Raw genomic sequence first — 144,179 nt, forward strand, 5'->3', positions numbered from 1 at the left:
TCAGCTACATGTTTCTCCCAGTATGTGGCATGTCTTCTTTTGTTGCTAATAGTTTTTCAAAGACCAGAAATTCTTAATTTGAATGAACTATTGCTTATCAATTTCATCTTCCTGGATTAGAATTTTGTATCATATCTAATAAATCTTTGCCCCATGTTTTCTTCTTGATTTTTTTTTTTTGCATTCAAGTCTTTGATTTATTTAAGTTCAATTTTTGTATATGGTGCAAGGTATGGGTCATGATTTTTTAAAAAGTTTTCTGTATGGATGCCCCCATTCTTTCAGAACCATTTGTAGAAAAGATTATCCTTTTTTTTTCCATTTAATTTCCTTTGTAATTTTCTCAAAAATAGATCCATCATTTATCTGTTACATTGATTTATGCTCTTTTCCTTTCATTAGTACTACACTATCTTGAGTAAGGTAGTTTTATATATTAATCTTGGTTTAGATATCTTGATTAATGTAAGTTTCAAAATGAGGTATTTAAGTTCTCCAGCTTTTTCTTTTTCTGAACATTTTCATTTAGAATTAGCAGGTCAGTTTCTACAAAAAAATCATGTTAAGGCTTTTTATTGAGATTGTCTTGAATCTATGGAATAATTGAGGGGAAATGGACTTCATAAAAATGTTTGAGACTTCTAACCAACAGGGAATATCTTCTATGTGTTTAGATCTTTGATTTCTTTCATTGGTGTTTAGTTTTCAATATACAGGTCACAAACACGTGTTTGTTAAATTAATTCCAAAATATGTCATATTTTTGGTGTTGTTATAATAACACTGGCTGAAAATTTCAATTTCCATTTGTAGAATATAGAATGTAGACAGTGAACACTTGAGTTGTATGTTGAATTTATAGGCATCTTCTATTTGTTGACCTTACTAAACTTACGTATTAGTTGTAAAACTATTCTTGTGGATTCTTTGGGATTTTCTAAATATATAATAATGTCATCTTCAAAGAGAAAGATTTTATTTCTTTCATTTCACTAATCATGCCTTTTGTATTTTTAAAAATTTTGTCTTGCTGTTCTTAGTAGAACTTCCAATGCAGCAAATAAGACTAGTGGACATCCAGCTTTGTTTATGACATTAGGTGCAAAGCACTCATCTTTCTCTCATGTTAGGAGGTCATTTTTGTAGACACTGTTTCTCAGTCTGAGGAAATTCCCTTCTGTTATTAGCTCTTGGAGAGTTTTTGTTATGGATTTTGAAATTGGTCATATGATTTTTTTTGCATCTCTTGAGATGAGTATATGTTTTCTTCTTTTGTCTACTGCTGTGGTGAATCAAATTAAGTTTATAATGTTAATCCTTGCATGCTGAGATAAACCTCACCTATGCATGATGTACTATTTTTGATATATTGTTGGGTTGTATATTTTATTGAGTATTTTTGCATTTAGAAATATTTGGTCTATAGTTTTATGGTAATGTGTTTGCTTTTAATATCAGGTAATGATACCCACTCATAAAATGAAGTGAATAGCATTCCTTCCTTTTTTATTTTCAGGAAAAAAATATGTAGATTTATATTACTTTTTCTGAAGCATTTGAGAAAACTTACCAATGCAGCCATTTGGGCTAATTAATTTTTCTTTGAAGATATTTAACTACAAATTCAATTTCTTTAACATGTATTAAATTATTCCAGATATCTATTTTTTTCAGTGAGTTTTGCTAGTATGTCTGTCAAGGAAAATGTCTACTTCATCTTTATGGTTATAAATGTCTGTAGGGGGGCTGGGGATGTGGCTCAAGCGGTAGCGTGCTCGCCTGGCATGCGTGCAGCCCGGGTTCGATCCTCAGCACCACATACAAACAAAGATGTTGTGCCTGCCGAAAACTGAAAAAAATAAATATTAAAAAAAATTCTCTCTCTCTCTCTCTTAAAAAAAATTCTTAATTAAAAAAAATGTCTGTAGGATCTGCAATAATTTCATTTCTTCATTCCTGAGATTGGCAATTTTTGTCTTCTTTTTATATTGACCAATATAGCTAGTCAGTTATTAAATTATTGACTTTTTGCAAAGGACCAGCTCTTTAACTGATCTTTCTCTACTTCTCTCTTATTGTTTTTCTGTTTTGTTGCTGTCTGCTATTATCTTTATTATTTCCTGGGAATTCTGCATTGGTATACAGATTTCTTAACATAAAAAACAACCTATAGTAAAAATACTTTTTAGGTTACATGTTGGTATGTGCTCAAATCCCTACTACATATAATTAAAATAAACCTTAACAAAACACTTGTGTTATGTAGATACATTTTGGGATTTATTTTTTTCTTCCAATTAAAAACTGTTCCAGCCTGGTTTTTCTTCTCCTTCTCCTTCTCCTCCTCCTCCTCCTCCTCCTTTTAATAAAATATTTTTATTTATTTATTTTTTATTTATTTTTATGTGGTGCTGAGGATCAAACCCAGTGTCTCACATGTGAGAGGCAAGTGCTCTGAGCTATAACCCCAGCCCCTGGTTTTTATTCTTTTTATGAGAGAAGTCTTTTTTTTTCCTACATGCTGAACTATTTTCACTGCCTATTCATGGTTAGTGACCTGTAGTTTGGAAAGGTTAGTGACCTGTAGTTTGCTGAAGATGATTCTCATAACAGGTGGTATACACAATGCTTTGTGAAACCTTCTACCATTCCTTGATTGATATTGATAAAAATCAAAGACAGATAGGGCACATGATCTACTCCTGCAGTGTCTCCTCGAAAATCTCTCCCCAATTTGAAACCTAGCGATTAATCTGCAAACTTTGCATGTAGTCATCTCTATTCATTCAAGAGTTATTGAGCCCTTTATTCATAGCAGATACCAATTTAGGTGTTGAGCTACAGCACTGAATAAAACATAAAATCATTTTTCTATGAAATTTACATTTCAGTGGGCAAAATCACCAATGAACAACTATAGAAAGAAATGTCAAGTGATGATCATGCAATGACAAGAAAATAAAGCAGGATAAAGAAGGAAAACATGGGGATGCTGTAGTATTTTACTTGAAATGGCAAAATACATTTCTAAGAAAACATAATATTTTGAGCAAAAAGCTAAAGGAAAGATAGCTACATGGAGAAAAGTCATTCCAAACTGAGGAAAGAGCAGGTGCAAAGAGCCTGAGGCAGGATCATGCTTGGGCATGGAAAGGACCCTCAGGGGAGGGAAGTGTTAGAGATAAGTTCAGACAGTGCGCAATATCTATGCCAAGGATTCCTTTACAAGCCATGGGGACAACTGAATTTTACTCTGAGAGAATGAGGAAGCTGTTGGAAATGTATTTGCAACTGAGTTATACAACCTGACTTGTACTTTAAAAGAAATACTCCAAGGTTTTTGATCCACTTGAGTTGACTTTTGTGTATTATGAGATATAGGGATCTAGTTTCATTCTTCTTCATATGGATATCCAGTTTTTCCAGCACCTTTTGTTTAAAAGGTGTCTTTTCTCCAAAAGACATTTTTGGCACCTATTTCAATGACGAGATAACTGTGTGGGTTTGTGTATTGTCTTCTATTCCATTCCATTGGTCTACATGTCTGATTTTGTGCCAGTACCATGCTGTTTTGATGGTATAGCTTTGTAGTTTATAATAGTACAAATCACATTAGCAAAGTCATGGAGCCAGCCTGGAGGTCTATCAACAGATGAATGAATAAAGAAAATGTGGGGTACGCACACGATGGAGTTTTATTCAGCCATAAACAAGAATGAAGTTGTGTCATTAGCAAGAAAATGGAATAAACTGGAGAACATCATGCAAGTCAAATAAGCTAAACTCAGGAAGGTTTTGTTTCTTTGTGAAAATTAGAGAGAAAAAAGGAAACACAAGGGATCTAATGAAAATAGAAGGGAGATCAGTAACACAGAGAATGAGATTCAGGGAGGGAAGGAAGAGAGGGGAAGAGGGAAGTTCTGGGGAATGAAATTGAGCGATTATGAAATGTGCAAATATGATTGATTATGTCACAGCAAATCTCACTATTACATATAATTAGAATGCAACAATGAAATTTTATTTCGTTTTGTTTTTAAAGAATTGCTCCAACTACTATGGGGGAAATAGACTACAGGGGGACTAGAGGGAGGCAGGAAGACCAGTTATGGAGAACTTGTAGAAGTCCAGGCAAAAGCTGGTGGTGACTTGGATTAGGGAGACAGCAGGAAATTGGTGCGTCCTGTGGACATCCGGAAGATAAAGCTGCTAGTTGTGTGACAAATTGTACAGGGCATAAAAGAAGGAAAGAAGCCAGCCTCTCTCTATTGCCTCACTATAAGTATTTGTGGAACATTTGCTACCTGTATGATTTTATTCTGAATTTCTGCTCATTTGTTGATTTTCTTCCTTAAGTACTCCATGAGGTTGGAAACCTTGTCTGTTTTGTTCACAGCCAATCCTAGCACCTCAAAAAATATCTGGTACACGGTAGGTGCTCAATAAATGCTTGTTTGAATGAGTGAAAAGAAAGGGATTTGGCATCTATAACAGTCCTCATATATTCCTCTGTTTTACTCTCTAATTTCACCTCTGGGAATCTATTTTAAGGAAACTTTCACAAAGGCAAAGATGTATCTTAGCTTTATAGATATTCATCAAAACAACCTGTTCTAATGGTGGGAAGTTAAATACATCCTGATTGTTCAGCCAGAGGAGAATCTGGGATACTTCTTAACAGGCTCCAGGAAGGCATTGCCCACTCTTGGGGCAGGATCACTGCACACAGCCCTCTCTACGGGGCATGAGCGCCCAGAGCCCGGCAGACGTGTGGGCACAGGAGGATGCAGGCTAGACGGCAGGGTTATGTCAGGTCACTTCAAACCCTGCATTCTAATTACAACTCTTAAATCTCTGGGGTTTAATTTAAAACAAGTTCCACAGCAGGCGTTCCACCAGTTCCCAGGGCCTCATTATTGCTGGCTTTGCTCACAGTGGGCCTGGGTGCAGGGAGTTAGGGACGAGGAGGGTGACTAAGGGAGAAGGAAGGAAGAGCAGTAGATGGCAGAAAACCCCAAGGGGGAGTGGGAGCCGAGGCTTAATTAAAACCCAGCTGAACAATTTGCATCGCTGAGTTTCACCCCAGAAGGAAAAGGAGCCTTAGGAGATGCTGCAGAAAGATGGCTTTGCTTGGCTGGTTGGAGGCTCTCCCGGCAGCCACTGCGGCTCAGCTTTGGCAGCAGCACGGTCCTGCGGGGACTCCTGCCCGGGCGCGCAGACGTGAACACAGGAAGTTACAGTTTACTCATTAATAAAACTTACATTTATTCCACCGTGTGCTTGGAAAAAATAAACGAGACGCAGCCCCAGCTTTCCTCTCTAGAGAAAGAATTAGGATTCTTAGCTTGCATAGCAGAACCTCTGGATCTTAGCACTCAATCTCAAGTAGGTTTATTCCCCAGTCAGGAATTTCTGAGCCCAAAGTTTCTTGGGTGTACTTTGCCTCTTCTTAACAAATAAGAAAAATGTCACCCAGAGAAGGTTTCAAGCTGGAAGAAAAAGGAAGGGGATGCTTTATTTCCTGACGCCTGTCTCTGCTGTTGTATACTGATTTCATTTTTTTTTTTTCTGAGTTGATTTACTCAACAGATATGTACCGAGACCCTTCTATTTGCAAAGCACTGGTTAACCATTGAAGAAAGGGGCACACAAAAGTGAAAGAGGAATGAATTCTGTTTTCTAGAGACGCATCATCCTTTTTCTATTTTCCTCTGCTGGATTCTAAAAAAATACAACCTGACTTGGCCAAGATTATGACTTCTGGAGCCAAGTAGGACCTGACACGAAGGAGAAAGTGTAGGACCTATTTGATCTTCCATAGACTCAGGAATTGGGTGGGATGCTTGAAGGAAGAGGCTGTCAGGGTGTGCTGAGGATGCTCCTTTGTGAGTATATGCAGCATATCACTCGGGGATCTAGGTTGGAAAGCAACAGAAAGCAAGGCTTGGCTAGCTCGGTGGAAAGGGGTTCATTTGTAGGACTTTGGGGAGCTCTCATCATGATGGAGTGTTTGGAGAACTGAGCCTGAATACACTAGGAACCAGGATCTAGATGTTCAGAACTACAGCAAACATCATGCGGTGGGGAGCATCTGGATGCTACCGTGACAGCCAGCAGCCACTGGAGGCTCCCAGCAGAAGGAGCCCGGTACTTTTCCATGGTGTTTGTGTCATCCGCTGCTGCAGATGCAGCACGGGTACGTGGCATTTTCAGGTAGCATACTGTCACAAAGGCTTTGTCTTCCACTCATACCCAGGCTGATCAAAGGGTGTCCCAAACAAAATCAGAACCCCAACGCTGCATGGCCAAAACTGGAAAGGAGGGGGGTTGTAAAAAGCCCTCATGTCTGGTTAAAATTAAACAGAATCCAGTGGGTTGCAAGCAGACAGGCAATCTGTGCTATTCCAGTGTCACTTCTATTCTGTTTTCATCCATGGACGATTTTTCGCCAGGAATTGATAAGCCTTGTGTCAATATAAGTGTGTCTCAGATACCCAAAGGTATGTCCTGTCATTAGGGGGAAAGTACCAGATATTTTAGTGTTATGAAAATAGTCACTGCACTAGTTATAAATCTTTAAAAGAAGAATGTATATCTTTTACATATTATTCTTTTAATTTAAAAATTTCAAATCTAATTGAGTAGTCAGAAAAATCAGTTTGCCTAGCTGACCTATGGATCCTATTCTATTTGTAGGTTTAAAAGAATACATATATATATATATATATATATATATATATATATATATATATATATATATGTGTGTGTGTGTGTGTGTGTGTGTATATGTATTATTTATATATATGTATATGTATTCTTCTTTCAAACCTATAAATCATAATTCCTCTCTTTATACTGCATTATTTACATCTGTATATAAATATGCTTTAGTAGCTCATCTATTAAAAAAATAAACTCTTCCCTTGGTCCTTTATCCTCCAGTTATTTCCTAATTCCTCCACGTTCTTACCAAGAAGAGTGGATCAAAACATTTGAACACGGGTTCCCTCAAATGCCATTGACCTGCCATTCTCAAGCTGCCCCAGCTGGGTTGCTAACTCATCCACCACCTACCTTTCCAGTAGCTTCCATGGGGTCAGATGCCAAGACCACTTTGCTTTCATGTGCATGATTTTCTCAGCAGTGTTCAGCAGCAAATGACTGTTGGCTTAGCCCTGTCCACGCCCCTTTTAAAAACTTTTTCTCTACAGTTCTGTGATATTGTTAAGTCTGGGATTTCCTTTTATCACACAGGCATAGTCCTACCCAGTGTCATTTGCTTGCCTGAAAGTGTTGGCTACAGCATTCTGGGTCTCCTCATCCTCCATTTGTCACAAAGCTTTGAATATCACCTGTATTCTGGCCACTTTTGAATCTGTATTTTTCAGACCTGACCTCTGCTTTTGAGTTCAGACCTATCTATTCAGCTGCCTGCCTTCTTTTCATTCTATGCTCCAAACCTTTTGAAGCCTAGACTCATGGATCAAACTATTCAGTATTTTCTTTTCATTCTCATGCTTTCATTTGCCATCATCTCAGTTAAAGACATGATCTCTTGCTCCCCATCCCCATCACGGTAGAGTCATGGGCTAGGTGTATTAGATCCACCCCAAAATACGTATTTTATAAAATTTCACATTTCATAAAAATCATGACTGTTTTGTCTCTTCCTCTCTAATTTGTTTCCTTTCCTATCTTAGTGCATTGATAAGGACATCTAGGGATATGAAGAGGATAGCATTAAGGGTGATTATTCCTATCTTGTTCTTGAATTTAATATGATGGCTTGTATATTTTTTACTGCTGCATAGGATGCTTATTGAAGGTTTCTGGTAGATGTGCTACTTCTCATAGGAAGTTTCTTTCTGTGTTACTGTGCTGCAAATGCTTAATCATGAATCGGTCTTGGATTTTTCAGCTTACTTTTTGGCATGATCATACTGTTTTTCCCCCCTTGTAATCTGTGAATTCAGTGACTGGGTAGACGGACTGGACCTGCCTCATGCTTGCATTCTTGAGACTTAGGTCCCCCAATCCAGCTGCTCTGTACATTCAAGATGTCTCATGGCTATTCTTCTTCATGGCACTTTGCTTTGGGCAGGTCCTTGGATCCCTTCCACCATGTCATACTGTCTCCCTGGGTCTTTGTGGGCAGCCTACCCTCTGTGCTGTTAGAGTTTTAGAAAAGATCTCCTTGTTCTAGCAATCTCGGGCCACAGGCTGCCTGAGGAGGCTGGAGCCTGTGCTTAGTGTGCCATCTTGAGGAGAGATAGAAAAGGACTTGAATTATTCTGCTTGATGACATGAAGAGATTGGGGATCATCCTGACTTAACAGCCATGCCCTTGATCCAGAACTCGGTGACACGAAGCAGGACAAAGGGAGATGATAATCTGGAGGAAAGAAAGACCTCTTCACATTTAATGTTGGCTAAGTTTCAAGTGAGGAGAAAAAAGAGACAGGCATGGGAAGAAGGGAAGGCAGAGACCACAAAATGTCAGGGACTAAGGAATTTAATTAAAAGTTGATTATTTCCCTTGAAAGTTTCCATCATCATTTCTCACAAAATATTGCTGAAAACATTCTTGTAAGAACTGACTCTTGCATAGAAGGGGTGGGGGAGATCCCTGGAAAATCCCCTGTCATTCAGTCTGAGCACCAATATGATCAGAAGTTATGCAGACCATCAATAGGTAGAAAAAAAATGGGGAAAAGATTAAAGTCATGTTGTGACTTCCTTGAAGGGTGGTGGAAGGATTTCTTTGAATTTCAATAAATTTCATAGTCCTCTACGGATATTCAAAAGGGGCTGGAGTTGGGGATCCTCAATCCTTCAGTTTTGTGTAATTTTATTCATTCCACAAATACCTGTGGAAACTTTCAATGTGCCAGGTACTTTGTTATGTTTTGGAGATTTGGGGCTAAGAAATATATATATGTCAGTCCCCTCCTTCATGAAAAGTGGTGTCCAGGAGGTAAGAGAACATTAAACAAACAAATGTAAATGTGGTGAGAAGTTTTAAATAAAGTACGCCTGGTAGGCTGAAAGTAAAATGTGCACAGTCGGCATAGTCAGCGCACAGCTGGGTCTAGTTCCCCTAAGAAATCGCTCCTTGATTGATCCCTAAGAGAGGAGTCAAAGAACCATTAATCAGCCTTCCCGACCAGACTCCTCTTGTTGCAAAGCAGAAAAAAGAATGAAAGAAAGCATCTAAATTTTTTTATCTATTCTATCTATCTAAAGGTACCTTTAAAAACAAGAAAGTGTGTGGCCTCAGAATCATGGGGCTATAGAGACGGAAGCCTTGGTGACCAGCGGCCACATTTACCATCAGTGGCCAACTGGCTTGCCTTGTAGCTGACCTGACTCACCTGGTGCTGGAGCCCCACCCACCAGGAGAAGAGGAAAGAGACATGAAATCAGGAGAAGCTGTTCCAGGGCAGGTCCTCAGGAGCTACCCTGCTGGAACAGCACACTGGAGAGGATTTGAGGAAGGGGCAGTATTTTAGTGGGACTTTTCTGATAACCAGTGCAGAAACTCAACTCAAACTGGTAGAAGCCAAAGGAAGTGATTTATTGATTCAGCAAGAAAAACAATCTGGGCGTTGACCTGGAACTTGAATTACTACTGTATCTAGATCCTTGAACAATTCCTTGAGGATATAACTCTTTGTCTTTGGTTTGTCATCAGTTTCTTTGTCTATCGAGCCTCTTTGTGTGAAGATAATGTTATTACAAGACAACTCCATGCTCTTATGATTCAGAAACTCATTCTTTTTCCACCACACCTTTGTGATTCATCAAGAAAGGGTACTGACTGGTCTGCCGAGGTCCTGTGAACATCCACGGTCGGTCAAGTCACTAGGTCCAGGGGATGCAGTGCTGGTTGGTCATCAGAGGTCTCATGCCTACTTTTAATACAGAAATTCGGGGGTCTGGTGTAGTCAGCTTTTCATTGCTGAGACCAAAACACCTGACAAGAACAACATGGAGGAGGAAAAATTATTTTGGCTCCCAAGTTCAGAGGTTCGGTCATCCAAATCCATGACAACCAGGAAGGAGAGAGAGAGAGAGAGAGAGAGAGAGAGAGAGAGAGAGAAGAGAGAGAGAGAGAGAGAGAGAGAGAGAGAGAGAGAGAGAGAGAGAGAGAGAGAGAGAGAACGCTTTGCTCACCAGGGACAAATAAAAACCTCAAAGTCATGCAAACCATAACAGGGTCCCTTGATTGTCAGCTCCATTTCAATCAGAGAGAAGGTAAAGGTACCTCTCAAGAGGAAGTTTAATAATCCAGATGAAAAAGTAAAGGAGTCAACAAAAGAATGGAAAATTTATGTATGTTCTTCTCTTTGAGCATGCTATAGGCTCTTGTAATTAGAATCGCTCTAATGGCTTGTTCTTTTAGTTAAGGGTGCTGAAGCTGGAATCTAATCATCTATTTCAAATTTTTGCTCTACCAATTACTAGTTTGTCACTTTGAGATTTAGTTTCCTAAAGTCAGTGAAGGCTGCACACGTACACCTGGTGTGGCAGGGCCCAGCGGCATGGATTTGCAATGGCATGACCTTCAGCACAGAGGGTCCCGGCACAAGTTCCCATCCCAAACACACAGCATACCCTGCAGAGCTTTAGTTGGTTTGTGTGGCACAAGATAGTACTGCTTTTTGTCTTCTTGCTTAGTTTAATTTCCTGACATTAACAACAAATTTTCTAGAATAACAGACTTTGGTCTGTCAGAAAATCATTTGCTTTTTTTCCCAAAGGAAGAAGCATGGGGAGTTTGGTCGGCTACAAGGCATCTCCCACCTGAAACGGTGAGATGGATGGATGTTCCTCTGTGCTAAGGAAGAACCCTAAAGAATACTGTGAATGTAGAAATATGCGTCAACACCCCCAGTATTCCGTGGAATGTATCTCCATGAGTTTATCCTATTATGTTAGAACATTAATTTCCAGGAACTCACTTGAAACAGGGCCTGCCTGGAATAGTCCCTCCTATGTTTGCTGCACCAGGGGAATGATGTAACCCAGTTCAAGTGTGCCCTGGGCTGGCATGTAGTGAGTTCCCTATCAAGTATAACTTATTGTAATTAGGATCCCATTCTTGCAGTTGTACATGATGTGTAATTTTATTCATTCCACAAATACCTGTGGAATGAATATTCATTTTTAAGAAGTATTTGCTGATCTCCTGGTCTGTTCAAATCACCTAGACAAGTGATTTTTGTGAAATGTGAAATAATTTTAGAATTAGGAGAAAGATATTTTAAATGGAGCCAAAGGAAGACATTCTTGGGCTTGTCTCTGTTAACCCAATAAAGAAAACACAAAATGCTAACCAATGAAAACAATCAGCTTTAAAAAATTAATCTAGAGGAAAGCAGTTGAGTTATATATATTGCTCATTTTGAAAAACCACTGTCTAATCTCTACTTTGCAAAATAATTGAAATGATTCAGAGAAAATAATTATGGTTGAATTTAGGTGAGGATTGGTCTGTTGCATCTGATGAATGATCTTGTTCAGAGAGAACACGTTTTACAATTCTTCATTTTTCATTTTCAAATATGTATGGTTTCATGGGGTTTTCCTGCCAACGAGGCAGGACAAGATATTGGCCACTTCCCTTTGGACAGGCCAGTCCCAAACCTCAAAGAAAGGAACCAGATTCTTCTGCACCGTTTCAGAGAACTTCTTCACCCATGGATTTATCTTGCCAGCCTTGTCTTTGGAGAGGTCAGAGAGGGTCTGGGAATCAATAAAGAGCTGGATGAATGGCTCCCCAAGTTCCCCTGGAGCCAGAGAAGGACAGACGAGATAAAATGAGGTACATCGCTTGTAACAGATACCCCACCCCAGCACACACAGAAGGTCATACCGTGATGCTTTGTTATAATCCACATTTTAACACTGATTTCGTCTCTCCAGTGGCCGTTTCCTCCTCCATCATGTATTAGCTTGTTCCTGTGACTGGTGCCATATCTTATTCTGTCTCAATCAATCTCAGAGATGGAATTTGTGCCACATCACTTACTTCCTAGCTGGTTCTCAGTAAATGGTAGCTACCTTCAGGATTGCAATTTCCCTCACTCCTAAGCTTGATGATTCTGATTTGAATCAGGCTGAGGTGAGCACACCCTCTCATATTGTGTAGCTAAAAATTAGAAAGGGCTAGCTGGAACTGTAGAGCTGCAAGTCTAGGAGATACAGATTCCTGGCCCTTCACTTAGGAATCTATGACCCCAGGAAATAACAGCTGTGAGAACAAGTTAGACTGTTTCAACCTGCACCGGCATCCTGCTTCCATTCTTGCTCAGATGTGACACAGCCTGCATCCTGGAAAGTGTCTAACGCTAATTACAATCAACCACTGTTGAGGATCTATGCAGTATCAGGCACTGTGCTAAACACTAGAGGCCCAGGGACGAAAAAGGAGACAAGTGCTCCAACAAGTAGCTGGAATGTAGTGTCATAGGAGCCACATTGGAACACAGAAGTAACATGGAGGACAAAGTAAATGATACCTCAAAGGATAATATCCAGGGAAGGCTTCCAGGAAGGGGCATCTAAACAGCTGATTTTAAAAGTTGAACAGGTATTTCCCCAGTATACGAAGAAAGAAAAACTATTTAAGTAAGAAAAAGCAGTATTTATAAGTGCACAAGACCATAAACGGTGGTGAGCTGTTGTGAATTCTCTGATCAGTCTGTATTTGCAGGAGATTGAGCAAGCGGGCAGGGATCTGGAACTAGAGGCGGAGGATAAGGCAGAGCTAGATAATGAAAGGTTTGGTATTCTACCTGAAGGCGACAAGGAGTTATGGAAGGGTTCTAGGCTGAACATTATGGTTTATTTGGAGCATTCTGGAAGACAGGTCAGTCAGGATCAAGGTTAGAGGTAGGGAGACCATGAGGCGGCTACTGGAGCAGTCCAGGTCAGGGCTGCTGGGACCTGAATTTTGGCCATGGTGCTGGCAAAGGAAGGGGAACTGGGAAGGTGGTCACCTGCTCAGATCCCAGAGCAATGAGAGTCTTCATGGAGAGCAGAGACGGGAGTCTGTCTCCAAGGCCTTCGACTTGAACTTGGCAGCTAAGCTTCTGGCTGACACTGTGGTCATCTCATGAAGGCACTCAGACAGATTACTTTTTCATAAGGAGCATGGTGTAGCCCAAAAGTCATCTCAGACTCTTTGGGATTATGAAGACAAAGTCAAAGTCCAGAGGCAATGTGCCAAGGTGTCCAAAGACACTGAAACTGGGCTTCAGGTCTGTCCTTTCTGATTAATTATACGATCAACAGTAAACTTAAATGTTTTAACTTTGGGTTTCTGAACCTGCAGAACAGGCTACAGTGGTATTTCCTCAGTGTCTTTCACATAGCTAGCAAAAACATGGAAGAGGAGGTTTTTGAAAAGCTGTAAAACACTGCAAGTATTATTTATTTTATGACAAAATCAGAACTTGCCCACGTGTAAAGTTTGAGTAGGAAGGTGCCGTTCAGAATAACCTGCTACCAAGTCACTCCCCCAACACGTCCTTGTAATATGCTGTTAGAGAGAAGTGATGTCATCGTCTTCAGAGCTCTAACAACAGTGCAGGAGGACCTATGTGCAATTGGCAAAGCTGAGATTTTATTAAAGTTTGTCTGGCCGGAGCCATGTATTATGGTATCTTTTCCACAATGATTCTACTTATTTTCATTTATTTCCATGAAGTTGGGTGGTGGAGGAGAGGAGAGGGACACAATCCATTATCTAAACATTATCCGTATCAGATATATAACACCTGAGCCACAGGAAGGTTCTGACATGCTGCCCTGTCTCTTGTGCCCAGGGAGGACCTCCTATGGCCAGCAGGGCTAGCAAAGGAGCTGTTGTGCTCTTGAGATCACCAGGAAGTTACAGAACTGTGAGGCCCATCTGCCCCACATATGCTCAGTTCCTACAGAGATCTTTCCATCTTTCCATCTTTCCATCCCCACAAAGCCACCTTCGGGCAGAATTCTCACAGTCCCTCCCAGGGCTGCGAGATCACCCGGGTGGTCCTTAACCCAGCCAGGCTGCCCTGACCCCTGTCTCCCACACCTCACCTACAATTCCTAAGCTCCATCTTCTTAAAAGTTCACGGGGAAGAAGGGAAAGGCCCAGGCTGAGCTGCTGAGGCTGGCCCCCATCGTTTCCCCAGGCCCTCCGTGGTCCTGGGCCCCTTCTCCATTCCATACCCTTGCTGATCTCAGTGGTGTTGGGAGGGTCCATGGGAGGTGGAAAGGAGGGTCACAGACTGGCAGAGAGCGCTGAGTTGATCAGTTCTTGGGTAAGGCTGGAGAGCTGCCACTGGTGATTGGTTTTCCTTATTCACCAGGGGTGAGTCCTCTTGTTGAATCATTTCCACATTTTTCTTAGCAGACTCATAGATGGGATTCCCCTCTGTGGGATTGGAAACCTGTGGGAATGGTCTTTTATCAGTCTCTCCTTCTGGCTCTTTCCCTTGTACATCAGGGACTCAAGATGGGATAAAGCTGTGCAAAAATGGTAGCTTACTGCCCAGGCTGGGGGACTGGGAAGCAGCCTTGGCTGGCTGCCTGATTAATGATGCCACCATCAGAGCATTTAAGGAACTTTTAATTCAGATACCCAAGACATGCAGTTAGACTCTAGTGCCTGAGGTCCCACACCAGACCTGCATGCCCATCTGCAGTCTTCCCCATCTGCCACAAATTTCTCCACCTTTTAGACACACATGCTGGTGAGTAAGGAACAACAAAAGACATTATTGCCACTGGTCAGAAGTTCTGCCCTGTGGCAGGGCCCAGGTCTTTCACTGTTGGGTGCAACCTACACCTGCCTTTCTGATTCCCTGTCAGCCAGCTCAAAGTATTGATCCCTAATGGGCCCATTCTTTGATTAAGTAGCAAACGGTGCAGAATCTAGGGAGGGGCTGCAGGAAACAGTTGAATGAGCTACCTGTTGGCAGAAGAATGGTCCCTTCCTGGGTACCAGGAGCTGTCAGGGGACTCCCCTTCCTGAGGGGACTGTGAGCAGACTCCCACTTCCAGCTAGGAGATCCCTTCCAGGTCCTGACTGGGGTCTTCCCGATACTTGGAAAAAAGGATTTCCCACGTCAATGCTGGTGGGAGAAGTGCTAAACAGGACAGCAAAGGACACCCAAGACCTGAGCTCATTTGGCATAAAACCGTCACCAGGAAGCAGAGGGGACTGCTATTTTAACCTGACTTTGTACATCTCCCCATCAGTTTTAACTGGAGGTATTCAATATCACAAACGGGGAGGGTTTTACTTATAGGTACAATCAATTTATCTTAGAAAGTGGTATTTTGGGCTTTCCCTCCTTTTGTAAAGCGATTTCTGCCTAGTTTATTGTATAGTTAACTTTATTGAGCTTTTAAAAGTAGGCATTGTAAATAAAACAACTTGCAAAAAGGTTTCTGAAATAGAATTAACAAAATATTATATTTATTCATGAGTTGGAAACTGGAAAAAGGCTACTTGATGTAAATGTTCTGAATTGGGGTTGTCAGGATGTCTTCCAGCCTCCTGGAGTCCATCAGTACCACTGGGATGGATTAGCCTGATTGATTAAGAGCGTTCCCTTAATTGAACCAAAGGACTTGGGTTTTTTGTTTGTTTGTTTGTTTGTTTTTAATCTCAGCTTTGAATATGTTGCCTAGAGACTCAGTTATTACTCAGTTTGTGGACTTGGAGGGGAGAAATGTAACTAGACAGTTTGATAGCTTTTCAATTAAAAAGGACACTTAATTCATGTGGTATGTCATCTTTTTATAAATCAGTGTTCCCATATGGGGAAAACTATTCATTCTACTTGCATGTAAAAAGTAACCTTTAATATTGAAATATGTGGCAAAACCCAGAAAACATCATATGAGTACAAGATACTTTCAATAAAAAGTAAGTTATGTTAAAAAAAAAAATGTACATTTAAAATTTCCCAGTAAAATTTTCCAGGATAAATTGCTGTCTCATTTTGTTGGATATTCTAAGTTGATGAACTGAATCATTAAAAATACAGAATAAATCAAGTTTAAAAAAGAGTTTATCATTTCTATAGAGAATAGTCCTATTTCTACACATAGGTGCACAGAAAATACTCATAGATAAAACAATTTTGTGAAATTCTCAAATTATCCTTTTTAGGGTTCTAGAATTTCTTTTGTTACATTTATTGATTTATTGTGGTGCTGGGAATCAAACTCAGGGCCTCACAGAGCCCCCAAATTTTGTAGTTTTAAAATAAAACTTCTGAAAATATTAAATAGAGAAAATGGAGAAAAATGTTTTATCATTTATTACTTACCACTTTTTATAATTGCCAGATAAAATAATGTATCAAGTTGTATTCTATGTAGCTATCCAAAGTTTGGGGATTGTATAAATAAAATATTTTGGTATAGGCAGTCATGTGTCACACAATAAAAAAATGAGTGAAAAATGCCACTTGTGAAAACAGCGTGCACAGGAAAATCCAAAATAATATTTAAAATATTACTGAAAGAACAAAAAAATTACTAGAAGAGTGTATTTTGAAAATTATTTGCAATTAACTCTGAATAAGATCTGTAACTAATTTGCATTTCCTTGTAACCTTCCCTACATTTTTGTGAATTTTCATAAGTAGACAAATAGTAATCTTTATGATATTTGAAATTTTTTGTATGTTGATGTCACCAAATACCATGATAATGACTGCTGTAGTTAATTTATTTTCAGCATTAGATAAAGATCAAGAAAGCATTTCAAAACGTCATCTTTCTCAAAATCAATGAATAGCATTCTCATTTAAGTGTCAATTCTACCTATAGATTTCTCCATCTATACAGAGGTTTCACAACTAATTTTCAGTCTGATGTCTTTGAACAGGAAACCCTAAAGAAAAACTTTGTGGTTGAGGTTTTCAATTAGTGAACACACATTGCTTCTTATACTTTGGAACTACAGAGATGGAGTTGTAGTATGTAGAGAAAGAGATGCTGCAGTTAACAAAATTTTAAGCCTGATTATGCTTAATTTCTTTAATTTCAACTCTTGATTAATTGGACGGGGGAGAGGATTCCGAAATACATCAATATGTCATAGTGTTTAAGAGCTCTGACGATGGTTTCTAAGTGATGCAGTCATTACTAAATTAAGTAAATCATTTTTTCTCATTTATACAGCTATCAAGAAAACATGACAAAATTTATTCTGATTTCTAAAATATAAGACAAAAATAAGTCATAAGTGAAATTGCTTATCTGGATATAATGAATTCGTTTGTATATGTAACATCAAAACATTAGAATTCCTATTGCCTCAGGAAAAGGGCAACGATGCCCTCTGTCACTGATACCAGTCCCATTTTAAAGGATGACTTAGCTAATGAAAAAAAATTAGAAATTATAACGGAAGGAGCAAAGATACCATATCATTTGCTAATAAAATTGTATCTACTAGAAAATTTAAGATAATTAGTTGAGACAATGATTATAAATAATGAAAGAATTCAACAGAGTGTTTGAATTCCAAATAAACACAAAATTCAATAATTGGCCTACTAATCAGACAGAGATAATTATAAAATTGACAATTTTATGATTTATAATGATAAAAATATAAAAATGTCAAGAATAATTCTGTTAAGTATTGGCTAAACACTTTCTGGCAAAATCTTTAAAAATTGACAAAGAATACAAAAGAATATTTGAATAAATGAAAATATGTATGTTGTTTTAGCTGAATAGATTATTTCAAGATGCTAATTATCCTCAAATAACCTCTAAGTTGAGTATAATCCTGCTGAAAATCCCAATGTATTTTAAAGAAACTCAATACATTGATTGTTTAGTCTAATCTAAAAACTCAAGCAGTCAAGCACACTTGGCAATTTTAGCTGTGTGTGTGGTGCTGGGGTTCAAACTCAGAGCCTCCTACATGCTAGGTAAGCACTCTCCCACTGAGCCACACTCTCAGTCCTAGAAAAAATTTGAAAATGTTTAGGTATAATATAGAAATATGAAGAAGAATTTATTTTCACAGATCAAAACTCACTTCAAAGCTTCAATAACAAAACCTGTATGATTGGTGCACAATTAAACAAATAGGTTAATCATTCAGAGGAGCAGACTGAAAAACAAATTCATATACATATGGAAGATAATTGTTTGAGAAAGTAACCTTTAATATCATTGAGTACAATCATGACTTCAATAAATGTTGCTGACATAATTGTTATATATTTAGAAATAATATATGATATAACAGAAAAGATCTAAATGTAAAAACATGTAACCATAAAAGCACTAGAGAAAAAAAAAACATAAGAAAACATTTTAACAAATTTGTAAAGGAAAAATATTTTCTAAACAATAAAGGATGATTTGAAGGAAAAAGACTGACAGACTTGACCCCAACAAATGTAAAGCTATTTACATCTATCAGATTAAAACAAAGGTAAAGAACAAATGGTGCAAGGAGATATTTGCAACATGTAAAACTAGACAAACAAGTAATATCTGTAATATAGAAAGAGCACTTGATGATCAATAAGAAAAAGATAAAAACTAAGTAGAAAAAGGGCATAAATAAACATTTCAAAGAAGAACTATGAACTATCATATATATATAAAAACATTCTCTCCATTTGTAATCACAGAAACACAAACTAAAAATAACTTTTTTCACATTACACACTGACAATAACATCAAGTGCAAATTCAGTGATACCTAGTACTGGCAATAGTTTGAGAACATATTTTTGTTATGAGCTCAAATGAGTAAAGGCTTTTAAAAATGGCAATTTGTCAGTATCCATCAACATTTCAAAGATGAATGTTTTGAAAGTAGTTTTCACCTTCTTAGACTGCATGCCAGCAAACTGTATGCAATGATACATAAATATTCATTGTGAAACTTTAAGTGACAGCAAACATTAGCCGTAATCCAAATTTCCATAGTTAAGTAAACTAGGACAGAGACACTCCATCAAATACTGTTTGTCTGTGTTAAAGGATAAGGAATGTTTTTCTACACAGCGGTACTAAATGAGGAAGAACTCAATATCAGCTTCTTGGGATTTGAATCGTAGGACAGTTGTAAGGGCTCAATCTGGGCCTCAACCCTGGAGCCCTTCAGGAGGTTTACTAGTGAACCCAGGGAGGGGTGCACTCCAATAGGAGCCCCAGGGGAGGAACGGAGCCAGCCCACTGCATTGAGGAGACATGGAGCCAAGCCCGCATGTAACAGGTAGACCTTAGGAGACATGATCACGAGGCGGCCTTGGCCATAGGAGGAGGCAGCGATGAGAACCTGGCCCCTGTCATTCACCATCACTGGGAAGGCGGCCTCTCCAATAGGACACTTGCCACACTTCACGAGGGCCTTGAAGCAGCATCAGGAGTTGTTGTCATGGTTCTATCAGCGGCTGCAGAGGAAAGCAAAGACCCAGCCTGGTGAATCAATGACCGAAAACTAAATGGATAAAAGCAGAGTATCCCTCTCTGGTAATTTCCTAAGGAGCGCCACACTCTTGATTTGTTTTCATCACTTAGACATCCCTTCCTCTCCCTTCCTACCTCTGCCAACCCAGATATTCTCCGTGGCTCTGTCTTCCACAGGCTCAGCTCTCCTCTATTCCAGTCCCACGTTGTACCTCAGAAATTGCAATCATAGTCGTCCTTCATTTATAACAGCTGTAGTGATCCCATTATTTGTCCTAGCCTGGACCTCTCTAATGGACAGAGATGCTTTATTTTCATTAGCATATGGAGCACCACAGCTATCAGCCCAAGCTTTGTTTGTGGGAAATTGAGTACATCTCTGCCTTCTCAAAAGTTACTCTTTGATCAAATACTTAAGCTTCCTTTCCTGTCTGTGTAGGGAAGATAAGGTCAGCCTCTAAGGATTCTGATGTGAAGACTGAAGGAGTTTACACATGTCAACAGTTTGTTCAGAACCCGGCACGAAACTATCAAGAGCAAATTTCTATGCTTTTACATTCTTCCTGGTTTCTCAGAATGAAAACGGGCACCACAGCCTTAAAATCATGATTGCCTGTTCCTCTCTCCTCTTAGTCATCAGACTCTATCAAGTATCTGTCACATTACTTCCCATTCCTATTGCCACCAAGTTCATTCAGGACCACAAAGCTTTGCGTTTGGACCAAACCAATCTAGAATCTCTGAGTCTCACATTGACTCCCTTGATGAGAAACCTTCAAGACTTCACCACAAGTAAAATACAAATTCTTCTTTCAGTCTGATAGTGGAGGCCTGAGGGATTTGCCTTGTTGAGTTCTTTTCAGTCTTACCCTCTCTCCACATTCAGTTCTACTTGAAAAGTGGAAACATGACCTGTGATTTCTAGCCTCTGTCAGGTCATTTCTTGTAGAATTTCACTCTCTTTCTCCCGTTCTTTGTCTTTTCCCAACACTCATTACTAAAATTCTAAGTCACTAGTAGAAGGCACTCCTGCCAACTTTATTCATCATTGTATCCAAGGGCCCAGCCTGGGGGAGCAAAATGGTGGCTGAGTCAGGTCCTGCAGTGATTATCTCCCCACAGATTATCTCCTTCACAAGAGCTAAAAAGACAGGTGAGAGATCATAGCACCTCCTTAGATCTCGTGAAGGTATTCTGCTACATGAATAGCTGTATTAAGAAAAGACACATTGAAAAAGCCAGGAAGGAAAGAGTTGCCCATGTCACCTTTCACCCCTACTGCAAGTAGGCTCAGCATGGAGAGAGATGCATCCTGCTTGCAGGGAAGGAGAGGGAATTAAGTCCAAGCTTTAGACCTTATATAGGAGGCACTGTGAAATCAGATGCTGCTCAGAGTTTCATAACCCCTACCTTGAGGCTGTACCCTCAGATGGAGCCTCTGGAACTCTGTTGGATGGTTGGCCAAGGGAGTGGTTCTGCCTCGCCTCCCCCAGCCTCAGGCAGCAGAGGAGGAAAGCAAGACTCTATCCCCTGGGGAGCAGAGCATGGAAGCTAGCATAGAAGTTGGCATAGAAACTCAACGCAATGAGACCCAGCGACAAGCAGAAACTAAAGACCCCTAGAACGAGGCCAGACAGAAGGCCCCTCTAAACCTACCCCTGAGGTACCAGGCAGAGACCTGTGCCCTGATGGGACAGACTCATGTTCAGGCCAGCACTCTTGTCCCTTGGCTGACATTAAGCTGGGTCATACCCGAGTCTCACAGCTGCAGAGACCTATGCAGAGTTGAGGAGTGGCATACCACAGGCCCACTCCAAGGGACTGCCTCCACCACCCCTTCTCCAATGTCTTCTTCACAGATGTCTCAGGCAGATGCAAGCAGATGGAGTCCTCATACCTACCCCAGCACCATGTGGAGGCCTGTGCCCAGGTGGGACAAACTTATGTTTCAGCGTACACCACCACTGGCCATGTCATGAACCTGAGGGCACCCCTGAGACTGTACAGGTATTTGTAGCCATGAGACTTGGGTGTGACTCAGATTAGCATCAGCCTTAGTGGGCCAGGGACTGTAATTACCACACTCCCCAACCTTGGGCATCATAGCATGGAACAAGACTGCATTATCAGGATAGGACAGAATAGTAAACCTTAGGACTCAGTGATGAAATCTAGTGCTGAGCAGATCCCAATGCCCCTGCCTTGGGCCAGTGTCTATAGACAAAGCCTCTGGAATGGCACCAGTCTATCTGACCATTATTCTGGCCAGCATCACCCATAGCTGGTTGCATAATAGTCTTGGGCCGTGAGACCATTTGATTAGTAAGCAGCCCTTGGGTTATGGGCATTGGTCTTACCCAAGGCTGCACTGGTCTTGGTGGGCTGTGGGCTTAGGGTGTGACATACCCACCCCATTTTGGTGTTGTTGAAGGCCACAGGACTGCTCATCTCTTTCTTCCCCCAACCCCTGGAAGCGCAGCATCAATAGAGTTACTATCAGCTTGGAAGAAGAATTAGTGGGCTCAAAGACAAGCTATTTAAAAATATACAGTCAGAGAAGAAAAAAGAAAACAATGAAGAGGAATGAATAAATTCTCTATTTATGAAAATTAAAACAGAAATTTGAGGTAGCATTAAAAGGCAAATATTTGTTATGGCACTGATGTTCAAAAGGCAAATAAACCGGCTGGAGAATAAAGGGTGTGTTTCCTGGTCCAGTGCCCTCAGACCTGATGATGGAGTTGGGGATCCTGAAAAAAGGTAAAAGCCCTGAGCTTTAGGCCAGCTTCCTCCAGGAGGCCTCCAATCTCTTGGTTTGAAAGATGGGATCGTTGAAATCCTCCATTGCAGGTGGGACAGGGTCTTGGTATCGGAAATCAGTGATGTAGCCCAAGGTATGTGAGCCTTGGAAATGACCTGTATTTTGGGTAATTAGAAGTAACCTGGTTGGTTTTTAGCAGGTTGGATCTGGTCACTCTGATCCAGTAGCTGTACACAGAGTTCAGAGCAAGTAGAGTTGCAGGCCATGACAGAGACACTGCAGAGCAGGCTGGTGCCAAGAGTCCAGGTGCCAACTTCCAGAGCTGGAATGAGCTCATTACTTATCAGCTCCATATCTCTTGTTTTCTTCTCTGAAAAGTGAGGACAGTAGTAGTGCTCACCTTGTAGGACTGTTGTGAGCACAAATAAAGAAAAAGCACTTCACACTCTTTTTGGCAAATAGTTCATTGATGATTCCCTGACCGGCAGAGGCATCCTTGGGAGCCAACGCACTCTGGGAGATAGATGGCTAGGCGTTTGCTTTCAATGGGAGATATAATTGCACAGCACTTTTCTTTCTTTCTTTCTTTTTTTGCTATAACAATTCTGTTTTGATAGTTCACCAACTCCTCCCATATATAACTTAACTAATTCAATTCTGAATGATTTTCAATGGCCATAAATTTCAACTGCTTGATCAAATTATGAGTTATTCAAGATAAAAATACAAGTAGTGTGGCCAGGGCAGACTGCATGGTAGTAGAAAAGAGAGTACGGTCATCTTATGTAGCCAACTTGTCTTTATGTGACTGAAACCCACAGCACCTTAGATTCCAGTCTCCGCCGGCCCAGGAAAGCTTGGGTTTCCCTGAATGCCATTTCTAAGTGTGGACACCTCCTTTTTTAATTATTGTGAATGTGCTTGCATGGCATTGTTTCCTGTAATGAGGCCAATTGTGTTGGACTAATTTCCATCTCTGCCTAAGTATTGTGATTTCAGTAACAGAGTTAATGTCTTGGGGGTCTTACGAGATTGGGAATAACAGGTCGTAGTTTTTTGCTGTCATTATTGTTTAAATCTCCCTTACACCTACAACCCTCACTAGAAAGGATGGGTTGTTCTTGGCAAAAGGACAATAAATTGAGTGTTTATAAATTTGTGGAAAATTTAGAAAAAATAGGGGTCCTTCTGACTGATGTCTAGGGTGGAAATGGCTCGTCCTTTGGGCTAGCTTTGGCTTACAGTCCCCTTGATATGATGTAGTGTGACAGTCCAAGTGGTCACTGGGCAGCTGTATCCTCGGGGTGACCTCTTGGTTACTCTCCAAGGCAAGGCCTTTTTCTCTCTGTTGCACTTCTCACTCCCTTGGGTTCCTTAGATCTCTGGCATGACAGACAGCTTACAATTTCAATTCTAAACTTTTTTTTAACAATCCCAAATTTCCCACTCTTTACTTAAAACATTCAACATAATGTCCTCTTCTTTCATCATCCTTAGGAGTGTATCGAAGTGACATTTTAATTTTTTATGAAGTAAATTCTCATGGCTTTCCCAAATAAAGGGTGAATCAGCACAAAGAGTTCTGGAGTTCTCCTAGGGAAACCAAATCATCCTCCTATAGAACCAGGAAATATTTGTCCAACAGGACTTTTCAAAATTGAAGCCAGGCATGGTGCTAAAAACCTTATAACAGGGGCAAGTGTGTGAGAAGAGCAGTCTGAGGGGACTGGGGATGTGGCTCAAGCGGTAACACGCTCACCTGGCATGCACGGGGCGCTGGGTTCAATCCTCAGCACCACATAAAAATAAAATAAAGATGTTGTGTCCACCGAAAACTAAAAAAATAAATATTAAAAAGTTCCCTCTCTCTCTCTCTCTCTCTAAAAAAAAAAAAAAACCAGAAGAGCAGTCTGAGAATGTTGACATCATGAGATGCCAGTAAAGAAACAGCATCAACTGAAAAGTTGCTGCCCTTTCTTGGAAACCCCAGCCACACCTCATGCTTGGACTGACTAACTGTTGTTGCACTGACTGCTAATGCTCAGACATGTTGAGGGACTTTTGCTTGCAGAAGAATAAGCATATCGGAGATGCATTTTAGGTTTCTATTTACAAGCTCCTGGTTAAAATAGTCCAAGGGGCCAAAATAAAAATAAATATCTTCTCATCATAGGAATCTGTGTTCAATGAGTGGACAAAATTTGAACATAGGCTAATAGCATCATTTTGTTCTCCTCTACAGAAAAGGAGACAGATCAGAGCTGAGGTACCTGTGTGACGTTGCTATTAATAGGTATCTCAGCTGTCTTGCTTTACAGTTGGGAATTCTTACAAAAAGATTTGAATGTATTTGTTCTTAATTTGGCATAATTTTCTTTTGTAGCTATAAAAGTACTGACTTTATTTTTTTAACTATGTAAGAACTGATGTGAATCAATCGGAGATCACTTTTCCTATGTTCATATATGAATGCACAACCAGTGAAACCCATATCATGTACAACCACAAGAATGGGAAGTTATACTCCATGTATGTAAAATATATTAAAGTACACTCTACTGTAAGACAAATAAAGTTAATATACATAAAAAAATGAAGTACTGATTCAACATGGTGAGCTGGAAGGAGGCAGCATTCTGTTTTGCTCCCAGACCTGGGATTCAAGTAGATGACCCCCGAGAGCTGCTCAGGAATCACAGCCACCATGCCACACAGGTCTCTAGGCCTTAGCATCATGCAGGACTCCTGGCCCCTTGTCCACACAGGACCTTCGGGTGCCTGAGGAGGACCACCGGCATTAGCACCTGCATAGGACTCCTGGCTGTCCAAGGGGTCAAGAACTCCAGCCACCACTCCCACATGGACCTGCATCTACCAAAGTGGGGATCTCCTAGTTGTCTCCATCTTGGGACACTGCAACCACTGCCATAGTCCCCTACATGTGGTAGCCTGCACCTGGGGACAACCGCCAGCCAACACGGCACACCACAGAGCTGCATCTCTGAACACACCGCTTAACACCACGGCCAACCCCACCCGACCAGACACCCCATTATTTCTGAAAGCAGCCACCTCCATCTTGGGACACCTTTATCGCCATCTTTAGTTGGGACAACTCCCAGTGTGGAACATCAGCTGGGGCTTAGAAGCATTATTAAGGTCCTGAAGGTCCCCAACTTCCCGCTGTGCTGCAGCCACTCACCTTGCACAGTGCCTGTGGCTCCACGGCTGGTCTCTAGCTCATAAAACTGGGTCCTGAGCTGCCCAGTATAAAACAGCTCTCTGCAACAGGTGCACAGGTCACAGAGCACAGCCCACAAGACCTCCTGACAGAAAGGTTCCTGATTGGGAAGTAGAAAGGGAGGGAGGGAGGGAGTGAGATACAGTTTAGAGACTCAACTAGAGACCAGGAATTGTGAGGTGACAGGCAATATGAGGAGATAAGACCAGGCATCCACATCACATAAGTGGGCTCCAAAGGAGACCCTTGGGGTGCAGTCTCCCGTTGGGGACCAGCAAGTGCTATACCTCACCTCCAGGAGCTCTGCCCACAAGACCAAACCTCCCACCAATAATTTTCACCATCTTGAGGGTGAAGATACCAGCAAACAACAGACAACCCCACCTATTGGAACAGAGGGGAAGCAGGAAAGATACTGAACTCCAAAAAACAATCCTTATATCTTCCTTTGAGATTTTTCTCTCTATCTATCTATCTCCTCCCGCCCTCACATCCCCAACATTTGTGAAACCAAGTACTTTTCCTGAATTAGGCTACTGAGGACTGGGATGTCTGAATAGTATATTACAGTGGTATTGTATATTCTTTTGTCTCCTATTTTTACATTTTTAATTTTTCTTAATATTTATGTGTATTTTTTTGTACTCTATTGTCCTCCCACTTACTTGTCTCTCCAAAATCACTTACTTTCTCTTCTCCTGCTACTAACCAACTTCTTTAGAGTCCTCTTTCACGCTAAGATCTAATAACTCTATATCCTCATCTCCTGCCCCTCAACATCTCATCCTATACCTCACCCCTGGTTCTTTGTCCACCATCAGAAACTGTAGAGCCTTTTGCAAACTTACTGTTTATATTGTAGGTAATAATTGAACTTACCATTTCTGTCTATTGTGACAAAACCGTAAATGTCTTAATAGCAGGTATTTGGTTTGCGGTTGTATACTTCTGTATAGGGATCTGTTCACATTGTTCTCCCCCTTAAAGAAGAGGTATTGGCAACCTGCAGGGACACTCTAAGCCTATCAGGTAAAAACTGTAACACCTTGGATCTGCAGTGCTAGAAGGGAAGACACACAAACAACATGAAAAACCAAGGGAAGAAAGTGCCCCAAATAAACCAAGATATTACATTATTAGAATCCATGGCCAGCACAACAGAAGAAATAACAGAGAAGGAATTTAGGATGCACATAATTAAAATGTCCTGTGAATTACAGGATGATTTAAGAAAGAACATACAGGCAGCAAAAGATCATTTTGATAAAGAGCTGCATAAGCAAATACAGAAAGCAAATGATTACTTCAGTAGGGAGATAGAGGTTTTGAACAAAAACCAAACAGAAATCATTGACATGAAAGAAACAATAAACCAAATTAAAAGCTCAAAAGAAAGCATCACCAACAGATTAGATCACTTGGAAGACAGGACTTCAGATAAGATAGATGAAATGTATAATCTTGTAAAGAATGTTGACCACACAGTGAAGATGGTAAGAAACCATGAGCAGAACATTCAAGAATAATGGGATAACATAAACAGATCAAATTTAAGAGCTATTCGGAGAGAGGAAGGCATTGAGTTCCGAACCAAAGGAATGAACAATTTATTCAATGAAATAATATCAGAAAATTTTCCAAACATGAAGAATGAATTGGAAAACCAAATACAACAGGCTTACAGGACCCTAAAGGTAGAAAACCACAACAGATCCACACCAAGTCACATTGTAATGAAAATGCATAGCATACAGAAAAAGAAAAGACTTTTAAAATCATGAGAGAAAGGAATCAAATTACATATAGGGGGAAACCAATTAGGATATCTGCAGGTTTTTCAACCCAGACCCTGAAAGTGAGAAGATCCTGGAATAACATATACCAAGCTCTGAAAGAAAATGGATGTCAAACAATAATCTTATATCCAGAAAAAATAAGCTTTAGATTTGATGATGAAATAAAAAACTTCCATGATAAACGAAAGTTAAAAGACTTTACAACTAGAAAGCCTGCACTACAGAACATCCTTAGCAAAGTATTCCATTAGGAGAAAATAAAAAACAACACTTAAAATCAGCAAAGGGAGGCATTACACTAAAGGAAATACCAATTAAAGGAGAAACCAAGTCAAGTTCAATACCAAAAATAAACAAATATGACCAGGAATACAAATCATGTCTCAATAATAACCCTGAATGTTAAAGGCCTAAACTCACCAATCAAAAGACATAGACTGGCAATTTGGATAAAAAAAGACCCAACAATATGCAGCCTCCAAGAGACTCAACTCATAGGAAAAGACATTCACAGACAGAAGGTGAAAAGTTGGGAAAAAACATATCACTCACATGGACTGCGGAAACAAGCAGGGGTCTACATCCTCATATCAGATAACAGACCTCAAGCCTAAGTTAATCAAAAGGGACAAAGAAGGACATTTCAAACTTCTCAAGGGAACCTTACATCAATAAGACATAAAATTATAAAAATATATGCTCCAAACAATAAAGCATCTACGTTCATCAAACAAACTCTACTCAAGTTCCAGAGTCAAACAGACCACAGCACAGTAATTCTGGGTGACTTTAACACCCTCTTTCACCACTGGATAGATCTTCCAAACAGAAGCTGAACAAAGAAACTCTAGAACTCAATAATACAGTCAATAACTTAGACTTAACTGACATTTATAGAATATTTCATCCATCAATGAGTGGATACACTTTCTTTCCAGCAGTACATGGATCCTTCTCTAAAATAGACAATATATTGTGCCACAAAGCAACCATTAGAAAATACAAAAAAAGTAGAGAGACTACCCTGCATTCTATCAGATCATAATGGAACAAAATTAGAAATCAATGATAAAATAAAAAATAAAAGCTACTCCAACACCTGGAGACTAAATAATATGCTACTGAATGAACAATGTCTTGTAAAAGACATCAAAGAGAAGATTTAAAAATTCTTAGCTGTAAATGAGAACACTGATGCAACATATTGAAATTTCTGGGACACTATGAGGGAAGTACTAAGAGGAAAGTTCATTGCATGAAGTTCATTCTTTAAAAGAAGAAAAAAGTCACAAATAAATGATCTAACATTACATCTCAAAGCCCTAGAAAAAGAAGAACAAATCAACACCAAAAGCAGTAGAAAATAGGAAATGATTAAAATCAGAGCTGAAATCAATGTAATTTCATACTGCTCAAGGGAACCATACATCAACAAAAGAAACAATTGGAAAACTGAGAAAATAAAAAGTTGTGTCTTTGAAAAAATAAATAAAACTGATAAAACCTTAGCCATGCCCATGAAGAGAAGGAGAGAGAAAAATCAAATTACTAATATCTTTGATGAAAAAGGAAATATCACTATAGAAATACAGAAGATAATTAGAAATTATTTGGAATATTTGTACTCCAATAAAATAGGAAATGTTGAAGTCATCAACAAATTTCTTGGGTCATATGATTTGCCCAAACTGAATCAGTATGGTATACACAAGTTAAACAAATCAATTTCAAGCACTGAAATAGAAGATGCCGTCAGAAGCCTATCAACCAAGAAAAGCCCAGGATCAGATAGATGCACAGCTGAGTTCTACAAAACCTTCAAAGAAAAACTAATACCAATACTCCTCAAATTATTTCATAAAATAAAAAAGAGGGAACATTTTCAAACTCATTCTATGAAGCCAATATCACCCTGAATCCAAAACCAGACAAAAACACATCAAAAAAAAAAAAAAAAAAAAGAGAAAACTTCAGACCAATGTCTCTAATAGACATAGATGCAAAAATTTTCAATAAAATTCTGGCAAATTGAATACAAAAAGACAGTGCACCACGATCAAGTGGGGTTCAGCCCAGGGATGCAAGATTGGTTCAACATATGGAAATCAATAAATGTAATTTGTCACATCAATAGACATAAAGATAAGAATAATATGATCATCTCAATAGATGCAGAAAAAGCATTTGACAAAATACAACACCCCTTCATGTTCAAAACCCTTGAAAAACTAGGGAAAACAGAAACATATCTCAACACTGTAAAAGCTATCTATGCTAAGCCACAGGCCAACATCATTCTAAATGGAGAAAATTGAAAGCATTCTCTCTCAAAACTGTTACAAGACCGAGATGCCCTCTTTCAACACTTCTATTTAACATAGTTCTTGAAACTCTAGCCAGAGCAATTAGACAGACAAAAGAAATTAAAGAGATATGGATAGGAAAAGAAGAATTCAAATTATTGCTATTTGCTGATGATATGATTCTATATCCAGAAGATCCCAAAAGTTCCACCAGAAAATTTCTAACTCTAATAAATGAATTCAGCAAAGTAGCAGGATATAAAATCAACATCCATAAATCAAAGGTATTTCTGTACATCAGTGACAAATCCTCTGAAAGAGAAACTACGAAAACTATCCCATTTACAATAGCCTCAAAAAAAAAAAAAAAAAAAAAAACCCAACTTGGGAATCAATGAAAAAGGTGAAAGACCTCTACAATGAAAACTACAGAACACTAAAGAAAGAAATTCAAGAAGACCTCAGAAGATGGAAAGACCTTCCCTTGTTCTTGGATAGGAAGAATTAATATTGTTAAAATGACCATACTACCAAAAGCACTATACAGATTTAATGCAATTCCAGTTAAAATCCCAATGACATTCTTCATAGAAATAGAAAAAGCAATCATGAAATTCATCTGGAAAAATAAGAGACCTAGAATAGCTAAAGCAATCCTTAGCAAGAAGAGTGAAGCAGGTGGTACCACAGTACCAGATCTTAAACTATACTACAGAGCAATAGTAACAAAACAGCATGGTATTGACACCAGAGTAGACTTGATGACCAGTGGTACAGAATAGAGGACACAGAGACTAACCTACATAATACAGTTATCTCATATTAGACAAAGCTACCAAAAACATATATTGGAGAAAGGATAGCCTCCTCAATAAATAGTGCTGGGAAAACTGGAATTCCATATGGAACAAAATAAAATTAAACCCCTATCTCTCACCATGCACAAAACTCAAAGTGCATCAAGGACCTAGGATTTAAACCAGAGACACTGCACCTAATAGAAAAAAAAGTAGGCCCAAATCTTCATGTTGAATTAGAACCTGACTTCCTTAATAAGACTCCTATTGCACAAGAAATAAAATCAAGAATCAATAAACGAGATGGATTCAAACTCAAAAGCTTCTTCTCAGCAAAAGAAACAATCAATGAGGTGAATAGCGAGCCTACAGAACGGGTGCAAATTTTTACTACATGCACATCAGATATATAAAGAACTCAAAAAGCTAAACACCAAAAAAAAAAACAAAACCCAAAAACCTCAATCTATAAATGGACCAAAGAACTGAACAGACACTTCTCAGAAGATGATATATAATCAATCAACAAGTATATGAAACAAATGTTCAACATCTTTAGCAATTAGAGAAATGCAAATCAAAACTACTCTAAGGTTTCATCTCACTCCATTCAAAATGGCAGCTATTAAGAAAACAAACAACAATAAATGTTAACGAGAATGTGGAGAGAAAGGTACGCTCATAAATTGCTGGGGGGACTGCAAATTGGTGTGACCATTAGGGAAAGTCGTATGGAGATTCCTTGGAAAAGGTGGAACGGAACCACCATTGACCCAGCTATCCCTCTCCTCCATTTATACCCCAAAGACTTAAAAACAGCATACTACAGGGACATAGCCACATTAATGTTTATAGCAGCACAGTTCACAATAGCTAAACTATGGAATCAACCTAGTTGCCCTTCAACAGATGAATGGATAAAGAAGATGTGGCATATATACACAATGGAATATTACTCAACATTAGTAAATGAGCAGAAAATCATGACATTTGCAGGTAAATGGATGGAGTTGGAAAATATTATGCTAAGTGAAGAAGGCTAATCCCAAAAAACCAAATGCCGAATGTTTTCTCTGATATGAGGATGCTGATCCATAATGGGGATGCAGGGGGAGCATGGGAAGAATGGAGAACTTTAGATAGGGTAAAGGGGAGGAAGGAAATGGAGAGGGGGCAAGAGGGTTGGAAAGATGGTGGAATGAGAGGGACATAATTACCCTAAGTCCATGATGAAGACACAAATGGTGCGACTCTACTTTGTGTACCACCAGAGACATGAAAAGTTGGGCTCAATATGTGTACTATGAAATGAAATGTATTCTGCTGTCATATATAACAAATTAGAATGGATAAATAAATAAATAAATGAAGTACTGATATGAACAATTATGGTGTATTCACAGCAGTATCCAGGGCTCTCCACAGCATGATGGTAGCTTGTGTTTGTGGTGTGATTTCCCACCACTCTCTTATACTTGCTCCAGTCCAATTCTCTCCTATTGCTTTTAAATTATAATTATTTGTGCATATTAATTGTACAGAATAACCATTTTCATTGTGTCAATTTCATGGATGCATAAAACAAACTTCAATCATATCCAACTTCCTGAGCACCATTTTTTAACCCTCCACTCCCCATGGTCCTCTTTTTCTTCTCCAACAGATTCCATTCCACTTTCATATGAGAGAAAACCTTGGAATGATTCTTATGGTAGGACAAATATCTGTTGCAGAATCTAATAGTATGACTGAACAGGGAAAATGTTCATTCAGAATAAAGTATGTACATCAGAGTTCACTTTGGCTAGAAATGTCAGTTAGTAGACAGGATTGACATAGAATACAGGGCAGACGAACCCCAGAAAAATAATAAATTATTTCTCAACAACACAGAAGAAACTCTGGAAAATAGCTCATTGTTTTCTCTGAACTAGGGTCCTGATAAAAGGGGAAATAAGAATTAATGGAAAAACCACCCTCACAATGCAGACTGTATTCAGAAGATACAGAGACTGTTTTGATCTCTGCTAGATCTCTACTATAAAGAATGGGGCGTGATCCATGATAAAGAGCCCTGCAAACCACAGCTGATTCCTTGATTTAAGAGAAATTGATAAGCACTCTCTATGTGCCAGGCCCTACACATGGAGAGGGACTCTAAGACAAGCTTTTCTATTAAATGGGTACGGCTTTGGTCACAGGGGGTACTGGTGGTGAGGACCAACCCCTCTTGTGTCTTGGTGCATTTTGACTGTGCTCTTTTTGATTTGTGGTGATTCCAAACCTATGTGGAAAACCACTGGTCTTGAAATGGAAGCTCACTGGAGGTGAGAAGATTGAGCCTATTTTTTAACATGATTACACTCCTTATCTAGGGAAGACACACTCACACGACATGCAGCGGGATCTTGGGCACCTTCTTGGAGACCTTGAAGTGGCTTCTGTCCCCATGGATGTCAGTGAAGTACACTCCAGCCATGCTAGTCACCTGGTTCCCGGGGAAGCTGGACAGCACCTTGTCACGGCCATGCTGACTGGCCCAATGCCAGGCCTGGCCCCCGATCAGCAAGCCCCCTCCCTGTTTCACAAACTGGACCAGCCTCGCGGTCAAGCCATTACTGTAGGCACTGGTGCAGTAAACACCCAGGGCCTCTCTAGGCTCTGGCTCAATCTGGGCCTCAACCCCAGAGCCCTTCAGGAGGTTTACTAGTGAACCCAGGGAGGGGTGCACTACAATAGGAGCCCCAGGGGAGGAACGGAGCCAGCCCACTGCATTGAGGAGAAATGGAGCCAAGCCCGCATGTAACAGGTAGCCTTCATGGGACATGACCACGAGGCGGCCTTGGCCATAGGAGGAGGCAGCGATGAGAACATGGCCCCTGTCATTCACCATCACTGGGAAGGCGGCCTCTCCAATAAGAAGGAGCTTACTGGGGATGGGGCCTTTGGGGATATCCCAGCTGGTCACTCCTTTCATGAGGGTCTCGAAAGCAGCATCAGGAGTTGGTGCCATGGTTCTACCAGCTGCTGCAGAGAAAAGCAAAGTCTCAGGTTGGTCAGAACAGATGGAGGAAGGAGTGAAGCAAAGAACTAAATTCATTCACCTGGCAACTTGTACTGGTTCCCCACTGTGGGCCATGCATGTTCTCATACTAGGAATAAATCCAGGGACAAAACAGAAAAGGACCCCAACAAGAAAATGAATAAACAGGAAGGTAAAGAGACATACAATGCAGCATCAAATAATCCCTGTCATGAAAGTAAAGCCTGGCAGTGAGATATGGAGGGACTGGAGGATATTTCAGATTGGATGGCAGGAAGGACACTGATGAGAAGGTGGTGTTAAAGGGAAAACCCACAAGGTGGCAGGGGCTGAGCCTTACAGGCCTGGCCCCTGATCCGTGAAGAAGCACCAGGGTAGCTGGAGAACCAGGGCAAGGAGGACCAGATCCAGCTCCTTCCTATGCCCTCAGGTCAAGGCCAGGGTTAAGCTGGTGTGCATTGGTCGATTCATTTTGATTTCCTTGGACAGAAAAGCCACATCACTTGCCAGAAACTGCATTGGTTCGGACAGCTTTGACTATGTGAGCTGGAAATGCCTGTTGCTATATCTTATCTGCCTGGGGAGGTCCCTGTTTGGTATTCTGGCGTTTCTGGAGGTCTTTATAATTTGGTGTGCTTAACACTGAACTCATTACACTGTTCCCTTCAGAGAAGTGCCTTCTGGTAAGTTATTTGGGCTTGGTTTTCCACCTGTAAAACGAGAATCACGTCCCTTGGAGGACAGTTTCTGAAGATGTGCACACATATGGTATGCACAGTGAACGCTGAGAAAACTCAGTGCTCATCCTGCTTCTGCCCTCTCTAGTTTCCCCGAGCAACATGGGCAATGCAGTTGGTACTCTTGGTGTCCCTGCTATTTCCCTCTCCTCACTCAGAATGGGGGCGTTCACTGTAGGGGACTTTCCTGTGCACTCAGATGCACAGGGCAGTCCCACATGTGGTAAGTGGACTTCCCAGGTACCTCCACCCATTGGAGGGAGCCAAGGGTCCATATCTAGCATCTGTCCTGCAAGTTATCTCATAGAGTCCCTCAAAGGGACCCTGGAAGTACTAAGTCCTGGTGCTCAATGGGAAAGAGCTCAGCCACAAACCCCTGCTGGATTCCCTCCTTCCTTGTATCACTTTTCCCATGACCTACCTGGGGTTTTCTGGGCTCTCTTCCCAAATAAACCACCTGCAGGCAGGCCTTGCATTAGGTGTTGCTTTGAGGAAAGCACCCCATGGGGTGCCTAACACTTGAGCCCTTGTCTCCCTTCCTCCCTCCTGCTTCCACCTGCAGTCCCAGCTCCTTCTTTCTGTCTTGTCTCTCAAACATCAAGCCCTTTAGTTTACGTTCATGTCTAGACTCAACCTGGTTGTAATCCCAGCTTGCGGTCCAATCGACAATATTCTTCCTTAAGAAGTCATAAGAACTCTCACATGGCATCCATTGACAACAGGGTGAAACTGGCTGTGCTTCACCCTGACTTTCAAGACCTCCAGGTCTGGCACTCCATTGTTGACTAGATTTTTTTTTTTCCCTGTCATATTCTTTAAGGGACTGTCTAGTAGATTTGGCATCCGTGAGTGTGCCCTGCATTTCCTGTGGAAATCTCCTCCTGCCCTGCTTCCCATCTACCTGCTCTTTCACAGAATTGCTTCCAGGAGAGTGAGTGCATTGGTGTTCTTAGCTCAGGGTTTAGGAGTGGAAAAGGACAGTAGGGAGAGATGCAGAACCTGGAGTTTCACGTGGGGCTGACTCCCTCTGCGAAGACAAGAAGTCTGTCATTTCTCCCTAGTTTGACCAGGGGGAAAAAAAATGCAAGCCCCAATGAATAATCTGTGCTGGGCGCCAAGCCAGGGGTTCTACATCTAGATGCACTGGAGCATGTGTCTCTCACCACTTGCAGCACATATCATGCACCTCAAATTCAAAGAGAGGACAAATTAACGGAACGAAAGGAAACACCTAGATCTAAGAGACATCCAGACAATGGGACCAGTGTGAGGCATCCTCTGGCACCTGGGGGCCACCCTCAAGTGTCCCCCAAGCGCTTAGCCACCTGTGAGGTAGTTGGACTGAAATACTTACACTTTGGCGGCCAGGGTCTGGATGGACTGTCGCTGCTGAAGCTCAGAGCGGCTTTCCAGAGGCGGGGCAGGGCAGGGCTGGGCAGGGCTGGGGCTTCTCTAGGGTCCAGGGTTCCGAGGTAGGGCTGTCCCGGGGCGGGGCTATCCCTGGGCGCGGCTCTTCTGGGCGGGGCTGTTCCCCAAGCCCGCTGCTGATCCCGGGGCGGTGCAGTACAGAGCTGGCGCTTTCCCAGGCGGCTCGCCCGCCGCTGGGGAGCGGCTAAGCAGAAATGGGGCTGCCCGGGGGCGGACTTTCAAGAGGCAAGCGAGTCCATCTCGGAGTGGGGCGGTGCTGGGAGGTGTCTGGGGAGGGAGCTGTGCAGAGGCGCGGCTGTCCTGGAGGGTGGCTATCCAGGGTTGGGGCCAGATGTTGGCAGTGTAGGCTGGCCCTGGGGCGGGCTGTCCAGAGATGAGCTCTACAGATTTAGCTTACCTCACTCTCTACTTAACATTTAAAATAATGTCCTCTCCTTTCTTTTTTTTTTTTTAATTTTTTATTGTTGGCTGTTCAAAACATTACATAGTTCTTGATATATCATATTTCACACTTTGATTCAAGTGGGTTATGAACTCCCATTTTTATCCCGTATACAGATTGCAGAATCACGTCAGTTACACATCCACTGATTTACATATTGCCATACTAGTGTCTGTTGTATTCTGCTGCCTTTCCTATCCTCTACTATCCCCCCTCCCCTCCCCTCCCCTCTTCTCTCTCTACCCCATCTACTGTCATTCATTTCTCACCCTTGTATTATTTTCCCCTTTCTCCTCACTTCCTCTTGTATGAAATTTTGTATAACCCTGAGGGTCTCCTTCCATTTCCATGCAATTTCCCTTCTCTCTCCCTTTCCCTCCCACCTCTCATCCCAGTTTAATGTTAATCTTCTTCTCATGCTCTTCGTCCCTACTCTGTTCTTAGTTACTCTCCTTATATCAAAGAAGACATTTGGCATTTGTTTTTTAGGGATTGGCTAGCTTCACTTAGCATAATCTGCTCTAATGCCATCCATTTCCCTGCAAATTCTATGATTTTGTCATTTTTTAATGCAGAGTAATACTCCATTGTGTATAAATGCCACATTTTTTTATCCATTCATCTATTGAAGGGCATCTAGGTTGGTTCCACAGTCTTGCTATTGTGAATTGTGCTGCTATGAACATCGATGTAGCAGTGTCCCTGTAGCATGCTCTTTTTAGGTCTTTAGGGAATAGACCTAGAAGGGGAATAGCTGGGTCAAATGGTGGTTCCATTCCCAGCTTTCCAAGAAATCTCCATACTGCTTTCCATATTGGCTGCACCAATCTGCAGTCCCACCAGCAATGTACAAGTGTACCCTTTTCCCCACATCCTCGCCAGCACTTGTTGTTGTTTGACTTCATAATGGCTGCCAATCTTACTGGAGTGAGATGTCCTCTCCTTTCATCACTTTCAGGAGTTCATAGAAGTGCACTGTAATTTTTTATGAAAAAACAGTTTTCATGGCTTTCCCAAACAAAAAGTGAATCAGATCAAAGAGTGGTGTAGAAAATGTAGTTCTCCTGTGGAAATCAAACCATTTTCCAACAGAACCAGGAAATACTCATACAACAGGACTTGTCAAATGAAGCCAGGCGTGGTTCCAAAGACCTTCTAACAGGGACAAGTGTGTGAGATGAGCCTTCTGAGAATGTGGACACCATGATATGCTTGTAAGCAAATAGCATCAGCTGAAAAGTAGCTGCCCTTCCATGGAAAACCCAGCCCCGCCTCATGCTTGGACTGACTGCTTCCCAAGGCACTGGCTGCTAATTGCTCAGACATGTCTGGGGAATTTTGCTTGCAGAATAAGAACATCAGAGATGCTTCCTAGGTTTCTATTTACAAGCTCCTGGTTAAAATAATTCAAAGGGCCAAAACAAAACAAAATAAAAAAATCTCATCATCGGAATCTGTGTTCAGTGAGTGAACAAAATTTGAACGTAGGGTAATAGCATCTTTTTGTTCTGCTCTACAGAAAAGGAGACAGATCAGGGCTGAGGTACCTGTGTGACATTGCTATTTATAGGCATCTCAGCTGTCTTGCTTTACACTTGGGAAGTCCTATAAAAAGATTTGAATGTTTTTTTTTTCTTAATTTGTCATGATTCTCTTTGTAACTATAAAAGTAATGATTTTAATTTTTCAAACTATGAAAATACTGATGTGAAGGACAGGATGAGTTGGACATAACTTTCCTATGTTTTATGAGCATACAACCAGTGAAACTCCACATCATGTGCAACTACAAGAATGGGATCCTATTTCGGATAAGTTATACTCCATATAAGTATAACATGTCAAAATACACTCTACTATAAAAAAACAAACTTAATATACAGGAAGAAAGCAAGTGCTGATGTGAACAATTACGGTATATTCACATCAGCATCCAAGGCTCTCCACCACATGATGGCAGCTTGTGTTTGTGGTGTGATTTCCCACCACCCTCTTATACATGTTGTAGTCCCACCGGATTTGCCCTCATTCTCTCCTATGGCTTTTAAAATTAGAATTATTCATGTATATTAATTGTACAGAATAATAATTTTCATTGTAAAGATTTCGTGCCTGCATAAAATGAACTTTGATTGTATCCAACCTCCTGATGGCCCTTTCTTAACCCTCTGCTACTCCCCATCCCCCGTCCCCTTTTCCTTCCCCAGAAGATTCCATTCCACTTTCATATGAGAGAAAACATTGGCATGATTCTTATGGTGGGATAAATATCTGTTACAGAATACAATAATATGGCAGAAGAAGGAAAATGTCCATTCAAAATAAAGTATTTACATCAGAGTTAATGTTAATTAGTAGAGAGGAATTGACATAGAAATATAGGACAGATGAAGCCCAGAAAAATTAGGGCCTGAAAAATTTAGATAAATAATCAGTTATTTCTCAAAACACAGAAGAAACTCTGGAAATTAGGGTCCTGATAAAAGGGGAAACAAGAATTGATGGAAAAATTACCCTCACATTGCAGCCTATATTCAGAAGATACCGAGAATAGTTCTCATTCCACTGAAGTTTGTGGGAGAGTGAAAGCATCTTCCTAAGTAAGGATAATAACTGAGGCCTTTTTAACACAGTGAATAGGTACAGCACTCAGTATTCCTCTTCTGGTCTTTTCCATTACTCTTCAGTCTTGTTAGGAATGTGTTAGTGTAAGTAATACCCACAGCAAGACTAACAGGAGACAGTTCCGTGCTTGGGGCTGTGCATGCAGCTGTGAATAATAAACATCTGATCCCTGCTCTTCTGAAGTCTCTATGCAGTGGGAAAGCGAAATTGCACACTGGCTGGTGTGTGAGGGAAATCCTGGGCTGTGTGGGAGCATGAAGCATGAGGGCATGGCCAGATGGATGGCCTCTAGGCTAAGATCTGTCCCCACCAAAAGAAAACCTTAAGAATACAGGTTTGAGTTTGGTTTTACAATCCTTTCCCAGCTGTGACTGCCAGCTCACAGTGCCTTTAGGTCCATTAGGAAAAGTCTCTCAGCCCAGCTTAGCGCCTCCTAGTGGCACTTTAATCTTTTTCTTTCTCTCTTTCTTTCTTTCTTTCTTTCTGATTTGGTGAATTATAATTTTACATGATAGTGGTTTTCATTATGCCATATTCATACATGCATAAAATATAATTAGATCAGTCTCATTTTCCAGTACCTTCCCTTTCTCCCTGCCTCTGATCTTTTACTATTATTATTAATATTATTATTATTCCTTCAATGAGTACATTATAATTATAAATAAGCAGATTCATTGTGGTATAGTCATACATGGACATAGAATAATTTGGTAGACTTTGTTTCCCAGGACTTCCCCATCCCTCCCTCTCTCTCCTGATTCCCTTCCCTTACTCGACAGGTTTATCTTCCATTTTTATGAAGGAGAAAGCACACTTTCAGGAAGAGGCAAAACACCTCCCTCTGGCTCCCTGGATTCTCTTTCTCTAGCTTCCACATGTGAGAGAAAACATTCAACTTTTGACTTTCTGAGTTTGGCTTATTTTACTTGGCATGAGATTCTCCTGTTTTATCCACTTACCACCAAATGGCACAATTCATTTTTCTTTGTGGTTGAATAAAAATGTATTGTGTACATATGCCATATTTTTAAATCCATTAGACTGCTAATGGAGAGCCAGTCTTATTCCATAAATTGGTTATGTGAATTGTGCTGCTATAAATATTGGTATACATTTATCACTATAGTATGCTGATTTTATTTTATTTTATTTTATTTGGATAAGAGTGATATAATTGGGACATTTGGTGTTTCCATTCCCAGTCTTTTGAGGAATCTCCATTCTACTTTCCAGAATGGTTGTACTGATTAGTAGTTCCAACAACAATGTAATGTAACATACCTTTCCCTCCACTTCCTTCCCAACATTTATTTTTATTTGCGTTCACTCTAACTGGAGTGAGCTGCGATCTCAGTGTAGATTAGTTTTTGCATCACCCTGATTGCTAAGGATGTTGAATATGGTTTTCTTTGTATGTGGCCCAAAGGATACATGTCCTTCTTTCAGGATTTTATTTATTAAGCGCAACATTAAACAGAACTGATTTTTAAACTGATTTTTTTTTACTGACATTTAGCTAACATAAAATAAGTTGAGATGAATGACATTTCAAAAAGATTTCAGACCACTCATGTTTAAAGTCTCCTTAAAAAACATTGAATACTTAACAGAAAAAAAATGAAGGTGTTTCAATTTCCAATGATAAACATAAATTACATACTATGGTTCCTTATATCTTAAAATATAATTCTAAAAATTAATATGTGTTTAGTTGACTTGCTGTTGTTCTACCAGAGAGGAAGCCCAGAAGTTCTCCACCCATTTGTGGAGGGAAGGCCAGGAAGAGATGAGGAAAGACCAGGGGAAGGGAGAAGTCTCTGTAGAAGAAGAGGCATGGAAACATCACAGGAAGATGCACATCATGGCTAGGAGAGGGGAAGAGAGAAGAGCAAGAAGACAATGTGGAAAATATTCAGGATAAGACCATGCAAGACCACATCAGCACATACCCTGGGTTGAAAACATGACATAGTTGAAACTCATTTTGTTTAAAAAGTGTTAATATGTATATATGGCAGATGAAAAATAATAATAAAATATTAATGAAAAGCTTAAAAACAAAGAACAACAGCAGTCTTCCCTAACTCCTTTCCCACTATCTCCTCCATTCGCCTCTCTTTGGTACAACACTTCCTGAGTGATTATTTCTAAATTTTTATTTTCACACTTTTTTAACTTCTATAATTTCAAATTGTATGCTTACACCACACAATTTCATTGTCAAATTTTCAAACATATGTTTAAAAGTCGAATAATGATCCCTCGAGTTTGCCTTCACCTAACTGTATTAATTAGTGACACCTGGCAATTTTCTTACACTTTTCTGATTCCCTAGTACTGGTGGAAATGTGGGCTTCCAAGTATTTCTAATAAAAATCCACTGCAAGCACTTCATTTTCTGACGTGAACCACCTTTCCATCCCCTGGACTAATCCGGGTCAGAAGATATGCAGGACTACATGAGCTAGACCTGGGTACTGTGCCCACTCCTACTTCCCGTGTGGGTTGGCCCTTCCAAACCAAGGGGACTCTTTGTATTGAGGATGGTGATCCCAAAGAAAAACTGAAGGAGCTTGTGACAAAGTAATGAAGTGAATTATGAGAGAGAAAACCACAAGAAACCAAAGTTCTGTAGGGTAATTTCTGTAAGTTTCACTGCTGTGGGCTTCAGGCAAGCGCTGGCTCTCTGCTTATTGCCTCTGGAGCTTCAGAGAAGTTATTTAATATCCCTAAGTATGAGTTTTCTGATCTAGAAAACTAGGGGGGGTCTGTTGGAAGAGCACATGTGATAATGTGTTGAAAACACTTCACACAGTGCTGGGGACACATTCACTCCTTGTTTTAGTCAGCTTTTTTTTTTTTTTTTTTTTCCTGCTGTGACTAAAAGACCTGACCATGACAATTTCAGAAGAGGAAACTTTAATTTGGAGGCTCATGTTTTCAGAGGCCTCAGTCCATGGACAGCTGGCTCCATTCCTTGGGGCTCAAGGTGAGGCAGAACATCATGGTGGCAGAGTTTGGCAGAGGGAACTGGCTCACATGATGATCAGGAAGCAGAGAGACACTCCACTTGCCAGATTCAAAATACATATTCCAAATCCACGTCCCAGTGTCCACCTCCTCCAGCCACATTCTACCCACCTCAGTTACCACTTGGTTAATCCCCCTCAGGGGATCACTTCACTGATTGGGTTAAGATGCCTATAATCCAGATATTTCCTCTCTGACTCTTTTTGCATTTTCTCACCTGTGAGATTTTGGGAGATACCTCACACCCAAACCACAACACTGGCCATGTGTCAGGGGTCACTACTGTTCTTTCATGAGCACCTTTCATATGCAAAGCACTGGGCAAAGGACACTAGGGAAATGCAGGGAAGGTATCCTAGACCTGAGGAAGTGAGCTGAGGGGATTCAGAGGAGACTTTCTCTGGGTTAGTTCTCCTCTGCTCTCAGCAGAGCTTATGAAATGATTTATGAAACAAACAAAAACATGCTTGAGAAAATGGGTAGGCAAACCAAACACCCATTAATCCTGGAGGCAAATCTCTAATTAGAAGCCTTCCTAATCAAAGAGTTAGGATAGGTCAAATTGACATTAAGGAAAGCTCTGAGGGTGCTGGGTTGTGGGTAACTGAGGATTTGTTCTCCTATCCCCAGGCATCTTGTTTCAGAGTGAAGACAACTATGTCTGTGGGCTTCACCATCAAGACACTGCCTTGATTCCTGGGTAATCAGAGGAGTCAGACACCTGTTTTATGCTAAGAACAAAAGGGAATGTGGCAGAGATTGCTAATGTGACATTTGTCTTTGGTAGAAAATAAAAAGTATCACAAGATTAACTAACTCAAAAGACCAAACACCAGTAGCTCTGCACCATTTATTTGAATGGACGCCATTTTTCTTTGGGTTAGTTATACCTGAGAATCCGTCCAGAGGTGGGAGAAATAAGTGTAGGCTGGGTTCAGATAACAGCAATAATCCTTACTGAGACCATGTCTGGGAGCAACTTTGATATTCTCTAAATGTCTTTCGACAAGAACAGAAGGCTAACCTCAGGGGGGTCAACACCAATGTGTGATTCAGTGCTCAGAATGTCCACACTAAACTGGATTGACAGACCACTGTATGACCTCAAGAAAGCAAAGTCCACCCCTACATTTGCAGAATGTGACTGTGCATAAACATGGCCACAATTATCCAGTAGGAGCCAGTAGGAAGGCATTGAACCAAGTAGCTAAGGGCTCTCAGCACACCATCACCTGTCTCTCTTGCTATCAGAAAGCTTCTCAAAGCACAAAGAATTGGGGCCTTGGTTGGGGACAGCAGGTTTGAAGGCACGATATCAGGTTCTCATGGGAACCCCTGGTCTTTAGAACTACTGGTGGAAAACAGATGCCTCAGGATGTCAAGGGGGAACCCTCTGCTGGAGCTGATGGTTAAGTGAGGCTGCTGCTGAGCATGGAAATATGAGGAAAAAACAAACCAAAGAATAGAAAAACCGAAAACACAGGTACATTCCTGAGGAAGCTGGTTCAGTTTTGGCTTCTGACCCAGACCACCATCTGGAAGGCAGGCTGGGAAGCAGGACACTCTATAAGATACAGGGAGATTCCAGCCACACGGTGGTTCTGGAGTTGGTGGAGTGACAGTTCCTCATGTCCCTCCTGGCTGCTACATGCCCTTTACCTCCTGGTGCCACTGTATATGCTCATGGGGTTTTCCTGCCAACAGGGCAGGCAGGCCAGGCTATCAGCCACTTCCCTCTGGACAGGCCAGCCCCAGGCCTCAAAGAAAGGAACCAGGTTCTTCTGCACTGTTTCAGAGAACTTCTTCACCCACAGATTCATCTTGCTCACGTTGTCTTTGGGGAGGCCAGAGAAGGTCTGGTACTCAGCAAAGAGCTGGGTGAAGGGCTCCCACCCAAAGGCCTCTTGGAGCTGGAAGAGAAAGAAGGGCAGGGTGGGGTCAGGTTCACCAAGGAACTGCAGCTCGGGGGCTGACAGGTCCATCTCACTTACAGCCAATGGTCCCCTTCATTGTCAGTGTCCCTCCTATTGCTTCCCCTCCCCACTCTGCCCCCACACAGAAACACAGCCTGTGAGTTCATTCTGGCTCTCAGCCAAGAAACTGTACCCCCATGAACCTAGTGGAGGGGCTCAGGGGAAACTTAGTATGTGTAAAGTGGTAAATATTCAATAAGCTACAGTTACTGTCATTATTTTTGATAAAGAATTTAATATCCCAGGTCTTAATATCAGGATAGATTGGATCTAGACTGAGATGAGGGAGACTATTACATCCTACACAGTTAGAGGGAGGACTGGGACCCCAAAAGCGGGTGACCTCCAACACGTTTCAGACATGGTGATTATCCTTATTTTTTAATTAGCCACCTCAGGACTGTGACTATCGCCAGGTACCATATTGTACTGTGTGCAACACTGTCTTTGGGACACAAAAGGAAATATTTAGACATTTTGCAAGGGGCTCCAAATGAGAGTGACTCCTATTTTATAGAGGGGTGAAGATGACACAAATTTGGAATTAGCAGGGATCTGGGTGTTTCCCAGTGCCACCCCCATTTGATGGATGGGAATTCTCTGAATCTGGAGTGTACAAGTCCAAGGATAGATGACCTCGAGTGGGGCCTCTCTCACAGTCTCCCTACTGTGGCCTCACGATTGTTCCTCTGTAATTGCTGCACTGGCCTGACAGTCCTCCTGCCTGTGGCTTATTAATTAATGCATCAATCAATACAACAGGATTAAACACATAACTCTCTTGAGGTATCTATGGTGTGCCAGACATTGTGACAGGAAAAAGTGGTAGAGAGCTCATGTCCCACTAGAGGGCACAGATCAGCGGGAAAGATGGACATTCAAGGAGGCACATCCCTAAAGGGCTGTCTTTCCGAGAGGCAGCTGAGTAGGAGAAGGGGACAACACAGTTGAATTCTGACAGGTGGCTTTACAGGCAACAGGCCAGATGTTCAAGCACATTCTGGCTGCAGGAAGGAAACAAGGGAGGCCCAGAGGCCTGAAGCAGAGAGATGTGCTTGCAACTGTGAGCAGCTTGGTGCACTGAAAGATACAGGCTGAAAGAAAATCAGGAGGTGCAGCTCCAGGTGCTGGCAAATGTCCCAAGGTTAAGGGCCTCTGTGCCCCACTAAGCACCCTCACCTTTCTCCTGTACATAAAAGGAATATTTTAAGAGTTTTAAAGGTGGAATATTGACCCTATTTAGGGAGAAGCATGGAGGGGGATGGTTGGGGATTCAGGCAAGATGCTGGAGCAACTTAGGAGGAGGCTACTGAGCCACACTGAGAGGAAAACCATGAGGACCTGAGCAGCGGCGACCACAGCTGGAGTGACACGAGGACCTCCAGCAGGTGGGGAAGAGAAGCACCTGCCCGTCCCGACACCAACCCTCAGGCTCCAAGGTGGGAAGCAGGTCTCTCCAGAGCTTTTGTGAACTGAGGTTCAGCACTCCACAGCCAGTGGTAGGTGGGCAGAGCAGAATTCCGGTTTTAACTTCCACTTCAGTGACAGCCTACCATGAAGGCCTGCTGTCCTGTGGCCCTTGGGCAGGCTGTATGAAATGGCAGCAATGGATGAAGAGGGACCGCCTCATATTCACTCTTCAGAAAATTAGTGAATGAAAATCAAAGTTAGAGAGGCTAAGGAAGGACAAGAGCCTGGGGTTTGCATTAACTCCTAATTACATTCCAGGTCTATCACTTAAGTGGTGCTACTGAATAGGCTGCTTAAATTCCTTAATTTGGTGTGTGCCTCTGTGAAGAGTGGGCCATACAGCATCTGCCTATAGGGCTGCAGTTACCTCATAAGAGATCTGGTATTGGCAGTGGCTCTGACAGCTTGAAAACATCAAAGCTAAAAGCAGGGTTTGGGGATGGGGGACAGGGACCTCTGCTTATGCCATAGAAAACAGATTTGCTCAGTGACTTTGCTCTTCTCCTACCGATTTGACTGGTTATTTATATATTTAAAAATGATTTTGGCTCCAGTGGGGTGAAGGAAGACTGAGAAGCTTGTTAGCATCTCTTTCTCCTCCAAAGCCTCCTTGTGATGCAGGTAGGTACCCTGTCAAGAGCCCCTGCTGTCTAAGGGATGGACACTCACTGGACCCATACAACTGAGGAGAGGAAAACCAGCACAGCACAACAAACACCTTGATGAACATCTGTTAGGGGACCATGGACTGAACACATGGGTAGAAGAGCTGTGATCCAATCTCAGGAAAGTCTAACCCAGAGCTTCTGCTATTAACCAAGATGCTGTATAATGGAGATAAATAGGCTTCTGACTCTACCAGGATACATTTCCTTTTCTCTTATGCACGACAACAAGTCATTCAACAGAGGTCATTCTCTCACCACACAGGGTACAGGATAGGTGGGGTCATGAGGAGTTGGAGAGCTCCTGGGAGCCTGGAAGCTATAAGTCTGAGGAGTCAGGAAGCTCCAGATCCCTGAATTTCTGCTCAGTACCTGTAGATATGTTTCCAGAGCTGTCCACACATTCCAGTCACTCAGCCGAGCTCCCTTTCCCACATATGCCTTGATTCTCTTCTCTCGTTCTGCGGGGTTCAGAGCAGGGTGGGCCTGAGCCCTGGGGATCCCCAGGACTGTCTCATGCACGTAGACTGACCAGAGGTTGCAGGTGGCCTCAGTGGTGTGTGGAGGGAACTCCCATCCATGTCTTTGCTGGTTGTGGCCCAGCTCGTGGATGGGTCCCCACAGACCTGATCTTCTCATGACTGTCTCATCAATGAGCTCCTTCACAGATTCCAGGTGGCACATGATGGGGTACCCTGAGTGCATCCAGCCTGGGAATATAGAAGAAAGAGACGGAGCATGAAAGGGAGGTCCACGCAACCCTCCTCTCTTCACTTCTGCACACTCTGGAACTTTTTGGTGCTGGTTGGGAATTAGATAGCTTTGCTAAAGTGTGTGCTCCCCTTCCCAGCCTCTCCCACCCTCAACTTTGCCCTTCTCCTAGCTCTCGTCCTGAGTAGTAGGGATATATTTTATACAATTGTCCTTGGTGGAATTCAATGCTTCATTTTTTGTGAAAGTATATAACATCACGTCCTGTGTCTGGCTGGATCTGAGATCCTGGAGGCTAATTCAGTGTTGGCTTTTCTTCCCCCCGGTTAAAAAAGCTGGTGTCCAGATTCTTACTCTATGACAGAAATAGTGTCATCCTTTTTAAAAGATAAAAATATTGAAATCCAAATAAATTCTCTCCATGTGGGAAACAGAATGTCTAATTTCTCCTTCTGGTCCTCTTTGCTCTAAACCATTCAGTATATAATACAAACCCCTTCACTCATTTCCCCTCTTCATATGAATTCTCACTTAGGTTTGAAAGAAAAAGATCATTGTGCATGTTCTCCTTGAAATGACCCGCTCCGACATCTGGGAACTCCTAGCACTAAGTTTCTGATGTTGTTCTACCAATCTGCGTTATCTCACCTTGTAAGATGTCCATTTCACTTTTTTTTAAAGTCAACATTTTTCATCCCCATCAAGGTCTGTGTCTTTTATGTGTTCGTCCCTTTTAGTTTACTAATCGATTTATGCTTTACACATCTTGGGGATTAGAGACAAAATAACAAACAAATGATGTCCACTGACTTGGCACTTTCTCCCAGGACACTCACCAGCTGAGATCTGCACATCAGCAACAATCCTCTCAGGTCTGCGGAAGGGGAAAGGCTGGGCCGCCAGCCGGGATGTAGACTGCATCATCTTATCCCAGAGGCGGAGCGTAGGCGCGGGGTCCTCCAGGGCCTGGAGGTTTGCAGTGGGCACTGTCAGGACGATGTTGTCTGTGGCCAGCTCTCCCCAGGGAGCCAGGTTCTCCTGGACACAGCTCCTCCACTCCTCCAGGGATGTCTTATCTGGGAACACATAACATGTACCTGCCACCCTCCACCCCAACTTCCCTTTGAGGTGAAAAATACAACTCGAACTCCTGGAGAAAAACACTGAGATAATGAACCACTGTCGTGAAGGCCAATAGCCTTCACGAAGGGGAAGGATGAGCTTCCAGACCCTCTCTGTTTCTGCCCTGAAGTCTCCATGGACACACAGGTGGGCGGTATCTACAGTCTCCAGGTTTACCTCTAATAATTCTCCCTCCTTCTCTCCACTGACCTTTCTCCCTTGCCCCTCTAGCAACCTGCCCATAGTCACCATGGCACCCGCAGCGACCATTCTTACCCAAATTCCCAGTCCACTTACCCAACTTGTAGTAAGGGGCAGGCACAGCCCCCTTGATGGTGACAGACACAGGGCCAAGTTGACTGCCCTTGGGAACGATGACATAGAGGAGGCCACCCCAGAGGCAGGAGACTGACCGTTGGGTCCTGTCCATACAGCACTGGTGAGTCACCACAGGGGCTCGGGAGAGCTTCTTAGCCTTGCTCAGGTCATCCGTGTGGCAGCCAATCTGAACCTGGACAGGCAATTCCACCATGTGTAGGGGAACTAGAGTTCCTATGACCCAGGTATGGGGCTGCCCATGGGGCTGTGTGGACAGAGGCTGTTAGACACAAAACTCTGACTTCCCTTTTCCATGAGTGATGCATGGAAAACTATGAAATTGTTATCACTCCAAAGTCATAGGAACTAAAAGATAACCATGATACATTTTTCAGGTTCCATAGTAGATTTCCATCAGACCTTAGTATGTGAGGCATCAGACATAATAACCCCAAGGCTGAGTGGAGAAGGGGCTTTTGGTGTCCTATTACCAGGCAGGGTCCTGGGTGTCACACCAAGCCTAAGCAGCATGGAGATTCTGATGCGGGAATGAACCCTGGGATCCTACTCTGTCCCTTGGGAGCAGAGAGGAGGTTCAATTGGAAGTGGAGAAATCTGGCCTGGGGTTGGGGGTCAGGTGCAAAGGATTGTTCCTCTCCTTTTTGTGCAGAGCTCTGCTTCTTGTTTTGTCTGGAGGCCTTGGTTGCTTTTCTTAGGATTGATGGAAGTGAACTCCAGAGAGGACACTGACAAAAAAGAGACCCTCACTGTGGTGGGAAGTGACTCAGATGAGAGGCAGAATTTAAACTTGGAATATAGGGCCTATATTTGTGGATGACTGGATCAGGCCAATTCTTCTGGTTGTCAAGGTAGAGAGGTAAAATTGAGAGGCCTGTATTATCTGGGAAATGGGTGAGTGGCAATGTGATATAGGTGCTTCTCCTCCTTCACATCCTCATTTTCCAGTAAATTAATCACGTGTGTGTAGAAAGCAGAAGGCTTAGTGGTGAGCTCCAGACTTGATATTACAGTAGGGACCTCAGTCACTCATGTAGGCTCCCTTAAATTTGGCTGTTTCATCTGTGAAATCTAAAAGGGGCAAAATATTCCTTCCCTGTGCAGTTCCAGGAAGGACAGAGGGTGAGGAGGAGGCAGTTGGGGAGGTGCTGATGTGGGGGTCCCTACCTTCAGGCCAGCAGAGGCTGCAGCTGCAGGCAGGGAGATTTCTGCATTTTGTCCTTCCAGGAGGTAGAGCCCGGTGCTCACCCAGGAGTCCTCATTGCCTGACAAGTGAAAGAGAAGGCTGAGTTGTTTGTTCCCCAGGACTCCATCTCTACCTGCAGCCTCCCAGCCGCTCTACAGGTCCAGTTCTCCCAGGATGATTCACCTCTCCTAAGGCTTCATGAAAACCCCAACTCCTGTCTTCTTGCAAGTACCTGATAAAGCATAGAGCCAGCTTTCCTGAGGTTCAGGACCTGCAAGGTCCTGTGAAGCGAGCCCAGCCCACCTGCCCCTGGTCTAGGATGCCCTGGCACTCTCTGTCCACGCCATACCTGGGTTAGTCCCATTGATCTCCACAGTGATGGGGTCTGCTGAAGCCTGCATCCTGGAGGGGCAGGTCTGCGTGCCGAGGCCCTGAGCCAGTTGGGAGCAGTCGGTCCCAGAGTGTGCCAACTCTGTGGCCAGACAGAGCATGGTGGCCTCACAGGAGTCACGGGCAACCGGCTTTTCCTTGCTCACAGCTGGGAGGCCTGCCCGTTGCAGCGTCTTCCTCAGGAGCCGGTGTAAGGAGGCATAAGTAGGAACCCCCTGGGCAGGAATCTGGAGGAAGGCTGCCCCATCTACTCCCAGCTTTGCCAAGTGGCTCTTTTCCAGGTTCTCAGTACCGTGGTTCAACACAGTCCGGAACTCGGACATTGCCTTGCGGAAGTGGTAGCTCCTCATCTCAGGAGTGGGGACAGGGAAACAGCCTGGGCTGAGAGTCCGAGGCAGGATACTGAGGCCAAAGCAGTTGAGGATGCCATTGCCAGGGAAAGCAGCCAAGGCAGAGCGGCCTGGGTTCTGGGAGGCCCACCACCAGGCCTGACCTCCGATCAGCAGTCCCCCACCCTCGGCCACAAACTCCTGGAGCTCCTTGGCCTCTTTGTCACTGTAAGCCTTGCAGCAGTACACACATAAGTCACTGGTCAGATGGGACTCCAACCTGCACTGCAGGCCGTGCTTCAACAGTAGGGCATGCAGATCTTTTAGACTTGAGTTCACCCCAATTTTGCCCTTCTGGTCTCTGGCCAGCCAGCGCACAGCATTGAGCAGAAAGAGCTCCATCTTGGGAGCGCAGAGCATGCCCTCATGGGCAGCCACAACCACCCGGCCACGGCCATAGTGGGCAGCTGCCAGGAAGCAGTTGAGGGAGGCATCCAGTCCCAGAGGGAAGGCCAGGGCCCCGTGCACCAACAGCTGGGAGGGGACTCCCCCTGTCTGGATGTCCAACTCCGAGATCCCTTCCAGGAGCTGCTGCTGGTCCTGCCTAAGCTGCTGCCCACACCTGGGGGAGACATGGGAGACAGAGAGACACAGTCTGTTAAAGAACCACCAACAAGAGCTCCCTGAACAGAGAAAGAGCACATGGCTCCTTCAGATTCTCCTTCTTACCAACAGCATCGAGGATGTTAGCATGGAATGCAATTTGTTTCATCAATTTCTAGACATACTCTTTCACTTGTTACAACTGATGGCATATCACTGCTTAATTGACAGTGTTTGTTCTTCCTTAGTCATACATAAAATGCTGGTGCTTGTTTCAGTTGGTGTTGTCATAGATTTGATGAAACAGTGGAGAGGGAGTTGGTGGCCTTATTTGCATATCTTAATATTCATATTCTCCAAATGAACACCCCTGGGAATTCTTGCAATTTGGTCTGCTAAAGTATTGAATATTCTGACTTGTATTTTATATCTTTTAAAATTATTAGACATAAAATTTTGGAAAACTAGTCTGTTTAGAGAAGGCCGTCCTGCTTATGAATTTCCTAGGGCTTATTTTCTGCAAAGCAGAGCTATACAACACAACAAATTGCTCTCTCCATGAGACTAAGTGGAGATTGGAACACCTCCGAGGTTTGATTTATATAAACATCCATTTAAAAAGTCTATTTAAATCTGATGGTAGTATTCATGACTTTTTACTAAATGTGGTCAAATGTAATGAATTCAAAGAAGTTTTGTATTTCAAGAGTTTTTTCTTTAAAATGAATTTGTGTATACAGTAAATGTCAAACCATAGGAGATTGGTTCAATATATTATGGTTAATCAAACACAGCAGACTGCATGATAATTAAAATATTTTAGATGATATTGGCTTAATGGGAAGTAAAAACTAGATTCCAGGATACTATTCACTAAATAAGTAAACTCCTGAAAAAACAATTCTAAAAACCATAAAAACAGACATAGAAATGGTATCCAAATGATAGTTATCAAACATCTTCAGTGGTCATCTTGCCTAGTGGGTTATAGGTCATCTTAATCATCTTTAAAAACTTTGTTGTCTTGATTTTTAAAAAAATCAATGCATCAATTTCATAATAAAATCAAATGTCATTTTTAAAGGAAATATTTTACTCATTTAAAAAGTAAAACATTACTTTTAAAAATACCTCTTGTACAGATAGTTTCTCCTTAATTTCTTTTTAGCATGAAAATGTAAAGGATCATATCTTACTTTTGACATTCCATTTTTAATCATGCAGATGTTGTAAGGATACAGGCATCAATTTTGCTTCTGCCTCCCCCCATGAGACTCAATTCTAATTTTGGGGGTAATGACACTAAGCTACCAGACTTGATAATAAAACATTCTACTCCAAGAGTTCTTTTGGCTCCTGACAGGCCCCTGCAAATCTCAACAAATGGTAGAAAACTCCCAACATGGCAAGCAGCAGTTAAACATTAATCACCCAGAGGTTCACACCCTTGGGTTGGAAACACATCCAGCCACTATTATCCAATGAGAGGGTCCCAGCTTGGGCTCTGGATTTTGACAGGTCAGAGTGTGTTCCTGCATCCTCTCTTGACAGAACAGCCCTATGAAAAGTACTTTCAGAGTCTCCATTGACTCATTTAGTCCTGAGAATATTAAATAAACACTTGTAATTTGGCTAAGGTAGTCCCTAATACACAGTAAATCTTTAATGTGCTAGTGATTATTTAGCATACATAAATATATAAGGAACATTTACCTGATGATTAGGAACTTTACACATGATAAACAGAGACCTTAATTCTATTGCTATAGGTTCAATTCATTGGTTGAAACCCTAACCCCCCAGTTCTTTCCAAATTCATTGGTTGAAACCCTAATCCTCCAGTACCTCAGAATGAGAACTTACTGGAAACAGGATCATAGTAAAGTTAGAATAAAGTCACAGCAAAATAGAGTGGGTCCCTAATACAATATAACTAGTGTTCTTTTAAAGAGGAAGACCTGGGTACAAACAGGCACATAAGGAAAACACTGTGAAGACGAAGGCAGAGATCAGAGTGATGCTCCCACAAGCCCAGAAAGGCCAAAGACTGCCAGCCCCACATCACATGCTGGGAGGGAGGCATGGAATAGATTCTTCCTCAAGGCACTCGGAAGGGACCAACCCTGGTGAAGCCAGGTCCTTGGGTTTCTGTTTCCAGAACCTATGAGATGACACATTTCTAGGGTTAAGCCACTGGTTCTTTGTCACATATAGCAGCCCTAGGAAGCTAATACAGTCCTTGGCCAGGGCTTAGCCAAGTATGGCATCAACATAAAAACCTTCTATGTTCTATGTATGTTTCATTGATTTATCAGACTTGGTGGACAGAATGTGCCTCATCTCACACAATCTCTACCTGGGAGCTATGAATCACATTGAAAACAGAACTATGAAAACAGAAATGTGCTTCTCTTAACCTGGAAATCCTTGGACAAAGACCTCCCTATTGAATTAGGACTTGGTGAGGGTAGATACTATACAATTTCCAAGAGGTTCATACACATTTACTTTTAAACGAGCAGCTTCCAATATGCTGTAGACGTAGTAGATTACACCACGCGTGAACATAAGAGCTGTTGATGATATGAGGTTAACTTCCCTACCACCCTCCACCCCTGTCTTGGTGTCAAAGCAGCCAGTATCTGCCTGTGAATATGAAAGTCAACTCATTCCAGGATTTGCCTCAGGTATGCAAACAGGTCATGCCCTTGGGGATAAGATGGGAGAGGATCTCTAGTTGGTCCCTGCCCTTGGTAGACAAAGCTGGGGTGTGCAGAGAACAACTCCCTTAAGGAGTTCAGGGCCTTTCAAGATGGATTTGAAGTTAAGGAACCTGCTGGGTCAGTCCAGAGGCCTATGACCAAGACTACTTGCAGAAAAGTCCACTAAAAACCTCCATAGAGACTTCCTTATGGGGGAGAAATAGGGACAGTTTGGGAGTTTACAGTCCTGCTCCATTGGTCAGCTCCTGATGTTGTTTGAAACTCAGCCCTATGGCACCACATGCCACAACCCGGAGTTAATTAATTCAGGGTTAATGCTAGGACAACAGGCCGCCCTTTGTGTTATAGTGGTTTGGGATATGCAATCATTCATATATTTCTCACTGATTTATTTGCAAATATATGTTCATCTCTATTGCTTCACACACCAAGCACTGAGAATAAAGCAATGAATACAACCAGCAAGTTCTATGCATAGCAGGAACTATATATTTCGGTTGGCTAGACAGGCATTAGCAAGTGAACAGGTGAAGTATTTACAGCTTGTGAGAATGAAATTCTAGGGAATAGATGGAGAAATGTGGGCAAGAAAAACTGGAAAGATTGTCCTAGTTTTAATTGGGCTGTTGGTGGAGATTCCTCTGAGGAGGGTACTTGAGTTGAAACTGAATAAGCAGAATAAATTTGTCTTTAAAAATCTGAGAGAACATCCAAAATAGGAAGAGAAATTCACAAACCGATTTCTTTGATATTGAACTACCAGTGGTCTGTCTTTATTTCTTTCTTTTGAATAACTCTATTCCAAATATCGTGATAGTTTATTAAACAGGAAATCTAACGTTACCTATTGGGTTTTTGCATTAAGGCAATGTGTTGGCTAGCTTTTTGTGGCTATAACCAAAATATCTGACAAGAACTATTTAAAGGAGTTAAAGTTTACTTTGGCTCATAGTTAAAGATGTTCCTTCCATGGATAGGTGACTCCATTGTTCTGGGCCTGCGGTAAGGACAGAACATCATGGCGGAAGGGCGTGGTGGAGATAAGCTTCTCAGCTCATGGTAGCCAGAAAGCAGAGTGAGCAAGAAAGGCACCAGGGAAATATAAACCCCCAAGGAATACCCCCAGGAACCTACTTTCTCCAGCCACACCCTACCTGCCTATGATCACCACCCAGCGAGTCCATTCAAATCATTAGTCCATCAAATGGATTAACCATTCACTAGGTTACAGCTCTCAAAATCTAATAATTTCAACCATGAACATTATTGCACAAACACAGGAGAGTTTGTGGGACACCACAAATCCAAATGATAAAAGAAAGAGATCTAAATACTTTAAGGATGTATAGGGATGGTGCATCATTTATAGCCTTCTTCCCTTAAAATAGCACCCACTGAAAACACATAAATATTCAACAAAAAGGAAATAGTCACATAAGTTGGTGTAACTTATGTTATAACTAAAAATTCTCATTAAAAAGATTATTTGTAAAAGCAAAATTGTTCTTAAATGGAATATAAAGTACAAGTATGCAATCATAACTAGCTAAAATGATACATAAAGATAGATGATTTAGAATGTTCCAGTTCCTTTAATGTCATATTGGGTTTTTTAATAAAATAATTAACAAATAACAAAAACCAGCAATGTGGAAAATTAGTTTTATACACTGTCACCTGAGCAGTCACCACACTTCTGTCAGTCACACGAGTACGACCTAAATTAAACACTCCCAGTTCCCAGAAGAGTGTGTGGATGTCACAGGCAGTCATATATTTTAGAGGAATGAGAGAATGGATGCCAGGTACTAGAAAGAAGGGAAAACTGAAGTGTTGTGAAAATTCATTTCTGTTTTCTTTTTGTTGCACAAACAATGAAAACAACACAAATGATACTGGGTCAAAGAAAGATATCCTAATGTGACCTGGAGAGCATTTTCCTATAGTTTGAAAGTTGTAGGAAGGCAAAGAAGTAATGTAAAAAAAATGTCTGCTTTTCAATTTATAAAATTTGGGGAGAACAAAAATGTTTGAAATAATCATTTTCAACTTATTATCATCAAGCATGTGTCCATATTTTATTATATTTTCTTTAAGTGTTTTGTTTTGCAACCTATATATACAATGTTTTAATGAATTTATCACCATTTTAACAGAGATTCATATCTTAATTTTGCCTATTGTATTATGAATATTTTCCTTTTCTTTTAAGAGGTTTTGAAAACGATATTATGTGTTCAAACATATGCTGTAACTGTAGGATATACCATACATTATTAAAGAATCTATTATAGACACTTGTGTTTCTTCTAGTGCTTCATTTACTAGTGAAAATATCAACATGTGTTCAGAAAAACTTGCCTCACAGCTCCCATTTTCCTCCTGCACAATCTTTTTCTTTCCTCCACCTCCTCTACTGAAAGCATTCCCTAATAAATTTTCTGCACCCTCATCTCTTGTGTCTGAGTTGGCCTCCTAGAGACCCAACCTGCAACAAGGGGACCTGGCAACGCCCAGCAAATTACACATGCTCTTCCCGTGTCACTCAGCAATCCCACTTCCAGTGATGTGGCAAAAACATGAAGATTTATCTACAGAGTATTCATTGCAGTATATTTGTAATAACAAAAAAGAAACCCGGAAAAATGAAAAAACATACTGGAAAATGTCTGCCAATAAGGAATTTAGGAAGAAACAATATTATATCCATACAGTGTAGTATAGTAGAATACTTGGTGTATTTCTATATACTATTATGGAGCCAATCCACACAATAATGTTGATTGAAAAAGTAAGGTGGAGGAAAAGGTACAGAGCATGCTATTATCTATCCAAAAAGGGTAGTGTATTAATGTGTGTACTTATAAGTAAAAAATCATGAAGTATTCATCCATAAAATTGGGGAGAACCGGAAGAAGAGAATTGTATGAAGGGGACAGGGACAGAATACAGGGACAGAAAATCAAGATATTTTTTGGATCCATAATTATTTTCGATATTTATAATACAAATTACAAAAACAATTTCAAAAAACAAATTACAAAAACAAATGAATTGACATTTATATCCATCTAGTAGTATAACCACAAAGAGAGGGACTATTCTAAGGGACTTTAAAGGATGGTAATTTGACTTTATATATACCTAATACAATATAACATAAGGCAAAAAGCACTGAAAATAATCTCTGTTTCAGTAATCATATTAGTAGTAGTAGTAGTAGTAGTAGTGTTATTCAAATCATTGTTAGTAGTAACGTTATTCAAATGTTGTAACTACATTGTGGGATAAATAAAGCAAATGTATCATCATGTTGGTATTACAGAAGTGGGATTTGTCCCTATGGAGAAAAAAAAGGGGGGAAACAAACGCAATATTGCTGAAATAATAAAAATCCTTTAGCCCTGAATTAGAATGAGAAGTATCCATATGAGCACTTGATGTATTTACCTTAAAAAAAATTCTTAGAAACAATGATGGACTCAGAAGCAATGAACATCCCTACAATCTAGATTGCAGTTTCTAAATACCATTTCCCACTCAAAGAAACAAAGACATTCAGAGAAATGTTTGATCCTGGGCATAGACAAAGAAATGCGTAAGACAAGACTGGAGCCTCTTATTATACCAAAAAGCAAGAAAGTTTACTAAGGCGAGGTCAAGACCACTCAGGAGTTCATTTGAATTGCCTCACTGTGACCAGACATAGGACAATTTTAGCATCAATAAAGATAAGAAATGAAACACATTGTGTTTCAAACACAATTTCAACATGGTAGGAAACAACACATTGGTGACCTTTGAAAGATATGAGGGAATCAATTTGATATTCTGAGAACTGGTTTCAAAATGAGAAAGCATAATAATTAGGCAGTTATCTTTTCTAGGCAAACTATAGCTCAGGGTAAGCGAATTATTAATGAATTAGTTTGATCTATAGAACCATTCTGAATATTACATAAAGGGAATACTAGAAGTTTAAATTCACCACTTTATTTTCCCTAATGAACTAAGAGATCTAGGTCTAAGCAAGGATCACTAATGACTGCTAACATAGCAGTGAGGGAGAAAAACGAGACATCATGTTCCACCCAGTGGATGTACACATGCCAGCTACAGAGGGTCAGGCCACAACATGGGCTCAACCTCTGCATCAGGAGCTGGGTGTGAGGGGGACTTTTTCTTAAAGGGCCAGAGAAGTACTTTAGGTTTCTGAGGTCATGAGCTCTTGCTACAATGACTCAAGTTGGCCACTGTAGCTTGAAAGCAACCACAGACAATTTGGAAATGAATGGACATGGCTCTGTTAAAAAACCAAACCCATTATTTCCCAAAACAGGGGACTGGGCCTTAGGCTTTGTCAATCCTCTGGTGGAATTTAGAGCTCACTTCTAATTTGTAGGAATGGAGAGGGAAAGGGGATATATCAAACACCACCACAGAGATGCTATCAGTAAAATTCAGACTGAAGGAAACTGCTCAGGATAGACTACCTGGTGTCTTAAAAAAAAATAAAAGTTGGAAAGGAAAGTCATAGTTTTATAAGAGACATTAAAGTTCTATCAAGGAATCAAAATACTTGGGCTTTATTTTAATACCAATGCCAACACATTTTGAAATGAATGGTGACATTAAGGGACTGTTCTTTCAGGTTTCATAATGGTGTCTTATGGTTATGTTTGTCAGAATTCATTTCCTTTTAGATACATAGAGAAATACAGATAGTGTGATACATATCTCCTGTTTGCTTCAAGATAACGTGAGGTGGACAGAGGTGGGGCTGTAGATAAAATGACCTTGACATTGAGTAGACTATTGTTGGGGTTGGGTAACGGGATTCAGTGCACTGTTCTGTACTTTTGACTCTGTTTGAAGTTTGCCAGAGTTAAGAACTTAAAAAGTTCACAAACATACCACAGATCCAGTAACAGAGATATATAATGAGGTGCAGATGAAGAGAAACAGGTTTAGTTTTTTGAAAAGGAGAGTCCCTTAGAGCAATTAAGAGGAATTATGCTGATCTGATTTAATTTGTTTCTTTCTTCTTGTTAGAATCAACAACAAGTTGGAGCAAATCAAATCCACTCTAATGTCCCTGGTAATCACATCACTTCTCCACCCCATCCCCCCACCCAGAAGGAAACAAATTCCCAGGGTGGCAGGGCTGGGGCTGAGACTCCAGGACACTGCTAGTTCCAAATGCAATATTAATACATCTCTTCTTAGTAGCAAAATCTTGATTATTTAAAGGATGCCATTTAAAAGCATTCAAAGCCTCAGTATCCTTAGTAGCTATGGCTGGTCAGGTGATCTAGTGTTGGTCACAGGATCTAGTTTGGGCCACTAGAACATAAATTATCCAAGGGACAAATGAATCATTGCTTTGAACTCCACAGCCTTGGACAGCTAGATTCCCCTGTGGGGTTTCTCTCAGTGCAAAGGTGCTGAAAGACAGGGCCACTTGCTGTGTTAATGGGCAAAGTCCATGCTAACTTGAAACCTATGGGTTCCCATAGCTTTGAGTTCAGATGCCTGCTGCCCTGGAGTGAAAGCCATGCCAGTGTGCCCAAACAGCCTGGGGCGCCAGCTGCCTGGAGAAGGAAGAACACTGCACAAGTGACAGGTCTCCAATCAGGCCAGTCCCCACAGCCTCTGGCTTCCTGTTTATCCTGCAAAATTTCTCACAATAAATCCCCCTTCGATGTGTTTCACTATTAATAAAGCATGGATGGGGTCGCTTCTTTCCTTTGTTAGAGATCCGACCCATCAGGTCCAATCCACTCATCAGGCCCCACTGTGAAACTTTTTTCCTGTGGGTTTTTTTTTTTTTTTTTGTCTTTTATATCTTACTAATTATTTCAGACTTTTAATTTCTCAGTCAGCTCACACCTCCGTGCTGTTATCTGATCCCTCCTTGGGCAGGACAATAAATGGTTAGGGCTTCCAGAAAATAGGATTTTCTAAAGAAGACAGGCCCAGCAGGTGCACCCAGTCTGGCTTATTATTGCTTGGGTGTAATTCCAGTGACTGAGCGAGTACTGGCCATCTCGTGCCTATCAGGATAAAAGTGACACTCCATGACAGGAAAGACAGAGAGAGAATGAACGGGAGACACAGGAGAGGCTCTGCCACAGGTCAGACTACCTACCTCCATAGACTTCAAGTGGCATGAGAAAAATACTCCTTCGTGGTTAATTCACTGTAGTCAGACTTTTGTTATACATGGAAAAACACAGTCTCTAATATCTTGAACACAAAATATCCAAAATCAAACACCCAATCTCCTGTAATCTGTCTTCTTGTAATGTCCCATTTGGCAATACCCGCCTGCCTCTAAGTCACTCTGGCCAGACATTTCAACTGCTCTTTAACCCTCTTTCTCCTTATTCAGTCCACCAGCCAAGACTTCTGTGTCTTACCTTTGAAGTGTACCCAACAAATGAACCACTTCCCAGTAGTTTAATTGCTACAACCTAACTGGTCACCACCACCTCTCACAGGGTCTATTTCAGGGGCCCCTTGATCCATCTCCTACTTCAACCTTTGCTTCCTATAGTCTGTTCACATTCAGGAAGAGGGTTCCTTTGGAAATAACAGTCACATCAAATCATTCCTCTATATGAATTCCAAACTGCCTCTCCATCACCCTATGAACATCTGTGGTTCTAGCTGTGGACAAACAGTTCTCATATAGCCTCACCTCCTGTTGATCCAGACTTTATTCACTCAGCTCTAATCATTCTGGCTTCCTTGATCTTCCTGGAATGCACCAAACTAGCTTAGGATTAGGTTTTTACCCTTGCTCCTTACACTCCCTCCTTCTGATTAGGTACCATCAAACCCTGGCTTAGCTGACTCATTTGCATTCCCCATAGACTCCAGATAATAATAACCTGTACCCACCTCCTTGTCACATCAGGCGAGCTCTGTGCCCAACTTTATTTATTTATTTATTTTGAGAGAGAGAGAGAGAGAGAGAGAGAGAGAGAGAGAGAGAGAGAGAATATCTCTTTTGTAGATGGACACAACACAATGCCTTTTATTTTTTTTTATGTGGTGCTGAGAATCAAACCCGGGTCCCGCCCGTGCTAGGCGAGCACTCTACCACTAAGTCACAATCCCAGCCCCCAACTTTATTTTACCTTGTGGTTCTTATTAAAAGCTGATAGGGAACTTTCTATTTGGTTCCCTAATTGTCCAATTCTTCAGTGGAATAAAGCTTCATAACAGCATGGTTTGACTGTTTTGATCTCTGCTAGACCTCTACTATACATGTGACGGACATCATTATCCAAAGTACATGTATGAAGAAACAAATTGGATGTCAATCTAACTTTATATACAAGCAGAGATATGAAAAATTGTGGTATATATGTGTAATAAGAATGGTAGTGCATTCTGCTGTCATGTATTTAAGAAAATAAAAAATAAATAAAAATTAAAAAAAAAAAAAAGAATGAGGCCTGGCCCATAATAAAGAGCTCTGCAAACCACAGTTGATTCCTTGACTTAAGAGAAATTGATAAGCACTCTCTATGTACTAGGCACGGCACACGGAGATGGACTCTAAGACAAGCTTTCCTATTAAGTGGATACTGCTTTGGTCACGGGGGGAGGACCAACCCCTCTTGTGTCTTGGGGCATTTGACTGTGCTCTTTTTGATTTGTGGTGGTTCCAAACCTAGGTGGAAAACCACTGGTCTTGAAATGGAAGGTCACTGGAGGTGAGGAGATCGAGCCTATTGTTAAGCATGATTACACTCTTTAACTAGGAAAGGCACACTTACCTGACATGCAGCGGGATCTTGGGCACCTTCTTGGAGACCTTGAAGTGGCTTCTGTCCCCATGGATGTCAGTGAAGTACACTCCAGCCATGCTTGTCACCTGGTTCCCGGGGAAGCTGGACAGCACCTTGTCACGGCCATGCTGACTGGCCCAATACCAGGCCTGGCCCCCGATCAGCAAGCCCCCTCCCTGCTTCACAAACTGGACCAGCCTCGCGGTCAAGCCATTACTGTAGGCACTGGTGCAGTAAACACCCAGGGCCTCTCTAGGCTCTGGCTCAATCTGGGCCTCAACCCCGGAGCCCTTCAGGAGGTTTACTAGTGATGCCAGGGATGGGTGCACTCCAACAGGAGCCCCAGGGGAGGAACGGAGCCAGCCCACTGCATTGAGGAGAAATGGAGCCAAGCCCGCATGTAACAGGTAGCCTTCATGGGACATGACCACGAGGCGGCCTTGGCCATAGGAGGAGGCAGCGATGAGAACCTGGCCCCTGTCATTCACCATCACTGGGAAGGCGGCCTCTCCAATAAGAAGGAGCTCACTGGGGATGGGGCCTTTGGGGATATCCCAGCTGGTCACTCCATTCATGAGGGTCTCGAAAGCAGCATCAGGAGTTGGTGCCATGGTTCTACCAGCTGCTGCAGAGAAAAGCAAAGTCTCAGGTTGGTCAGAACAGATGGAGGAAGGAGTGAAGCAAAGAACTAAATTCATTCACCTGGCAACTTGTACTGGTTCCCCACTGTGAGCCATGCATGTTCTCACACTAGGAGTAAATCCAGGGACAAAACAGAAAAGGACCCCAACAGGACAATGAATAAACAGGAAGGCAAAGAGACATACAATGCAGCATCAAATAATCCCTGTCATGAAAGTAAAGCCTGGCAGTGAGATATGGAGGGACTGGAGGATATTTCAGATTGGATGGCAGGAAGGACACTGATGAGAAGGTGGTATTAAAGGGAAAACCCACAAGGTGGCAGGGGCTGAGCATTACAGGCCTGGCCCCTGATCCGTGAAGAAGCACCAGGGTAGCTGGAGAACCAGGGCAGGGAGGACCAGATCCAGCTCCTTCCTATGCCCTCAGGTCAAGGCCAGGGTTAAGCTGGTGTGCATTGGTCGATTCATTTTGATTTCCTTGGACAGAAAAGCCACATCACTTGCCAGAAACTGCATTGGTTTGGACAGCTTTGACTATGTGAGCTGGAAATGCCTGTTGCTATATCTTATCTGCCTGGGGAGGTCCCTGTTTGGTATTCTGGAGTTTCTGGAGGTCTTTATAATTTGGTGTGCTTAACACTGAACTCATTACATTGTTCCCTTCAGAGCAGTGCCTTCTGGTAAGTTATTTGGGCTTGGTTTTCCACCTGTAAAATGAGAATCACATCCTTTGGAGGACAGTTTCTGAAGATGTGCACACATATGGTATGCACAGTGAATACTGAGAAAACTCAATGCTCATCCTGCTTTGCCCTTTTAGCTTCCCCAAGCAACATGGGCAATGCAGTTGGTGCTTTGGGTGTCCCTGCTGTTTCCCTCACCCCACCTAGGGGCTCACCATGGGGACTTTCCTGTACACTCAGATGCACAGGTTAGTCCCACATGTGGTTATGGACATTCTAGGTACCTTCACCCAGTGGAGGGAGCCATGGATACATTCCTAGAGTCTTTTGAGGTGCATCTCACAGCATCCCGTCAGATGGCCCTGGAGGGACTGAGCTCCTCTGAACAGTGGCAAGAGCTCAGCCACAAGCCCTTACTGGGTTCCCTCCTTCCGGGTATCATTTTCCCCATTTCGTCACTGGGGCTTTCGGGGCTGTCTTCCCAAATAAACCACCAGCAGGCCAGTCCTTGCATCAGGTGTTGCTTTGAGGAAAGAACCTAAATCAGGGGTCAAACAACTTGAGCCCTCTGTCTCCAACCAGTTCCTTCTGCCAATCTTCTCCAATGTCAAGCCCTTTGGTTTACATTCATGTGTAGACTAAACCTGGTTCTAGTCCCCAGGTTGCATTCCAATCTACAATATTCTTCCTTAAAATCCAATAAGAACTCTCACATGGCATCCACTGCCCCCGAGGTGAAGCTTGCTGTGTCTCACCCTGGATTTTAAGTCCTCCAGGTCTGGCACTCCATTGTTTATGAGACTTTTTCCCCCTGTCACTGTCTTTCAGAAATTCTCTAGTAGGTTTGGCATCCCTGAGTGTGCCCTGCATTTCCTGTGGAAATCTCTCCCTCATTCCCTTTCCCATCTACCTCCTCTTTCATAGTATTGTTTCCAGGATAGTAAGAGCATTGGGTGATCTCAGCTTAGAGTTTAGGAGTGGGAAAGGGCAGCAGCGTGAGATCAAGAAATTGGAGTTCAAGATCCTGTTAACTAACTGCGAAAACAAAGCAGTCTTTCATTTCTCCCTAGTCTGACAGGAAAACACAAAAACCCCAGATGAGTAATCGGTCCTGAAACGCAAACCCGGAGACACCACTTAAATGTGCTTGCACATGCGCAAGCAGGGCCGGCACCGCAGGTAACACGCACAAGTTTGTCGTTAAGTTCAGAGAATACTGAAATATATTTTGATACAATTGGCAAATAGCAGCAGATTAACGAAAGTATATGGAAAACCTAGACCTAAGAGAAGAGACATTTCGCCCACTTGGAATGGTGTCCGGCTCCTTCTGGCTCCTTGGGGCGCACCCTTCCAGTGTCCCCCAGCGGCTCGGCCACCCGCCTGCACTCTAGGAGACAGATGGACTGAAATACTCACACTTCTTCGCCCGAGTCGGGGTAGACTGCAGCTGCCGAGGCGCAGCGGGGCTTTCCAGAGGCGGGGCTGTCCTGGGCCAGGGCTGTTCCAGGGTCCATCTGTTCAGACGTGGGGCTGTCCCGGGGCAGGGCTGTCCAAAGGCGTGGCTGTTCTGGGGCGGGGCTGTGTTGGGGGCTGTCCAGAGGCGGGGCAGTCTCAGGCGGGCTCTCCTGAGGAGCGATTAGCCAGAGACGAGGCTATCCTGGAGGCGGGCTGTGCTGCAGGGAGGCTGTCCAGAGGCGGGGCGTCCAGAGGCGGGCCTATCCTAGAGGTGGTCTGTGATGGGGGAGAGGGGCTGTCCAGAGGCGGGGATGTCCCGGTGGTGGGCCATCCAGAGATTGAGCCCTCTGATGGTCAGCCTTTAGCAGTGCAGGCTGTCCCTTTGCGGGCTGTTCAGAGGCGGTACTGTCCAGAGGGGTATCTGTCCAGAAATGACCGATCCAGAGGCGGAGCTGTCCAGCGGCGGGCCCGTCCAGCGGCGGGGCCATCCCGTGGCTGGGCTCTCCCGAAGTTGGGCAGTCCAGAGGCGGGGCTATCTAGAGGCGGGTCTACCCACAGGTGGGGCTATTCAGAGGTGGGGCTAACCAGTGGAGAGGCTGCTTCAGGGGCGGGCTGTCCAGAGGCGGGGACTTCCTAGGGGCAGGTCTACCCAAAGGCGGTACTGTCCAGAGGAGTGGCCATCCAGGGGCGGAGCCGTCGGGGAGGGGGCAGGCAGTCCAAAGGCGGGGCTATTTAGAGGCGGGGCTATCCTGGGGGCTGGCGACCCAGAGGCGGGTCTGTCCAGAGGCGGGTCTGTCCAGAGGCGGGTCTGCCCAGAGGCGGGACTGTCCATATGCAGCGCTGTTCCAGGGGCTGTGCAGAGGCGGGGTTATCCTGGGGTGGGGTCGGCTGTCCAGGAGCCAGGCTTTTCCAGAAGCGGGTTGTTATGATGGCAGGTCTCACCTGGGGTGGGGTCGTTTTGATCCCTAGGGCGGGATCGTCACCGCACCGGAACCGAATCTCCGCCTTGCGGTTGCTCTCGCTGCCCGCGGTCGGCCTCACTTGGGACAGGGCGTAAATATGCTGTCAAATTTGTGAGAAAAGTAAACTCCGAGTCTCCAACCGACCACATTGAGGGCGAACAGTCCCTTAACAACAGAGTCCTGTCGCGCGTCCACCGCGGCCAGCGTAGAACCTGACTCCCTTTCCTGGAACCTGGGAGGCTGCGCCCGAGAGCGACGTCACCCTCGCCCAAGGCCCCTGGGCGGGGACTGCCCTCTGGTGGTCAGCCTCCGGCAGTGCAGCCCCAGGGAGCTCCTCACCGGGAGCTAGAACTGGCGTTTGGGGTTTCCAAGTTTACCCAGAATCCGTGCCCAGAGATTGTGTTGCTAGGAAGGAAACAAGACTGTGACGTCACCGAAACAGACACAGCTATGATTGGAGAAATAACGCTAAAGCACTGGAGAGTCGGTGCATGAATCTCCACCTGGGAGGGGTCGGAAGTTGAGAGTTAGGAAGGAAGGGAACTGGGCGATTTGCCGCGATCCTGCTCTTGCACCGCTGTGCATCGCGGTTGCACTGTTTTTATTTTTACTGTGCTTTGTTTGATTTTGTTTTTAGAGGGGGAGAGCAGACATACAGGAAGGGAGGTATGAATTGAGAATGATAATAGACAACAGGACTTTGGATCTCGTTTTCTCTAGTTCCCTTTGGGGGCTCCCGTGCTGTTTATAAAGCTTTTTGTTGTTAAAAGAAGACCATGCTGCCTCTTTACAAGACCGTGTGTCTCCTTACAAGAGCTATTGAAAAGCGGCTCCTGAGGCTGAGTAAGGAGGATCTTAAGTTCAAAGCCAGCTACAGCAGTTTAGCGAGGCCCTAAACAACTCAGCGAGACCCCGTGTCTAAATAAAATACCAAAAAAGGGCTGGGGTGTGGCTCAGTGGTTAAGCATCCCTGCGTACCAAAAATTAATCAAAGAGAGGTGGGGGAGGGAGGGAGGGAGAGAGAGAAAGGAAATTTAAAAACAGTCATCTCCCCACAAACAACCCCACTGAATTTTAACATGTAGGGGCATCCTCATTCAAAATCTCTTCTGTCCCGCCAGCGTGTCTAACCTAGCGTCTGCACCAGGACCTCTTGCCCCTTCTCATTGTATAACTAGATAGCTCCCCTTTCAAGACCTTCTGTTCAGTTGCCTGCATTTTTGTAGTTTTATTTTTTATGTATTCCCGATTCGGTTTCTGAGCTAACAATATGCTTTGGTTAAAGGCTCTTTCTTGAATCTGTACAGCCCATTCTTTTTTGCATTCACCTGCTTTAGGCAGCTTTGTGTGGCTGTGAACAATATATCCCACAAAAACAATTTTGAGGAGGAAAGGTTAATTTTGGCTCATTGTTTTGGAGGGCCAGTGGGCTGACTCCATTGCTCTGGGCAAAACTGAGGCAAAATATCATGGCGGGAAATCCTGGCAGCACAAGGCAGCTCAGGACACCACAGCCAGGAAGCTAGAGAGAGCTCCTCTCACCAGGGATAAAATATGAATCCTAAAGGCATGGTCCTGGAAGCTAGCCTGCTTCCTTCAGCAACACCTTACCTGCCGCTAGTCGTCCTCAATATTATTTGTTCTTTTAGGTTCTACTTATTTACTAATTCAATGTGGCAATATGTAAAGAAAAATATGGCCTTATTCTGAAAGTGAGTTACCCAAATATATTTTTACCTTAAAAACAAAGTCAGTAAATGGGTAGGACTTTTTGAAAAAAATTTAAGGTTTACAGAAGATAAACTGGGATGTTTATCAGATGCAAATCTATCTATATAGCTCTATGTATCTATCTATATAGCCTTCTGTTTTGTCTCTAACCCAGTAATCTTTTACAAATTTATTCTACATAGAAGTATAGATGCTACAGATCAAAAAATGTTTAATGCAAAATTATTTGAAATAGAAAAACAATTCAAAATTACTAAGTTTAATTTATCGACAAGCTAAGGGTAGACCATGCAATGGATCCTGTTTCAACTGTTTTAACTAGACCTGTAAGTACTAATACGGAAATATTTACAAGTATAATGTTTAATATATGTTAGTCTGCATAATATTATCTTTTGAACATAAAGATCTTATATGCAAATATGTGTATATGTATGTGTGTGTGTGTGTGTGTGAGTATGCATGTACCTATGTGTGTATGTGTATGAGTGTGAGCGTGTGTGTGTGTGAGCGTGTGTGTGTGTGCGTGTGTGTTGCATGGAGACATCTTCAAGGCATCCAGGAGTACTTGGTAACCATGGTTACATCTGATAAGTGATTCAGGGATGTTTGAGAATGTAGATGAGCATTATTTTCTTTTCATCTTGGGTAGTTCTTAATTATATTATTTCTACCATACAAAGAAACAGTGAGAACAACACAAAAATGTTTCTGGGAATAAAAGATCATATACAATTTTGGTTACTGAAGAGTTATAAAAATGTCTTGAGAATTTTTCATGATTACCTTGTAGAAGTCAATAATATCACTAGTTAAATACCCAAATTTTTATCAAGCAGCAGCACACTGAAGGCTCAGTCCACACCCAGGCAGTCCCATGTCCTGTCCTCTCTCTGGCTGGCTGTCCGTTCCCCAGTCAGTTCTTAGTATGAAATTACCGTCACGAAGTTCAGCTATCAATTTCTGCAAAACCTCTCATCCATTCTCTCCATCTTCACCCTCCACCCCGCACCCTGTCAAACCACCAGCATCTCTCCTACTAAAATGGCCCCTGAGCTCCTGTGCCCCTTCCTGTCATTTTAACACATTATGGATACTGCAGTTGGTGTTCATTCCAGAATTCAGAGCTGTGCATGTCAGCTCTGGCCTAAACCATGTAATGTCTTCCCATCAACTTAGCATTCTGACCTGGGAACACACCCTCCACACGACGGCTCCTGCTCAGGCCTCCAGCCCTCAGTGACATTGCGGTTCCTCTTGTCTCCCAGTCCTCCAGCCCCATGGATTTTCTTTCTTTCTTACTTACTTTTTTTTCTTCTACTGGGGTTTGAACCCAGGGACACTTACCCACTCCCAAACTGCTGGGATCACCGGCATTCACCACAATGCCTGGTGACCCCGTGGATTTTCCTTAAGTTTATGGAATGCACCACACTCACTCCCATCAAAGTGAGCTTTCTTTCTAGAAAATTACTCTTTTTTTCCCCCCTTAGCCAGTCATCACTTCTTCAGGAGAGACTTGCCCACCCTTCAGAGTATCCTCCTGTCCACACTAAGTACCTCTGCTTTTTGGTTCACATCCTGTTGCTGTTGTACATCAACCAGTACAATCGTCTGATCACTCTGCTTCTCTCATCAGTCTGCGGTGCCAGGAGGGCAGAGTCTGCCACTTGTTGGATTGTTTTTCCCTGCTTTGTTTCTGGCATGTAGAGGGCTTTAGTTTCTTAAGAAATGTGTAAATATATGCTGAATAAATACGTCTGTAGTGAGTGTCCCAAAGATTTTTGTTGAATTAGTGAGTAAATAACTGCCGGATGCACTAGTGGAAATCTGTTTGGCAAAGAGCCCAATGCATTCAACTTTCAAGAGTGAGCAAGGAGAAACTTACATAGCAGACACAACTCGGAGGAGACCTGTCAGATTTCAGAATGTTCCGGGGCAGGAGCCTAATGTGCAGTGAAGTTATTTGAGTTCTTAGGCTTCATGCCAGAAAAGAACTGATCTTCAGCAACTGAGGTGGGAGAGGGGTGGCTCAGTAACGCTCCGTGTCCAAAGCTGAGCTCAGCCTCTTCTACGTGCCGGCATTCTTAACTTCTAACCAGTCTCTACCACCATCAGCCTCACCCCTATAGTAATGTGCTACATTTGTTCTTAAGACTCTGGAGAGTATTTTAATTGCTCTAAAAGAAGAAAGGCCCTTGCACAGCTTTCACCTTAGAAAAAAAGTGCTTTTTGCAGAGTGAGAGTGCAAAAGTAGGTCTCACATCAACCAAGGCGCTGTCAGTCAGGGATACAAGATGCCGGAGGAATGGAACCACAAAGTAAGAGCAGAATAAAGGTCCATTAAGAACTAGGGGATGAAAGACGGTGACTGGTATGGCTTCTGGCTTACGTGGCATTGTTCACTCAAGGTGCCAAACCCTAGACCCTTCCTTCCACCTGGGGGAAAAACCATCTATTCGACAAAAGTCAATATATTCTCACTGGACACACATTCTTTGAGGCACTCTGGCAGACAGCAATGATACTACAGTTGATAAATCTAGAGAAATCTGAAGTCCATAAGTCAAGACATCTGGAGAGGAGAGCTGACGTGAAAGTGACCATTGGGTCTGTTTATCTCAGCATCAGGTCAAGTGTCAAGTGTGAGTAAGTGGAAAGGAAGATGCACTCATTTCTGGTCAAGAGATCAGGGAAGAACTTGCAGAGTAGGCGGCACAAAAACAGCCCTAAAAAACATCTAGGTGTTTGTGGGCGGGGGGCGGAGCATCACAAGATGAGGTCACATATAATTTCAAAGCCTGGAGACAAGATGGAAAAGCTTCCTTTGAAAAGGACAGAATGTTCTTTAAGACTGAAATTTGCTTATATTTGTTAATAGGAACTTGAGCAATGCTCACTCTAAGTACCCAGGTTTTGAGGGACTTTGGCTGTCCTATCAGAGTTTGATTGTCTTCTACAATCTGAAGGCATTTTAAGAAACACCATGTAGCACACACTGTGGTTGCTCCCACAACATCTGTTCCCTACCCCTATTGTCCTATCTTACCAAATCTCATTTTTGTTCAGACAATCTATGCCTCCCTCAAAAGGTTCAGGGGGAAATGAATCCATTTCCGGTTCCTAGGGTAGATATGGGTAAGGTGAGTCAAGCAGTCTTGCCTAGGCCCTTTGTACTGCCTTGGCTGTGTGTTAGCCAACTTGTCTCTGACCAAAATACCTGACAAGAACAACTGAGAGAAGGAAAACCTTATTAGGGGCTCATGGTTTCCAATGTCTCAGTCCGCTGTCAGCTGGCTTTCTTGTTTTGGACCCCAGGTGAGGCAGAGGGGAGAGTCAGAAAAGGGTGAGGGATGAAATATAATCCCATTTTTCCAGCCATGACCCGCATGCCTACATTTACCACCCAGTAATCTATTCAAACTCTTAATTGATGCAATGGATTGATTCACTGATTAGGTTATAGTTCTCACAGTTTAATTGTTTCACCTATGAACGTTCTTGCTTTGTCTAACATGAGCTTTTTAGGGAACACCTCACATCCAAACCATAAGAACTGTCTCTTTCTACATTATATAAAATAAATAAATATAAACAACAACATTATACTTACTTTCCCAGAATACACAAGAGGCAAAAATTAGAATTGCTATTTTCACTAGTTGCACGGTCCACATGTGTCAAATAGAGGCCAATCCTTGCAGTAATTCCCATTTATCACTAAACCAAATGCAGGGGTTACTTTATACATATGCTTTCTAATTGTGGGCTAGAATTAATAGTCCTTGGCCACTTTCTCCAATTATTTTTAGTCATGATTTCAGCTAAAGTAGTCATGAATATATTCTTGCCCTTGATATCCTGGAAAGGATTAGACATACTCTAATTTAGGAATGGAGATGGATGAATCCACCACTGTTGTACAGTCACTGTTCTGGATCACTGGGAAGGTTTACCAACTCACTATTTAGGATGATCCAGAACAGGTGTCTACAGCTGTTTTGAGAATAAGTGCTGGGGTGGCCTTGAAAAGGCTGATCTCAGGTTTCCAACTGCAGGGTATAGAAGTGCCAGGCAGCCCCAGCTGGTGTGTTCTGGAATCCTTGGCCCCAACGCCATGCTGCCCAATGGTTTCTCAGTTTCTTGAGTGATTTAGAGTGACAGGGATCATAAGGCAGGCCCAATCCTTGGTGACATGGGACTCTTCTAATGGGTAAATTGGGCTCAAGAACTCCCCAGTGACCTTGAAAGGACCTTGAAAGGCCTGCACTGTGCTGTAGGCTGTTCCCTTGTCCTGTCTCTGCATCCCAAGGGTTAAACCTGCTCTGCAGTCCCAGCCTCCCCGGCCCCTCCTCAATGTTTCCACACAGGCGTTTCCCGTAATAAATCTCTTGCACATCTGATCCTCTCTGGGCTTCTGCCTCTTGGAAGACCCAGAATAACACAAGTACTGTTATAATTATAACCTTAACATTAAAGTGTTCAAGTGAACTTATTAAAATTGTGTTGTAGTGGAAGTTGAGAGCAGAGTCATTAACTTGAGGGTACTCATAAAACACTGTTATGTGTTTTGTCCTTTGGTAGATTTATGATACCTTTATTGAAATTATAGCACAGGCTATCTGCAAAGGCAAGTTCCTGTCTGCTGCATCATTGAAAGCAATGACACTGGAGTTTTTTACTTGACAGGTGGCTAACCCTAATTCAGAGTCACAAAAGCTTTCATATTTTCCTTTGATGTACTTGTGGAACTAACGTGGGCCCCATTTTTTTTTAAAGAGGGAGAGAGAGAGAGAGAGAGAGAGAGAATTTTTAATATTTATTTTTTAGTTTTCGGCGGACACAACAGCTTTGTTTGTACGTGGTGCTGAGGATCGAACCTGGGCCGCACGCATGCCAGGCGAGCGTGCTACCGCTTGAGCCACATCCCCAGCCCATGGGCCCCCATTTTGTTATGTTTATATCACACATGTATAGAAAATCTGTGTGGGAGCCAGAATTATTCCAGCTACAGAGGTTGTCTTGGAGCACATTGTCACCACGCAGTGAGAACTATACTGAGATCTTCTTCCTCCATTACTGGAGGGAAAAGGAAGTAGATCTTATATTTCTAAACTCTTTCTCCAATCTCAAGTTGGACATAAAGTCTGGTTTCATTCTGAAGGTTTCAACTGTTGGGCAGCCAGGGAAACTAAGTTAGTTTAAGACTGAGCATGGAGGTTCTTTCTCAGGTTCTGAAATATCAGACTCAAATTGCACCACAGACCTAAATTGCACCTGCACCAGTGTGATGTATATGTCTTCATGCACAATCACACATGGGTTGCAGATATACAGATACCAGAGAAGATAGGCTATGAGAATCGGGGGGCTGTGGATGATCAAACCCTGTGAGAAAACTCCTTCAGGGGAAAAGTAAGTCAGAGTTCCTGGACCTACAGAACCAGCACCTATCATTGCTTTGTTTTTTCTCTACAAATATAAACAATTATTGATTTATTCCAAAGTTCCTGTGACTTCAAGGTAGTTCCTTCTCAAGGCCTTCAATTATATTTTGAGACCTGTGATCCAAAGCTTCTCTAATTTTAACTGAGGACAAATGGGTATCATTCAGGTTAGTGGGGTGAGAGATGGATATGAATGAGAAAGAGAATAACTGAGTCTGATTCCCTAGTACTCTAAACATCTGTCCCAGTAGACTCAATATGTAAGACTGAAACTTTCATTGCTGTGCAAATTTAATTCAGTTGTTTGTAGATAAGTTCTCTCCATATTAACTTGGTTCTACACTCTATTTCTTATTGGATCCATCAGGCCATTGATAAAGAACCAGAATTTTGTATATAAAAGTTTAGAGTCATGTTTTTGTTTAGTCCTTTTGGTAGAGGACATAGCAGTATTAAAACCAGCCCATCTTGCTCCTTAGTCCTAGAGGAATTTTAGAGGGGATTTACTAAGAGATGTGCCTTGATTTTTGAAGTTTCAATCTTCAGAATTTGTGACTTTCCTCTAGGTCAGTGTGTTAGCTCTGTCACTGTGAAAAATACACTTGAGATACATCAGTTTAAGAGGAGGAAACATTTATTTTGGCTCACAGTTTCAGAAGCTTTAGTCCATGGTCAGGTGGCTCCATTGCTTTGGGCCCTGGGTGAGGCAGAACATCATGGTGGGGGACACATGGTGGAGAGAGCTGCTCATCCCAGGAAGCAGAGAGAGGGAGAGAAAAGGAGGATCCAGACTCTGGGGTTCCAATATTCCCTTCATTACCCTTTACGACCTCTTATCAGCCCCCACCACCTGTCATCAGTGCCATCATCCAGGGACCAAACTTTCAACACAAACACTGCTGGGGAACACTTACGATTTAAACCATAACCATCACTGATTTCTGTCATAAGGTCAAGCCAGAAATCTGTGATCAATCTATACATCTAGGAAAGCAGCTCTTCTGTAGGGATGAAATTCACACATGTCTGCCTTGGCACATTTTGAACATGCCCCACACATTTGTATCTCCCTTTGCTTTAGATGGTCTGCGTGGTTTGCTCTATTATTCCTTTTATGAATGTATCACCTTATCAGAGAGGCTTTCCAGGATCTCATTACATAAAATAGCAGATGTGCTCATTCTGTAGCCACTCACCCCAAACACACTCTTCCCCATCCTTACCTAATTTTTCTTCACAGCACTTACCAATCTCACTTGTTCATTTTTAGGTTCAGAGTGCAACATAAGCACTGTAGGACAAGATCTTTGTGTATCTTGTATTTCTAGACCTTAAACAGTGAGTAGCTTATAGTGGGTGTGCAATAAGTCCACATAATGTAGATTTATAGGTGGCCCAATTGCTAGATTGGAAGAGGATGTTCAGGTTGTGGGATATGCATGTTACAGAAGCCAAAGATGAATGTTTAAGAATGTTTAAGAAACATTTCTGTAAATGTTTCCTAAAAGACGCAGTTAAGAAGCATTTTAATTTAACTTGGGAATACAATTTCTTTAGTGGCTCCATCTAGTTTTGTGTTAAAATATGAGTCTTGATGAGGCTATAGACCTTTACTAGATTAATTTCCCATTACATAGAGATTATAAATTCCATGAGGTAGGTTTAGCACCAAGAAGATGTTTTCTGCTACTTCTTTAACCAAAACATTATACTGCAATGGAAAGGCATCTTTCAGATTTATTTTAAATTTTGACTCCTTCTGTGTGGTTTATACAGAAGTTAGCAAGTGAACTCACATGGACACTACAGATGTAGCTATTCTTCCTACGTACAAGCAGGCTGCTGGCCTACTAACTTCTTCCTGTTCCTCCTTGGAATGGCTGAAGGAATCTGTTTGAGAAATGGGGATGTCTTACACAATAAGCAAGTGGCCCATAAATATTGACTTACAGCCTCAATTTCATTTTGGTTTACCCCAAGTCTTCTGTCAAATGGAAGCATCCTTTCCCAGAATACCCACTGCAGATCTCGTGATGTATGTATGGTTTGTCAGTGTGTCTCTTGTGCTATGGCAAGAAGAATGTAGATGTGAATCATTCTAAGAGGAGCCAGCTCTTCCTCAAATCTTTTGTATTGAGAAATAAAAAAAGGCAATCCCTAACATACAAGAATTTGTCTGTCACTCACAAGTAGGCCATGTTTTCCTATTGTACTTAAATGATTTCATAGAACACCAACATCACAATAGTCACTATGAAATAGATGAATGGATAAAAACTGTGGCATATATACACAATGGAATATTATTCAGCAATAAAAGAGAATAAAATCATGGCATTTGCAGGTTTGGATGTAGTTAGAGAAGATAATGCTAAGTGAAGTTAGCCAATCCCACAAAACCAAATGACAAATGTTTTCTTTGATATGAGCAGGCTGATTCATAGTGGGATAGGGATGGGGGGGCATGGGAGGAATAGATGAACTCTACATAGGGCAGAGGGGTCAGAGGGGAAGGGAGGGGGCATGGCGTATTTAATGATGGTGGAATGTGATGGTCATTATTATCCAAAGTACAGGTATGAAGACATGAATTGGTGTGAATATATTTTGTATACAACCAGAGATATGAAAAATTGTGCTCAATATGTGTAATAAGAATTGTAATACATTCTGCTGTCATATATAAATAAAATAATTTTTTAAAAAAAGGAAATTCTGAAGCCTGTAAAAAAAAAAAAAGAATAGTGACTCTAAGATCATAAAGTGAGACACAAACAAGTTTACTGTGCAACCCACAAACATACTCCTCTCTTCTCTATAGCCAGTATCTACTACTTAAAAAAAAAATAAATCAGGTGCAAAGCACATACTAGCATATGCAAGGACTTGGGTTCAATCTCTAGCACATAGACACACATTATAAGATCATGGTCATTTTTGTAAGCAAAAATAACCCAAAAGGTTTCAGCACCACAATGAAACCACAAATAACTAGGATGGGAGCAGACTTCATGGATCAGCTATGCCTTTTATTCAGCAGTGGAGTTAATCAGTCAGGCATCGGAGGGGCTCACTTTCTGGGTAGAAATGGCCACTGGTTACAGGAGGAATCTGTGCTTACATAGGTTACACTGAGAAGTGATTTAACCATTGAAGATTTTAACAGAAATATCAGTTGGGGCACTCAGGAAACAGGTTGTGAGAATTTGAAACTTGTTTTTAACTGGGCAATGATATTTATTCTTCCCCCTGGGCAAGGATGGAGGGTCCAGAGTTCAGCATTCAGTGTGTATCTCTTTCCCTCCAGGGTCTATTGCACTGTCACTGGGAAGGGATTTATTGGGAAAAGATTAATGCTTGTCCTTTTCCCAGGGATTGTCTGGTCACTGGGTGAGGTTTGCTTCCTTCCCAGGGATTTTCTTGTCACTGGGAAACGATGTATTGGAAAATGATTAAATGCCACAGTCCGGCTGCAGCAAAATAACCGGGGGGTGACGAACAACTTGTGTATGTTGATACAGCAGGAGTAGGAGCCGTTTATTGCAGGACAGGAGCAGTATTTATACATTCCACACAGCTTATCTAATTAGCATAAACTAGATACAACAGTCAGCCAATCAGGAATCTCCACACTTAATGGCTCGCTTTTGTTACTTCTCAAACCACTCCCTCTGGCATTTTGCCAGGCACCATCCAGACTTGATTATGAACTCTAACATTTCTCTGGCAAAATGCCAGGCGCCATCCTGACTTGTTTACAGACTCTAACAATTAAAGTTATCTTTTGTCTTCTTCCTCCCTCCCTCTTCTCAGACCACACTGCTTTGGGGGTTGTCATTGTCATATTCTTCAACTTTCAGTACCCTGGATAGATGGATAAGATGTACTGAGATCTCAACCATTATAGAATCGCCCCTGTTTCTTGACAGTATCTAATCCAGAATAAAGCCTGGCTTCCTGAGACTCTGCCCCAAATTGTTTACCTAAATCTCCAAACCTATAGTAGGTTCCCTTTAACACCCTTTGGCAGAGATGCCCCCAGTTACAGAGTGCATTTTTCCTGTCTGCAATGAGTAGTAGATCCAACTCGTCCAACTACAGATGTGTTCTTACAGGTTCTGGATGGTGGTTCTGCAATCACTTCTATTCTCCTCTTATTTATTTATCCATTCATTTATTCAGCAATTCTGAGAGTATTCTCCCTCCACATTAAAAGGCCCTTCTGTTTCCACTACTGGGGATCCATTAGGCTTTATGCCAAAGGCCCCTCTTGCACTATAGATGTGAGTCAGCTGCTTATCTTTTTATAGATTATTGTGGTTCCCATGAGGACCTAGGATTTAAGTCTGCTCTAGGTTGTTGAGAGCAAGCCACAAACACGATATCTTTGTGTCGGTTTTCTTGTGAGTAAATGATAAAGGCCTTAATTAAGGCTTATTATTAGTTTCTTTATAATTCTTTGTCTCTAAGGCTACAAAGACAGCTGGAATAAAAGGAGAAACCCTATGTTTAAAAAAAGTGCTGGAGTTGCCACTCCAACCTCTTTTTACTTTGGTGAAGAGTAAAGAAAGTTAGGACCTCGCTCCAGGTTCTTGGCTTCTGTTGAAAGCACACACCCTACAGACAGCAGGCCCAGGCATAGGTTCAGCCCACTGTGCGTGCTGGGGCCCAATCTACGAGTTTCACAAACGAGATTGTAAAAAAAAATATGAGTTTCATTCAGGAAGGGGAACATTTCATCCATGTAGTGGGGCCTCCTCTGGACCCCTTGAAAGATTTTGTGTATTACATCTTTGATCATTTCACCCTCCTCCTTCCCACCCTTTGGGCACTGTCTCAGACTTTAAACTACAATAAAGAATTTGGATAGTTTGTGAAAATGAGCATTATGTCAAAATTCAGACAATTAATGATTTTTAGTGCCTACATGTTCATATTTCTTAAATAATCATATATATTTAAGTTTCTATGAACAGATGTAACTTTAATGGCCCTTGGGTGCCCAGACTTGTATTAATATTAACCTTGGTTCCTGACACTGTCATTGCTGGTCAAAACATGGCTTTTTTTTTTTTTGTTGGTTGATTTTTAATCCTCTTATTTATTTATCCATCATTTATTCAGCATTTCTCTATTGAATGAGCAGTTAGGAAACCAATGACCCAACCTGAGGTAGGATATTGAGTTACTCAAACTGCCCTAGGTCTCCTCTCAAAGAAATTCGTCTTCTATACAGCACTGAAATGTCCCAGAACCCAAAGACATAAATACCATTTCTATATTCTCTCAATTTAGATGTAGTATTTTGTGTGCGTTTGTGGTTAGAAGAAATATCCTTAGGAAGTTGAGAATTTTCCACTACCCATTCTCTACTGTACTTGGAAGATTGATCCTGACCATGTGGGAGATAGAAGGAAGAAACCCTTTTCAAAATGGAAGCCAATAGGGAATTTATCCACCAAGTATATTAGAGGTTGATCCTATGGAGAGTGGAGAGAAAGGGTTTGTTACAAATGCTCCTGTTGAAGGTTGGCTGTGAGCTTCAGTTGATCTTGGGAGTGAGACAATAGGGGAAAAAAAGCTAATGGCATATTTCAGTTTCCTTTCACAGGAATGCAGACTTACTGGTGTGGTGGAAGATAAAAAAGAATTTTGGTTTTTGCTGTGACAGTAACAACCTGGGAATGACTCTCATTTGTGAGGGTAAATCAAGGTCCCAGATCCTGATACATGGATCATAAGAGAGATGCTAACTCAGGTGTGTGGTGGGGGAGCTCTTCTATGTAAATATTTATTTTAAGACAGAAATGTTGGAAGGATGGAGAAGGAACAGCTACTAATGTAGTAGGGACAGTAGGGCACAGAAACTTGGTAGCCTGTTTCTCTCAAGTTCAGGAAGAAAATAGGTGAACCAGATGATGATGTACAGGGAAAGTGACAAGGGACCTAGGAAAGGGATGACAGATGGACGGAAATCCTCTGACACCACCAGCTGGTCTTATGTAGGACTAAAATTTGTTAAAGCTGTCGAGTGAATAAGAGTGCAGAAAAGGTTCCAGCCCTATGTGGTTCTTCTTGAAGTATTTCCCAGAATAGGGATGGACTTCACAGCCTTGAAAAGAACACTAGTTGGCAATCTTCATCCAATGCCTCCTTGAGCATTCTTTCATTTAATGAATATTGCAAACCTGCTGGACAGCAAGCGTAATCACTAGTCATGGTGAGCCCAGCAGAAGGCTTGTTTTCCGTGGACCACCTGTAGAAACAAGGGAAAACAAAGTGTGCTTGATTTGTTGGCATATTTGTGTGGCTAGAACTGCAGAGTAATGGGGACATGTGACAATGAGCCTGAAGATATCAGGGGGATCCATGGTTGAGGGCCTTGTAAGCTATGTTAAGGGTTTGCTTTGATTGATTGTATCTTAGCCAATGTGAAGCCACAGAAGGATTTTTATTTGACTTTATTAAAAATGTTTCAAAGTAATACATGCACAAGGTAAAAAATTAAATAGTACAGAAGGACTTAAAATGAAAATCACAGTTTCCCACCCGACCCCTTAAGCCCTAGTCCAGTTCCCTAGATACTTTTAACAATATTTTTTGGATCTTCTGGTAACTAACTTTCTACTTTAAATATTGTTTGAACAATAATTTCTTGATTAACTTTAGACAATCTTTGATAATTCCCCATTACAAAAGATAAGGATTTAGCTTACACTCTCTGTACTTTTCCTTTGCCCATACTTCTCCAAATGTTTGATAGATATGTTGTTTTTAATACTTTTGTTGGTTTAATTTATAGCTTTGATCGATGCACTAATTGTCTATTTTTTGTTCTATTAATTGAATACCTTATCTTTTTACCCCCACTTTGAACATATAAGTAGCCCTAAACGTCCTTTCTACTTTTCTTTCCTCAGCTAATTCTCGACCTCTTTCTGGTTTCTTTTACCCTAATTTGTCAGCATTACATTTAGCTTTAGTTCTGAATAAAAACACTTCAGCCATTTTTACGACTTTGTCAGATAGTTGATCAGAACACTGAAGACAATAAATGGCATCTCCAAGATTTGGGGTATGAAAATACTTTATACTGAGAGCCAAGTAGCAGCCAGGCTGTCTTTTCACCACACCCCTTATGTCATGGTGCCTGGATCACTGGAAAGGAAACATACCTACCGTCAATGTCAACTCAAGTCTTCTTCCACACTTTGAGTAACCAAAATCATGCCCCATTTTATTTTGCTTCACAATTGGACTGGAATTTCTTGACATTTTCGATTCAACTTTCTTTTTTGTTGACTAAAGACTGTGTTTCTTCTCAAACATTCCAGCTTCTCAATGATACTACCTATGGCCCTGAATGCACATTCTCCATAGAGACGAAGACTATGCACTCTCCCCCAAAAAGGGTCTGCTGGACAACTGTCACTCAGAGAGACGTCCTTCCAGATGACCATCACTCTAGAGTGAGACATCCTTCCAGGTGACCATCATTCTAGAGAGAGACATCCTTCTAGATGAACGTCACTCTAGAGTGAGACATCCTTCCAGGTGACCATCACTCTAGACGTCCTTCCAGATGAACATCACTCTAGAGTGAGACGTCTTGGGGTGAGGTCCATATGGATCCTATTTCATCTTCTTTCCTGGGTTTCATCATTTTTTTCTGGGAAACTTCCTCAAGGTACTTCCTCAGGGAGGGTAAAAGAAGGTAGACTTTGAAACTTGCATGCCAGAACATGTCTTCATGTTGGTGTTCTTCTTGACCGCCTGCCTTCTACGGAATTCCCAAAACCAATGTTTTCCAGAAGTTGTGTGAAAACATTGTTCCCATGACTTCTTGAATTCAGGGTCCCTGATGAAAACTCTGCTGTCAGTCTATTTCTCATCCGATTTTAGTTGAACTAATTTTAGTTTTTTTCTCCTTGGACACATTTCTTAATAATCCAAAATTCTGGAAGGCTGTCTAGGTGTAGATAGAACTGGGGTTCCTCAACCTGTTTTTCTACTCTTCAATTCTTTCTCTGTGTTCTCCCTTCTAGGAATGGCCAGTGGTTGATATTGATTGTCTAGGTCTCTTTCCTTCCTTCATATTTTCTCTTTCTTTTTGCTCTACATCTGGGGAGACCCTCAACTTCACTTTCCAGCCTGTCCACAGAGGACTTTTCAGTCTTATTTTGCTTTCAAGGGGCTTTTGTTATCCACAGCTTTCCCTTTCTTCGCACTGTCCCGTTACCATTTTACAAATGCACCTCTAATCTCTCTGAAGATAGGGTGTGGACTTTCAGTTATTCTTTCCCTCCGGAGTTCATAATACATTCAACACCCCTAATTCTACATGGTTATTTTTCTTATGTTTCGTCCCTGCTCTTGCCTCCTGCCCTCTGTGTGTGGGATTTCCTAGCTAAAAGTTCACATCCCAGAATCAATATTAACTACTGACTTTGGTAGGCGTCGGTGGGTTTCCTCTGCTGTCATGTGGACAGGTCTGTTTCTCCGGCTGCTTCTCTGCATGGAAGCCCTGGGGCTCTTGGGTAGCGGTCTCAACTTTCCGAAGAAAATTAGCTGATTTAGGCTGGCAGGGGGTGAGGGGGCACTTGTTTCCACAAAAAGAGCGATTTTATTTGGAGCACCGACTCTTACCTCTCCTCAGGCAGTTTATTCAATTTCTTTATACAAACAACAATGACAACAACAACAACGAGGAATCTTTAACTGGCACTGACAGCAGGCGCCTGTGTTCTGTGCACGGGGGTGGGGGATAGGGGGTGGGGGTGGGGAGGGGGGTCAGTTATACAGCGGGTACAGTTCTTTAGTTGAGGGACTCCTTTGATGCTCGAGTCTCTTTGGGGTCATGTTGCTCAGATCAGCTTCTATTCTGTCTGAAAGGTACCTTCACTCTTATCAAGCTGCTTCCACTTTTTCTCTTCCAGAAAGGTGTTGAGATCATCTTCACGTATCACCAAATGCCTTTGTCTTTGCCGAGATGTGCCGGTTCTTTCTTCCCGTCTCTTGACTTCAATTTCAGTGGGGCCTGGGGAAGGAGGGGAGGTAAACTGACATGTTCAGTCCATCATCTTAAGTTGCAAGTCCCATTGGAGGCTTCAGACAGGGGAGTAACATGGATAACTCTGTATTTTTAAAAGGTCCCCGGGGCTTTACCGCTAAACTTAAAGAGGGCAAGGACAGATACAATTTTATTCTACAAGACTGGGCATCTAATTTTCTCACTGAGAATATGCAGTGTGGGAGACTTTGGGGAGTAAGGCATGTTATCAAAATAGCCCATCACTCAAAATCCAATAAACTAGAGTCTGCTCTCCGGGGACCCAGGGGACAGTGACTGAAACTTGAAAAACCTTGAACCTAAAAGACTTGCTGGGTCCACAACACTCACCCAGCCCCCTGGAAAGTGCCTCGGGAGGAGGCTACCTTAAGTCCTTCCTTTGTGCTGGCATTGGGGATCAACAAAGGAACCTCTGTTCTTATAAAATTAGATGAGGAGTACAGAAGCCAAAGCTCTAGTAAGTAGGGACAGAACTCCCTCTGTTGGCTGGTTGGCTTCTTTATTTACTCACTCATTTGGCCCTTCAGCACTGTAGTTATGAACCCCCCATTCTGTAATCAGAATGCCTGGGTTCGAATCCCAGTTCTACCACTTGTTAGCAGTATAGCTTTAGATAATTTACTGAATCTCCATAATATTCAGTTCTCTCATTCATCAGATGGGAGTGATAATAGTTTCCATCTCATAAAATTATGGTGAGGATTAAGTGAAACAATCTGTAAAAAAGAACTAGTAGTACCGTACCTGGCACACAGTCAACACCTGACAGTCGACAGCAGTTATTTAAAATGTAGAATGAATATTCAGGTTTGAAGGACCTGGACCATGGATATTCATGGAATAAGGAGAAGTAATTCTAGGAGGGAGAAGTGGAATGAAATCCAGAGGAAAGCAGGGTGTAGGTCAAATCTTATTTTCTACACAGCCACCCATTTACCAACTAAGTCAATGGAAGGGTCCATTAAAATAAATGTGAGCTAAATAAGCTCTATCTAGTTGTCTTGGTCCAAAGTGATGTTTTGTAGGCATGTGTGGTAGGTAACTCCACAGTGACTGTCTAGTTAGTGTCACCGGGGACATATGAACTCCACCGGAGGCTGATACCTACTGTTTACTAAGGACAAACACCATCATGGAATTGTTTTGTTTTCAAGACATTCACTTTTGATTTAATCAAAAAAGGGGATTTGACTCCTTTTTAAAATTCCTTTGGTTCCTTTCTTTTCCTGAAAAATAGAACTGAGTAAAAAGATTTCACTGTTAGTAGTTTTAAAAGACACCATTGTGAATTGAGAGTCCTTCCTTGGGATTCATAAATCAATGTACCACAAGCCTTTCAGAGGTTGGTGTATAAAACATAGAATAAGATAGAATAGGTAATAATTACATTCCAAATATCTTAAAATGCCAGAGGAAAGGATTTTGAATGACCATGAAGGAATGATAGACATTTGAGGCAACAGATACGTTCACCTCATTTAAATGCACACTACATACATATATTGCAACCATGCAGGATACATCATTAATACTATAATTTTTATATTTTTATGCATCTGTTAAAAATTATGACTGTATTTACAAACTTCATCTAAACTGAAGTCTATTCCTAAAATAATTATAAAATAATCAGTGAGCTAATTATATAATAACAATGGCAATTGATGTTCTCTCTAAACCTACTAGCTGCCAGGTACTGTTCTAATGACTTTTAGAGTCAGGGAAAACTGAATCCTCACAATAATTCTGTGAAATAGGTCCCATTTTATGGGAGGAAACTGAGTCACAGAGAAGGTAAGAAAACTGCCAGGAACAACAGATGGAAGATCTAGAATTTGAACACAAGGAGTCTACTAGTTGGAATGATGATTGTAACCACTAAGCTATGGGCAGAGAATGGGAAGCAGTGAACTCACTATTCTGCACACAAGTCCCTTAAATGGCATGCATTATATAGATTACAAGACCACAATTATCACTGCAAATCTTCATGACAACCCTGTGAGGCAGGGACTTTTATCCCCATTTCATACACAGGGAAATGGGAATGCAGGGTCAAATGACTTTCCCAAGAGCAAACCCTAGCTCTGGCTCTTCCTGCTATACCAGACTGCGTTTAAAGTGCTTTGACAACTATGCAGGACACAAAATACATGAGTCGTCAGAGAGCTGTCTAGCTGTCGTGGTGGATTTGTGCAGTAACCTTCTATCACCAGATTTTTAGAACAACTAATAAAAACATAAAAGCCCAGAGAGAGTCCGCAGGATGTCAAAGTAAGAGCCACTATCGATGGGCTATGGCCATATACCAAGGGCCAGTCTAGAAACTGGTGCCCAAGCTCTCAGGACCGGGCTGATAGCAGTCAGGAGGGAATCTGACAACTGAGAGCAGAGGAGCAGAATCATGGACAGGAGGCCTTGTTCGAGACATTCTGACTTCACTTTTGCTGTGTTCTTAACCCACTTCCTAGAGACAGAAGTCAGTAATGAGATACGGCAGTGAGCTAAGAGGACAAGGCCAGAACCCTAGCAGACAGAGGTAGAGGACTGAACCCCCACCTCTGCCTACCTCCCCAAACCTCTCTACCTGCCACCTCGATGGGCACTCCTTACATCTGTGTGAGGAGGTATAATTTCATAATATTTTCCTTCCATTCAGGCAGATAGGCCAGGCTGGTAGCCACTTCCTTCTGGATGGGCCAGGCCCAGGCCTCAAAGAATGGAGCCAGGTTCTTCTGCACTTGGTGGGAGAACATCTTGACCCAGAGATTCATTTTGTCGACATTGTCTGTGGGCAGGTTGGTCTGGTTCCTGTACTCTGTGAAGAGACGGATGAATGGCTCCCAGCCAAAGGCTTCCTGGAGCTAGAAAGAGAAAGAGGAAACCAGGTGAGACGTCTAACCTACAGAAAGAGGGCCCCGCAAACAACACAAGTGTAATGTGCTTAACTCCCTGAGCACGGGCTTCAGGTCCACCCCTGGCCTTCCCTCCTGTTCTGCACACTGCCCTCATGTCCTGTTCTCCCACTTTCTGATCTTAAGAAGGGCCTTGGGGCAGACAGCAGGCAGACATGGCTGTGGTGATCGCTGCAATAATTAAAATTGATGTTTTCTACCAATATCATTATTCACCTAACTCACAAGATCACGAAACTAACGATGGGATGTTATACAGGGCCTTAAAACCGACCCAAGTGGACCCATCCTTGATATCTTTCCTAGTTACAAGGTGAAACTCCAGCAATTGGGAAACTCCCACCCCTATGCTGCAATCCTCAATAATCACAGGTCTATGTCAGCTCACAAGGCTACCAAAATGGCCTTTGGGGGCAGGGGGAGTGACTCAGGTAGAAGTGGGAGACCACACGTAGTCTAGCCAGCCAGAACTAAGAAGTCATAGTTTTAGAAATAGGCAGCCATCCCAAGGCCATGCCTAGAGTCCATGCTAGCCAGGATTTCAGAGTTTTTGAGCACACAGGCCCTTGGTCAGTTCCCTAGACTGACTTAACTTTACTTCATGGACGAGGAACGTTTGCTCCTGCACCTAACAACAAAGTGAAAATAGAGCCTCCCTGATGATTTCACACCATTGCCCTGGCAGTGAGAAGGAGCAGAGAGGAACTTGAGCAGGTGGAAGAACCAGAATAGAGCAGGCCTGGCCTGACCCAAGGCGATGCCACGCCCCACTTCGAGCCAGGAACTGATCCAGGCACTGGGGGCAGCGGTCTAGGGCATGGAGCATTCAGAGGCAAAGCTGACCTCCGTAACCAGTGAGGTTTGCAGCGTGGATTGCCTATTGAGGTGGGGTCTGAGGCACAGCCAGGTCATAATGAGGAGAGGGTACGCTCAATGAGGGGAAGACAGGTGTTCATAACCTGGAGTAGTACGTGAATGGGGTGGTTTGGTGCTAGCTGTTTGGTAGAAAGTTTGGCTTCGATTGAGGGTCTGTCTGCCTTTAAGACCAGAGAGAAAGAGAGTATATTTTTATAGTACTGTGTTTGCCTCCAAGGGTTTTAAGATTTCTCACCTCTCTTGGGGTGCAGCTGAGGCTACTAAGTCCACTCTAGGGTCATGCAAAGTGAGGCCCTAAGAGGCTTCACCCAATAGGGCCTTTACATTTGGTCTTGTCTGCGTCTCCCTCGGCTGAGTGTGGGAGACAGATGCAGTGGGGGTCTCCTGGGTGGCTAGAAGATCATCTAACACTTGGCCCTGTTGGTCCTCACAGCGAGAGGCTCCCTCCCATTGCTCCCCCCGACCTCCTGTCTATACCTGTAAATACGTCTCCAGTGCGGTCCATGCATTCCAGTTTTTCACATTGGGTCCCTTGCCCAGGTAGATTCGGACACGCTTCTCCCGAACTGGGGGCCACAGGGCAATATTGGCACGGCCTCGAGGAATGCCCAGGACTGTTTCATGCACATAAACACACCACAGGTTGCAGGTGGCCTCGGTGGTGTGCGGTGGGAACTCCCACTCCTGCCGCTGCTGGTTGCGGCCCAGCTCGTGCACGGGGCCCCACAGCCCCTTGGTTCTGATGAGCTTCTCATTGATGAGCTCCTGCACGGACTCCAGATGGCACATGATGGGGTACCCAGCATGCATCCAGCCTGGGAAATACAGGAGGGGAGAGGAAGGGTTAGGGTCCTCCTATACACCTGGTGAAACTTCATAAGAATCAGTAGCCCCAGGCTACCTCCCACACCCTACTGCTCAGGAGGCCACTCCAAGCCCAGACCCTCCAGGCTCTCCTTCTCAAGGGTTCGCTCTGTGCGAATGCTCTCATTGCACTCTGACTTGCAGGGCCACAGGAGGGGGCGTGGGTTGTAGGGAGCCATTCGTGCCACCATTGCAGTTTTCTGTTTTTATGAGGATGCCTTACCCATGTGTCTCATTTTTTTTTCTTTTATAATTCAGAACTCTTTGAAGGTGGTTTCCCCTCCCATTATCAGATACAGGGTGGCCCACATTGACACTACTTTACACTGGTGATTTATTCATCCCAAGAAAATGAGGGTCTAGAGAAATTTCTTTGGTTCTTTGAGGTCTAGACATTCCCTGTTCCATTTTCTGGGCTCCGTCACCCATAGGCAAAGGAGTCTTCATTCAGTGTCTCTCAGTGACTCTGAGCTAATTCAAGATCCTCTGCTGTCTCTACCCACTTCTTGATGTCTCCATTTGGACACTTGTGAAGGATCAGGTAGCATCCCTTCATATCTCTGATGACATCTCTTGACATGCTGATGGACATGGCTATTTATTTCTTACATAACCTTTTCCCTATCTATTTAAATAGCAGGAAGTATGTCTACATGTCTTGCTAGCAAAGCACGTGTACCCTCCTGGCTGCCTGCTGCATGGCTGTGGAAAGAAAGGCACTTTGTGTCTGTGTGCAGAGGGATCAGGGCACCCACCAACTGAGATCTGCACGTCAGCGACAATCCTCTGAGGCAGACGTAAGGGGAAGGGTTCGGCTCCCAGTCGTGCCACCGCCTGCATCACCTCATCCCAGAGGCGGAGCAGTGGCTCAGGGTTCTCCAGAGCACGTAGATTTGCAGTTGGCACCGTCAGGATAATGTTGTCCGTGGCCAGCTCTCCCCAGGGACCTGGATTCTCCTGGATACGCCTCTTCCACTCCTCCTGGGATGTCTCCCCTAGAAGAGAGGCCAGAGGGGCTTGGAACATGCTTTCCCAAATACCTTAAGTCAAAACATCCAACTCAGACCCCAGGAGGGGAACGACAAGACCATGAGCAATACATCCCTCCTCTTTATCCTGTAAAGTCCCCATGGATATGGTGTGGTGTTTATCTCCTGGCCCTAGAGCAGAATCTAAGGAGGCCACCCTCCTTCCCACCAGGCTGTGTCTCTCTCTCCTACATCAAACAGCCCTCAAGCCCCTCCTCGTCCCAGCCCTCCACCTCCCTCGGGATGCACCCCACAGCTTCCACTCACCCAGCTTGTAGTAGGGAGCATGCACAGCTCCCTTAACGGTGATGGGCACAGAACCCAGTTTGCTGCTCTGAGGCACAATGATATAGAGGAGGCCACCCCAGAGGCAGGTGATGGACTTTGTGGGTTTGTCCAAGCAGCACCGGTTAATCACCAGGGGGCCTCGGAACAGCTTGCTGGCCCTGGTCAGGTCATCCGTGTGGCAGCCAATCTGGATCTGAAGCAGAGAAATCCCCCCAACAGAGTCACCACAGGGCATGGGTGGGTGACAGGAGAGAGTACAGGAGGCGGAGGCTCAGGAAGGTCATAGGGCCACGACCCCACGTACCATCAATGAGTTGTCAGAGAGCCCATGAAATCACAGCCCTCCGCAGGTCATATGGACTAATTATGGGTGAATTATTCTTGTGAGGGATTCCAATATCTCTACAGTGGGTCGTGCAGAATCATTAACATAAGGAGCAGCAGGTGTAACCAGTAAGGTAAATTCCAAGGAGCGCTGACTCCACCAATGGTCCCTTGGTGTCTTTTAAGAGAGTCCTAGGTTGCAGATTCTGCGGTGGTGGACCTGGCACTGATGAGTGGAGGGCACCCTGTGTTTTTCAGTGGGATCCGGCTGATGAAGTGGAGGGTTGGTTCAGTCCTGCCCCTCTCTCCAAGGCCCCCCTTCCTGGGAAGGTGAAATGACTCCTGTACCTGGTGATCATGGGATTGTTTCCCTGGTTTATGCCAAACAAGTGCCAGGATAGGAAGGGCATAGACTAGGCTCCACCAGCCAATGGTCGTCTGGGGAGGTAGAGCAAGATGGGGTATCTGCATGTGGAAGTGAAAAAGCAGACCACGGACTCCAGCAATCAAGATACCACCTTTGGTGTTATGGGGAAGAAGCCAGGGTGAGAGGGCGCTTGTGCTACAACCAGAGAAATATATGGGCATAGAAAGTGAACTGAGATTTATTCAATCCCTGTGGAGGAGTAGGTTAACTTCCGTTTGATGCCTCTATTCCTCCCTCTCTGACACAAGTCAAAAGGACAATACTTAAGAACCAGCAGTTGGCTAGTTTTGAGTCCTGAGCTCTGAAACGTTTCAATCTATATTTTGTCTGCAATGCAGTTGGCTTATCCTTATAATGTGGGTATAGATCCATGACTTGTATTGCCAGTAGGGTTTTATGAGGATCAAATAAAATACTAGTGGGGAAGGCAAGAGTCTTGGTTGCATGTTATGTGGTGGGCAGGGCGTGGCCTCACCTTCAGATCTGCAGAGGCAGCAGATTCCGGCAATGAGACTTCTATGATTTGCCTTCCAGGTATGTAAAGCCCGGTGCTCATCCAGCAGTATCGGGTGCCTGCCAAAAGCACAGAAGGGCATACTTTATCCCTCCTCCATGACTCCACCCGACCTGGCACTCCACAGATCCTTCAAGAGCTCTGCCCACCCTTTCCCTTCTGTGCTACCCTGACCGATCTCTTCCAAACAGCACTGCAAGCCTCAGCCCCTGTCTTCTCCAAAGTAAATGGCAAAGGATAGAGACAATCATCTGCAGAAGTCAGACCCCCAAAATGAAGTGCTGCAATCACATGCCCCAATCCCAGCAGTTCCCAAGTTGCTCCCACGCTCATTCCATACCTGGATTGGTACAGTTGACCTCCACGGTGATGGGGGACTCGGAAGGGCGCAGATAGGGGCTGCTGTACATGTCTTCAATTTCCGGGACTAACAGAGAGAGGTCGCTTCCAGAGTGGGCCAGGCCAGTGGCCAGGGAAAGCATGGCCCCCCTGCAGCAGTCATTGATAACGGGGTTCTCTCGGGTGGCTACGGGGAGCCGATAGCGACTGAGCAGCTTCCTCAGGAGTCGGTGCACGGACATGTAGGCAGGGATCTCTTCTGCAGGGATCTGGAGGAAGGCTGCACCGTCTGGGCCCAGCTTGGCCAGCCAGCCCTTCTCCACATTCCCTCTCTTTCTGCCCATTATAACCTGGAACTCAGCCAGGGTGGAACGGAAGTGATAGGTCCTTATCCCTGCTTTAGGGGTACGGAAGGGCCCTGGATTGAGGCTTTGGCTTGTGATGCTGATGCCAAAGGGGTTGAGGAGGAGGTTTCCAGGGAATCGAGCCAAAGGGGACACCCCTGGGTTCTTGAAGGCCCACCACCAGGCTTGGGCTCCAACAAACAGCCCGCCGCCCTCTGCTACAAACTCCTGCAGCTCCTTGACCCCCACTTCACTCACAGGCTCAAAGCAATAGACACTCGCGTCACTGGTGAGATTGGGCTCAATGCTGGTGTCTATGCCCCCCACTGCAAGCAGGCCGCTCAGCGTTCTCAGCTCTGTCTGCACCACGATCTTGCCTCTGCGGCCCCCATCCAGCCAGCGGACAGCATTGAGCAGAAAGGGGCCCAGTTTCCCCACTGTGAATAACACCTTATGGCCAGTCACAACCACCCGGCCCCGGCCATAGCGGGCAGCTGCTATCACACAGCCATGGTAGGAATCTAACCCCAGGGGAAAGGCTAAGGCCCCGTGCACTAGCAGCTGGGATGGGAAGCAGTCGGAGTTGCTGATGTCCAGCTCTGAAATCCCATGCAGGAGCTCGTCTCTGTCCTCGGAGAGGTCATCTTCACAACTGCAAAAGACACACGCACTCTGGATTAGAGGAAGGCCCTGCACAAGGCTTCCAAGCAGCGCCTGAGCACAGCAGGGCTGGAGACCTGTTGCCTTTGCTCATATTGATACTTTAGGTCCTGCAGGAGAGTTAGGAGAACAGAGTGGGCAGATCTCACCTCCCTGGGTGTGGAGATGTGTTAGAGGGAGGACAGAACGACTTGGCATGAATTCTGCTCTGCACAAATTTAGAGCACAAGTTCTCTAAGGGAACATTGCAAAGGAAATCCTGAGATGCTTACTGAATACTCTACCTTAAATATTCTAGATTGAAGTTCATGTTTATTTCAGCACTTTATATGTCATATACAAAACTAATGGGAAATCGTGTTTCTAGTCTTATAAGGAGTCTTCTTTATATATTTTATACACTGTTCTCCAGATAAAGTCTACAGAAAGCCAAACTCGTGTTGCCTGTGAAGAATCATTACTATCTCAAATGGTGGAACAGGACAGTTCACTGGCCTTAACTCCAGTGAGCCCCTCTGTCACCTGACCCATGAGGACTTGATGGTCTTCACCTGGAATGGCACCCCATCATTGCCTGCCCAACAGCAGTGACACATTCTAGAGGGTTTTGCTTAGCACCATGGGTTTACTTTCAGTGGCTCAGGATACCCATAAGCCCAAAGTGGGAGATGGAGACCTGGGCACTTAGTGGGATTATCAGGGACAGAGTGACCTCTGTAAGCATAAGATCCCAGAGCTGGTTCTGGCATTGTGTTAGGTAGAGCTATGCCAATTGGCAGAAGGCAGCTTTTAGGAAACATCAAAAAACAGAGGTCAGTCGACAACATATTCACAGTGTTTGTGCTGTTCTTTCTGTGGAGGGCAGAGCTCTAACTGATGGGAGAACCATGGTCCTCACAGCAGATCCTTTCCAGAAGATAAAGGTATCACCCTACAATTTGGAGATGACACTCCCTCTCCTTGAAACACTAGCCATTAAAATCATCAACTAGTTCTTCTTGCTCTGATTCCAGGCTGACTAAATATCCTATGACTATAATCTTGCTTCCCATGTCCACATGCCTAATGACAGTAGAAGTCATTAGCTAGGCCAAACAGAATATTCTGGTTCTTTGACATTTATTTTTCTCAAGCAACACCTAGACAGTCTATCCTTAATTTGATAATTATATAAAAAAATAAGACTTTAAAAAAAAATAGTACTTTAAATATGTATTCAAAATTAAATGGAAAATGTCTTAATCTCATGAGGACTTCTATTTATAAATTTCATGCAATTAATTTTTTTAATAAATGAAGTCAGTGAAAAGCTGGGGTTTTGTGGTCTAGATTAATGTATGAGCATCAGAATCTCTCCACTAGCCATCAGGACAAGATGAGAAATACTGAACCTGCAAAGCTAAGACCCAGACCCCACGTCCCTGGAATTTCGTCTAGACAAGAGAGCACTATCTGAGGTTCAGTGCTGAGCCAGGGGACACCCTCGGAGACACGGGTCTGTTGACTGCCGTAGCCATGCTTACATACAGGGGGAGCTAAACAATAACTCTATGGTTTAAAAAGTTTCAATGGGGTTTTCTCTTTCTCACAGTGGGGTACTGATGGAGCATATAAAGTGGATGGAATCCGATGGATCAGAGATTCTTGAGAACAGAAGAATCTGGAGCTGCATGTGTGTGAAAGAGGAGACCAAGAACAGGAAATGACCAGGACGATCATTTGCACTGAGGGAGGAAATGCACTGCAAAAACCAATGATGGTCAATCTAGACTTTCAATTCTATTCAAAACTTAAATAGGAAATAATCCTCAAACACTTGTTGACAACTAAAAGCATGAAACAGAAGCACCAAACTGATGACAGAAAATCAACCTCCAAGGAAACAGTGATCCGGGAGAGGGAGGCTCTAAAGATGTGTGGTTTATCATTGGTGAATTTTAAGAAGATATGTTACATAAAAAAGTGACAGGCTGGTATAAAAAGTTTCTAATTATGATAAAAATGAACTACCAAATCAATAATCTCCGTTTTAACACAGGGGAAGAAGATAAGTCTTGGCCTAGTTAACTACTGTGAATAAGTAAAGGAGAAAGTTGAGTAAAGTGAATCTTCAGAGAGCAGTTCTATAGGCCAAAAAGATGATTATCAGAAAGAAAATATGGTATATATAAACAATGGAATATTACTCAGCCATAAATAAGAATGAAATTATAGCATTTGTCAGTAAATAGATGGAACTGGAGATTATCATGCTAAGTAAAATAAGCCAGTCCCCCCAAACCAAAGGCAGAATGTTCTCTCTGATATGTGGATGCTAACCCACAACAAGGGAGGGGAGATTAGAAGTTCACTGGACCAGACAAAGGGAAATGAAGGGAAGGGAGGATGGCTGGTAAGAAGAAAGACAGTGAAATGAATCAGGCATGTCTTTCCTATCTTCACATATAAATACACGATCAGTGTACCTCCACATCAAGTACAACCACAGTAGTGGAATCCTAATTGAAACAAGCTGTACTTATTCAATGCATGTATAATATTTCAAATTATACTCTGCTGTCATGTAAAAAAAAAAAAGATGATTATCTGAAAAGAATTAAGAAGTCCACATCAGAAGATCCAGCATCTAGCTGGCAGGAATTTCAAACAGAAAGAACAGAGAGAAACAAGAAGAAACCGGCACAAAATGAGGAGCATTTCCTTAGACTGCAAACAGACTGGAAAGTCTGTTGCAGAGCAGGGGAAGCGAAAGCATCCCGCCAGTTACAGGAAACTTGTGAACTCCACATGTAAAGAAAAAACCTTAGAGGATCCCACAAAGGAAGACAAACGACCCACAAATACATAAACATTTCAACTACATAAGACTTCTATCTGAGCACACGAGGATACTAAAAATACCACATAGGAAACTTTGACAAAAACATGATTTGAGCTTAGGTTGTAAGTCCAGAAAAACAAAAATGAGTACCATAGAGGAATAAGTTGGCTACAAAAACCTGCAGTGGCAGGGATGGAGTAAGATTGATCACTAATGCTGGAAACCGCTGATCAAGGCCTGGACACCCACGGTAAGTTAGTAGAGACAGATGAGAAAAACAAAGCGAACTAGAAAAAAAAAAAGTCAAACAAAAGTAGTAAAAATGCCAGTTGAAACCAAATGCCACACACCAAATGTGAATTTTAAAAATAAAAACATACAAGTTGCTAGAAGAAAATAGGTAATTTTAAAAATAATATGGCTGTGGGGAAGCTTGCTAACTATGACTCAAAATCAGATGTAACAGTAAAAAGATTGATAAGATCAACTAGTTATAGATAAACATTTTTGGCAAAAATATGAAACATTTAAAAAATCAAATGTGATACAAATCGCAAATACAGGGATAATATTCTTAGTATGCAAAAAAAAAGTCATAAAATGGAGAGAACACCAAGAACTCAACAAGAAAAATGATCAAAATGAACAGGCAGTTCACAAATAACAAACAATAAGTGGCCTTTAGACCCCCCAAAAGATAACCAATAAAATTACTCCTTATAAGAATAATGCAAATTAGGGCTAGGTGGTGGCTCAGCGGTAGAGCACACGCCTAGCAGATGCGAGGCCCTGGGTTCGATCCTCAGCACCACATTAAAAAAAAATAAATAAAATTAAGGTATTGTGCCCAACTAAAAAAAAATAAATATTTTTTTTAAAATAATGCAAATTAAAACTATATTGGAATACTCTTTCCTGGCCATCAAAATTAGCAAAAACACAAGTCAGACAGCTGTGCTATTGGGCATCTGTGGAGGTACAGGCATGTCCTCACATGGCTGATGGGAATTCCAAATGGCACAAACCTGAATGGAGAAGACTGGAAATTTCTAACGAAGTATACATACATTTACTCTACCACTAAAATAATGACCCCAAAAGTATAGCACCTACAGAGTACAAAAACATATGCAGAGTTGTTAACTTCAACACTATTTATAACAGCAAAATGTTGAAAACAACTTAAATGCCCACTTATTAGAGACTGGCTGAATAAAGTGTGGTATATACGTGGAGTTCAACACTATGTGGCTATAGTAAAAAATGAGGAAAACTTCAACATGTTGTCAAGAATGATGACGACCATATATTAATAGAAAAAAGAAGGCAGGCATGAAGGCACATGCCTGTAGTTCCAGCTAATCTGGAGGTTTCAGTGGAAGGATCACTTAAGCCCAGGGATTTGAGACCAGTCTGGGCAACACAGTGAGACCCTCATCTCAAACAAACAAACAACAATAACAAAAAAAGAAAAAGAAAGAAAAAAAAAGGAAGGAAAAACCATACATACAACACACAAAAATTAACTCAAAACAGGTTCAAGACCTAGCCTGAAACTATAAAATTTCTAAAATAAAACAGGGGAAAAGCTACTTGAAGATAGCCTTATCAACGACTTTTTAAGTATCACACAAAAACTCAGGCAGTAAAAGCAAAAAATAAGCAAATGAGGGTACCTCCAACGAACATGTTTCCCCATAGCCAAAGACACAATCAACAGAGTGAAAAGTCACCAATGTTTATGGAGAAAATATGTGTAGATCATATATCTGCAAGGGGTTAATATCCAGAATATATAATGAAGTCACACGACTCAATATCAAAAATAAAATAACCACACTGAAACATGGGCAAAGCACCTGAATTGGCATTTTTAGACAAATATAAATGTAAAAAAAAAAAAAAAAAAACAACCCCAAAACAAATAGTCAACGCATTTCTGAAAAGCTGGTCAACATCACTAATCGCCAAGGAAATGGAAACTGAAACCACAATGATATGTCTCCTTGTACTTGCTAGAGTAGCTATCATCAAAAAGTCAAGAGATAACAAGAGTTATCGGGTATGGAGTAAGAGGAATTTGTGTATGCTGTTGGTGGGAATGTAACTTGGTACCGCCTTGACAGAAAACAACTTGGAGGTTCCTTGAAAAATTAAAAATAGAACTAACACATGACCCAGCAATCCTTCTGCTGGGCATCCGCCAAAAGCAAATGGAATCAGCAACTTGTAGAGATAGCTGCACTCTAAAGCTCATTGCATTGTTCATTTTCCACAAAAGCCAAGAAATGGAGATGATCTGAATGTTCATCAGTGTTTTAACGCCATTTTGAACACACACAATTTCCATCACCCCCAAAATGTACTATTTGCCCTGTCACGTTCAATCCAGCCTAATGCACCTTCTATACATATGGATTGATTGGGATTTCACATGCATATAACCATAAACATGTACTCTCTGAGCTCAGCTACTTTCACTGAGGACAGTTTTTTAAGAACCCGTACAGATTGTTGAGTCTTATCAGTCATTCGCCCCTTTACTGCTGAGTAGGTTGCTCTTCTGTGGATATTCCATAATTTTCTTATCCATTCTTCTGATGATGGAAATTTAGGTAGCCTCCTGTTTGGGACCTGCTGTCATGAATGTTGATGTATAAGTTTTGGCATGGACATGTTTCATCACTCATGGACACTCAGGGATGAGTTGGCTGAGTTGAGTGCTAAATGCCCCTGAACTTTGTAAAAGATTGTTAAGTCATTTTCCAAAGTCATTGTGTCATTTGATGTCCCCAGTGGCTATATATAAAAATGCCAGCTGCTCCACATTCTTGTCAATACTTGGCACAGTGAATCTTTAATTTTAGCTATTTTTTGATGTTAGAGGTGTGTGATATTTCACTGTGATTTAAATTTACATTTTCCTAATGACCTCTGTTTTTGAGAAACACTTCATGGGCTTTTGCTGGCAGCTAGAACACTGATTTGGTTTCTCCTCTATCATCTTTTGTGAAGGAAGTTAAGTATTTTGCTTTTTTCTTTAACTGTCTTATTATTATTGGGATTAAGAGTTCTCTATGTACACTGAATGCAAGTCCACATTCCTTTTGTGGCCATGTACGTTTTTGTCTTATGTTGTCAATCTTTACCTACTCAGGGGCAGATACTTTCTTCTGTGCTGTCGTTTAGGAAGTTTATGAATTTTTGTTTTTGCATTCAGGTCTAGATCTATTTCTAGGTATTTGTTTTGCATGGAGAGGGGTAAGGGTCAGAATTAGTTTTGTTCCCTTCTAACACTGTCCAGTTTTTTCAGAACAATATGTTGAAAAGACTATCCTTTCCTCATTGAATTACCTTGGTCACCTCATCAAAAAAAATTGATCATGAATTTAAAAATTCATCTCTGAACTATCCAGCGTGTTTCTTACTCTTATGCCAATATCATAGTGTTTTGATTACTTCAACTTAATAGAAGTTTTGAAATCAGGTAGTATAGATCATCTTTGTTCTTCATTTGCAAAGTAAGTTTGGTTGTTTTAGTTCCTTTTCATTTGTATTTTAATTTTAATTTGAATACTGCATGCTTTCGCTTAGAAACAGGAAAAAAAGAAAGACTGGAACTGCATTGAGAATATAGGTCATTTTGGAAAAACTGACTTCAAGAATATTGAGTGTTCTGATCCATTAGCACAGTGCATTTCACAACTTCCTTGTTTCATTTAATTTCTCTTGGTAGTATTTCGTAGCTTTCAATTTACAGGTTTTGTTAAAATTAACCCTTAGTGCCTCATAGTTTTGGGTTCTATTTTAAATGATGATGTATTTTAAGATCAATTACCAACTGTTAGTTGCTAGTATAAAATGTAATTGATTTTCTGTCTGGCATAGCAGTTTTTCTGTACTTTTTTTTAAATAACTTTTTATACCCATGATCACATTTTATGCAAATACTTCTAGGGATAAAATAACTCCACTCTAGAAAATCCTTTGCTGAACTTATGTTCAAGTGAATCTTGTCACTTACAAATCTTCTAAATTCCCAAAATAGTTTTTTTTTGTCTCTTTTTAATTTTGTTCCTTTTTTTTTCTTTTGCAGTAATGTAAATAGAACCCAAAGCCATTACAACTGAGATACATATGCAGCCATTTTTAACTTTTTATTTTGAGTTAGGTCTAAGTTGCTCAGGCTGGACTCAAACATGCAATCTTCCTGCCTGAGCCTCCTGAATTGCTGGGATTACAGGTATGTGCACTGCTGTAATTTGTTTTCTAACAGGACAGGTCAAATTTTTCCCGTTTCTTTCACTCAGTGTTCTAGGAAATCTACAGTATCCCCAACCCCATCCATGATTTTGCTTTCTACACTTTCACTTACCTGCAGGTAACTGCAGTCCAAAAATATTAAATGGAAAACTTTAGAAATAAATAATTCAAAAGTATTAAATTATGCACCATTATGAGTAGCATGATAAAATTTCAAACCATTCTGCTCTCTGTGGGTTATGAATCATCTTTGTCTGGTGTATTCCTGCTATACCCACCAATAGCCTCTTACTAGCCATCTTGGTTATCAGATTGACTGTTGCAATACTTCTGTGTGTTCAAGTGACCCTTACATGGTAATACTATGTACCAGTACCCTCGTCACTCACCTTACTTCATCTCATCACAAAGGCACTGTATTATCTCAAATTATCACAAGAAGAAATGTGAATACAGTACAACAAGATATTATGAGAGAGACATCATTCACATAACTTTTTACTATGTATTTTATGCTTCCTTATTTCATTATTAACTGTTATTATTCTTTTATTGTGCCTATACATTAAACTTTATTAAAGGTATTTATGTATAGGAAAAAGCATTGTATAAATACAACTTAGTACTATCTGGTTTTATGAATCCACTGGGGATCTTGGAATGTAAGCCTCATAGATAAGGAGCAACTATTGCAATGTGAAGTAAAACAAACAAAATACTCTCTCTTTCTCTCTCTCACACACACACACTCACACACACACACAATTTCTTATTTTCCAGTCTGTGTACCTTCTTTTTCTTGCCTTACTGCATTGGCTACTACTTTTAGTGAAATGTTGAAGAGAAGGATGAGAGCAGGTATCCTTCCTTGCCTTCCCTCATTCTAGGGGGAAAGAATGCAGTATTTCACCATTAAGAATGCCTTTACCTAGATGACACTTAACAGATTGAAGTTCCTTTTTTAGTTGAAATTACATTATGATTCTGTATTAAATTTTGTCAATTTTTTGATACATTAATTGAAATGACATGGTTTTCTTTTTTTTCTATTAATATGGTAAATTAATTTTGTTTTTTAATATTAAACCAGCTATCTATGTGCAATATAGATGTACTTGGTTATGATCTATTATCATTTTCATATATTGTTATATTCTATCTATGGTATTATTAAGAACTTGCATCCATATTCAAGAGGGATATTGTTCTGAAGTTTTGTTTCTTTTTCTTAAAATGTCTTTCTATGGTTTTAGTATCATAGAAGTGCTAGTTTAATAAATCAATTTTTGGAAAATTTTCTTCCTCTTCAATTTTTTTGGAAGAGTTTGTATGTAGCATTGCTATTATTTGTTTCTTGAATGTTTGGTAAAATAATTTGTAAAACTATTGGGTTTTATTCATGTTGTTGCTGGTTTTAAATAAAATTTTTATTTTTGAAATTTAAAAAATTGAAAATTTGCAAATATAGTACAAGAGAGCTTTTATGTGCCTTTGACACAGTTTTCTGTAATGTTCCTATTATATAGCCATGGTATGCTGCTAAGAGGTTAACACTGGTCAAATACTACTAACTAAACTCCAGAATTTATATAAATTTCACCTGTTTTTCCACTAATGTCTTCTAGAATCCAATCTAGGATGCCACACTGCACTTAGTGTTGGGATATTTAATTATAATTCAACTTACGTATTTTATATTTGCTCTTGTGCCAATTTTGGTAATTTGTGTCTGTCAGGAAATCTGTCCATTTTATCTTAGTTGTCAAATTTATTGGCATAAAGTTGTAGTAAACTTTATTATCCTTTTAATGACTGTACAATCTTTACTAATGTTTTATTCTCCATCCCTGAAATTCATAATTTGTGTTATTATGTCTTTTTTGTTGTGTTAGATAATCTAGAGGTTAATCACGTTTGCTGATTTTTTTCAACTAATAACTTTCGGTTTTACTAATTTACTCTCTATTCACTATACATCTAACTTCTAACTGGCAATGCCCTCCAAGGGTGTGCAGATCCTAAATAAACTCATAAATACCTGCTCAGATATTATTTTCAAACTATGTAGGGAATCACATTTATCTTTGAGATGCTCAATTTTTAAAACTCTGAAATCTCCTTGTAATCTGGAAGTTAAAAAGGACGACTGTGGAAAATATCCATGTGCTTTGTTCTGAGGATGCAGAGAACTTTAACGTACTATAGGTGCTGCGCAGTGTATTTTTTCTAAACCTGGGATGACTCGTGCTTTTAATCCTCCTTATTCATCCATCTAATTTTACATCTGAGGTAAATGTGTGTGAGCACCAGTGAATCTGCAGTGTGTTCAGCACCGTCTGTGAGCAGCACAGGCTGGGCGGTGTTCTCCACACTGCACCCCCACCTGCATTCTCCATTACCTGGGCCTTCGCCCTCAGAGGTAAAATTCCTTCCTAAGTTCAACACTTAGCATACTGTACCATCATTTTTGCTGTCCTCACTTCTGAATCCTCACTTCCTATTTCCATCCTAAGCACATCTGACTTCCCATTTCCATCCTTCCTACTGCTCTCTAGACTTTGGCCTATAGGGTCCTTCCCATTTTCCTTTTCCTCACATTTCCACTGAAGGACACCTTCTCCCATGAGCCTTCCTGGGTTAAGTCCTCCATAAATTTATGGAGGACTCCAGGGGCTGGTAACCTGGACCCTGGGGGATATAATGGCCAATACAGAGTTCCTCCCATCAAACATCTAAGTGGTCTGGCCTGGGAAGGTAGAAGCATTGAGGACCTTGTCCCTCCCATGATAAGGACTGTTTTAAAAACTGAGTTGGGGTTGGTGGATGTGGCGATGTGGATCCACATCTGAGTACCCGATTTTCTTCCATGAGGCTGGAGGCACGCAGAAGATAAGAGCCACATCTGCTTCTTAACTTGAGGCCAACTCCACTCTGGGATAAGGTACTCACCTCACTAAGACCGGGATCTTGGGCATCTTCTTGGAGACTTTAAAGAAACTTGTGTCCCCTTTATTGTCAGTGAAGTATACCCCAGCCACGCTGGTCACCAGGTTCCCAGGGAACGTGAACAGAACCCTTTCATCATCGCCCTGGTTGGCCCAATCCCAGGCTTGGCCTCCCATGAGCAAGCCCCCTCCTCTCTTCATGAACTGGACCAGCTTTTCAGTCATGGTTTCGTTGTAGGCATCGATACAGTAAACTCCCAGGGAGTCATTCACCTCTGGCTCAATCTTTGCCTCCACTCCAGAGCCCTCGAGGATTTTGAGCAAAGGTGCCAGTGATGGGTGCACACCAATGGGAGCCCCAGGGGAAGAACAAAGCCACCCCACAGCGTTGAGGAGAAAGGGAGTGAGCTGGGCTTCCACCAAGTAGTCCTCATGGGACAGGACCACGAGGCGGCCTCGACCATAGGAGGAGGCAGCAATGAGGACCTGGCCCATGTCATTCACCATCACGGGAAAGGAGGCCTCTCCAATAAGCAGCAGTTCACATGGGACGGCATCTTCAGGGAGATCCCAACTTGTGACTCCATTCATAAGGGCCTCAAAGGCAGCAGAGGGAGTCGCCATGGCTCTGTTGGTTTCTGCAGAGAAGAAAACAAAGGCTCAGCTTGGTGGAGAATGGGCAAATACGCAAACAAACAATAACCATCAGAGCGTTCTCTCTTCTACTAACTGGGGCAATTCTCCCAACTCTGAGGATGAGTCTATTCCAACCACCAAGGGACTCGAGATCTGAGTGTCTGCTGTCCAGGGGAACCCCTGTGTCCCGTCCTCTTTAGACTCTTATGTGCTGAGAGCCATGGCCGAAATGCCAGGGGCCATACAGACTCGGTCATGGCTCTCAGCACTTATGGTCAGGATTGGAGAGTCTGACACTTTTCTACCATAAAACAAAACAACAATAACAACAACAAAAAAGGAGGGATGAAGGTGGAATTGTGTTCCTCAAAGAGGTATTTTGAGATCCTACTTCTTTGTATCTGTGGATGTGACTTTATTTGGAAATAGGCTTCTGCAGGTGTAATCACATAACCACAGTAAGATGAGGTCATACTGGATTAAGGTGGGCCTTGTCCAATAACCGATATTATACAAAGAGGAAATTTGGTCACAGACTGATGAAGATAACAGGGAAGGATGCTGAGGAGAGGGAGGCGTAGGGTGGAGTGATGTGTCTACAAGGCATGGAATAACAAGGACTGCGGGCAAAACCCAGACCTAAAAGGAACCCACACTGCTGACCCTGGATCTGAACTCGTAAGTGTGAGTGAATAAAATCCTTTCACTTTAAGCCAGCCTCTTTGTTGTCATCTGATATGGCAGCCTCTGGGACAATTACCCTGGTGCCACATGCTGTCCCCAGATGCCCATTCTGCTTTCTTGGGCCCCACCCTGATTTTATTAATCTCAGCTCGGTGAAGTTATAACTGAAGTATGAACAGTCTGGGCTCCTAGAGAAAGCTGTTCATTGGGCAAAGTCTCAGGCTGCATCAGCAGGAAGCAGAAGCCCTCTGGGGCTTCAATGAAAGCCCCAGACAGCCAGGAACAACACGTTCTGAAATGATGACAGATTTTTACTTGCACTGGGACACAGCTGAGGGAAGTAAGTGTCCGTGGATGTGAACATAGTGTCCTCGGCTTCTTCACCATGAGCTCTGCCTCCAGGATGGTCCACAGTCTGACTTCTGCTGCATGCACTTGATTGAGACTGACCTCCAAAACCAGATGCCTCCATTATCAGGACACCTCAGGCTTCATGTCTTCACTGACCACTCAGTGGCAGTGCACATGGCGGCTCTTCCTATCCATGAGGCTCACCATACCCTAAGCGTGGCCTCTTTTTTTATCTTCAAACCCTGAGACCACTTAACTTTCTCTCCTTTATCTCCTCTTGGTATATGTGAGTCCTAAAGCATTTTTTGTTTGTTTGTCTTTTGTTTTCATCTTTATTCTACTATTTTTATGTCTCTTATCAGAGAATATGCTGCCTATCTTGATCCATTTTGTGTACCTATAACAGAACACCTGAGGCTGAAAATTTATAAAGAACAACGATCTATTTCTTAGAATCATAGAGGTTGGGAAGTGCAAGATTGAGAGGCCCACATCTGGAGAGGGCCTTCATGCCACATTATCCCATGCTGGAAGGCAGAAGGGCAGAGAACACGTGTGAAAGAGTGAGGAAGGGGATTGAAGTCATCGTTTTATCAGAGACCCACTGCCGGGACAATTCCATGACCCACTACCTTGATAATGGCATTGATCTACTCCCAAGGGCAGAGCCACTGGCAATTAAGATTACAACACACCAACACTGAAGGACCCATTTAAACCGTAACAGTGACTTTCAAGGTAATGTGCAAAATGATGACAAGCTCAGGAGTTAAGGCTGTCTGGATTTATGTTTCATGTATTATCAACTGTGAGATCCCAGCAACAGAACTCAGACATAGTCTCTGCATTCATTATGTAGGAATGATCTCATAATCACATAAGGTTTTCCTGAGGATTAAAGGAAAAACAAAGGTCAAACACCCTTTCCCATAACATTTCCATATATATAGACCACTTGGTTAAGAGTAAATCATTCAAGTATATGAATAATAGGGGATTTTTGTAAAGTAAAAAAATAATGTTAGGTTTTACAAACAACAAATTTTTATTGATTCTGATCTTATAGTTTTCCTGGGTTTCAGTTCATATTAAGACTAATGTTAATGCTGGTGCTAATGATTCTCATGTTTATTTCCCAAGTATCTTGATGGGTCCTCAACAAGTCCTTGGCCTGGGCACAGTGTCTTCCACAGCCATGGATAAAACGGCCTTGGTCTCAAGGTGACTAGTAAGTTCAAGACCCATAATGAATGCACTCCATAGCCATTTATCACTGGTCTTCAACACTAAAGAAGTCAAATTTATTATTTCCCTCAACAATAGCTGTTCTAAGTTTCACAAGCATCAACTACCTTCCTATCTCAAAGAACTACTGTGAAGATATGGCCAATCAACACAGGGTTAATAAGAAGCTTTCCCCTTCCCTGCCCATCCTGGGCCCACAAATGATCAGGAGAGTAAACCACAGAGCACAGAATGTCCCTTCTTCCTGTCCTTCTCAAATCCAGCAGGTCAATATCCTATCAACGTCCTTTCTGAGCATACTGCCATTAGCCTAGTTCAGGTCCTCACTGATTCACGTCTGGAATAAACCAATCCAGCTTCTACTTCACTAGGATCTGTTCCTACTTCATTCTTTTAACCCCATCTAATCATATCATTGACCTGAAGGAAAAACCACAGAACTTCTCTGGTGTCCACAGGGGAAAATCTGACTCCCTTCTCCTGGTCTGGGAGGCCACGGCAGCTGGCAACTCCTTAAGTTTTCCAGCTTTATCTCCTGTCCCTGCTCCTGTAGCTTCCAGACTGTCTGGCGCCCCTGGACAGGGCCTGCTTCCATTTCAGATTCTCTTTCCATTCTCCTTCCTTCCCGTCCCCTCTCCCACATCCTTCTATCTACAGAAATACCACCTTTCTAAGTGAATGTGTGCCCAGAGGACAAAATTTAAATGACCCCGTCTATGAAGCAGTGCTCAATATCACTAATCAAGCAATGAAAGATATACTGCATATTATCCTTGAGATTGTCAATAAATAATTAGATAGATAAAAAAAAAAAAAAACTAGGAGAAAGAGAAGGAGACACAGAAAAGAAGGTGAAGAAGATGAGGGCTACTAACAATGTATACTGGTGGAAGGGATCTGGGGACACTATAGCTATCTGAGCAATGACCAAGAATGTCGGCACTCTTGAAAGTGACTGACAGTGGCAACTTGTACTCAAAGGCGAACCTATTCTTCAACATAGCGATTCCTCTTCTAGAAAGTTTTTACAGAAATTGACAGCATTGAAGACAAATGCTCAAGGTGCTACTGCCACATGAAACTACAAATATAGACAGAAAAATGAAGAACCAAGTGGAAATGAAGTGGACCAAGAGGATAGAAGCATTCCTTGAGTGTTGGGTTTTTACATACAGAGAAAATTTATGGTGGCCACATTTGAATGTGCTACCCTTGACCGAATTAGGAAGGGAAAAAGTGAATAGTTTTTTTCATCTTTATACAAGTCTGAATCTTTTGAAATGCTGTATATGTTATTATTACAAGTACAAAGAATACTGAGATAATATAAGTTCAACCAAGCAAGTAAACATATATTAAATGACTAAGTATGTAAAAGATTAGGTAGATTGATCAAGTGATCCTATCTTACTGGCCCTAAAAGTCTTCTTTTGCCTCCTGTCTGGTTGTCCATCTGCCCACATGTATCTCTGATTCCCTCTTCTCTGAGGGTTCCTTGAACTCTGCAGCCAGTTTTGTTCTTACTTTAACCAGCTATCAGTGAACATAACATTTGGTTTTGAACCAAACGCTCTGTCTTTGTGCCTGAATTCTTGTTTGTTCTCCCAGGGGGAGTGACCTAGCTTCTGCCTTCTCTCCTCTGGGTCCACTTTTGCCCCTTCTAGCTTGCTACAATTGAAGCCGCTGTCCAAAGCAAAAGACACCCAGGCAAACCTGTAACTCAGGGAGAGAACAGATTTTCTTTCTTTCTTTTTTTTTTAATATTTTTTTACTTGTCAATGGTCATCTTTATTTTATTTATTTATGTGGTGCTGAGAATCAAACCCAGTGCCTCACGCATGCCAGGCAAGCGTTCCACCACTGAGCCACAACCCCAGCCCCAGAGAACAGATTTTCTACTCCTACCATAAAGTACTCCACAGGATGCAAACAGGGTTTTCCCTGCGAGAAATGTATGGAAGGGAAGATGGGGCTACGCCCTTTACTGTAGCTGATTTTAGATACTGATATGCACAGTGTCTGAGGTCATAAAACGCAGTTTATTCTTTGAATTCTCCAGGAGAATGAACAGGTGTTCTGTGGATGGGTGATTGAATGATGGATTTGAAGGTAAGGGCAATCACAGGACCACTTCTTCAGTAAACAGCTTGAACTTCAAAGCTCATTAACAGCACACACACACACACACACAATTCTTTGTTTTTTCTTCTTCATGCCATTTTCTTCTATAAACCTTTATTTCTTTTTCCTTATAAACCTTATATCTTTTTCACTGTCCATGAACTTCGACTAAGCCAGAATTGGAGCTAAATCTTATTTAATTTTAACTTGAAATTTCTTTTTGTTTAATTCATGCATATAAAATATGGAATGTTCATGGAAGGATAGAGAAGTTCAAATAATAATAATTTAAAAATTTTAAAATTAAGTAAAATTGCATATACTTACCATGCTGCTTAAAAATCAAAAACGCACAACCCCCCCCCCCCCATACCTTTGTTAGTATCTCTGAAACCTCTCTAGTGGGCCTCCTCATTCAGTCCTTCCCCACTACCATAGTAGTAAGGCTTCAAAACTTCCCTTTTTTCTATTTCCCTTACTCCCTGCCTTTCACTCATACTTGCTCCCTTCCGCGGGTGACTTTCAGGAGAGCCACAGCAAGAAGACCCGTTTCTTTCTTTCCTCCTTTCCTATTTTTTTTTGCCCCCGCCCCCTCCCCCGCCCCCGCGCACTCGCTAGCGCGCAATCTCCCCCTCCCCCGCTCTCTCCCTGCTGGTCTCCACCTCTCCCCATTTCTCCTACGCGTTGGTCTGCTAGCCTCACAGGATTTCTTTCAAAGGAACAATGTGTGAGAAAGGTCCTCCAGATCTCCCAAAGGCTGTCAGTAATAAGCTTGGAGTCCGGTGCCGGCTCCCCTCTCCCCTCCTTAGCTCCCAGGCCCAGAGCCAGTCTGCACAGAGCGAGTGGGTGACGTCAGAAGTGGAGCAGAGGGGGCCTGGGGCGGGGGCGGGGGCGGGGGCGGGGGTGGGGGGCGGCCAGCCGGGGAGGAGGGTAGCGCTGGGTTGGCAGAGAATTCTCCAGGCAGGGGACACCGCAGTCTGTGCATGAGGTGGGGTATCTCACCAGGATCCCCTCCTCCGCCCCACCCTCCCACACACCAGTCTCCAGGGGACATTTCAAGCGGGTGAAAGATCTCAGTCTTAGAGACCTTGTTTGCAAAGGTCAAAGCGCAGTAGGGCAGGATGATGCTCCATCACCAGCTACCTGTGTGGTCCTGAGCAAGCCCTGCCTCCACCCTGGCCTTCGGCATTCTCCAGGTATTCTCAACGCGTAAAGCCCGTTCGGTGCCAGGCCTGTCTGAAGTCGACCACACAAAGCAGGCGCACGCCAGCATCAATGTCAGAACCCGCGGAGCGGGGCACTGCGGCACGGGGTGCACAGCCGAGAGCAGGGAAAATCGCCCCCAGAAACAGGGACCCTCAGCGCCTGGAGCCTCAGTCCCGACTAGGGCACACCCGGGCCCCCGCGCGCCTCTGTAGGTCGGCCAGCTACCCCAGCGCGGCCCCCGGTCCTCGGGCCTCGTCCGCCTTCATCACCCGGGCGGAGGCCACCGCCACCAGCCCCTTCCCCGGCGCGCGAGGCTTTCCGATGGGCCCACTCACCAGGTCACCCTGCAGTTTCCACAGCTGGGAGGGGGCAGGGCCTGGCGCTTAGAGGGACTCAGGTTCGGAGGGGAAGGGGCTCCCTGCAGACCACTGACCGCACGAACGATCCGTGAGCTGGGATCCTGATCCAGGAGATCGGAGTGGGAGGGGAGGAGCGGCTCCCGACGAGTCTCCTCCTCCCCACTTCCTCCCGGGCAGGAGTGGGAGACCAAGGGGGCGGCGCTTGGCAGGGGACAGCGCTTCTTTGTGTCGCCGGGCCTGGCGGCTCAGCATTGCGGCAGAGTAGGGACGCCCAGCGGTCCCATCCTAGGAGCGAGGACTGCCGTTTTTATTAAAGACAAACTTCTCTAGTTTATTTCTATTTATTAGGAAAAAGATGGACAAATTATGGGACCTACGCTCTACGAACTACAATTCTTACTAAGAGTTTAAATCTAGTATTGGGGGAATGCACCTTGACACATTGGAAAAGGAAAAATACAAATGTACAAATTGTTAAATACGCTTTCGATTTTATAATGAGAAAAATGAAACTATGTATATATTCGTATTATGGCGGGGAAGGATACATGTTTACCAGTTAATAATTTTTAGCCTGAGAAATAGGAGAAAGGCAACTTTTTACATAATTCTGCATTGATTGTATTGTTACATGCATTACTTTCGTAACGCATAAAAATACCTATTGTCAAAATCCGTTTGTCAAACAATGGGTAGCTAAAACATATTAATGTACAGTTCTTTCCTCTCTGATAAATCATTTGACAGTTGCTCTCCCCTCTTTGAATTGCTTGTTCTGGCAGACCACACCTGTCTATGTGGTGACTTCACCTCTGTTACAGGTGCCAGCTCTAGCATGTGAAATATGGGATTGTATAATGGTTAGATACTCAGAATGTCAGATGATGGACTGGATTCAAATCTCAGTGCCACCAGCTGTGTGACTGAACAAGCTACCTAATTCCATTGTGCCTCAGTTTGATTCTCTGCAAAATGCGGATAAAACTAAGATCTATATTATAGATTTATTTTAGGGCTTCAATTCAGTAGGCTTGTCCTTTACCTTCTCCAGGCTTCAGGTTTCTCAGCTAAATGAGAAGGGCTGTGGACATGCCAAGTCCCTTCCGGATCTGAAATGTCAGGACTAATAGTAGGGCAGGTTCAAACCTCGCGATGAGTTTCATGAAAGAAATACTAAATTCAGAATAAAGGTGCAGACATTACATAAAAATAACAAAGGACAAAAATGTACCCTGGAAAGATACAATCCAACTTAACCTCTGAGGATGGCGCAGGAAAAGGGTTAGAAAAAGGGTTTTAACTGCTTATTTTAGGGAGGGGAGGGCGGAGTGCTGAAGAAAGGTGGTAAAAATGTTGGCATCTGATATATTATTTTCTGTACGCAGCTTTAAAATGAAAAAAAAGAAGATGTCTAAAAAGGGGCGAGATGTATTAGTCTCTTGGTGGTTGGGTCCGGGAGGAAAGAAGTTCAGCACGAAATAACTAAGAGCCAGAATGGCAGAAAAGAGCAGAAAGAGCAGAGGTGGAAAGCCTCAAGGCACCCTTCTTGAAAGACCCCTGCCTGCGGGGCCCGGCGCTCCCGGTCCTGGAACCCGCCCACCCTCGCAGCTCCGCGGGCGCCCGGCCGCTGCGCCCGGGACTCGGCCCGGTGCCTCTCTCCCACCAGGGCCGCCGTGACCTGCGCTCCGAGCTGCCCCTAATTCGATGGGTGCGCTCGGGCCTGCTCCCGTTCCAGAAACCATCTTTGCACAAGACTCACCGTTGGTCCAGCAATTTCCACACCCGACTATTTGAGAGGAGGGAGGGCGTTTTCCGTAGCGGATGGGGCCAGGAGAGGGGGCAGACGGCCCGGGGACTCGAAAATTAGCGGTAGAAAGAGTGGTGGGAGGCCTGCAGCGGGGAGGTGGGCAGCGCCGCAGACGCGGAGAGGAGAGGGCCGTCCCGGGAGCTGATTGGCAGCCGCACGCTAGGGGCGGAGCTTGGCCTGAAACCCCTGGATGCAAAGGTCCTGCTTTGTGTGTTTCTGCCCCAATATGCGGTCCCAAACCCTCTATAGAGACTCTGGCACCCTCCTTAGGAGTGCAGTGGGGAAATTTCTAACCAAAAAAAAAAAAAAAAAATCGGTGAGAATAGATCTTTATATAGAATAATAAACTATTTCCAAGGAAGGATTAATTATATGCATATATATATGTATATGTGTATGTATAACGTGTATGTGTGCATGTGTATGTATACACGTGTATACATACACATGCACACATACACGTTATACATTCACATATACATATGTACTATAAGGAAAAAGAAATAAAGGTTCATAGAAGAATGCACATATACACGTTATACATACACATATACATATGTACTCATGTATTTATGTAAGTATATATGTATAAATGTACAAATATATACATATATATGTTAGGTGTCTGTTCTTTCCCATTACATATATATATGCGTATATATGTATATTAAATATAAAATGTTACATACTTATATATCATTATACTTAACTTAATGTTATAGTAAGAGTATGCATTTTTATACAATTTTAAATTATTTTATATGCTTGTATAAAGACAAAAATTATGTAGATTCTAATACTAAAATATATTCTAATATTTTAAATTATATACCAAAGTATTAGAATCAGTTACTTTAGATAATAAATGGATTATTTATAAGTATTTATCTGAAGTATTCCTTGTAGATGGTTTAGTTTGAAGTATTTTTCTTCATATACCTTATTATCATTTTGATAGTTACATATACTATTTTGTAATTTAATAAATTTAATCAACTAAAAAACTAAATAAAAATCATAAATAGTTGGTTGACTTTGCTCTAAATAGAATTTCTTTCTATGTGGGAGTTTCTTGGACTGGTCCTAGTTCTGACCCATTTTAACCAAGGGTGTGATTCAACGTCTGACCTTGGAGCCATGACCTGGCTTTATGCCTGACTAGGTCTTGTCTTGAATCTCATTTGTGTCTAGCTTGGTGAGCTCAAGAATATAACCTGGAGAAAGCCACCTGAGCCTTTTTATGGCTGGTCCCAAAGGCCGGGAGGACACTTGTGTGGCCCCCATGAATTCCCCAGCTTCACCATCCCTCTATTTGCCCTTGTCCCTATTTGCTAAGTACCCAAGGAGAAGGTGTCTCCAGCCCAAATTGGCTGTAGGAGGGCACCATTGTAAAGATTTGTTCCCCTATTATAAAACAGCACCCACACTACCTTCCAGGAGAGGGTGGATTCAGTAGTGAAGGGGACAGAATACTTCTTGTAGTATTTAAGGGTTTCATTGCAATTCCCCAAAGTAGAGGATGCATAAGCTCCAAACTGTGCTTTATTCTTTCAATTCTCCATTTCACTAGGTCACAATCAGGTGCTCCATAATGCCCACTGGATGGATGGACAGGAAAGGCAAATGAGGGGAAGAAAGGAAGTCCCTAGGATCATTTCTCAACAGCTTGACAAAATAAAAAAAAAAAAAAAAAAAAAACTGATCAAATCGCAAGTTTCCTGTGTTGCAAGTTTTCTATATACTCTTTTCTTTTGATTTTACCCCATAAGTTTTTGTTTACTTTCTATAACTCCTAATGCTTTCCTCAAAACATGAGTTGATTCTACCTACTCTCTCTGATCAAATGCCATACTATTAGCTCTGTCTTTAACTCCCTTGTCATTTTAATTTCTACTTTTCCTTGAGTTTGATTTTCTTCTAGGTTTCTCTTCTGAGTGGCCCTAAGGTAGTCTGCCATGAAACCCTGAAAGCATTGAAATAGATATTGAGATAAGAATGAATGAACAATTTATTAAAAATTCACCCTATGAAACATTATGCTGTTCTTTAAAAAGAATTAGTTCAACTTGTACATTGAGGAATTGACCTGTAACTTTTTTCCTTAGACACTTTGCCTTTAAAAAATGTTACATGTGTATTTTAAATTAAAGTCTATTTACCACTCTTAGGTCTATACCCAATGGAAATGTTAGCTAAAAGATTCATACTAGAATTTTCTCACCAGCACCATCCAAACAGTATACAACTGGAAGCCACTAAATATTACTGTTCTTGTTTCTTCATTCCAGGTGCCACCCTGGTCTCTGTCATCTTGGTAGAATCAGCAGTAGAATGTTTAAATAAATTCTGATATATTTAATGAAATACTGTATAGCAATGAGAATAAATAAATTAATTACATTGTACACAATATGGTTGAATCTCACCAATGTGTTAGAGAATGAAAGAAACTAGAAACAGATTACATACAGAAGGATTATAGTTACTTAAATTAAAAAAAAAAAAACACAGAAAACTAACCGTTGAAATTAAAACTCACAATAATATTGACCCTTGGAAAACTAGTGATTGGCCCAAGAGAGCTTTTTTAATATTGTTGGTGTTTTCTCAGTGAATTTAAATATTGGTCCAAGGATGTATTAAATTCATAAAAAAATTCATAAAGCTATATATTTATGCTATACCGATATATGTTTCCATGTAAGTGTCATATGTTAATAAGATGTCAACATAGCATTTTGATTCTAGAAATTTAGTTGATTAGATATCTTGAATCAAACTACTGATGAAGCTGTATATACAAAATATTATTAATGCATCAATGAAATGACATGAAAACAAGTAATCCACAAAACAGAAAACAAAACTAAAACCAGGAAATATAGAGGGAAGCAAGCAGAAAAGCTGGCTTGCACCATGATTTTTCTGCAAAACCCTAGAGAATGTATGAGGAGTGACTATGTGAAGTTTCCAGTCTAGAATATTGAAACGTACTCCCATATAAAGGGTTTAATTTAAAAGGTGACCCCTGACAAAGCTCAGACACCATAGGGGTACTTCTATAGGGTAAAAGTAAATGAGAAAAACAATTGCCTAACACAGAAGAAATCAATGCAACCTGCTTGTTTTAACCCTACTGGAGAGTGTGTGTGTGTGTGTGGGGGGGGAATCCCTGAGAATCAGTAACTAACCACAAGATTTAACCACATAGATTTGCAATTGAGTTCATGCTGCTTCTGTGGGTTGAAGAGCCCTAAGCAAATAATATAATTTGAAGTGGTCACATTTTGGCAGTGTTTCTGGTTGGTAGAAGTAAATGCAGATCATTTCTGGAAAACTTAACTTCAATGCATCTATAAAGAATTTCTAGAGAAAAAAAAATTCCACACACAAAAGAGCACAAAAATCACATAACAATCAAGGAAACAAAGTACCATGAAAGACAGCCATAACACACCAGAAATATCAGACTCTGGCAGACTTCAGATATTAGAATTAATGGACATAAAATACAAAATAACCATAGTATGTTAAAAATTTTAAAAATGAAAGAGAAGCTTGGTAACTTTAACAGAAAATAAGTATATTTTTAAAGCAACCCAAACAGAACTGGAAATGAAAAATATAATAGCTGAAAGAGAATAGTTCAAAATAAAAATTCATTGAAGAGATGGAAGATTAAATAAAATTGAAGAAAAATTATTGAACTGGATCTAAAACAGAGAAAATTAATCACAATTCAGGCAAAATCTATAAAAAAGATAGAAAATGTTAATAAGTATAGAAGATATGGAGAGTAGAGTAAGAAGAGCTGACATACACTTGATCTGATCTCCAAATGGATAAAATAGAAAAATTACAGATGAGTTATTATTGGAAAAAATTGTTAACATATTTTCCAGAGATGTTAAATGACTCCAGTCCTCTGGCCCTGGAAACCTAATGAATTCAAACAAGATAAATACAAAGAAAAATACTCATTTAGATATATCATAGAAAAATGAAGAACAGAGGATTTTAAAGGGGAAAAATAAATAAAAGTATTCCAAGGGAGAAAAACACTGGAACAGATCATGTAAATAACTGATGTTTAAACTCCTGTCTTCTGAGTAGAAAAAAGAAAGAAAGAAAGAAAGAAAATATTTTCAACATACAGTGAGGAAATAAACAATATAGAATTCTACATCCTGCAAATGATATTCAACTACTGTCTTAAGAAGTGCCATTTTCAAACTGACAAATGCTGAGAATTTATCAAAAGATCTACATAAAAAAATTCTAAAAGATTTTTTTGGGGAGTGGGTACTGGGGATTGAACCCAAGGATGTACTACTACTGAGTTACACACTGAGCCTTTTTTATTTTGTATTTTGAAAAAGGGTCTTGCTAAATTGCCCAGCCTAGCCTGGAATTTACAGTCCTCCTGTCTCAGCCTCCAGAGTAGCTGGGATTAGAGGTGTGCATCACCACTCCCAGATAAAAGATGTACATTAAGAAAAAGGAAAAAAATTAGGCAAGAAGACCAATGGAACAAGACTCACATACAAACCCACATACAGTTACCTCATACTAGACAAAGGCACCAAAAACACTGAAGAAAAGATAGCCTCTTCAACAAACGGTGCTAGGAAAATTGGAAATCCATATGTAATAGAATGAAAGTTAACACCTATCTCTCACCCTGCACAAAACTCAGCTCTAAGGGGATCAAAGACCTAAGATACCTAAGATACCCTGCACTGATTAGAAGAAAGGTAGGGCCAACCAATACTTCAACATATTGGTACAGGAACTGACTTCTTGAACAAGACTTTTAAAGCAAAAGAAATAAAATAAAAAATCAATACATGAGATGGTATCAAACTAAAAAGCTTCTTCACAGAAAATGAAGCAATTAAGAGCATGAAGAGAGAGCCTACAGAATGGGAGAAAACCTTTGCCACCTTGCTTCTCAGATAAGGTGTTAATACCCAGGATATATAAATAACTCAAAAAGCTTATAACCATCAAAAACAAAAAAACAAAACAAAAAGACCAAAACCAAAATAACCCTCCAAAAAACAAATAACCAAATCAATAAATGGGCAAAGGAACTGAACAGACACTTCTCAAAAGAAGAAATATGAATGATCAACAAATGTATTGAAAAAAAATGTTCAATATCTCTAGCAAGTAGAGGAATACAAATTAAAACTACACTGAGATTTCATCTCACTCCAGTCTCAGTGGCAGTTGTAAAGAATTCAAGTAACAACAGATATTGGCAAGGATATGGGGAAAAGAGAATGTGGTACATTGTTGATGGGCTGCAAATTGGTACAATCCTTCTGGAAAGCAGTATGGAGAATCCTCAAAAAATTAAGAGTGCAACCACCATTTGACCCAATTTTCCCACTCCTTAGCATACATTCAAAGGATTTAAAATCAGAATACTACAGTGACATAGCCACATCAATGTTTATAGCAGCACAATTTACAATAGTTAAGCTATTTGCATGCCCATCCACAGATGAGTGGATAAAGAAATTGTGAGAGATATATAGATATAATGGAATATTACCCAGTGATAAAGAAGAATGACTTTATGACATTTGCCAGTACAAGAATGGGGTCCTCATTAGAATAAAATATATTCATGCTTGTGTAATTTTACCAAAATGGACTCTACTATTATGTATAACTAAGGAGAACCAATATAATTTTAAAAAAGAAAAAGGAAAATGATTTGAGGTATAAAACAAAATGCTGAGAGACTTCCAGTTCTGGTATTTACAGAATCTCTTTGGAACAACAGTAATAACAGCTGGAAAAAATACAGAAAGTAACTGATAAATAAGCAATACTCTGATAAGAAATCAACTGAGGTCTTTGGAAGAGGACTGGAAGAGATACAATCCTCGAGGGACAGAAAATGAAGGACATGAGCTCCACCTTCCTTGTGTTTTTTTCCTTTTGGATATTCTCTATTTTTTAGACAATAATAATGGGGAGTGGAAATATAAACCAATAACATAGTAGGGTCGTGGGGTTTATTTAAATTTCATTTAATGAATAATTAAATAACCTGCAGAAAACAACAGGTGTACTAACCCTGAGAATAAAGAGACAGAGACAAAGGGAGCCAATTAAGAACTATGCTAAGAAGGGAAGATCAATGAGGCTAACTCCTGATAGGGTCTCCTGGAATCATTGTATAGTTAGGATTTATGGCCCTATGTTTCTCAATGTCCTTAAGAAGGGAATTTCCTTCCTAGCATAGGTGTACTAGGATAAAATTTGCCTCATCATTGACCCCCCCAGCACTCAGATTAATCTAGGATTGCTTTGTAGATGAAGCCCCTCAAAATCAAGAATCAATAAATGGGATGGTTTCAAACTAGAAAGTTCTTCTCAACAAAGGAAACTATCAATAATGTGAAGAGAGTGTCCACAGAGTGGGAGAACAAAGAAAAGCACTAATCTCCAGGACATACAAAGGACAAAAAAAAAAAAAAAAAAAAAAAAAAAAAAAAAAAAAACCAACCAAACAAACAAACAAACAAAAAACACCAAAAAATAAACAAAAAATTGAACAGACACTTCTCAGAAGAAGATATACAATTGATCAACAAATATATGGAAAAAACGTTCAAATTCTCTAGTAATTAGAGAAATGCAAATCAAAACTACTCTAAGATATCATCTCACTCCAGTCAGAATGGTAGTTATCAAGAATACAAGCAATGATAGGTGTTGATGAGGATGTAGAGAAAAAGGTATACCCATACATTGCTGGTGGCACTGCAAATTGGTTCAACCACTATGGAAAGCAGCATCTAGATTCCTTAGAAAACTTAGAATGGAACTACCATTTGACCCAGCTATCCCATTCCTTGGTCTGTACCCAAAGGACTTAAAATCAGCATACTGTAGTGACACAGCCACCTCAATATTCATAGCAGCACAATTCACAATAGCTATACTGTGGAACCATCCTAGATGCCCTTCAACAGATGAATGTATAAAGAAACTGTGGTACATAAACACAATAGGATATTACTCAGCATTAAAAGAGAATAAAATTATGGCACTTGCAGGTAAATGTACGGAGTTAGAGAATGTCATGCTAAGTAAAGTAAGCCAATCTCCTCCAAAAGAGGCAGAATGTTCTCTCTGAGAAGTGGATGCTGTCCCATAGTGAAGGAGGGGTGCATGGGAAGAATGGAGGAACTTTGGGTAAAGGGGCTGGAGGGAGGGGGTAGGAAAACTGATGGAATGAGATTAACATCATTACTGTAGGCACATGTGTGACTGCAGATTCGGTGTAACTCTACATCATGCACAACAAGAGAAATGAAAAGTTGTACTCCATTTGTGTACAATGAATCAAAATGCATTCTGTTATCATGTATAACTAATTAAAAAATAATTCATCTTCTTCTTCTCCTTTTTTTTTTAAGAGAACCACTCCTTAAGAGTAAGGATTATACTTTTGGAGAAAGGGTAAACCTGAAGTGAATCAATCCTATCAAAACCTAAAACTAACCTTTGGTAGTATGGAAATTATCTGTTGGTACTTTATCTACACCCATTCATTCCCAATCTTCTTGAAAAACAATAACATCTACCAGAATTCTTATAGTTGTTCTCCACTACATCTAAAATTAAACCAAAAATTAAAAGGGAGGTTAAAAGGCAGGATAAATTGCCAAAACCTAAGAGAAACAACAGACAATAAAACATAGAATAACCAATGGTTCAGATATTTGAATTCTTAAACCAGGAAATTTAAAAAAAAAGCTGTGAATAATATATTTAAAGAAAATTATAAAAACAAGATTGGAGAATTTCAGCATGGAACTAAACTATAAAAGAGTAAAATGTAAATTCAAAAAATAAAAAGATTGAGATTTATAATTTAATAGATGGCATTAACAGTATTTGAGACACAAAAATCCAATAATTGGCAAAGTATAACAAAGATCATTAGGACTTAAAATCACCATACTACAGTCATGCAGTGATATCAATATTTAGAGCAGCTCAATTCACAATAGCTAAACTATGGAACCAATCTAGATGACCTTCAACAGATAAATGGATAAAGAAAATGTGATACATATACACAATGGAATGTTATTGCCTTAAAGAAGAATGAAATTATGGAATTTGCAGCTAAATGGATGGAGGTGGAAAATATCATGCTAAGCAAAATAAGTCAAACCCAGAAAACCAAAGGCAAAATATTTTTTTTTGTTAGTGGATGCTAATCTATAATGGGGCTGGATGGGGAAGAATATAGGAACTTTGAATTGTTTAGAGAGGAGTGAGGGGAGGGGTGAGGGAATGGGAAGGATGGTGGAATGAAATGGACATTATTACCCTATATACATGTATGATTACATACTGGTGTGACTCTGTACCATGTACTGCCAGAGGAAGGAAAAGTTGTGCTCCATTTGTGTACAATGTGTCAAAATACATTCTACTATTATGTATAACTAATTAGAACAAATTTTTAAAAAAGAATTCATAGAAACTCAAAATAAAATAAACCCTCATGAACAACAACAAAAAAGAGAAAAAATATATGAAAATAACACAGAGGGAAGAAAATATGATGCTTAGAAGATTAAAAATGTAGAAAGAACATAATAATTATGAGAAATGGTGAAGTTATGACATATGCATCATCAAAATTTTATAAGGCAAAGTAGAAATCAAACAGAAGAAATATGTTAACAATGAATGACTGAACATTGCCAAAAAGAGATGAAAACCACACATTGAAAAAACAGTCTTCAAACAGAACCAATACAGAGAAATCTATGCTCAGGCATTTCACAGACAAACTGGTGAATTTATAGAGAAGACTTAATAATAGTCAAAGATAAAGGATACTTTCCATTCAAAGAAACAAAATATAGCTGACTTTTCAAAGGAAATGATGAAAGCAAGAACATGATGGAATTCCAAAATCATCATCATCATCATCATCATCATCTGATAACCAAGACATCTTTGCATAACAAAGTATCACTCAAAAATAAAGACAAAGTAAAAAACAAATTTAGATACACAAAACTAAGGGAATTGTTGAGTGGCAAACACAGTGTAAGAACTAATGAAAGGAATTTTTCAGAATTTTGTAATATTATTCCAGATAGGAGCACAGAACTACAGGAAGGAATAGAGTACCCTGGAAAGAGTAAATAAATAAACAAATGTAAGTGAATATTGGCTGTTCAAGTCAACAAATACAATGTCTTGTGAAATATAAAACATGGAAAAATGAAATATTTAACAATAGCACAACTGCAAGTTGGGGGTTAATAGAGATAAACTATTTTAATGTTTTGAATTATTTTAGAATAGGTAAAAGTAATGATTAAGGTACATTGTAGTAAGTTAGCAAGGCAGATTTGAATATGTATAGTAATTATTAAAAGTAACAAAATTTTAATAATTCATAAATAATCTAGAAGGGAAAATTTTTAAAGTATTTAATTTGAAAGAAAGCAAGAAAAGAAAACAATGTACAACTTGGAAGACTTTAACCAATTGTTATGGACTGCATATATGCATCCTTCCAAAATTCCTATGTTGAAACCCTAACCTCTTGAGCGAATGCTACCAAGTAGAACCTTTGTGATGTGTTTACATTAAAATTAGGTCATGACTATGAGCACCCATGATTACAGCAGTGTCCTCATAAGAAGAGAAAGAGACCGAAGCTGCTTCTCTGGGCCATTTGGAGACACAGTGAGAAAGGGGCTGTCTATGAAGCAGCCCTCACCACAGGAGATTGCTGGCATCTTTATTTTAGAACTCCCAGCCTCTAGAACTGCTAGGAATAAAGTCTGTTGTTTAAGACACCCTGTCTAGGGCACTTTTGATATGGCAGCCTAAACCAAAACACTAATCAATAATCTTTTAAAATGTAAATGAATTACAAATCCAATTAGAAGACAAAGTATTTAAAAGAGAGATACTTTAGATGTGAGTGCACAGAGAAGCTCCTACAGTTTGGATCTTCGACATCAAAGGCACATTTGTTGAATGCTCATTCCTCAGAGGGGGCTGTTAGGAAGCTGTGGACACTAAGAGGAGGGGCCTAGTGGGAGGTCTTCTGGTCACTGGGATGTGCCCTGGAAGAGGATGGTGGGAGCCTGGTCCACTCATCTTTTTCTCTTTTTCATCCTGGCTCTGAGGTGAGCAGGTCTGCTCTGCCATGTTCTATCTGCCATTATGTATGGCCCTGTCACAAGCCCCAAATCAACAGTTGAAGATTTAAGTGCATCTTTCTGAATAATCTGCTTAAACAAGTGCATAAAAATCAGTAAGGAGACACATGATTTGAATATCATAAATAACAAATTTGACCTTATTAACTTGTATAGTATAGATATATCCCCAACAAGTGAGAATATACATGATTTTAAGTACATGTTAAACATTAAAAAAAAAAACCTTTATATTGAGCATAAAGCAAGTCTTAAAGACTCAGCATATAGAATATATTATGTATAATAATATTCTCTGATAATAATTGGGATTAAAATAGAAATCAGTAATCAAAAATAAATTAGAAAATTACCATGATTTGAAATTAAAGAACACAACCCTTAGAGAAGAAAAAAATTGAGATTAGGAAATGTTTTTAACTCAGTAATCATTAAAATGCAATGTATAAAAATTTGTGGGAGGCAGCAAAATCAACTACTAGAGAGAAATTATAGCTTTAAATGTATACATTAGTAAAAGAAGAAAGGCTGAAAGAAAAATATCTAAACTTGTACCTTAAGGTATTAGGAAAAAATAACAAATTAAAGCTAAAGGAGGTAGATGGCAGGAGATAATAAACACAAGCAGGAATCAAATTAACAAAAAGGTGGAGAAATTTACAAAAAACTAAAGATTGTTTTTAATTAGCCAAAGTAAGATTGATCAATAGAGAGAGAAGGGATGAGAAAATATATAAGATGATCAGAAATAAAAAGGTAATACTATTATAGTCCAAAAATCACATTAAAAATAACAAAGTAACAATATGAATAACCATAAATCTGACAAAATCTATGTGAATTTTCAAATTCCTTCAAATCCTAATTTATCTAGAATGACACAAGAAGAAATAGAAAATATAATATTATCCATTGTGATAATTAAGTCAAAAATCAAAATTAAAAACATTTCTCCCAAAATAACTTTAGATCTATAAGGGTTTCTGTGATAAGTTTTCCTAAACATTTAGAAAAATGTAATTCTATTAAATATTATTTGCAAAAATAATCCTCAGCATAACTCTAATACCAAATCTGGTAAGTGCACTTCAAGAACAAAATATAGGAGTCTAGTACCACTCAATAACATAGATTCAAAAATCCTAATCAACATATAAGCAAGTAAATATTCAAGTTCAATGATATATATATATATATATATATATATATATAAAAAGAATAGAGTCTAAAATATACTCACATGTGTACAGTTGCCTGTTTTACAATAATATAATCCAACGGTGTCCAGATGTTTTTTTCAATAGTTCTTTACTGATTACATTTCTATGTGGAAAAATGAACCCTGACCCACATCTCATGCCATACCATACACACACACGCACACATGCATGCACACACATGGTAATATGAGGTAAATTGTAGGTCAAAATGAAAATGATAAAACAGTTAAGCATAGAGTAAATTTTTTGTGATTAATGGAGAGAAAAAAATTCATTAGTACAACAATTGTTAAGTACACATGTGTTAACTATAAAAATTAGATATTATTAAAATGAAGTACACTTAAAAGTTCTTTTATTAGAAGACATCATTTTCAAGTGAAAAGGTAAGCCACAGATAGTAAGAGGTTATGTGCAACTCATCAATACAACAAAGAATGCATATGCATATCCAGAATACAGCTAAATGGCCTCGCAAAGTTAATTAGACAAATATGAACAAGCACTTTAGAAAAGATGATATTCAAATGGCCAATAAAAAATGAAAAGATGTTTAATATAATTAGTAATCAGAGCAATGCACTGATTACTTATGGAGTAAAACCATAAGCTACCTAGAGACATCCTGTATGGCTAAAAACAACTGTGACAACAGCATTGAATGGTGACAAGGATCTAGAGCTACTAGAACTAACATATATTTCTGATGGAAGGGTAAACTGCTATAGCCATTTTGCAAAGCTGCAATGATCTATTGAGGTTGATTAGATGTATGTTCAATTAAAAGGTAAGAAATGAGTGTTTTTACCTACCTACTAAAAATATATATTCAAGTCTGCTATCTTTTAAGTATCCAAAGCAAAAGAAAATAAAAAGGGGAAAAAATGTCCACCAACAGTAGAATGGACAAATGTTTATGATGTACTTACACAATATATTACTACTACTAAGTAAAAAAAAAAGAATATCATAATGGTATGTGCTACTGAATGGATGATTCTCATATACCTATGTTATAAGAAACAAATCAAGCACAAAGAATACTTCTGTATGATACAATTTATGTGAAGATCAAGATGACACCAATATGTGATGATAGACTTCTGAACAAGCTCATCTTTAAGAATGAGAATTGACTGGGATAGGGAAAGGAGTCTTCTGCAGTACTGAAAACCTTTGGTACCCTGACCTCACAGTATATGCATATAGTGAACTTTATATAAGTTATAACTAAATATTTTATTAGAAGTAAATTCTTTAAGCAAGTATATTGATAAACTGAACACTGCTTTTATTCAGTAATAATAATAGTAAACATGTGACATGTACTGACAATCAATGCTATTTAATTTAAATGTGCTAAATTAAATGTAGCTAAACATGTTAAAGCTAAGAATATCTTGAATCTGTCAAATGTGTAATAAACCAAGAACATTCCTAAAACATTATATTCAATACCTCTAATTTTCAAATAAAAGGAAGAAAAAAAATGGGAAAACAAAAAAGGAAAAAGAAAAGGAGGAGAAGAATAAGACAAAAATGGAAAGGAAAATAAAAAGCAAAGAATAACATGGTGGAAATATAGTGTATCATTAATTATAATAAATATAATAAACTAAATTGTTCAGTAAGTTATAAACTATCAGATAAATAGTAAATATTTATTTGTTACATATTTATTATATATGTTTATTTAAAAGTATTTAAATAAGTATGTATGTTTAAACCCAGGATTTAAATTTAAAATTAAATTAATTTAATTTAAAATTAAATTACTACATATATATTTAAAGCAAACATTCAAAATGATTTAATGTCAAAGGATGAAAGACAGGTAAATTATGAAAATGGAAATCAAGACTTGATTTTATGTTTTTATAAACTAAGATTATAAAACAAAAAGTATTACTAGGTACTCCTAATGTAGGATCCTTACATTCTGCATTAAACTTATCACAATTCAGTAATAAAATAACTTCAATATATAGATAAAAAGATATAGATCTACAATGACAAGTTGCCAAATTCATGATCATATATGGAAAACTTAACAATTTCTATAATTCACAATTCAAGCAGATATAATTTTGGTAAGGATATGTTAAATCAGATTCATAATTCACACACTTATTCTAAAGGTACACATTGAACACTATAAAATTAGAGAACACATTTTTTTCAAGCAAATAAAGAAAACTGACTAGGCAAAAAGGTCAGTTTCAATAAATTCAATGGAATTGATATCATAATTATCTGAATACAATATTAGTTATTTAGGCTAAATAATTTATAAAAAAAACCTTTAATCTTACACAAATTCTTTCATAAAGTAACAAAAAAGAAAAAACACTACCCATTTTTTGTGATAATACCAAAACCAGACAAGGATAGTATAAAAAGGGATAATTACAAATCAATATCAATTCACACTAGTAGATGGAAATATATAATGTTTGTCTTTATATATATATATATATATATATATATATATATATATATTTGATATATATCTCAAATTAGCTGTATTTTGGAAATACAAAATGAATTTAATATTATAGCTTTAAAACTATGATTTACATTAATATATTTAAAGAAAAAATTATATGATACTTTCAATAGCTATAGAAAAAGCATGTGATGAATCATCCACTTATAATAAAAGTGCTCATCAAAAGAAGAAATAGAAGGATGGTGCAATGAGATGAACCATTACATGTACGACTGCACATATGGTGTGACTCTACATCATGTACAACCATAGAAATGTAAAGTTGTGCTCCAATTGTGTACAATGAATCAAAATGCATTCTGCTGTCATTTATACCTAATTCAAATAAATAAAAAGAAGATGAAATAACCTTCCTTATTGTGGGAACAATATTATATACAAAACAATGCATGGTTTAAAGCTGATATAATAAAGTCTTTCTCTTTATTATTTTAAAGACAAAACAAGATGTCCTTTTCTTCTTTTATTCAATATTATTTTGGAAGGCCTAGCCAATGCAATAAGACAAGGAAAAGAAATTAAAGGTATAACAATTAGACAGGAAGAAACAAAATTGTCATTATTTTCCAATGAAATGACTATATAGCCAATCTGAAAGACTCTACAGGTAAATTTAAATTAATTCAGTCTATCAAATTCAATTGACAAATAATAGCATATAAAAACAGCAACTGGATTTGCATGGGCTAACAAGAATAAGCTACAGAATATAATTTGTATGAAAGAAAACATTTACAATAGCAGTAAAAGATACAATCTACTTAAAAGTAAATTCAACAAAAATTAAGCAAAAGAAATATAGGGAATAGTAGCACAAACTGTTAAAGATAACTTAAATAAACAGCCTCATGTACCAAGATATTTGAATGTATTACCCCAAAACCATGTGATGAAAATTTAATCCCTGTTACTGAAGTTTTGAGAAATGGACCTAATGAAAGGTAATTGGGCTATGGAATGTAATGAATGAATTAATACCATTATTTTGAGAGTTGGTTTGTTATAAAATAAGGTGTTCAGAGACCCTTTACTCTCTGTCACCCTTTCTTTTCCCTTCCACTATGAGATGATGACACAATAAAGCACTTGTCAGATGCAGTTCCCTTGATCTTAGATATCTCATCCTCTAGAACTAAACCCCAAATTTCTATTCCTTATAAGTTACCCAGTATCACTATTCTAACACAGCAACACAAAACCAGACTAAGTCACAAAGTTAATGTAGTATCAATCAAGATCCCAACAGGCTTGCTTGTTTGCCTACTTTTTAGCTTTGGAGAACATGACAAGTTTATTTAAATATTTATATGGCAGGTCAAAGGTCCAAGAACAGTTAAAACACTGTTAAAGTAGGAGACTAAACAGATGGGAGCACATTTTCCTATCAGATTTGAGGACTCATTATAAAAACTATAGTATTTAAAAATTATTTAGTATTGTTCCTGAGTTAGATAAAAAGAGTAAAGAGCTTAAAACAAGTTTGTGCATATATGGAAAACTTAATTAATGCAGAACATCAGTGCTGGGACAATTAATTATCCATACAAAATTTTTAATAATGTAAAAAATCTGTTTCCAAGTGGAATAAGACTAATTGTTGACTGCAATATCAATAAAAGTATCTTGAAATAAAAATTCAAAGATTATTTTCATTGAGAGAGTCAGAGATACAGAGAAAGAAAGAAAACCTCAGAAGCAAACTGAAAGCAGGCATTGGCAGCATATATTGCTACAAAGGATTGATTAGCATGCAGATTATATAATGAAAGCACTCCAAGAGAAAGACACACAACCCAATATGAAAAGGAGCACAGGACAGGAACTAGAATTTCACTCACAGAAAGCACAATACCTAATCAACATATAAAAAGATAGTAGTCTCATTAGTTATGGGGCAATGCTAACTGAAAGCAGGTGAAATGCTATGCCCTCTCTGTCTGATTGGGTAAAAATGAAATTTGACAAGACCAGGTTATGACAAGTATGTGGAGCAACAAGAACTCCATGCATTGCTAAAGGGAATGCAAACTGGTTCAGCACTTTGGAAACAGCTTGTAAATAACCTGATGAGGTTGAACATACACAAATCTAATAACCCAGCAACTCTACTCGGAGGTGTGTACTCTAGAGAAGCTCCTGCAATGTGTTAGAAGATCCATTTTCTGTTAATATACCCTGTAGTGGGCAGCTTTTAAAAAGGCCCTCCCAGCCCTTCTTCCAGGTTTTCATGCCCTTGTGAAATCCCTTCCCTTTGTGGGCTGGATCTGGTCATTTATGTCTAATGGATAGAAAATAGCAAAAATTATGTACGCTATTTTTGAGGTTAAATGACAAAAAGATTCTTCTTTCTTCCTTTCTCTAGGGAAGCCCCCTTTACGTTGGGAAAGTGGCTGACCTTTATGCAGAGGCCCAAGTGACAAAGAACTAATTGTGTACAGCCAGAGTCAGGTGGGCGGAAAGCCTTGCTGCAGTCCAGTGAGTCAGCTGGAAGGAGGTCCCCTGGCCCACTCCTATCCTTGAGAGGGCTGTAGCTCCAGCCAACACCTTGATTCCTTGACTGCAGCCTGTGAGAGACCTTGAGTCAGAGACTCCCAACTCAGCCACCTTGGATTCCCCACCCACAGAGTCCGAGATAACAGGGAGATAATAGGGTAAGCTGCTAGGTGTTGGGGTAATTTGCCACCTAGTTATAGATAGCTAATACTTCTCCCAAACTAGAAACAACCCAAATGTCCCCCAGCAGGAGAATGGACAAATTAGAGTCTATTAAACCATGAACAACGAAACTGGAAGAAGCGTCAACAGGGTGAGTCTTACAGACTTAAGAATATGTATGTACAGGGTGATATTCCTTAATATGAAAGCTAAAAATGGGGAAACCAACACTTATATGCTTTTGGAACACACACATAAATGTGGTAAAGCTATAAAGAATATAAGGGAATGATTAAGACGAAAAGCATGACAGATGCCATGTCTCCAAGAAGGCAGGGGGAGAGAAGAGCTCCCCCACCCCCCAATATGGCATCTAAGGTACTGTGTTGCACTATTTCTTGGCCTAGAAGATTGTCAGTATAATTTATTATCCTTCAGATTGCTTTTAGTTATTGTGCCTTCTTTATACCCAAACATTTTTTTTTTTTATAAAGTGAAGCGAAACAAAAAAAGAAAGAAAATTATTGAAATGCAATTAATGTACAAATAAACAGTTTGGAGGATGAAAGGATGGACAGATGGTTGGCTGGTCAGCTAGGCAGAGACATTCTGTTCTTTATGTCTAGTTAGAGCTCTACTTCTTCCAGGAAAGTTTCCATGATTATCCAATTGGCAAAGATTTTCCCCCTACACTGTGCTTAAGGCCTTCTCCCTCCTTTTCAGGTTGGGCCAACTCAGCGGCTAGCTGGGGGCTGTTTTTCTAGGAACTGTGGGATCCAGCACTGGCTGCGTTAGGCCCAGTGCATTCCAGGCTAACATTTTCCGCAATCCCCGCACCCACGCTCGCCCCCCCCCCCGCACCTCCCTCCTCCAGTACAAACAAACCCAGAGCCCCGGGCCCCTGCAGCACTGGGGAGCTGAGGACTTTAACCTTGGGGGGTTAAGCAGAGACCAGCTAGCCCAGAGGAATTCAATATCGAGCCTCCGGCGCGTGAGACAACATCACTTTCAAGGGTCCTTTGAACAAATCTCAAAAGCTCCTTTTGGAACACAAACCAAATAACTCGAAAATAGGGGGTCCTCCGCCTCCGGGCAAGCAGAGGGAATAACAATGGAGCGAGCAGGAAACGGGTTTTGAGCTGCAGAGAAAATTCTAAGAAGGCCCAGAGAGGAAGGAAAGACCTCTGTGGAACACCTCTGCCACCCTGGGGCATGCACACGGAGCCCCCACACCAGTCCACACCTCTCCCGGGCATTCGCCGCCTCAACCCCTCTCTCCCTCTCCCCGAAGGGGTACACAGCCCTGGGCCTGTGGCCACTGCAGGCCTCTCCTGGTCCACACCCACGCTGCCCCCACTCACCCTCTGCCCTGCTATTTATTCCCTGCAGAGCGGGATCCGGCAGAAAGGACCAGCTGGGAGGAGGCAGCAGTTGTTCCGAAAGGAAAGGAGATCCTCCAGCGAGAAGGGTGGACGCTAGCTGGGGGGTGGAATGTCGCAGGCTTGGAAGGGGGAGCGAGGAGGGGGGCGTCCTCGGGAGCTGATTGGCCTCCACCGGGTGTGGGTGGAGCTAGGCTCCGAAGCCCACCCCAACCCCACCCCCAGACCCAGCCGAGGCCCCGCTTTGTGTCAGTTTCTACCCCAAGATGCGGCCCCCAAGCCGGGGTTGGAGACCCAGGCGCCTGCCCTGGGAGAACAGTGGGCCAGTTTGTTAAAACTTTTTTTTTTTTTTTTTTTAAGCCCATAAGATTATTTATGAACAACTAAGCAATGATCGTCTTTACATGAACTAATATGCAGCTATTTTACTACTATTTAAATATATGGATGCTAGGGATTTTTAATTTAAAATCTCAAATTGCAGTAAAACGGAGAGTATGATTCCATTCATATAAGAAAATATTCTCACATTATTTTGTTTTTATGTGGTGCTGAGGACCGAACCCAGTGCCTCATGCATGCCAGGCGAGCACACTATCACTGAGCCACAAGATACATAAATAAGTAAACGTGTTTTTTTTTTTTTTTTTAAAGACAGAAAATATTCTCTGTGTGCTTATATAAGGGGTAGGGCTAATAGTGAAAAAGTCTGCTATTGACCATGTTCACAACCACTGATTTGTTCTAAAATAGCACAGGCCTTGTTTTATAGGTTTAGCAAAGTAGTCAGGTGTTAATAAGGTGTAACAGACAAAAACAAATCAAAAGCAAAATCCTGGACTCTGAAGCTTCCCCCGGCCCTACTTACAAGCTGGGGAGGACATATGTTTCTGTAGCTACTATAGTAAATTATCACACACTTAGTGGCTTTAACACAACATAAATTTATTATCCTACAGTGCTGAAAGTCAGAAGTCTGGCACAGGTCTCCCTGGCTTATTACCGAGGTGTAGGCAGAGTTACATTCTTTTAGGAGGATGTGGAAGAGAATTCATTTTCTTCAACCTTTCCATCTTCCAAGCCTCTGCCTTCAATTCTCTGGCAACAATCTCATCACTTGGACTTTGGTGTTCATTGCCACACTTCTTTGGAGTCTCCAGACACTCTCTATTACAGAACACTTGTGATTACACTGGGCCTCTCTAAGTGATCCAGGATAACCTCCCATCCCTCAGTCAGTCACCTATGCATCTTAATTTTATCTGTAGACTCATGTTCACAACCATGAGTTCTTGCTAGGTACCACTGCACATTCCCAGGTTCTGGGAGTTAGTGTCTGGTCCTTTTCAGGGTCATTTTTGTGTCTACCACAGAGGGTTGATTGATTTCTAGCTCTGTCCTCATCTGTGACAGTGGGTCTGGTGATCATCTCTATCTCACAGGATCACAATTGGGATAAGTCAATGCAGGTAAAGCCCTTAAAGTGGTACCTGGCACATGGCCAACTATGTGAATGTCCATTATGACCACAGAGATGAAGGGATACTTGGGGACTCTTTCCATGAGTCTTTGCATTACAAATGGCCAGTGACTTCAGTTTACAAAGCAAGACACTTCTCCTGCCTTGTGGGTCCTTTCACCTCTGCTGCTGGCCCCCTCCCAACAGTAAACCCTTCCCACTCTCTCCTGAGAGAGTGTGGATTCTCCTTGTTCTGGTCTGCATCCCTCAACTCCAAGTCCTTCATCCCTTTTGATGCTCATGTTCTTTGGGGCATTCAGCTCACTCTTCTCTCTTCCTCCAGTTAATTAAGTTCCTTAGAGGTAGAAAGCGTAGTGGGTAGGAAACCAGTAAACTTGCCTTATCCTCTTACCGCCGCTTACTAGCCACTGAAAAGTCCACCGCTTTTCAGGATTCTTAACACAAAAGATAATGTGTGAGAAAGGTCGTGCCTAACTCCTAGGGCAGTCACGACTAAGCCGGGAGTCTGGCGCGGGCTCCCTGCTCCACTCCTTGGCTCCCTGGCGCAAAGCCAGTCGGCGGAGAGCGTGTAGGTGACGTCAGAGGAGCGGAGGGGGCTGGGCTGGGCCGGGGGAGTCTGGAGGAGGAGGGTGGAAAAGCTGCGCTGGCTTGGCCTGAACCTCTCCTACAGCTTGGTGCTGGAGGGGGTGGGGTACGCCTGGAACGAACACACACACACACACACACACAGGAGGCGCCCAGAGGACTGTCTCCCCGTGGCAAGGGATTTTGTTTTGAAAGAGCCCTGGCACCTGAATTTCAAGGTCCTGTTGCATCTCGACCTGTGCGAACCCTTTCCACTGACTGCATCTCCGTGGTCCTTTCTTGATACAGCAGATCCGAAGAGATGTGTTAGTTGTAAAACTCTGATCAACTGCACAGCAAAAACAACACCAGCTAAAAATGGTGGGCTCTGTGCGTGTGTGTATCTGGGAAGGGAGGGCGACACTCGGGCATGTCCTGCTGGCTGTCAGCATCTGCCAGGAGGAGGGGTATGGCAACAGAGAAATGCAGCTGTCTCCGCAGAGAGAATGAGGAAGAGAGAGCTCAGTTGCAAGGAACTCTGGTCCTTTGGAAGCAGCCCACAGTCCCCAAACACTCTTTTGCCTTCAGAGGCCCCTCCGAAACCCTGTTCAGCTGCACAAACACCGCCAGGCACCGGGAGCCTCTCCCCATGGTAGTCAGAAACCCGCTTTGTGCTGGTAGCCACTAGTTCTCTTCCAAAAACCTCTGAGAGGCAAGCTTCCATTCTGCCCCCCCTCCCCAAGAGGCTGGCAGAGCAGTTGTGAGGAAGCTTAGACTCACAGGAGAGTGAGGAGAGGACCCAGGGCACCAGGAGGTAAAGAGTAAAAGAGGTACAGGGAGGGGAACTGCAGTTGTCCCTCTGAATCCCTTCGCTGCCTGTTAGACTGGGATGGGGGGCTCTGGGTTTGGTGCCCCCAGATAGATGCACTTTGTAGAATGCTACCATGACATGGAGGTGGAAGGGGTGGGGAGAGGAATAGAGGGAGAATCAGAGGCCTACCGGATGCCTTCCTCCCTGCTAGACTGGAAGCTAGGATGGGTGAGAAGAGAGTTGGTGCTGAATAGAACCTGCTCTTGTCGACTTGGCCTATGTGGCCTGCAAATCTCTTTTCAGTTTTATGCAAATTGTAGTCCCAAGTTTTGTCTATAGTTTTGGAAATATAAACCAGTACCCACTCTCGAAAATATGGGAGAGCAGTTTCTTCAGCTGTGTACTAAGTTTTTCAATGCTGCTTATTTTGCATCCTCTCCCCCACATCTCAGTTTGGTAGCTAAGACTTATCATTCCTTGCCTCGGTGACTTTATCAATGCAGAAAGCAAAGTGTCAGGGCAACCTCATAGGTGTTACACAGAGCACTACACTCAGGAAGCCCCCTGTGCTTAGGAGGCCTGATAATCAGGAAGTCCTATGCTTGGTTTAATGCTCTGCTGTTGCCATCTGGAAAATTTCTCATATATTTTGCATGAGAGGCTCTGCATTGTCATTTGGCACCAGATTCACAAATTATGTAGCTGCTCTTGCCAAGCATCCTGAAGGAGTCAGGTCTTAGTAAAACCAAGAACTGCTAAATAGGGTTTTAAACAAGCTGAGACAGTGTTGTGAGGGGGGAGGCCCTTCAGAGTTTGCCACCAGGAGACAGTCTTGAAATTCACAATGTCTGGTGAGCTCCAGCTAAGCACCTGCTTTTCCTATGTCACCTAGAATTGAAGACTAGTAGCCCTTGTTAAGGAGGACCTCGAAGGTAATGGCTCAAGAGCCATACGGTGCCTCATCCTTTAACTTTTTTTTCCCCCTCGGGGAGATATAAAGGTCTTTCAGGTGTCCTTGTGACTCTGCATTTATTTTTCTAATTCAAGTTGCCACACCACAGGAATTCCCCTCTGCCCACCCAGGGGAATATGTACAGTGGAACACTTAGGACAGGATCATGAACCCAATGCTACAAAGGCCAGAGAGCACTGTAAATGAGAGACGTAGGCCTGGTGTGATGTTAGGAGGTCATGCAAAGTATGACAAACACAAACTCTTCTAAAGGGAGCCCTAGGCTATTGTGCATGAGAATGCAGGCCCTTGTTCTATTTTCAGATTATTCAAGAGAAGCTGGGAGTCTGGATCCTTGTGTAAAACCTGATTTATTAAACATTTTAAAATTAAAAGGATTAGACCATTATCCAAGCACCCTAAACACACCTCTGGGAACCAAACCTAGTGCCTGAGCTACTCCTTTGTGACTTCTACTGTAGCTGAATTTGAAAACATCTTTCTGTTATCTTATGTCATATGCATCATTCTCAGTTGAAAACATCCCATACATAAAACAAAAATGCTTTGTTTTTATTAAGCCAACTGAATTCTGACACTGATAGTCTATCCTGCTGTTAACAGAAAACCCCATCAAAACAGTCTTTCCCTGGGGTCCAGCCATCCCCTCTGAGGTCTGACCTTCCCTTATCCCAGTCCTAATGATAATCATGCTCAGTGCTTGATTAAGGTAGTGTGTGCCCAGAAGTTGACCAGAAGGTATTTCTTTAGGAAAAAAAATTCTCATTCTCTCTCCTATAACACAGTCTCCAGTGCTCTTTTAATTTAGAGGCCCATGAACACACTTTTTCCAAATGTGGTGGCAATGGTAACACCAATGCCACTACCTTGGCCTATTTGTGTCCTATTACTCTTTTTGGTTTGATTATTAGAACTTTTCTTTGCTATGCAGTGTCATTTTTCCCTAAGTTATATGTAGAAACAATGCACTGTTGTTGATTTCCTACAGATCACATTTAACATATGCATTAATGTACAGAGTTTATTTTATCAGACTCGTACAAAACTGTGTGGTAGTCAAATCAGTGAAATCCTTTTATTTTGTATAAAAACAAAATCACACACACACGCACACACATACACACACACATGCTCATACACTACAATTATTTGCTGAAATAGTAGGTTGTTGGAAAATCAAATAACAAAATGTGATTTTGTTGTTCAAAAGTAAAAGCAGAGAGGGTCAGGAGAAGGTGGGAGGGGAAGAACAGATCTGCAAGACAGGACCATGTCCTCAGCCATCAGTTGTTGAGTCTGCACCCAGGTATGTGTGCCAAGAGCAAATGCTAGGTGGGGGGGCTATGGCCTCCTGTCCCCCAGCATGGGAGGCTGTGGGTAAGTGTGCTCAGTTCTAGGGCTTATGTAATGGAAGGAACACGATGGAAGAGATCTGTCATTATCTGAGCGCTCTGTCATCATCTCCAGTGTGATGCCGAGCAACCCTTTTTCTTCTTGGGCTCTCTGCTTTGATGAGGGGAAATGAAGAGAGGATATCTTTTCAACACAGCAAAAGAAAACAAATAGGACAGGACCCGTGAAATTCCGAGATGAGGAAAACAGAAAAAGGAATCAAGAAAATCACTAACCACTGTGGCACCCAAAGAAAACCCCGAACCCTGGGTGTACCTACCTCCTGGCATTCCACACATTCTCAGTAATGTAACCACACGGGCCCCACCCAAGGACTGTCCCTCGGCCCCTCATCCTGCCACCTGTGAAGCTAAACCTGCCATGTTCCTGAATCTCATTGGAGGAGGTCAGAAGCGGGGGAGCTTGCAGCGGAACTGCTCTTGATTCAATGAGGTTTATAGACACAGCTTGTGGGGCTTCTATGGAAATTCATACACCTGTGAAGAGAAATTTCAAAAATGTCTTGTAATCTTTTGGTGTCTTTAAAATGTGCTCTCCCCCAACCCAAATTCTTTTTCAGGCATTAGTTTTGACAGCCTTCTTGCCAAAATACTGTCAGAGACACATCCTTTGAAGTTGCTAGTCTCAACTGGCTGATGAAAATTATCATCAAGTGGCCACCAGGTAAAGAAGTACAAAGGAAAAGGAAGGAGGTTGTTTTGCATTAAAATACATAAATATAATTTAAAATCAGAGCTTCCTTACAAGAATGGAAATAATGAGTCATAGGCCTGGGTTTTGCAACAGCATTAGGAACCCAGGCTGTGACATGCCCACGGAGCAACTCACTGTTTCAGATGGTTGGGGGAGGAGAAAATATTTCCTTTAGGCAAAGTAGCTAAAAAACAAACCAAATCTGATTCAATGAGCTTCAAATGCTGAGTGAGGCAGCAAACAGACTATGACAAAAGCAGAAGCAAGGCGTGCAGTTTAGAAAGGTTTTTTCCTAGAGGGGATGCTTGTATCTAATGCTTGTATGTGGTTCACTGTGCTCCATGGATGTTCTTCCACCTTAGCAAGTTAGGGGCTTGGTTTAGGGGGCTGGGATGGAAGGAGAGTCGATGCCTTTAAATGTCCAGGATTGTTTGAAGGCCTCTTCCTGTGGTCGGAGTCTGGATGAGTAGCTATAGGAAAAATAAAAGAACAAACCAAAAATTATGGCCTAATGTTAAATTGTTTTTCTATTAAGAATTTAAACAGAAAGGGGGAAAGATTAAAAAAAAAATCTCTCTTTGTAAGACCCAAAGAAACTACTCTTAATACTATCAAATATTAATATCTCTTTTAAATTTCTATTTTTAAAAATGAATGCAAATAGTACCTTACTAATTAACTAAACGATTTTTAATAACTTTTATTTTGAAATAATTATGGATTCACAGGAAGTATCAAAATATATTGGGATGTTCTGTGTACCCTTCTTCTACTTTTCCTCAATGGTTTGGTTTTATTTTACTGAATTATCACAAATACTCAACAGACATTGGTACGATCCACAGAGCTTATTCAGATTTCAACAGTTTTGTATGCTTTCATTTGTATTTATGGATGCATAGTTTTTGTGTTGTTTTACCATGTGTGTAGACTTATGTAACCACCACAATAGAGACACAGAACTGTGCCCCGGGCCAGTGGTACATGCATGCCATTTCAGCTTCTCAGGAGGCTGAGGCAGGAGGGTTGTCAGCCTGAGCAACATAGCCACACATCTTAACAAAAAAAGAAGAAGAAGAAAAAGAAAAAGAAAAAGTTTCAGAAGTTTCAGAACTGTTTATTCCTCACCCACTTGAAAACATAATTTTTGTACACCATGGACCAGGCACAGTTCTAGGTAATAGGAATTTATCACTGAGCAAACAAAAGTCCCTGCTCTTTGAGAAGAGACAGAAAATAAAAATTTAAAAATGAATAGTATGACATAAATATCAGGTGATGAGTGCGACAGATCAAAATAAATCTTGTAAAACTAATACTCTTTGTTGACCATCTTGTAGATTTAGGCACTGGGCTGGGGGAGAGAGTTGTTTTTCCTCACATGATCTGATGAGGAAGAACCTTATCTATATTTTATATATGAATAAAATAAAGTTTATAGAGATTGAGTTGTTTATTTAAGGCTACAAAATGAACAAGTGATGTGTGCAAGTTTATGACATTTTTAAAACATCATAACAGAAGTACCCCACATTTAAAGCATTAATTTTAATTTTTTAACATTAATTTATTCTTATTTTTTAGTGGATACTCAAGACACAAGCTTAGCAAAGTGATGCTTTAGAAACACTCTGTGGGTTAAAACAGAGCTTGTAGTATTATTCTGTGTGTTCCATTATGTTTATTAGCTTTCCCTTTATTTCTTCTTAAAGTTGGTTGTATTTTCCTGCTCCTCAGTATTGCCATGATGAATTTTGTTGTTTTGAGTGCTGGATATTTTTTAATTCCTCTACATAGTCATGAACTGTGTTCTGAGATGTAGTTCAAATACTTAGAATTAGTTTGATTCTTTGGGGTCTTGCTTTTCAGATGTGTTAGGCAAGACCAAAGCAGCATGTGGTCTAGGGCTAATTATTCACCACTACAAAGGCAAGATGCTCTAAGTACTGCATCCAGTGGCTCATGAATTAAGAGCTTTTTTTCTGGACTGATAAGAACAGGCACAGCTTCTGCTCTTTTGCAGTGCAGTCATTTCTATATTTTCCGGCTTTCATAACCCATAGATTTCAAATTATGCAGATTGAAAATATTTGGAAATTAGAAATTTGACCCAAACTATGCAACTGCTAGAAGAAAACATAAGGTCAACACTCCAACATATTGTCACAGGTGTCGATTTCCATAATAAGAGCCCTCCCTAAAGCTCTAGATATAAAACCAAGAATCAATAAGTAGGGTGGCTTCAAATTAAAAGGCTTAATGACAAAAGAAGCAAAGACTGTGAAGACGGAGCCTACAAAAGGCAGAAAATCTTTGCTAGCTACTCTTCCGACAGGAGTTTAATATCCAAAATATACGAAGAACACAAAACATTTCACAGCAGAAAATCATATAACCCAATCCATAAATGGGCAAATAATGTAAACAGACATTTTTGAAAAGAATAAATACAAATGGCCAATAAATATATGAAAAAATGTTCAACATATTTAGTAATCAGGAAAATGCAAATCAAAACTTACTGTGATTTCATCTTACTCCAGTTAGAATGGCAGTTGTCAAGAATACAAATAATTGTCAGAATTCATATTTGAAGGTAGTAGGTTTAGTTTGGGGGATAGAGTTGAAGGCTCTGAGAAAGTCTTGTAAATAAGAATGGCTTATAATCTAAAAATGAGCTACGAGTTATGTTGCTAAGGTAATAAGACATTCTGATATGAGTCTTCAGAAAACAGAAGAGCAATGATAGGAGAGTCATGTTGCAATAATGATTTGTTTGGTTAACAACCCTGAAAGGCTGATCAGCTGGAATGCCAACTGAAGGTACAAGGGATTTGAGTGACTTGTTTATGGTGAACTCAGTAAACAGTGGAATCCATAGCTGAGCTTTTATTTGAGGATGTACTCACCAAGGTGGAGCATCACTGCTTATCTGAGCTGGACTAACCAAAATGACAGGTTTTATTGTGGGATAAAGGGAAAGAATGAGGAATCCTGGTGATAAAGGGGAAGGTTCTGTGTACTTTTAGGTTATATGAATAATGTAAAATTTTACTTTTTCTCAAAGGATTGAGACTAAGAGCATTTGATGAGGATCAAAACGGGCAAATTATTTTAATTTATATTGATAAGTAAAATAAAGGTTGTCATTTGTCATTGTTCTTTCTTCCTTCTTTTTACTTTTGTTAACAAGTTAAGATTCATAAAATAAGGAAATAAAAGAAATTTCTCATTAAAAAAAAAGAATACAAATAAATTTTGAAAAGAATGCGGGGAAAAGGTATATTATATATTATTGTAGGAGTGCAAATTAGTACAGCACTTTGGAAAGCAGTACAGAGATTTCTCAAAAGGCTAGGAATGGAACAACCATACAATATGATCCTGCAATCCCACTTCTCAGTATTTATCCAAAAGAACTAACATCAGCATACTATAGTGATACTTGCATTTTACAATAGCCAAGTTATAGATCCAGCCTAAGTGTCTGTTAACAGATCAACAAATAAAGAAAATATGGTATATGTACACAATGGAGTTTTATTCAACCATAAAGAAGAATAAAATTACTTCATTTTTGGACGAATAGATGGAATTGGAGAACATTGTGCTAAGGGAAATAAACCAGTGTTTTAGCCAGTTTTTTTTTTTTCATTGCTGTGACTAAAAGACCTGACAGGAACAATTTCAGAGGAGGAAAAGTTTGGGGACTCACAGGTCTCAGTCCATAGAGAGCTGGCTCCATTCCTGGGGCATGAGGTGAGGCAGAACATGAGGGCAGAAGAGTGTGGTGAGGGAAGCAGCTCATATGATGATCAGGAAGCAGAGAGGGACTCACCTGCCAGGTACAAAATATATACCCCCAAATCACACCCCGAATGCCCACCTCCTCCACCTATACCTACCTGCCTGAAGATATCACTCAGTAAATCCCATCAGGGGATAATTCACTGATTGGGTTAAGGCTCTATAACCCAATCATGTCACCTCTGAGTGTTCTTGCATTGTCTTACACATGAGCTTTTGGGGGTCATCTTACATTCAAACCGTAGCACTCAGACTCAAAAAGTTAAAGGATGACTGTTTTTTCTCTTACATGGAAAAGAGAGAGGGATACACCAACAGAGTAGAAAAAAAGGAATCCCAGGGCATGGTGGTACAAACCTGTAATCCCAGCGGCTTGGAAGGCTGAGGCAGGAGGATCGCGAGTTCAAAGCCAGCCTCAGCAATGGCAAGGTGCCAAGCAACTCAGTGAGACCCTGTCTCTAAATAAAATACAAAACAGGGCTGGGGATGAGGCTCAGTGGTCAAGTGTCCCTGAGTTCAACCCATGGTATTGAAAATAAAAACAGGAATGGAGCAGGAGGGAAGAGGGGGTTGAAGAAATACTAGGGAATAAAATCTACCAAATTGCACTATATCCATGTATGATTATACCACAAAGAATCATGTGTGTGTGTGTGTGTATACATATATGTATGTATAATCCACTAATTAAAAATAATAATAGAATAGATACCAGTGAAGGAAAAGTAGAAGTACTATGGAATGATATTGGTCAAATTATGTGCATGTATAAATATGGTACCATGAATCCCACTGTTATGTATAATCATAATACACCAATAAAAAAATAGAAAAAAAATTCATCTCTTCAGATTTTTTCCCCTAAACAATGTTATAACAACTATAACATTTATATTTTATTAGATATTATAAGTGATCTAGAGATGATTTAAAGTGCACAAGAGGACATGCATAGGTTATGTGTAATTACCATGTCATTTTGTACAAGGGACTTGAGCATCAGTAGATTTTGGTAGATGGTGGGTCTAATCCCTTGCAGATGCCAAGGGTTGGTGTTTTAAATGCCAAGGCTTTTAGGTGTTTCTTTTCTGGCCTCAAGTATTTTACAAGAGTTTTTAACAGTCAAAAGTCACTTGAAAAGAGAATTACAAATTAAGAGGATTTATACTATTTGCTTTTTAATCTTTCTGTAAAGTTACCATAATGAAAAAAGACAGTGCTTTTAAGGTGTATAGACACTTGTATATTAATTTGAACAATAAATTTTATACAGTTTTCAAAGCAATTTAATGGGAAAGCAAATTCTTTTAAACAAATAGTTTTTTGATGCCATATCCAAGAAATAATTGATATTTGATCATAGATCTAAATGCAAAGCTAAAGTTATGACATTTCTGTAAGAAAACATGGGAGGATATCTTTAAGATTTGGGGGGTAATGAAGACTTTTTAAAGGGATACTTGAAATGCTAATTACAAAAGAGTAACTACTAAATTGACAATTAAAATGTAAAATTTCTGCCGATTACAATATATTGTTAAAAGAAATAGCAATTTATGGTGGAAGAGAGATATTTATTATGTATGTATTTATCTATGCCTATTTATTTCTGATCATCAAATGAAAGCATATCTAGAAAATAGATAAAACACTAACAAATAAATGGAAAAGGAGAAAAATCAATGAAAATTTAAAAATAGAAAGCTTAAAAACATTTTCTGAGAGAAGATGGGAAAATGACCAAGAATACACAAGAAAAGATATTCAACGCCATTAGTTATCTAGGAAATGCAAATTAACATCACAATGAAATGCAACTTCCACTTACTAGAATATGAAAAGACAGCCAACATCATGTGTTTCTAGTACATAGAACAACTGTAATAACCTGTGTGTACTCCTAGTGGGGGAGTTAAATTGCTCAAGTCTAATGGATGTAGTTTAGCAGGTTCTTATAAATCAACTTATGTCTCATTTCTAAATGCATATTTGTGTACACGGACAACACACATATGTTCTAGGAACCAGCAATTCTACTCTTAATATTTACACAAAATAATAAAGCATATGCCTACTAAAATAGTCAAACAAGAATGTTTATAGCTGCTTTATTTATATAGCCATCAACAGGAAAAAGACAAATAATATATGGTATGTTTCTAAAATAAAATTTTCCATGACAATGAAGAAGAACAAATTTGTTCCTATAAAACAACATAAATGGTTCTTTAAAATCTTGTATTCCTTTTTTTTTTTCACTAAGAAAGAGAATATATACATCACAGTGTCCACTTCTATAAACAATAAGACTAGGAAGACATCTATTGTGATAAAACCTAGAAAGTGTCTGTCTATGGAATCTATTGACTGGACATGAGCCTAGGACACTAAGGGAGTCTCTGAAACTGAATTTTTCAGAGGTGGAGATAACGTGGGTCTATACCACGTCAGACTCTCAGCATTGAGCACCCAGAGCCATATATCCTATTGTATGCAAACCAGCTCATTTTTTAAAAAAGTTCTGAGTAGTGATGGAAAATATAGAGGTAAAATTAATCCTCAAGCTACTAATACACATCAGGTTAAAAGTTAAAAATAAGCATTTATAAGCAACAGATTAGTTATTTGTTCCATATTTACTCTAGATTTCAGTCTGATTCATCTTTCAAAGGTGCTACAAGGCAACCCTCTTCTTTGGTGACTGAAGATGCTGCAGCTGCCACTCTGCTGTGTACAGCACGGGCACGTTTAAAATGTGATCTCATGAGGGTACTTATGAATGAACTTGAAGTTTGACCTCAACTTACTTTATAAGGTTTAAGATGTTATTTATTACTAAGTCCCTTAATATGTGGATTGAAGTGAGAGATGCCACAAAATTTGATTTTTTCCCCAGTTCAGAAACTGTAGACACTCATCTTTTTTTTAAACATATTTTCTAATTTTGAAATTATTTGTTTATTTTAATTTGTTAATATGACGGCAGAATGCAATTCAATTCATATTACACATATAGAGCACAATTTTTCACATCTCTGGTTGTACACAAAGTAGATTCACACCATTAGTGTCTTCATACATGTACTTTGGGTAATGATGACCATCTCATTCCACTGTCTTTCTTACCCCCATACCCCTTCCCTTTTCCTTCCTCCCCTTTGCTTTATCTAAAGTTCCTCTATTCCTCCCATTCTCCCCACCCCCATCCCTATTATGAGTTAGCATCCTCATATCAGAGAAAACATTCGGCATTTGGTTTTGGGGGATTGGCTTACTTAGCATAATATTCTCTAACTCCATCCATTTACCTGCAAATGCATGATTTTGTTCTCTTTTAATGCTGAGTAATATTCCATTGTGTATATATACCACATTTTCCCTATTCATTCATCTACTGAAGGGCATCTGGGTTGGTCCCACAATTTAGCTATTGTGAATTGTGCTGCTACAAACATTGATGTGGCTGTATCCCTGTAGTAAGCTGTTTTTAAGTCCCTTGGATATAAACCGAGGAGTGGGATAGCTGGATCAAATGGTAGTTCCATTCAAAGTTTTCCAAGGAATCTCCATACTGCTCTCCAGATTGGCAGCACCAATTTGCAGTCCCACTAGCAATGTATGAGTGAGGCACTCATCTCTGACATGTATGAAATCTGGAATATGGAAGCAAACATGTCTAGCAAACACAGTTCAGATGAGAGACAACAGTGAAGAAAGTTTTTTAATATTCAACAGGTTTTATTTCCAAGAAATTATTTCTTCATTCCTTCATTCATTCATGAACACTTATTGTGCACTTATGTAGGTTATGCACTTTCTGGGGACTAAGGTTAGATCAGTAAGTAAAGCAAACTAAAATCTTTTTCTCATGGCGCTTGCATTCTGTTGGGAAGAGACAGATAAGCACAATATTGATTAAAGTATATGTCATTCTAAGGTGTGATAGATGATAAAAATCTATAGAAAATAGTAACTGAAATTAGGAGAATTGGAATTTGTTGCACTGAGATGATCATGTTTGGCCAAAATTTTGAAAGAGATGTAGAACAAACCATATGGGTTTCTGTGGAAGACGGTACCAGTACAGAGAACAGCCAGTGCAAAGATCCCAAGGTGAAAGATGCCAGCCACAACCCAAAATAGCAAGACCTAGGGAGTACAAGGAGGGTGATAGGAGATGAGGCCAAACAACTGGGGTGAGGAAGAGTACACATAACCATCTAAGATAAAATCCAGGAACTCAATAAGGGAATTCACAAACGTCTTCAAGGATGCAAATTAACACCAATTTCATTTTTAAATTTCTTGTACTTCTTTCCACACCATAGTTCAATCTGTCCACTGTCCTCATAGACCATCACACCTTCTACTTGGGGATACCCACATTCACTCCTGCACCCAAGAGTCCATCTTCCAGGCTGGCACTATGACCCTTCCTTTTTGGTTATTAGAAACTAAACAGTTTACAGGTTCTGATTTAATCTTCCTATCCAGGCTCATGTGGTAGTGCACACTTCAGTAATGTCTCTCACAACATGGCCTTAAAGAGGCACTAGTACCCTTTCCCAGAAATCAAGCTCTTCATTACTCCTTCACTCCCCAGAGTCCCATCCCACATACATCAAATTGACGACTGCTCATATTTTAGATCACAGGTCCATATTTTAGGAAGAACATCCCTGATGCCCATCAAGTGGACATAGCAGTTTGCCTGTTATGGCTATAATTGTGGTAGATCATTGATATAAGATATACATACATACATGCATACATACATACATACATACATATATAAGTGTATACACACAGACACTTTAGGAATTTCTGTTTTGGGATAAACTAAGGAAATAAAGTTGAATGGGCTTATTTTAAAATTGCATCTGAATATTAGGTTAAAATGTGTGATTACTGAAAGACCCAAAATTTTAGGTAGATCTTATAGAAGTGATATTACAAAGAATCTTCAAAAGTCATTGGTTACAAAATACTTTTGAGATGTACTATTATTAAACGCCAAGGAGTTTTTTTTCATCATGTCAGAAGAAAACCCGTATGATGAAAGGAAAGGAATTAATTGCATCTCATTTTTCTAAAAAAGCAACAGGAAGAAAACCCAAAGGCTTCTAGGACAGGAAAGAACGAGGCGGCTGCTTTACATGCCTCCACTAATCCATGCTTCTTTTTGGGATCAGGAGGTGAGGCAAGAAGACCCATGGGATTGAGAGAGAAGGGGACGTATCAAGGATGTTCCCAGAGAATAAAGGTAGCTTTCTAGAAAGGCACCCTGAATACATAAATTAAATTAGTGCTAAGTGCTTAGGCTATGATTGACAAGGACAGAGGACTAGTTTTGGAAACTGTCCAGAGAGGCAATTGCTGACAGCCTGAAAGTCCTTGCCTTGTTTACCTGTGATGAGTCATTCTTTTGCAGGACAAAGCTGGTGCAAACCAGCACACAACCACAGAGGAGCTGAGGCCGATGCCTGGAAGTTTCATGATGGGTCAATGTCTGCAATCAATCTTTGGCGGTATTCTCCTTGTTGTTATAGCCCTGTCTAAGCTTTTCAAAGGGGGAAAAAAAAAAACTCAAATGAACAAACACACACACAAAATGAAACATGTTTTTTTCTTCCTTCTGTTATGAAGCAAAACCTAAGAGGGAAAAGAAAAAAAGAAATGATTATTCTACTGCTTCTTTATTTTCCAAGTTTCCACGAATCATAACTATCATCCAATATTCACAGTTGTAAGCAACAGATGCAAAATTTGGCTAATTTACACAGAAAATACTTTAATTAAGGGATTCTAAGTAGCCCACCTAATATCTTAGAATCAGGCTTGGAGTTGACAGGTATTGAAAGATGCCAGGAACACCTCCATGTAGTCTCTTCTGGGCCCAGACAGTGCAGTGCATGATGGTGGTCCTGAGCGCCCTAGATCTTCCTCCAGGTTAGAACACTGATTCTGGAAACTGAGCTCCATACTGCCTCTAGTGGCAGCCTTGCATCTAGTGACCACACTCTCTCTTTTTTTTTTCTGATTTCTTTTTATTATTATTATTGGTTGTTCAAAACATTACAAAGCTCTTGACACATCATATTTCATACATTTGATTCAAGTGGATTATGAACTCCCATTTTTACCCCGTCTACACATTGCAGAATCACATCGGTTACACATCCACTTTTTTACATACTGCCATACTAGTGTGTGTTGTATTCTGCTGCCCTTCCTATCCTCTACTATCCCCCTCCCTCCCCCTCCCCTCCCCTCCCATCTTCTCTCTCTACCCCATCTACTGTATTGCATGGTAAAGGAAGGAGACCCTCATTGTTATACAAAATTACATATAAGAGGAAGTGAGGGGAAAGGGGGGAAAAAAAACAAGAGAGAGAAATGAATTACACTAGTGACCACACTCTCCATCTGCATCACTAGCCTTCTTGCCAGATTCTGTCAGGAAAACACCTGAGTGTCAGAGACTGGGTCTCCAGCCTGTGCCCCTGTGGCAAGGGCCACTAAGAACATTCCAGGATCTCCTAAGAGTAGATGGCTCAAACATAAAAGGACAGGCAGAAGCTGAGCAGAGAAAAAAATCATCCAGATGTCATTTACATTTTATCCCTTTGTCTACTTCAAATCTACATATTTGCCTTTTGCTACCTTAAGAACCTCTGTTTAAATATCTCTCTTCTAAAATGAACCACTAGTGGATAGCACTAGCTGTCTTCTCCAAGGGTCTCAGAGATCCGTCCATCACATCTCCAAGACTGGATGCCATTCCTCCTCTGGAATGTTGAAATCCTTCCTGGATATCCTGTAACATGTGGACACATCTGGACCACACACCCTCATAAGCAGTCCTAAATAAAAAAAAAAGAAAGGAGCTGAAATAAAAAAAATTAATCAAAAATACAGATATACACATGACTTATGGAGGAGGTAAAGTGTAAAGATGCTCTATCCTCATTTCTGCTGCTGTTCACGTGGTCACTGTTTAGGACTTTCCTCTACCACCCATCTTGTGATCCCTTTGTTCTCAACAGCTCCCCGATTTGCTTGGGTCTCCACTTAAAGGGTTTTGCAAATCTGAATTCCAAAGAAGCAGAAATGTTGAGTTCTGGTATTAGGCATGTAGAAATGAACACCACGTGTCTGGTTGTGAATGTGTTAAAATCCTACTCTTGTATATTTTTTTGTCATTATGGAATTTTCTCAGCCAGTACCGATAAATTAAATTCTTGTGGCCCACTTTGAGACCATAGGCATTCCTAATTAGTAGGTGTCTACGGAAGACATTCTGGACCTATAGAAAGGGGGAGAGTTGTTGATTAAGGCAAGTAAAGCTGAAATTCTAACCTACAAAGTCAGTAAGAAGAAACTTGTTTTGAAAAGTTGGATATTGAAAAATATTAGAGAATAAAGATCTGATTTATTATTTAATAGTCATAAAGACATTTTTTGAAGTTTTAAACTCAAGTCCATTGGGGATGCTAGGTCTTCAATGGTTGATGTGCCTCTCTTTTATTCTCCATAGGTTTTTAGGATAGCTAGTCACTACGGATTGTGATACTGACGTTAAAGTATGTCAGTGTGTCAGTTTAGAACATCTATGAACAGTAATGTCTTTTTGTAAATCAAACATATCTTGATTTATCTATTTTCTCTACCATATGAAGGTAAAAGACTTGGGTAGATTTCTAATCATAAAATGATACATTGGAGTGAATTTTGATAAGACATGTGTAACAGTGAAAAATTCTCTTCTCAAAGTTACCCTTTAGAAACTTTAGAACTTTATCTGACTCTGGAAGAAACCCAACCATGTGTCAGTCACAGATTAGAGCAGTTTCTCAACTTTTGCCCATGGAATCCACTTAATGTCATTATTATATAGAGAATAATGTAAAGCTGCCTCATTATTTTTTACATTAAAATGATTAGCTCTTGATAAAACTTCAAAGAACACTCCTGGTATAAAATTGAGTTTACAAAAGAGATGGACTAATAGTGAATCTCCATAGGTACATCACAGTTTTAGCAAGAGCCAACTCATGGCAAGTCTTCCTTCCTTCTTCTCTCCCTTCTTTCTTTTTTCCCCAGCTTTTTTGAAGTTTGACTGATAAATAAAAATACTACATAGTTGAGATGTAAAACATAATTTTTCCTTTTTTTTTTTTTTTGGTATCAGGGATTGAACCCAGGGGTGCTTAACCACCGAGCCATCTGCAGTGCTTTATTTATTTATTTATTTTGAAGCAGAGACTTGCTAATTTGCTTAGGGCCTCGCTAAGTTGCTGAAGCTGGCTTTGAACTTGCAATCCTCTTGCCTCAGCTTTCAGAGCCACTAGAATTACAGGTGTATGCCACCATGCCAATTTATGATGTTTTGATATATGTACATATTGTGAAATACTTATCACAATCAGGCAATTACATATCTATCATCTTACTTAGCTTCCTTTTATTTGGTGATGCGAA

General features: G+C 41.0%; 3 protein-coding genes across 8 annotated transcripts; all 3 read right to left on the reverse strand.

Annotated features, from left to right (window-relative positions):
- Nucleotides 1–11,545: 11,545 nt before the first annotated feature.
- Nucleotides 11,546–63,791, reverse strand: LOC124086084 (TRPM8 channel-associated factor 2-like). The gene is given in 8 exon segments (XM_058575748.1): nucleotides 11,546–11,604; nucleotides 11,607–11,789; nucleotides 14,671–14,792; nucleotides 19,038–19,387; nucleotides 22,441–22,616; nucleotides 25,410–25,489; nucleotides 32,735–33,371; nucleotides 63,706–63,791. Coding segments are annotated over 7 exon segments (1,593 nt in total). The 5' UTR covers nucleotides 33,358–33,371; nucleotides 63,706–63,791.
- On the reverse strand, nucleotides 42,486–63,839 carry LOC124086055 (TRPM8 channel-associated factor 2). 2 transcript variants are annotated; one of them, XM_046434060.2, is made up of 8 exons: nucleotides 63,706–63,839; nucleotides 60,948–61,581; nucleotides 49,465–50,456; nucleotides 49,097–49,194; nucleotides 47,891–48,104; nucleotides 47,308–47,547; nucleotides 46,133–46,470; nucleotides 42,486–43,562 (listed from the first exon to the last, which is right to left on the reverse strand). In XM_046434060.2, the coding sequence occupies exons 2-8, from the start codon at nucleotides 61,568–61,570 to the stop codon at nucleotides 43,308–43,310; spliced, it is 2,760 nt and encodes a 919-aa protein (XP_046290016.1). In that variant the 5' UTR covers nucleotides 61,571–61,581; nucleotides 63,706–63,839; the 3' UTR covers nucleotides 42,486–43,307. The 2 variants fall into 2 exon arrangements, with proteins under 2 accessions (XP_046290016.1, XP_046290015.1); XM_046434059.2 differs by having other exon boundaries at nucleotides 60,948–61,584.
- A 14,491-nt stretch (nucleotides 63,840–78,330) lies between these two features.
- On the reverse strand, nucleotides 78,331–126,082 carry Tcaf1 (TRPM8 channel associated factor 1). 5 transcript variants are annotated; one of them, XM_046434063.2, is made up of 9 exons: nucleotides 125,940–126,082; nucleotides 99,567–100,200; nucleotides 88,531–89,525; nucleotides 88,152–88,249; nucleotides 86,905–87,118; nucleotides 86,365–86,604; nucleotides 85,223–85,560; nucleotides 83,568–83,818; nucleotides 78,331–80,921 (listed from the first exon to the last, which is right to left on the reverse strand). In XM_046434063.2, exons 2-9 carry the CDS (start codon nucleotides 100,184–100,186, stop codon nucleotides 80,912–80,914), a joined length of 2,766 nt encoding a protein of 921 aa, XP_046290019.1. In that variant the 5' UTR covers nucleotides 100,187–100,200; nucleotides 125,940–126,082; the 3' UTR covers nucleotides 78,331–80,911. The 5 variants fall into 5 exon arrangements, with proteins under 5 accessions (XP_046290019.1, XP_046290018.1, XP_046290021.1 ...); XM_046434062.2 differs by lacking the exon at nucleotides 125,940–126,082 and adding an exon at nucleotides 107,924–108,103; XM_046434065.2 differs by lacking the exon at nucleotides 125,940–126,082 and adding an exon at nucleotides 106,141–106,340 and having other exon boundaries at nucleotides 83,542–83,818.
- Nucleotides 126,083–144,179: the final 18,097 nt, after the last annotated feature.

Source organism: Marmota monax, unplaced genomic scaffold (genome assembly GCF_021218885.2).
Source record: "Marmota monax isolate L192 unplaced genomic scaffold, Marmota_monax_Labrador192_F-V1.1 WCK01_AAM20220418_F8-fsc00122, whole genome shotgun sequence".
In the NCBI taxonomy this organism is placed as follows: Eukaryota; Metazoa; Chordata; class Mammalia; order Rodentia; family Sciuridae; genus Marmota; species Marmota monax.

What these genes read in the sequence shown, in the direction of transcription:
- Tcaf1 (XM_046434063.2), bottom strand. Translation starts at nt 100,186, where the DNA reads ATGGCGACTCCCTCTGCTGCCTTTGAGGCCCTTATGAATGGAGTCACA. An exon ending in AAGATCCCGGTCTTAGTGAG is followed by an intron (nt 89,526 to 99,566) that starts GTGAGTACCTTA and finishes TGTCTTTTGCAG; the next exon opens with TTGTGAAGATGACCTCTCCG. An exon ending in CTGCCTCTGCAGATCTGAAG is followed by an intron (nt 87,119 to 88,151) that starts GTGAGGCCACGC and finishes TCTCTGCTTCAG; the next exon opens with ATCCAGATTGGCTGCCACAC.
- LOC124086055 (XM_046434060.2), bottom strand. Translation starts at nt 61,570, where the DNA reads ATGGCACCAACTCCTGATGCTGCTTTCGAGACCCTCATGAATGGAGTG. An exon ending in CAGCCTCTGCTGGCCTGAAG is followed by an intron (nt 48,105 to 49,096) that starts GTAGGGACCCCC and finishes TTGCCTGTCCAG; the next exon opens with GTTCAGATTGGCTGCCACAC. An exon ending in CTCTGGAAACATATCTACAG is followed by an intron (nt 43,563 to 46,132) that starts GTACTGAGCAGA and finishes TTTCTCTTCCAG; the next exon opens with CTCCAAGAGGCCTTTGGGTG.